This window comes from Silene latifolia, chromosome X (genome assembly GCF_048544455.1).
Source record: "Silene latifolia isolate original U9 population chromosome X, ASM4854445v1, whole genome shotgun sequence".
NCBI classification, from domain to species: domain Eukaryota; kingdom Viridiplantae; phylum Streptophyta; class Magnoliopsida; order Caryophyllales; family Caryophyllaceae; genus Silene; species Silene latifolia.
Window position 1 is genome coordinate 89,399,321 of NC_133537.1, and position 144,179 is coordinate 89,543,499.

Consider the following 144,179-nt stretch of genomic DNA (forward strand, 5'->3'; position numbering starts at 1 on the left):
ACTAGGGTGTCATGAGTTCATAAGAGAATTGTGGAAATTGATCATACCAACATGTTCTCAAATAGATGCAAGCAACATATTGTTGTGATGGAATCGAGTTAGTGTATATCTTATAATTCCTAGGAAGATTTAGGTCCCGGAGCCGAGTCGATCAAGACTTTACAACACCTACAAGTTGCCTTAGTCTCTTTCTATTCAACTCTATGCATGGTCTAACACGGCTTGAGTTGGCTTATATCTTACAAGCCTCATTGAAAAGATAGGAGATGGGTAAAAAATGCAAGGTTTCATAGTCAAGCATTTCATCAAACATAACATGTGCATAGGTTGAAATCACAACAAGAAAGCAATTAATTATGGAAGCATATTAAATTAAGCATAGATCTAATCCCATGATTGATTCCCCTAATTCCCCATTAACCCTAGCTAAGAGACTACTCACTCATGATCAAGTTTAACATGCTAATAAGGATGTCAATCATATTAACAAAGCAAAACATGATGAACAAGTAATGTAAATAACAATAACTAAGTAAAGGTAAAAGGGATTATACCAACTTGAGATGATCCAAATATAAAGCAAGGAATAATAGAAGGAAACTTGATGATTGATGGAGAGTTGTCAATCCACCAATAAACCCCGAATAATGATCTAATTACCCAACTAAAACTAAGAACAATTGAGAGATTAAGGAAATATTAAGATGTGATTAATATTGAAATGTGTGTTATAACTTGGATTAAGACTAAATTAAGAGATTTAGAAGGAGAATAGGACTTGATTCTAAGATTCATACTCAACTAGGTAGTACAATAGGGTATTTATACTAAAATTAAGTACAAGGATTAGGGTTACTAAGGGCTTAAATGATGATTAAGACTCTAAGAGAAGCTTGATGATTCGCAAATCCCGTAGGGACACGCGCCGCCGGAGTAGCAACTCCCCAGGGACACGCGCGTCCTAGTTTGAAGTATGCTCGGGTCTGTAAGGGGATCCGCGCAAGCTGAGCCTTGGAACGCCTGGATCCTGGGCTGGGGCGCTCGTCCTGAACTCGGGATGCCCAGATCCTGGGCTGGGGCGCTCGTCCTGAGCTCGGGACGCCCGGATCCTGGGACAGGGTTCCTCCTCTTATGTTGACTTCGTAACAATCCGTGGCGATGGATTTAGGGCCGTGGGGATCTTCATCATTGCCCAATTCTCTTGATTTATTTGCTTAGGCCTTTAGTATTAGTCTCCTCTTCGATGCTTGGTCATTAGATGCGATACATTTAGCTCCATTTTGCTCCATAAATTCAAGGCTAGTGATCCTCTCCTACCAAGGACACAAAACCTCAAAGAATATGCAAAATAGGGAACTAAAGATAAGAAATGACCCTAATAGTCGCTTGAAAGCATGGGAACGAGGTTAATTCGGGGACTAAATTTGCACAAATATGAGTCACATCAAACATCCCCAAACCGAACCTTTGCTCGTCCCAAGTAAAGAGGTGACTAAAACTATGACCTTTATTTAAACTAGCCTACTAATATAGCCGATGTGAGATAATTAGTGGGTCTCATTCCGCCCCTTCAACTCACAACAAGACATCGATGAGGTAAGATGCCTTCTTGCAAGACAAGGTGGGACTTGCCAAAACGGCGATACATCCAAGCATTAAGCACACAAAGCAAGTAATAGATGCATCTACAAAAAGGAATAGCCACTTTCCTCATCTATGTGCGGCAATTCTCTTAAAGGGAAGCTATCTAAGGGTACACACTCCATCATAGATATGGTTTCTTCAACTTACTAAGCCTATGAGGATACCAACAAATCGTCTCCAAGTTGTGTCAAGCTAGGGTACCTTTGTCCTCAATTGCTAAATGTTTTTGTCAAGAGTAGACTCCCTATGCTGTTAGAAACACTCTATGATCGCGGAATTCCCCTTCTTGCCTAGACAAGAAGAAGGGTCGTCCCCTCTTCACCATGCACAAAAGTGGAATCAATGGATAAAAGGGATCAATATGATTTTGAGTTTCATAATGGGAGTTTGCTTTTGATTTGTTATTCCCCCGCATTTCTTGTGGCATTTGACATTTTTCAGAACAATTTCTTGCCATTTCTTTGATGTTTGGTATTTTGATACTTGGCAAAATTTTCAATTTTTGCATTGTTTGAACATTTTCAAAGTCACCCTAATTTGTAACGAGGGTGATTTTCTTGAAGCATAGTAGTTCTCATTTTTGTACTCCTCATTTCTTTGATGCAATTTTGCAAACTTCCTGATTTTCATTTTGATGCATTCAACTGAAATTGAGAAATTTTGTGCCCATTCCCTTTTTGTGTGAAATATATGATAGAAGTGGAAGATGGTTGCATGGTTTCAAGGGTCACCTTGGAATAAATTGTAGCCAAGGAGTCATCACACCACAAGGTACTCTTGACTAGGCCTTAGTCCATGGGTCAAAGGATACTAGCATGACACATTCTAGGGTGTTTCGAAAATATTCTAATAAGCAAAGTCTCAAGAAGAAAAAGTATCTGCAAGGGCCTTATATACACTTATAAAGCTTCCCAAATAGATGTTTTCACAAAATATTTCTAAAATGCAACTGCATGCAATGATGCAACTAGCATATATACAACCTAATGCAAATGCTTCTATCAACTAGTATGCAATATAAACTAAATGCAAGCTCTTAACAACATATTAGTTTGTACCGCATCAACCAAATAAAGCCACATTGTCATTAACATATAAAAGGAGGAAGGAGATTTGGAATGATCATACCATGTGGTTTTCTATCTCCTTCATGCCTCAAATGTGGCGTAGTCGGTCCAATGTGATAAGAGTGATAAACAAACACAGATATATACAACATATACAATTCTACACTATAAAGGAATGAACATATTTCTGGATTTTTGAGAATTTTATTAATTTTTTTCTTTTTCGATTTTTGAATGCTAAGTTAGAACTTTCCATCTCCACACTAGTATGGGCATTCTCTTCAATGGCCAATACGATAGGAAATTATGCAATGCAATCTATATGAAAATGCATGATTTCTAAACTAGTATGCAAACTATATGACATATATAACAAGTGATGCAATCTAATCTATCCTATATGATGCATGCTTTAGATTAGTTGGAGAACCAATTTAAATTGACTCGCATTCCTTGTGAGTGAACTTCCCCAAACAAAACAAAACACTATTTCTAGTGTAAAAAGAGGGGAACTTCATGCACATGGCAAGAATGCAATGCATGAATTCTAATTTGTCATTTTGGAGTTTGCAAATGGGAACAAAATATTTATCATCACCTTGGTGTTGCTAAGGTGGAAAATAGTCCTTAAATTTTACAAGGACACCGATAGAATCGAAACAATTTATGAAAAATTAAGTTAGAAAAGCATGTGAAATTTTGACATGATAAAGTGAGAGGGATTTGAAGAGCTTCACCTAGGCCATGGTGGTTGCCTCTTGCCCACTCCACCAAGCCAATGAACATCTTCACTAGTTGTCATCCTCTCCTCCAAGGTCGTCATCCCATTGTGTTCTTGATTCATCACTCTCATAGAAATCCATAAATTCGTCACCATCACTATTGACCTGCACCGTGTTGCCACCACTTGACCCCGCTCCTTCCCCATCTCCATTGCCGTGTGCTCCATCATTTGCATGCTCCGAATTTGGATAGAGAATTTCTATTTGAGCCCAAGAGGGAAGCATTCCCTCTTCGTTAATGTGCCCTTGTTGAGCCATATTGTAGAATTGAGGATAGAGAGCATAATAGTTGTCCACTCTCTCTTCATATTGTTGGCGGTGCAAGGCTTGTAGTATACCCGTTGCAAAATCATCTAGAGGAAGGGTGAATGGGTTAGGATAATTGTAAGGTTGGTATGGAAAGGGGTATGGTAGGATGGTAATCTTTTCTTGACCGTTCACTTGGGGCTCACTCGGTTGTTGTTAAGTGGGAGGTGGGGCTTAGTTCGCTTGTCTTGAATTAGTGGGTACAAGGTAGGATGGTACTCGGGAAAGGGGACCCCTTCCAGGTAAAACTCTTGATAGACCTTCCATTGGAAAGGAAAGAGGGGTGCTTCCCTTTGTCAACCACTTGGTTCTTCGTTCATAGCCTTCATAGGCAATCCAATGGTGATGTTGGAAGAGTAGCATTTCATTGATCTTAGTAGAACCCGGAAGAGGTACATACGTGTTGTTGTTGTTGGAATTTGGGTTAAAGAACTTGGCAAGTCTTGTCACTAACCCACCATTGACAATGTGAATCATTCCACTATCATCTCCATTCCAAACTTGTGCCCACCTTTCAAGTCAAAGATCATAGATCCATTTTAGACTCTCTAATAAAATTAATTTATCTCATAAATTGTCATTTAGGTGATCTATGTAACATGCATGCTAATATGAAAGCATAAAAAGAAAGTATAAGAAAAAACAATTTCCTTACATTGAATTTGTGGTAAAAATGGCACAAACTAGTTCACCTTACTAGCTTGTTCTTGAGCTTATACCAAATGGAAGATCCTCCTTGCAAATCTTCAAAAAGAAGATCTCCTTCTTGTTGCACCCAAGAACTAACCCAAAAATAATAACAAGTATTGAACTAGAACTTGTTAATATTGTACCCTTGATATTATTAGTAATATTACTAACTAGTCTTAGTAATAATATATTTTTTACTAACAAGCTTAGTAAAGATGAGTAATATTTTTATAGAGATGTTAGGGAATTGTTCACATGAAAAGTATTGAGTGAAGAAGTGAGGTAGTGTAAATAATGAACAATAGATGGAGTGAAAAGGAAGGGAAGTGGCGGGTGGAAGTGGACTGAGGGAGTGGACAAATTTTGTCTTATGTTTTTTTTATCTTACATCACATGCAAACTCTTACATAAGATAAGTTATGGTAGTATACAAAATAAGGTGAAATGATTATGTGAGTAATCATCCACTACTCTTATTTTACACGGTCCACTTGACCATTTACAGGTCTATGTTGGTTCTTATATTTGTCGCACAAATCCGTGTAATTTTTATTTTAAACATCGTATCATGTTTAAATACTTCCATAATTAATTCGTCCAATTCACTCAGTAAATATACGTGTACCACTACACATATTATTTACGTACTAATATTAATCACATTAATCAATTAGTACAATTTTAGTAAATTAACAGTTAATTAACTAAAACCCGTCTCCCAAACTTATTATTCAATTATCGCATAATTAAATAATAACTGTCACTCCTCGAGTTCGCAACTCGAAATCTCTCTAAAAATAATCGACTAACCTTTTAGTCTATAAATCAAGGGACTAAATAAATTGTATCTCATACAATTAATTAGTTGTCTATAGGGGTTCGTTCCTTTAGATGTGACCGAAAGGGGTCAGTTGATCACCGCCGTCTCACGACAATAACGTCAAACTCTAGTCAGCCAACCGTTATCAATTTACGTTAATCAACTGACGAGAATAAAATAATTAAATATCTGAAGATATTCCATTAATGAGATTTATTATGTTAACGCACTATTGTGGAGGACACTAACTCCAACATCAAGGAGTACCAATGGGGCATTGAAATGATAACCACTCTTTCCTTGTATCTTCAAGTAGGATTCCATGAAGGTGAGGTCAAGCTCGTTTACCGTTGAGGGGCCGCGGTGAGCAAGTAGAGTGCTTGCTATAAACCGATAAGTAAGCCGGATGATAGGATTTTGTATAAAAGAGGCCGAACAATCCTTGATTTTGGACAAATCACGACCCGTCAATGCTCGCCAAAGCGGTGCTATACTATAGTCTAGGGGTTTTGAGGAACGAGTAGGAAATACATCAAGTCCGAATACATCCGCAAATTCTACAAGGGTCATCTTTCTTGTTGTGTTCTTAAGTCGGAATTCAACACAAATCGTCTTGTTTAGGGTGAAGATTTTCAAGAAACTTAGGAATTCGAGAACTAATGGTCGATACGTAAGCTCATGCATGTGGAATAATGTCGAAAGACCAAAAAGTTCGAAAAGTGCCTCGATTTGGTGGTATATCCCTAATTTCCTAATGTGTTATGGCAAAAAAAAAATTTTGGGAGAATATTCTTACCTAAGAAACGGTGGAAGACAATTCTCTGAGCATCATTAACAAATTTGATGTTTGAGAACGCATTTAACCTTGAAAGATCGATGATTTCTTCGTTTTTCCTTCGCAATGTGTTGAGATGAGAGGTTGAAGAGCTCCCTATGACCCTAGTTCTTCTCTTTTCTCTTGGTAAGGATCCCCTTGTCCTCATATTGAGTGTAGATCAAGAGTTTTGCTTGTCTAAGATAGATGATTAATCTTTGTATTGTAGATCCTTTTGAAACCCTAGGTTTTGCGTGTTTTTATTTGAAGATGCAAATGGGTGTTTTGAGTGTTTGGGAGAGAATTCTTTCTTTTATTGAGGAGGAAAGGCTGATGTGTCTTAATGTGTGTGGTTGAAGGAGAAGTATGTTTTCGAAAATAAAAGAGTGGCACGGGAGGGAGACGCGCGACTTGAGTATCGGGACGAGCGTTTCCCTTTCTGTAGAAAACTTATACGAGAAGGTAGGGACTCATGGATTGGAGTCGGCCCGAGCGTCTTGGATCTCGGGACGCCCGTCCCAAGTTGCAGGACGATCGGATTTTAGAACAGCGAGAAAATCTCCATCTGAAGGGATAGCGGGGACGTGAGCCCGCACAGATTCTTTTCCAGGGAAAATCTCTTTGGTAAAGTAGTCAGGGACGCGCGGATTTGAAGGATTCATAAACCTCTTATTAGACATTCCTAATAACTATATAAATTTAGTTTAGACAAAAACTAACTAGATCTTATGCATGCATAACAATATATAACAAGGTAAGAAGAAATCAATCGACTTACAAAGGAGTGCCGCATGGTTATACTAATTGGTCTCCTACCAAATTAGTCTTCGTAAAATCCGAGTGCACCAAGGACGAACTTAGATCCAATGGTAGAATCTACTCCTCAAGGATTTGTACCAAGATAACCCATTTAACACATATACTAATATTGATACTAGAAATTAGTATATGTCCCTTTAAAATTACTAATATAATTATATTACTACTACTAGTAATGAGATCTCAATATTAGTATTTCAATGATGTTTTCATTTTTATATCTCAAAACAATTAGAGTATCTGTTGAGAGATCAAATTCGAAACATAAGAATGAATAATAATGTAAATAAGAAAAACAGTTCTTATTCAAGAGAGGAGAGAGGGGGTCGGGTGCCTTGGGTAAACAAGGCCAATGCATGCTTATGATTTCTTTCAATTGTTCTTCACAAGAAAGGTAGATTAGCATGCCTAACCCTAGCACAATTAAGTTGTCTTAAGCATTTAAGCCAAAAACACAATTGTCCCCCACTCATGGAAAAATCGGATTCCATTTTAAGTTTGTGTTTTTGTCAATTGTAATTTGTGACTTATGTGACATGTTACTAGACATGTGACCATGTAATGCATTTTTAACTTATTAAAAATCATTACATACAAAATAAATCACATACAATAACATAATTAGCAATACATGATTACATATACTTAAAATGGACCATTAAATTATAATTCACAACACCTTGCAATTATAATACATTATTCATTCTAATTATAATTGTTTCACAAACAATAATAAAGTTTCAGTAAAAAAAAACACAATTTCAATTTTAAAGGATTAATTAACTTGTATCAATATACAATTAATTAATTGATCGATTAAGAGTGTTACCCTAGAGGTATGACCTTAAAGGATCAACTGATCACCACCGTCATACGATAGTAATTTCAAACTCTAGCCAGCCAATCACTACCAAATAATGCGGATCAGTTGACAATAAAAATTAATTTCCCTCATGTATTCTTATCATGAGTGGTTTCCTTGATCTGGGGAATAGCTGCCTGACCGAAATTATCTACCGAAGATACCTTCCGAGCTTGGCCACGCATTTCTAGTTCATTACTCCTCGAGTGGCCTTGAGATATAAGGTAACCCTGACTAGGGGTGGAAAATTCCTATTTCACTCTTCCCTTTGAATAGCCACAACTCATCATAACCCAAAATATGCCCATCTGACCCCAATTACGAAGGTCGTAGAACATAAATCAAAATCACTCTAAAACTATGCCATCTTAGGCGAACAGTCTTTAGTTAAAGAATCGACTCATGAGAATACTATAGTAGCTCTCGCCACGACCGGGCTATAAGAATTTCCAGAACTCTATAAGTGGTCATAAGCCCGACATAGTTTCCCATACAGTCTGCCTATGTGATCGACTAGTCATCTCTCATGACTCTATGGCACTTGAACTCGCCATCAATCGCATCACACTCTGGTTACTTCGAGACGTCAACTCATGTAAGTAACTATGGGCGATTACTATGTCAATCTAGTTCACTTTAATGGGGTTCAATATTGTGTCAACAACCCATTTGGATATGACAAAGTAATATTTAAATTTAAAAGACAAATGCGATTATCATATATGAACAAATTAAAAATAACATTTTATTTCATATCAAATAATCTAGTACAAATTTGGCATACGTTTAAGGCCCATGGAAACAACGTGTCCATCGTGTTTAGCATGCGATAAAGGCTTGGTAAGAGGATCTACTAAGTTATCATCTGTCCCAACCTTACAAATCGCAATTTCCTTTCTTTCAATAAAATCTCTAATAATATGAAATTTTCTGAGTACATGTCTATATCTATTACTAGACTTGGGCTCTCTAGCTTGGAAGATTGTCCCATTGTTGTCACAATAGAGAGTAATGGGATTTTTGGCAGTAGGAACTACCTTTAGCCCCTCCATGAATTGCCTAATCCACACAGCTTCCTTGGCAGCTTCTAATGCTGCAACGTACTCAGCCTCCGTAGTAGAATCCGCAATCACAGCTTCCTTGAAGCTTCTCCAGCTTACAGCACCACCATTGAGCATGAAAACATACCCACCTTGGGATTTCATGTCATCTCTATTTATTTGAAAGCTTGAGTCTGTGTAACCCTTAACACATTGCTCGGAGTCTCCTCCAAACACTAAGTGTAACACCCCCATTTATTCAGGAACCTTTAGCTACACATTTCCAAATAAATAGGACTGTTACCATCTCGGTTTCCCGAGGCAGTTAATAATAAAGTACAACAAACCAAAGTACTTTAATTAAAACTTTAGCGATTACATGTTTATTACAATTTAACTAATTAAAACTTTATATAAAATAATTATAACTCGCAGCAGAAATAAATAAAGTGATATAATTATTCTATGTGATCTAGACTTCAACTATGGTCCAAGTCAAGCTCTCATCCCAATGCTCCCAAGTCAGCTAATCTTTAGTACCTGTCAAATCTGCTCCCCATTAAGGTTCACCATAGGTGTTCACGAATACAGTGTCAACCACAAGGTTGAGTAGGAATAGCCAAACAACCACAATAAATGGATACAAGAACAATATTAAATGCAAATGCAATGCATGCTCATGATCAATCCTCCGACGCTCCCGTTCATCCCGCCAATCCCTGGCCGGGGTAATCTCAATAACATCCCAGAGACAAGTCCTGCAGAACCAGCCTGGGGAAACCAATGCAAGTGCTCATGATATGATATGCAAACAATTGAGCAACACAATTTCTTACCATCTCAGACACGAAGGTGAGGAATCCAATAATCAATATAATCATCTCAGTCACGAGCTGAGGTAGTCAATAATAAAATCATCTCAGTCATGAGCTAAGGTAGTCAATAATCAAATCATCTCAGTCACGAGCTGAGGTAATCATTAAACAATTAATCTTGATATAGCCATCTCAATCCAACAATTCAACAATCATAATTCATCCAACACAATTCAATCAAACAATCAAATAACATTATCCAAGTAATCCTTAAAGTAATTGAGTAGCTATCCTACCTCAATAGCAAATCCGATTCAAGCAAGCGAAATAATAATCCAAAACCTTCCTTCAACAAATCCGAATAACAAGCATGCGAACCAAGTAATAATAGTTCCTTCAGCAATCGTCACCTAACAAGATATTATAATATAATTACTTATTCTTTATTCAATTATATTAATTTACTTAATTGTAATTTCATTATATTAATTATTTCCCGCTCCAATTATTATTACGTAAAACCCCGTTTATTGAAGTCAAGACCCGATTACTTATTAATACCCGAGTTAACCCGTCTTAAAACTAAATAAACCAAAAACCAAATCCCATGAATCCCCGTGAAAACTCACAACACAAATCCCGTCGAAACTGTGTTCAACACCCCCACCAAAACCCGTCCTTCACGACTTCCCTAACCAGCATCAGCCCCGACCAATCCTGCCACCTCCCAACCAACACCACGACGAATACCAGCGACCAAAACCACCAGGAAAACCGCCACCAGTAGCCCCCAAACACACGCCCTAACTACCCACCTCGCAACATCCATAATAACCACCTTCACCCAACACCCAACTCAACCCCTCACACACAATACTGTTGGGAAATGTGTCCTCAACAATAGTGCGATCACATGATTTAAATATCATTATTAAATCTCATTTTAAGAATACATGTGGGATGTAATATTTTACAGTCAACTGGTCCACACATATCGGTAATGATTGGCTGACTAGAGTTTGACATTACTGTCGTAGTGCGGCGGTGGTGATCGATTGATCCCCTTAGGTCATACCTATAGGGAAATACTCTTAATTGATTATTTAATTAATCGTATACCGATACGAGTTAATTAAATTGCTTAAAATTGACGGATGATTTTGTGAGTATAATTTACGTATCTTATTGTAAATATGATTAAATGAGACACGGTCTAAGTAATCGAATTTTTTTATTACCTAGATGAAATTATTGTTTACAGAAACAATTGAAACGGAATGAATAAATTATTATAAATACAGAATGTTGTAGTTTATAATTTGAAAACATTTTTGGTACGAGTAATTACGAATTACTAGTCGATTTTTGTAAATGACATATTTTATGAGTATGTTGATTTTTAATATGTTAAAAATACATTACATTGTGACATGTCATGTAACATGTTACATGTGACAAAATTGACAAATGACAAAATATAAAATGGACTTTCCATTTTATAAGTGCCGAAAAATTAGAGGGTTTTAGTGGAAACATTGTGTTGATTATTTTAATAAGAGAAAACACAATGATGACCTACCTATATGTAGCCATGCAAGCCTACATTTCTTGGGTAGAAAAATTAGCCCATGCATTGGGCTCTCCTTCCCTTCCAATCGGTTTCTACATAGAAAAGACAAGGGGCTTTTCTTTTATTCATTCACTACTTCTTTACATAACTTTCTAGTGTATGATTATTATGTTTTCTCTACATTTTTGGTGAGACATTTTTAGAGAAAGAAAAACCACAAAAATCATTTACTCCTCTTGGCCGAAATTATACAAGAGGAAATACATTTTTTTGTATCAATTTTTAAGTAAGATTAGTATTATTTCTAGTACAAATAATATTAGTTATTATTAGTGTTCCTTGGGTATATGTCTTTGGGAGAGATTCTACCTTTGAATCTTGTTCATCCATAAGGAAAGCTCAAGAACTAAGTAAGGTAGGTGACCTTACTAGTGCCCAAATATCCGAAACATGCAATATAAGGAACCGATTTCTTCTCTTAATTATTGATGTTTGCATGCATAAGATTAGTAATTTATTTTATGACTAAATAAATTTGAAACATATATGAATATGTTATATAAAGAGATCTAGATTTCCAACAAGCGGTATCATGAGCACAAGGTTGTTTGCATGCAAATCGGTTATTGTTTTTCCGAGTTATATGATTAACAAACAAAACTTGTAAATTTGTGATATTATGATATATAACGAAAATAATTTATGCATGTTAAAGTTTCTGATCCTAAAATGTATTTAGGATATTTTGGTTAATTTATGGATTTTATTGTTCATTTTATATAATATTGGCATTAAAATGTGATTTTTATGATAAAAATGTCATTTTTGGACGAAAATTAGCTAAACTTCGAATTTTCCAGTGGTTTTTAGATATGTTTTCACATATATTATTTTTAGATGATCTGGAAATTTTCATAATTTTATGAGTTCTTATGCTCGAAAAATGGATTTTTCATGATAAAAATCGGATTTAGATGAAAAATAGGTTAATATGAGAAATATTTCGAATCTGGTCATAGAAATTTAGTATGTTGTCACATGAAATTTTAAAAGATGTGTGTAAAATAATAGGCTATAATGAAGTCTTCATGCATGATTTATGGATTTTTGATGATAAATAGCATAAATAGTGACTTAATTAGTGAAAAATTGCTAAAACATACTTCTTGACTAAGGAAAAATGTCACATGTTGCATTTTATTATCTTTTTCAGATCTAAAATTGAAAAGTTGATGAATATAATTTTTCTCATGTTTTTATGATTTTTATTGATAAATCCGATAAACCGCAACATTGTTTTTCCCGATAACTTTCGAAATTTTTTAACCTATGTTTTTGAACATTATGAGTGTCATGGTATTTTTCCAGAATTTTCATGAGTTTAAATTTCAAATTTCAAGTTTATTTGAAATTTTTGTGATTTATTTGAAGTTTATAGCATTTTTATTGTAATTTTAGGTCCATTAATGAACAATTTTAGAAATATAAGTTAATTATGGTCAAATAGTTAGTGGAGACTAATTTTGAGTCCTAAGTTGGTTAGGGTAATTAACTTGTGCATAAATATGAATTTATGTAATTTTTGTGATTATAAAACGTTGAATCACGCAAATCCGTAAAAACCGTGTAATATACGATATTGGCTCCTTAAAGGCGATTTAGCATAAAATTGAGCATGTTCATACATATTATAATGCTGCATTTTCTTTATGATTATCATAATTTTATTTTATGTAATTTTTGAATTATGTAATTTTTACTTAGTATGGCCTTAGTTTTTAATTGGTATTACCCGAAATGTATAGGAATATCGATTCGGTTGTAATTTTATTGTGATCTCGCATCACCGTCTTGTAATTTAATAGATTTATTTTATTATAGTTACAAATGTATAATAGGAAATTATGTAATTTATTATGTAATTTTATTCATTTCGGAGTTCCCAAAGACGGATTTCTTCAAGATGGCGATACATAAAGACGGTGTTACCTCGAGATGCGTGCCACAACCGAAGTTCAAGGGACCAATGGAGTTGGTTTCCGAATATGTAATAGTTAATTGGATTTTCTTTCTTTTAGGAAGGCCATACTAGGATTTAATTTATGCTTTGCATTTTATTTATATGTCGCATTTATCGCTAAATCGCCATAACTAAAACATGCATTATCATTTTATCGAGTTCATTGACCTTGTCAATTAAAATTATCGTAGTTCACCGCTTTAGTTCACTTAAAACGTGATAGATAATAAATTGACATGACCTCTCGCTAAAAATAAACAATTGAGACATAGCCTTACCAAAAAGTAGAAACCATGAAAACCTATTTCATGAGGGAGTGCACTCGGCCATCCCGGGGTATAAACCTTGTTACGTAGGGGAAGTGGGTGATAAATGTCTATCCACCGAATTCATGTTGATGAGGGTTTCATCGGCTATCCCGTGCCCAAGTTAATGTGGGTTTGGATCATGGACACCTTTATTCGAAATTTGGATTGAGCTCAACGGAAGTATTCGTGACCGTAGTCGCACGTGTTCCGGGCTATAGATAAATATTAGAGTAATTTTATCAACCGAGAGTTCTAAAAGTAGAATCGATTAAAGAGTTAGTCCACCGAGTTATATTGATAAGGGTTCCATCGGCTATCCCGTGCCCAAGTTAATATGAATTTGGATCTCGGAATCATTTATCATAGTTGGGTAGAGGTCACTATGTAAATGCTTTACTTGTTATTTACAAGTATTATTAAAACGATAAATGTTAAGTTTTCCACTATTCCGTTATTATATTGTTCTATTTCTTTACCACAATTCATATACGATATCATTTCGATTTTTCAAAACCTCCATTAAAACATCGTAACTAAAGACAAATATGAATTTGCTTCTAAAACCTCAAATGAACCATTGCTAAGGATCTCTTTTAAAGAGTATAGATAAAGGTTATTCATTATCAAACAGGTTTTTGATTCTTGACTAACACATCTACTTACAATGGATTGTTATTCATATACTTAATTGAATTAAGTACCTTGAAGCGATAAATTGTTTTGGTAACTAGATTTGTTGGAAATCAAAATTGACCAAAATAACGCAACCACTTCAATGAAAGTTTTAAGACTAAAACGAACAAATGAAGAGTAATCTTCATGAATTCAATTTTTCTTCTCAAAGCAAAGACTCATTGAAATGAGTGGGAGCATTGTCTTAAACCGTTAAGATGAGGACGAGGTTCAAGATGTAAAAATTATAATGGAATTGATACAAGGTAATGTTAAAAGTAAAGTTATTGAGAAATAACGATATTAAACCTATCAATCCCGACCGATAAAGTTTCCATTGTCTTAAATGTTGGACACTAGAAAGGAAACTACCCCAAATTATTGAAGAATCAACAAATTAGTTGTGGGACATCTAAAAGGATCTTCTTCTTTAAATGTTTATATGATTAACATAAATTTTGCTAGTACTACTTCGTCAATATTAGAAACCAATAGAGGTTTTCATCATTGTACTTGATACATAGGATGATTAGAATATGACGACTAGCAATAATTATGTCGAGAGATAGAGTAATTGTGTACTCAATCTAGTTTTTGGATTTAATGTTGTACTTAATTGTGACAATTAAGTGCATAAACTCTAAATAAGAATATAAACTTGTTAAGATACAAAAGAGGTTTCACTTTTGTGACCCTATACACCACGATTTGATGTATGGCTAGCCCATTATCAAGGTGATAATATTCTAAACCAAACTAGAATGATATATCATAAAGATGATGCAAGACTCAAATTGGTAACCCAAGATCAAACCTTAGATTTTGGAATGATAAACGCAAAGAGTTATCGAGTACTCTTGAAACCATTAGATTGTTAATGGTATATGCGTATCTTGTATTCAAAGCAAGATGTCTCGTGCCTTTTGGTTGAAAAGGAGATCGAGGTTGTAAATCATCGATCAAAAATAGGTTGATCGTTATCTTTTAGCAACGATTTAAGTTGACACTAATATGTTCACTTAATAAGGTAAATAGAGAAATCTTTGAAGAATTTCAAAGAGTTCAAGGAATCACGATTTAGTCGTGATGGGATTATCAAAGTGAAGACTTTGATATAAGCCAAATGAATTGTGATATAGTATCACAAATTAATCTCTCCTAACACGCATTATGGGATATGTATGATTGGATAAGAATTCAAACGCTATTCGATAAGGTTTTGACTTCGATCAAGTTACTTTGAGTTACTTGATCCTTTTGGGGATCTTATCATTTTGTCTAGATTATTTTTCCACTAAATCGAATCATATGAGATATGAAATGGTAAGGGTTGCCGAAATAGTTTGTAAAGTTTTCATAAGAAACAAATGCTCATTTTTCCCTTTTCAATTATCACGAGTACGACGGGTTTGCGGCTCGTGAAGCTGTCTTTCTAAAATACAAGTTTATTTCTAGAAGACAGAGTGGGAGAAATTATTCAAGAGCCACAAAGAATGCCACAGAGAATGTTATGTCGCAAGAAACTGGTCTTTCTTGGCTACATGAGACGTTTTGTGTAAGACATTGTTTCTTCAAAACCTAGGAGGTTAAATTCGTCACTTGTTAAAAATGATGAATTCAAGCTACTTTTAAGAAAGTAAAGAGCTTATAACTTACAAAAGAAATTGTTTGATTCAAGTTGATTACTTCTAGAAAGTAATGAACATATGACTTACATAAGAGTGTTTAAGTCACAACTCAATACAAGGCTTAGAGCTATGAAAATCCGAAACAAAAGGGCTTGATTAGTGACAAAGGGTTTTGCACTAATAAAGAGAGATTTCAAAGCAATATTGGTTGCAAAGGGTTTTGCACTAATTGAAATGCTTAAGTCTATTTGGATCTTCTTAGGGATTGTGTTTCATTATGAGGATACGCATACAGCATGTGAATCTAAAACCCACTTCTTTAAAAGAAGGAATGTATTCAATACATGTCTTGAGTTTAGTAGATTCTTGCAATCCTAAGATAATGTGAAACTTAAGAGAGAATCTTAAGTAGGACATCAATGAGTTGGAATCAATGTTTTGATCATGTTATAAAACCTTTCTCGATAAGTCAAGAAGTTGTGTTTATACATGGACTTTAGTGGGAGTTACGGAAATTTTATTTAGTCCGATATGTGGATGACATATTGATCATTGAGAATGATTTAAGACTTTTGGAGTAATGTAATACATCTTTAATATCCAGATTTATGAAGATAAATCTACATGATATTAGCATCAATAAGAAGTCTTATGTTGATAAGATTCATGACTAGTTCAATTAAATTGAACATATTTGATTGATTCCATTTGCTTTCATTAGGATCAATTAAATAAGTAATGATGTATAACACTTCATATACTTTGAGTATGATGAATTATTTTCAAAATCGAATTTAAGTAATCTTTACCAAGTAAGCCATAAAAATTACCCTTAAGTGCTTGCAGAAGCATTAAGGCTATGATGCAAAGTGTTTATGATGCAATTTTGTGTAAGGGTGTTACACAAGTGACAATTGACAATTGAGATTGTGCATGGTTTCCGACAAAACCATAATCAAAACACATTAGGATGGTTAAGATACCATTGTGGCAATGTTAAATAAGAAGTAGATTTTCTAGAATCGTTCTAGGCAATAAAGAACAATGAGAGATATTTATAACGGAAATTGAGTACACTTGCAATCATGAGATGTGCAAGAAGGATGAGTCCCGCACACTGTGAAAACAGTGGGAGCTATTCTTAGGCTAAAGGGCCTATGTCTTGATTGGATCTCGACACGTACTCAGAAAGTTTTGTAATGCAAATGTATACATTACAAAGGAAAACGAGTATGTATTAAGGTTGAGTAAGTTACAAGAAATTGATAAAACCTACTAACCAAAGCCTTCTCAAAGGCTAAACATGATGAGTCATGTCATTTCAATTGAATTGAAATGAACAACTACGTACAAGATCAAATTAGATTATAGAACATGAAATAGTAATCAAGCATTGACTATTCATATGTGATAATCGCATTTGTCGTTCGAGTTTTACTTTAAAACTCTTTTATTATACTTTGTTACATCCAAACGGGTTGTAGAGAGACGTCTCGAAGTGACTAGAGTGTGATGCGATTGATGGCAAGTTCAAGTGCCATAGAGTCATGTGAGATGACTAGTCGATCACATAGGCAGACTGTTGATACGGTCGTTTAGTATCAAAAATAAATACCTAAGTACAACTAACTAATAGCTAGCAGTAAGCAGGGTCGATCTCCACAGGGAGGCTAAGTTGCTATCTATCTGTTTAACTCGGTCTGTCGGAATGTCACAAAAATGGGGTTTAAACTGTTTTACTAAAACTATTAGGAGATTAAAAGAGAGAAAATAAGAAGGAAATTAAGTTCTAAACAATAAGGGAGAAGACTAGGGTGTCAGGTCGTCAAAGTAAGCCAGATAAAGATAGCTAAGGTCACAGATAGGTCAATATACCGGTCTAAGGGGCTACGAATATCTCCTTTCGGTCTCAATTCGCCCTAAAACACTATTAGCTTGACTTTCGCCCTCACTAAAGTATCCTAATGTTTACTACAGGTCTCACCCCTTCTAACCTTTCGGTCCAGGTCAAGGTTTACCGGATTAACTAGTTAAATTGCGTCGACTCAATCAACTAATTAAAGTTATATGTAGTGATTGCAACATAAACATGATAAAATGACGGATCTGCGATCTAATTAATCTAAATCATCGTTTCATGACTCCCCTAACCCTAGCAAAAGGATTAGCTACGCATATTGATGAAACAAATAACAAGAATAAGCAAGCAATTAATTAAAAGAGGCATAATAGAGAAGGAGTAACAAGAATTGAATTGCATAAATTAAATACGAGAGTAATAGAGATTAGGAACAAACTAATTATAAATAAGAATAAGGGAAGAGAAATTACAATTGATCCGAAAAATAGAGAAATGAAGAACAAAGCAGTCGTCCGTCCCCCTCGACTCCGAGGGGAATGAATGATATGCTATTAGGTCTAAACTACTCTTATTTATACTAAGTAGTATCATTATTATTAACTAAATATAAGATAAGCATAAGATAAATCTAATTATACTCGACAATATCCTTCTCGCTGTAGCTAATACTCGATCGAGTGATTTATCTACTCGATCGAGTACTTCTGTTTATTTTCCTGCTTTGCGCACTAAACTTCAAACGGCTGCCATTTCTTCGTTACTTGGGCAAACAGGGTGATTCCGGTGGCGTTGGAAAGCTAAGAGGACAAAATTTCATCTCCAATTGGAATCACCTGAATATATATTGTAGAACTCGAGATATGGCTCTCCAAAGTAGGCACTAGCAATTTGAAGTTCTTCCTTTGCTCGCCTAGCTATCTTTCTTCTTTGCGCATCTCAAGATAGCTACATTCCCGCTCCAAATTCACTCTTCCTCCAAATGCATGCTAAAAGGACGGTAAAAGGCTTGATTTTACTACTTTCTGGTTCGTTCCTGCAAATAAGACAAAACAAACCAAAGTAGCATATTCGGGGCATTTCGTAGCATAAACTACGATAAAAGCATGGAAATACGTGCATGAAAAGGCCTAAAAAGACTATATAAAATGCACGTATCAACTGTTAGGAACACTTTGTCGGGCAGTGACCGCTTATAGAGTTCTGGCAAATTTATATAGCCTGGTCGTGGCGAGAGCTACTATAGTATTCTAATGAGTCGATTCTTATGACTAAAGACTATTCGCCTAAGATGGCACAGTTTCAGATTAACTTTGATTTGTGTTACTACGACCTTCGTAAATGGGGTCAAATGGGCATATTTTGGGTTATGATGGCTGTGGCTAGTCGAGGGGAATAAGTGCGATAGGAAATGTCCACCCCCTTGTCAGGGTTAAAACAATATCTCAGGGCCACTCGAGGAGTAATGAACTGGAAATGCGTGGCCACACTCGGAAGGTATCTATGATAGACAAATCCGGTCAAACAGTTATTCTCCAGATCGAGGAAACCACTCTCGATATGATCACTTGCAAGTACGACCTAAAAGACACCTTGCATGAGTGTGAGATAGTAATAAGAAAAGAGAATTGGGGACGCACACTTGTCGAGGACAAGTGGGAGATTGTTGGGAAATGTGTCCTCAACAATAGTGCGATCACATGATTTAAATATCATTATTAAATCTCATTTTAAGAATACATGTGGGATGTAATATTTTACAGTCAACTGGTCCACACATATCGGTAATGATTGGCTGACTAGAGTTTGACATTACTGTCGTGCGATGGTGGTGATCAGTTGATCCCCTTAGGTCATACCTATAGGGAATTACTCTTAATTGATTATTTAATTAATCGTATACCGATACGAGTTAATTAAATTGCTTAAAATTTACGGATGATTTTGTGAGTATAATTTACGTATCTTATTGTAAATATGACTAAATGAGACACGATCTAAGTAATCGAATTGTTTTATTACTTAGATGAAATTATTGTTTACAGAAACAATTGAAACGGAATGAATAAATTATTATAAATACAGAATGTTGTAGTTTATAATTTGGAAACATTTTTGGTACGAGTAATTACGAATTACTAGTCGATTTTTGTAAATGACATATTTTATGAGTATGTTGATTTTTAATATGTTAAAAATACATTACATTGTGACATGTCATGTAACATGTTACATGTGACAAAATTGACAAATGACAAAATATAAAATGGACTTTCCATTTTATAAGTGCCGAAAAATTAGAGGGTTTTAGTGGAAAAATTGTGTTGATTATTTTAATAAGAGAAAAGACAATGATGACCTACCTATATGTAGCCATGCAAGCCTACATTTCTTGGGTAAAAAAATTAGCCCATGCATTGGGCTCTCCTTCCCTTCCAATCGGTTTCTACATAGAAAAGACAAGGGGCTTTTCTTTTATTCATTCACTACTTCTTTGCATAATTTTCTAGTGTAAGATTATTATGTTTTCTCTACATTTTTGGTGAGACATTTTTAGAGAAAGAAAAACCACAAAAATCATTTACTCCTCTTGGCCGAAATTATACAAGAGGAAATACATTTTTTTGTATCAATTTTTAAGTAAGATTATTATTATTTCTAGTACAAATAATATTAGTTATTATGAGTGTTCCTTGGGTATATGTCTTTGGGAGAGATTCTACCTTTGAATCTTGTTCATCCATAAGGAAAGCTCAAGAACTAAGTAAGGTAGGTGACCTTACTAGTGCCCAAATATCCGAAACATGCAATGTAAGGAACCGATTTCTTCTCTTAACTATTGATGTTTGCATGCATAAGATTAGTAATTTATTTTATGACTAAATAAATTTGAAACATATATGAATATGTTATATAAAGAGATCTAGATTTCCGACAGATACCACACACGACATCCCACCCTCTATGGCCACCATCTTCGTCGCCACTGACTCACGGTGGTTCCATAGGTGGTCCCCTCGTCCCCTCAACAGCAGTACACAGGCCACGATAGACAGTTTAAGACAGTCACACCCAAACACCCTCATCTCCCCTGTTTCTCGCGTTTTCCGGCCACCACCACTACAACCACCACCTACAACCACCCTAACACCTCCACCATGGAAGACTACCCACCACGGTCTCAATCCTAGCCTTGGTCAGGTCTGGGTCACAGGCAAGAAGGGACAAAAACCCACATAACCTATGGTACAAACACCTATACGAAAACCCATAAAACACCCCTGCCCCGCCGGTCATTGGTGGTCAAACGAGGTCCAGCTACTCCCTGGTGGGCCACGGTCACAGTCACGGTCAAAGCACGCCCTATGGTGGTCTAAATAACAAGTTATAATGAAGCGAAGTGTATACATGAGACGGTTTTAAAGTATTACTTTGAGGCGATAATAAAACTTAATTCCTCTACTTTTCTCTTCTTTAATTCTTTTCTTCTTTCCTTTAGATTTCTTCTTTCTTCTTTTATGAATTATTTTTCAGATTTAACATGGTATTTATAGTCTAAGATTAGAGAATATGTGAGGCCAATTAGAAAACTATTACAATTACCATATTCTAATTTTTATAGGAATTGCCTTTATTATTATTACATATATCACACTTACCATAACTAGGATTTCCTCATACTATCTTTTACTAATTTTATTATTGCCATAACATTATTATTATTATTGATATAATTATTATTACCTTCACATATTATTATTTCTATATTATTATTATTAATTCCCGATACAAATCCCGATCACACTCATACTGGATTAATAAGTTTTGGTCCAAATAACAATGGCACATGGCCCAACGCTCAATTATTAGCTAAGCCCAATTCCCGACTTGGATACTTAATTTATTATTTAATTAACGTCATACTTGTAATTATTATTAGAAATGCGTTTAATTAATTATTAAAATACAGAAATTATTCTCATAAATTATTATCAAAATATGGGGTATTACAGTCTTCCCCCCTTAAAATCAACTTCGTTCCGAAATTCGCCCACAACTACTACCAGAACACTTATAAACATTCTCATAACTACTACCATCCAACATAATTATCCATTTACGATTATCACCCACATCAATCCTATCACAAGGTATACAAATAATATCTCAAAATATTTGCAGTATTACACTAAGATAGAATCCTTAGTCCTTCGCAAGTACTTAAGGATGTTCTTAACAGCTGTCCAGTGACTCTCACCTAGATTATCTTGATATCTACTTTTCATGCTTAAAGCATATGAGACATCTGGACGAGTGCATATCATGGCATACATGATTGATCCAACAGCGGAAGCATAGGGAATGAACTTCATGCGTTCAAGATCTTCGGGTTTGGTGGGTGATTGAGACTTGGTCAAAATTATCCTACTACCCATGGGAATTAAGCCTCTCTTAGACTGGTCCATATTGAAGCGTCGATGAACCTTGTCAATATAAGATTCTTGACTTAATGCCAATATCCTTTTGGGTCTATCTCTATAGATCCGGATACCTAATATGCGTTGTGCTTCTCCTAAATCCTTCATTGGGAAATGATTTCCCAACCACTCCTTAACGGAGGACAACATTGGAATGTCATTTCCAATAAGCAGTATGTCATCTACATATAATATTAGGAACACAAGATTGCTCCCATTGAACTTCATGTATAAACATGGTTCCTCAACACTTCGAGTAAAATCATTTTCTTTTATAACATGATTAAATCGATGGTTCCAACTTCTTGATGCTTGCTTAAGGCCATAAATGGATCTCTTAAGCTTGCACACTTTGTTAGGATTTTCAGGATCTACAAAACCTTCAGGTTGCATCATATACACCTCCTCTTCAAAATACCCATTTAGAAAGGCGGTCTTAACATCCACTTGCCATATTTCATAGTCATGAAATGCGGCGATCGCTAACAGAATCCGAATGGATCTCAGCATGGCTACGGGGGCAAAAGTTTCATCATATTAAAGACCATGAACTTGGGTAAAACCGTTTGCCACTAGCCTAGCCTTGTAGACATCATCATGTCCTTCTATGCCATTCTTTACTTTAAAGATCTATTTGCATTGAAGAGGTCTTACTCCTCTAGGCAAATCCACCAAGTTCCAAACTTGATTTTCATGCATAGAAATCATTTCGGTTTTCATGGCTTCAAGCCATAAATCTGAATTGGGACTAGAGATTGCAGCTTTGTAGGTGGCGGGCTCGTCACTTTCTAAAAGTAACACATCAAGACTCCCATCCTCTTAGATAAGTCCAACATATCTTTCAGGATGTCGAGAGACTCGGCCCGACCCCCTTGGTTGAGGAACAATAACAGAATTAAATGACGAAGGAACGTCTTCTTGCGTCTCTACTTCGGTTTGTGGCTCTTGAACTTTATCAAATTCAAAATTTCTCCCACTCTGTCTTTTAGAAATAAACTCATTTTCTGGGAAGACAGCCTCACTAGACACAAACACTTTGTTTTCATGAGGTTTGTAGAAGTAATAGCCTTGGGAGGTATTGGGGTAACCTAAAAAGTTACATTTTTCGGATCGTGGGGCTAGCTTGTTGTCTTTCTTTACCTTGACATAAGCATCACATTCCCAAATCTTCATATAGGATATATTAGGAACCTTTCCTTTCCATAACTCATATGGAGTCTTTTCGGTTGCATTTGTCGGACTATTGTTCAATGATTTGATTGCGGTTTGGATTGCAAATCCCCAAAACGAGTCAGGTAACTCGGTTTGACTCATCATAGATCGAACCATATCTAGTAGGGTTCGATTTCTCCTCTCGGCAATATCATTAAGTTGTGGTGTACCGGGTGGAGTGAGTTGTGACACAATGCCACAACCTTTCAAGTGTGAATCAAATTCATTACTAAGATATTCACCACCACGATCGGATCGTAGTGCCTTTATCTTCTTGTTCAATTGGTTTTCTACTTCATTTTGAAATTCTTTGAATTTCTCAAAAGCCTCACTCTTGAATTTCATTAAGTAGATATACCCTTATCTACTTAAATCATCGGTGAAGGTAATGAAGTAGTCATAATTACCCCTAGCGATGATAGTCATTGGTCCACATATAGCGGTATATATAAGGCCCAATAGTTCACTAGCTCGTGTCCCTTTATCACTAAAAGGATTACGAGTCATTTTGCCTAGAAGGCAAGATTCGCATATACCATATGATTGAAAAATAAATGGTTTAATAACATTAGTTGAAACTAATCTTTTTATGCGATTCTCGTTAATATGACCTAATCGACAATGCCAAATGTACAATTCATTTGGATAACTTGATTTGAGTCTCTTGGATTGTATGTTATAGATGTCTTTACTTGGGTTTGAAGTTTCTAGAACATAAATGCCATTAATAGAAGAGCCTCGGCCTATAACCAAGTCATTTCTAGAAATGATACAACAATTGTTTTTAATGGCAAAATTAAAGCCCTATATGTCTAACATAGCAATAGAAATAATGTTCTTAGAAAGAGAAGGTACATAAAAACAATTATGCAAATATAACTCAAATCAATTTGCTAAGACAAGTACATAAGTTGCCTTGGATGTGGCCGCTACTCTAGCTCCATTACCAAGTCGGAGATCAACATCGCCCTTGCTCAGCTTTTCCACGTTTCTTAGCCCCTGTAAATGATTACGAAGGTGAGAACCGCAACCGGTATCTAATACCCACGTTGTGGTGGAAGTAAAATTTACATCAATAACATAAATTTCAGAAGGAATTCTACCGAGTGGAATAACAAGTCCATCCCTAATATTTCTCAAATATAAGGGGCAATTCCTCATCCAATGTCCCATGCCATGACAATAATTGCACTCATCGTCAACTTGGGCTCCTTTAGTAGTCCCACTAGCCATCTTGTTCCCATTGTTGAACTTTCTACCTTTCTCCCCCCTCCTTTTGAACCACTTCCCTTTAGTTGCAAGAGCTTGCTTGCTAGGACTGCCACTAGTTTCGGCATTCCTTTCTTCTAAAGATAAGGATCCCATAGATTTGGTGATATGGTCTTCCTGAGACACATTCACAAAAGATCTAGTCATAGTAGGAGGTATGGAGGAAGTAATGAAATTAAGGTTTTCATCGGAACCGATCCCAAAATGAAGCTCTCTAGTTGTATCGAAGTTGTTGTTGGAGGAAATATCGTCAAATAAGTTATGACAAGACTCAATGGTAATAGGTGTTATCGGATTGATAGGATCCATTGATAAACTACACAATGGAGGTAAAGGAAACATTAACATTTGTCATTTTAATCATACTTGTAAACACTTTAAACAAGTTTTAAGCATTTATATAGTGACCTCTACCCAACTATTATAAATGATCCCTAGATCCAAATTCATATTAACTTGGGCACGGTGAGCCGATTCATCCCTTATCAATATAACTTGGTGGATTAACTCCTTAATCGATTCTACTTCTAGAACTCTCGGTCGATAAAATTACTTTAATATTTATTTAAGCCCGGAACACATGCGGCTACGGTCGCGAATACTTCCGTTGAGCTCAATCCAAAGTTCGATGTAATAACAATTTACTACCCACGTACCCAACGTAACAAGTTTAGCACCCCGGTGAGCCGAGACTACTTCTTTATGAAATTGGGACTCATGGTTCTACTATTTGGTAAGGCCATCTCTCAATTATTATTTAGTAAGAGGTCTTCTCAATTTGTTATCAATCACGTTTTAAGTGAACTAAAGCGGTGAACTACGATAATTATAATTGACACAGTCGATGACTCGATAAAATGATATGCATGTGTAGTTATGGCGATTTGGCTATGCATGCAAACATATAAAATAAATGCAAAGCAAAGCAATAAGATCCTCCTAAAATAGTAAATTAAATAAACTATTTATAAATTCGGAAACCAACTCCTTGGTCCCTTGAACTTCATTTGGCACGCACTTCAAGGCAACACCGTCTTTGTCGAAACGCCTTTCCGAATGGCACCGTGTTCAAGGAACTCTGGGTAAAATAAATTACATAGCTTTTCTACTATATACATTATAAAAAGAAAAATAAAAATAAAATAAAAGTGATACGAGATCACAAATAATTACAACCGAATCGATATCCCCATTCATTTAGGGAAATATCAATTAAAAATTAAGGTCATACTAAGTACAAATTATATAATTCAAAATTAAATTAAATAAAACATGACATTTATACTAAAAATGCAGCATTAATATATGTATGAAACATGCCATGTGATGTGCCAAATCGCCCTATTTAAGCTAATATCGTATATTTGGTCCAGTTTTATGGATAGTTGCGATTATTAACTTGTTAAAATCACACAATATTACATAAATCAAATCTATGTCCAAGTTAATTACCCCAACTGTTTTAGGACTCAAAAATTTAGTCTTCACTAAATATTTGACAATAATTCAACTTGATATTCAATTATTGCTCATTAAACATATTTTAATCATAAAAATAAAGAAATAATTCCCAATAAGTCATAAAAATTCGAAAATTTCAAAATCATGATTTTGTATATTCTGGAAAATTCCCAACATTCCAAAACTTTTATAAAATTTGCCCATAGAATATTTTTAATTTATTTCACAAATAAATCGCATAATACATAACTTTAACCTTTTAATTCTAAATTAAAATTTTTAATTTTTATATAAATTTCCAGAACCTGGAAATGACAAATTTTCAGGCCCCAAAAATCGAATTTACAATTATGACCATTAAAGTTGCTATTTATCAATTTTTTTATATAAAAATCAATAATCACCCAAATCAAATGAAATTTGACATACAACTTTAGATTTGATATTCATATCATATATACAACATTGGGAAAAAATTTCATGCCATAAAATTATGTGATTTTTACATCTAAAAAAACATAAATCATGCAAAATAAAACCATTTTACCTCAAAATTTGCATACTGTGTGTAAATATTGCATGTGACAACATACCAAAATTTCATGGGTAGAAACGAAGTCTAACTATTTTTAACCAAAATACCTCCATTTAATCCATTTTTATCATGTAAAAATCATAAAACATGCAATATAAAACACTTTTATACGAAATTTTACATATAATAAGCAAAATATGCATGTGATGTCGTGTAAAAATTTTAAGGTCATAATCATAGTCTAATTTATTTAGTATTTTAAAGTCATTTTACTAAATAAAATGTAATAAAAATACTAGAAATTAAATTAATGAGCAATAAAAATACCATAAATCATCAAAATGACATAAAATCAATTTAGGACCAGAATTTTAATCATGCAAAATTTTGTGGCCTTTATCTTCATAAATCACAAAATATTAGTTTTATTTAAGTTACATATAACTTGAAAAAACTATAAATCGATTATGCATGCAACAACCATTGTTGTGATACCAATTGAAGGATTCATAAACCTCTTATTAGACATTTCTAATAACTATATAAATTTTTGTTTAGAAAAAAATTAACTAGATCTTATGCATGCATAACAATATATAACAAGGTAAAAAGAAATCAATCGACTTACAAAGGAATGCCGCACGGTTATACTAATTGGTCTCCTACCAAATTAGTCTTCGTAAATTTCGAATGAACCAAGGATGAACTTAGATCCAATGGTAGAATCTACTCCTCAAGGATTTGTACCAAGATAACCCACTTAATACATATACTTATATTGATACTAGAAATTAGTATATGTCCCTTTAAAATGACTAATATAATTATATTACTACTACTAGTAATGAGATCTCAATATTAGTATTTCAATGATGTTTTCATTTTTATATCTCAAAACAATTAGAGTATCTGTTGAGAGATCAAATTCGAAACATAAGAATGAATAATAATGTAAATAAGAAAAACAATTCTTATTCAAGAGAGGAGAGAGGGGGTCGGGTGCCTTGGGTAAACAAGGCCAATACATGCTTATGATTTCTTTCAATTGTTCTTCACAAGAAAGGTAGATTAGCATGTCTAATCCTAACACAATTAAGTTGTCTTAAGCATTTAAGCCAAAAGCACAACTGTCCCCCACTCATGGAAAAATCGGTCTCCTTATGTAAAATGGGATTCCATTTTAAGTTTCTGTTTTTGTCAATTGTAATTTGTGACTTATGTGACATGTTACTAGACATGTGACCATGTAATGCATTTTTAACTTATTAAAAATCATTACATACAAAATAAATCACATACAATAACATAATTAGCAATACATGATTACATATACTTAAAATGGACCATTAAATTATAATTCACAACACCTTTCAATTATAATACATTATTTATTGTACTTATAATTGTTTCACAAACAATAATAAAGTTTCAGTAAAAAAACACATTTTCAATTTTAAATGATTAATTAACTTGTATCAATATACAATTAATTAATTGATCATTTAAGAGTGTTACCCTAGAGGTATGACCTTAAGGGATCAACTGATCACTGACACGTCTGTCGCGTACCTGTCAAAAATAACCAACTGGCTCCAACTAATATAGCTAGGGAAGTCGGGTCGAATCCACAGAGAGGTAGGAAATTGTCTGCTAAAACTAGGTTCGTCAAGGTAACCAAATTCGGGGTTTATAAATTGTGATTTCTAAACTAAGAGGATGAGGAAAAGAGAAATAAACGGAAGGAGTTTAACAGATAAAGAAGAATAGCTAAGACAAACGGTTCACCATAATCATATGGTCGAGTAATCTAGGTCCCAGGGCAATGCAGTACGGTCTAAGGGGTAGCGAACGTCACCTTTCGGTCCTTAATTCACCCTAAAGTGTAAACAGTTTAACTTTCGCCCTCGCTGCAATACTCTATTGTTCGCTACTAGTCTGCCTCTTCCAACCTTTCGGTCCAGGTCAAGGTCCACTAAGAATAAGGGTCTAATTGCGTCGACTCAATTAGGCAATTACAATTATTTGTAGCATTTTAACAACAAAGACGGTACCAGTATTAACCTAGTAAATTGACTACTCTCCCTTCATATTATGGATCCCCTATAGTCTTAGCATAGGGAAATTAGCTACTCATAATCGTCGGATTAACAATTACAATAACCAAATAATTAAAACTAAGCATGATGGAGAAACTATTAAGAAACCGATTGAACAATTATAAAACAAAGAGAAGAAGGATTTAAAAGCCGTAAATAAGATTAAGAAATAAACTAGATTGATAATACCGAATCCGAGTAGCAAAGTGTAGAGAGTAGAATCCAAGGAATAGTCACAAAAAGTGGCGTCGAAAAATGAACGAAGTGAAGAGATCCCTTACGTAATTACTCCTCTCCAGTCTTATACTAAAATTCACTCTCAAACCTAATCTATGGACTGATTACAAAAGCCCATAAATAATTAGGCGGAGATTAACTAAAACACACGACACCACTCGATCGAGCAAGAATAATCTACTCGATCGAGCAATATCATCACCGAACCACTCGATCGAGCAGATGTGACCCACTCGATCGAGCACCACTAGCATAAACTCCTCGATCGACCCCTCAACCAGCTCGATCGATCAATCTTGAGTGTAATAAGCATTCGATCGAGCATTTAACCACTCGATCGAGCTACATAGGCACGTTAGACCTTGAGTTGCTTCCTCTACTCGGCTCATACATCTTCCAAGTGTTAGATTTCCAAGCTCCAGCTCCTTATTTCCATGAATGCATGCAATTGGGACAGTTAAGGCTCGATTTAGCTTCTCTTCAGTCAATTCCTGCAGATTACAATAAACGGACCAAAGTAGAATATTCGGGGGTATTTGTAGCCAGATGCTACATAAAAAGCACAGAAATGCGTGTAAAAATGAGGTGAAAACCTTATATAAAAGACACGCATCAAATATCACCAAACCAAACCTTTGCTTGTCCCCAAGCAAATATGAATGCAACTAAAGTATGAACAATAGAACGGGACCAACGCATCAGCTACAAAGCACCCACTAGAACCAATTTAATGCGACAACATGACAAAATGGCAGTGAAAAGTGCAAACGAGTTAAATTAATGTTTCAAACTTACTGAACCGTCGAACTTGCAAGACTCAAAAGATATCGGACTCTCACGGGTCTCTCATCACTCAAAATCAGGCACAAGGTGAGTATATATGTGAAAGATAGGAAGAAGTAAGACGCTCACCTAACTCGACCTATAAGAACATGCATGCAGTTAACATGAATAAAGTCTCTACAACCGTACATATGCATTCCAACCATACTAATGACCAAGTCACGTGCCAAGGGCTTACATTTGGGTAAGTGAGGTAGTGGGTAAGAGGGGGTTAAAATGAATTTGGATATGTGGGGTTAGTAGCCAGGCTAGCAACATCAGATCCAAATAGTAACTGCATCCCAACTTCGCACTCATGACAGCGAGATAAAACGGTGCAAAATTATGCACTAAACTCACAAAACACCAAAAACCATCAACTCCCCATAAGATATGAATAGGACATGGGAGTGAAAATCATTAACCAGTTTCTTTTCCAAAAATAATCTTTCTGTTTCTTTTTCTTTGTTTTTTTTTTCTTTTTTTTTTTCCTTTTTTTTTCATTTCTCGTTCTCTTTTTTTTTTCTTTCTTTTTGTTTTCTTTTCAACAATTCGACAATTTCCTTCTTTCTTTCTTTCCCTTCAACTCTTCCACCATCTTCTGAAATCAGATGAAATAACCATATCGCAGTATACATTCAAAGAACTACTCATTACTAGCTCAGCTAGGTTAGGAAGTATTATAGAAAGTAGTTGATAGGACAAAAAGGGCAATTTGGCTATGTGAGGCTCATGGGTAGAATGAAATAAAGGGGACTGCCTCTCCTAACACGTGTCACCATCCACAAACCGAATGCATACAGGTATTAAGAAGACTAGACTCATGCTTATGCAAATTGATGTTACATGTCTTAGAGAGAGTACTACTCACATCCTAAATGAAACCGGTCATGAGTGTCACCAGTTTATAAAGCTCTAGCCTCAGAATGTAATGTAGCTTGCCGACATAGTGAATCCAGCCTATTCGTTCAGGTAAGGAAGGAACAAAAACTCATAGATTATGCTCATAATCACGCCAACTAGGTGTCAAGAATATGCAGGGCTCAAATAAGGATTCAATGTAGCGTCAATGTTCAAACGTTTCGACTCAAATTAAACATGAAATTTTGAAATTTTTTTGGATTTTATGAAACAAACAACGATGCATGCGAAAATAAAAAATATGGAAGCAGAAATGCAATGAAACATGCAGACACAGATATGGATGCATACCTCCCCAAACCAAACCGTACAATGTCCTCATTGTACTAAAAATAGGGAAAGAAATGCAAACTAAAAGGAAAAGGAGAGGCGGAGTCGGGAAACTTATAAAACGTCTTAAGGAGGGACCTCCCCAAACCGACCATGAACATGGGAGGTCAAAGAAAGTCAAGCAGTGGCTCCATAGACGTAAAACAGCAGCTGGAGATCATAACTACTCGATCGAGCGCCTGGAACAGCTCGATCGAGTGAACCGGTGTATTGGGCGAGCTCGATCGAGTGAAGAATCACTCGATCGAGTAAGCACGGGTTTGGATCTGGTCGATCGAGGAACATATCACTCGATCGAGTAACAGCTGCATCAGAAAGTGCTCGATCGAACACAAGATCATTCGATCGAGTACTTTACCCTGCAAGGGACGCATAAGAGCAAGGAAAGTACAAAAGAGGTTCAAAAAAACAGCGTCTAAAGCTCAACGTAAAGCTAAAGAAAAACAAATAGTTCAACAAGAGTGCAAATAAAACAGTCCGGGCTGCCCTCCGGAGAGCTGGTTTAAGAGGTCCCGCACGACCTTTCTGGTATCAATTAATTGGCGCGTCAAGCTCGTCGAAGTGCAAGACTTCAACGCGGTTGTCCGCTTCACTCGCCTCGTGGTAATGCTTCACATATTGGCCATTCACCTTGAATCTATGACCCTCGGAATCTTCAAGCTCTACGGATCCAAATTTGGTAACAGCTGTCACCGTATATGGACCACTCCATCTGGACTTCAGCTTACCAGGAAATAGTCTCAACCGGGCATTAAACAACAGCACCTTCTGCCCGACATGAAACTCCCGAGGTAGGATTCTCTTGTCATGCCATCTCTTCGTCTTTTCCTTGTAAATGTGCGAGCTGTCATAGGCATTAAGCCTAAACTCCTCTAATTCATCTTGCTGCAAAAGAAGATTCTGACCACACAATTTAGGATCATAATTAAGCTCACGAATTGCCCACCAGGCCATACATTCCAGCTCAACAGGTAAGTGACACGATTTCCCATAAACTAACCTATAAGGTGATGCACCAATTGGTGTCTTAAAGCGATTCGTAAGCCCATAATGTGTCATCTAGCTTAAGACTCCAGTCTTTCCGTGATTTAGAAACTACCTTAGACAAGATCTCCTTCAGCTCATGATTAGAGACCTCTACTTGACCACTAGTTTGGGGATGATACCCCAAACCACGCCGGTGTTGGACACCAACTCTAGACAGTATGGAAGTGAGTTTCTTTTCCTTAAAATGCATCCCCCCATCACTAATGACGACCCTAGGGACACCAAAACGGGGGAATATGATCTTTTTAAACATCTTTATCACGGTCTTACCATCACAATGAGGTGAAGCAATTGCCTCAACCCACTTTGACACATAGTCTACAGCTACTAAGATGTACCTCGTTACCTTTTCGGACGGGAACGGTCCTTGGAAATCAATGCCCCAGACATCGAAAACCTCAACCTCTAGGATGCCGTTTTGTGGCATCTCATGTCTCTTCGAAATGTTCCCTGATCGTTGGCAAGCATCACAAGCTGAAACAAAAGACTTGGCGTCAGCAAACAAGGAAGGCCGGTAAAAACCAGATGAAGTACCTTAGCCACGGTGCGCGATGGACCGTGGTGACCACCATATGAAGAGGAGTGACAGCCTTCCGGGACTATTTTGGTCTCCCACTGCGGAATACACCGTCGTAGAGACCGTGCACATTCCTCAAACAAGTAAGGGTCATCCGGAATATGCGCAGCGTTATAGAGAAAACGCTTCTTTTCCGATGAGAAAGGTCGGGCGGCGGCCACCGACAACGAAGTTAGCTATATCTGCATACCAAGGTTCTTGGTTAACAATAGAAGACACAACAAACAAATAAAGTATCGTCGGGAAAAGAATCATCAATGGGTAGAGAATCTTCTCCTTCTTATCGCATCAACCGCGACAAGTGATCGCCTACAACGTTCTCGGCTCCTTTCTTATCCTTAATCTGCAAGTCAAACTCTGAAGAAGGAGTATCCATCTCGATAGCCGTGGTTTAGCCTCCTTCTTAGCAAGGAGATGCCTCAAAGCTGCATGGTCGGTAAAAACGGTGACTTCGACCCAACTAAGTAAGTACGAAACTTCTAAGGCATAAACTACGCTAATGCTCCTTCTCGATGGTAGTGTACTTCACTTGAGACTCATCCGAGTTCGGCTCGCATAGTAAATAGCATTCAAGGCTTTGTCTTTCCTCCGGCCAAGCACCGCTCCTAGTGCATAGTCACTCGCATCACATATGACCTCAAACGGCAAGTCCCAATTGGGGGAGGTGTATGATCGGCGTGGAGACTAAGGCCCGCTTTTAACCTGTTAAAAGCGAGAAAGACAAGCGCCGATAAACACAAAAGGGGCATCCTTAAGCAGCAATTGTGTGAGTGGTTTAGCAATTTTGGAGAAATCCTTGATAAACCGGCGGTAAAAACCGGCGTGACCAAGGAAGCTCCTCACCCCCTTAACATTAACAGGAGGTGGTAATTGCTGAATCACTTCCACCTTTGCTTTGTCAACTTTTATTCCCCTATCAGAAACAAAGTGCCCTAAGACGACTCCCTCGTTGACCATAAAGTGGCACTTCTCCCGATCAAAGACAAGATTAACCTCAATACAAATGACTGCAACACTTTTTCAAGGTTAGACAGACAGTCAAAAAAATCACTTCCATAAACACTAAAGTCATCCATAAAAACTTCCATGATAGACTCAATATACTCTGAAAATATCCCCATCATACACCTTTGGAAGGTGGCAGGGGCGTTGCACAAACCAAAAGGCATTTTGCGATACGCAAAAACGCCCTTAGGACAGGAAATGTAGTCTTGGCCTGATCGTCTGGGTGGATAGGGATCTGAAAGAACCCTGAGTACCCGTCTAAATAGCTGAAAAATTTATGAGAAGCTAACCTTTCTACCATTTGATCAATAAAAGGAAGGGGAAAGTGATCTTTCTTGGTGGCGGCATTTAGCTGTCTGCAGTCTATGCACATCCGCCAACCAGTTACTACTCGAGTAGGTATTAATTCATTCTTCTCATTCTTAACTACAGTTGTCCCTCCTTTCTTCGGGACCACCTGTACTGGACTCACCCATTTAGAATTACCGACAGAATAAATAATACCGCATCCAGCAGCCTTCATTACCTCGCCATCACAACATCCCCGCATCTTTCGGTTCACCCGGCGCCGACCTTGTCCGCAAGGTTTGTGATCCTCCTCCAGCTCTATCCTGTGCATACAAATGTCGGGACTAATCCCCGTGATATCATCCAGTGAATAGCCCATTGCCTTCCTGTTTTTCTTAAGTACAGCTAACAAGGAGGTGTTTGCTCATCACTAAGCTTGGCACCGACAATGACTGGATATTGCTCTGTATCGTCTAAGAAAGCATATTTAAGATGAGAAGGGAGAGGCTTACGTTCCGGTACCTTTACCTCAATGGAGCAAAGAGTGCTGATCATTTGTTCCACCTGCTCTCCGTCATGCTCATCCAAATCATCAACAAGCAAATCCAACGCAGCGTCATCGTCTTCTGGGCTATCTGCACACTCATCAAAAAGCATGAGAGCTTCCAGTGGGTCCTTCATAAAAGAACCCGACCAGAAGTCATAAATAGACTCATCAATGATATCGACCGAATAGCAAGTGTCCTCTATCATTGGGTGGGCTAAAATCTTGGGCAAACTAAATGTGATAGCGTCATCCCCTCGCAAGAGTCGACGCCCTTGTCGACATCAATAACGGCCCCAGCTGTACAAAGGAATGGTCTTCCTAAGATAATTTGGGTCCGGGTGTCCTCAGCTATATCCAAAACAATGAAATCTACTGGATGTAAAGCTTACCTATTTTCACAGGCACATCCTCTAAGACAGCTAAGGGTCTCCTAACAGATCTATCAGCCATCTGTAAGGTAATGTTAGTCACTTTGAAGTGACTCATCTTCAGTTTCTTGCAGACAGGAAGGGGCATGACACTAACACTAGCACCTAAATCGTAAAGGGCCTTATCAATAACCGTATTACCTATGACACAATTAATAGAAAAGCTGCCCGGGTCTTTCATTTTTGGAGGGGCCTTATTTAACAGCAAGTTACTAGACTCTTCCATGAATGAAATCGTCTCAAATTCACTCAAATTTCTCTTACGCGTCACGATATCCTTCATAAACTTAGCGTAAGTGGGTACCTGAGTAACAAGTTCGGAAAAAGGGACAGTTACCTGGAGGTTCTTCACGATGTCCACGAACTTATCGTACTGTTGCTCGATCTTTGCGTCCTTCAGACGACTTGGGAAGGGTACTCTGGTAGCGATGAGCGGTCCCGCAACCTTTTCTTTACCCTTATCAATGCGTGACGTCTCCTCAGCAGGGGAAGATGACACGGTGGCGGTATTAGATAGTAAATTAGAATTTCCGCCACTTGAAGTACTCGATCGAGTACTTTTATCAGTCGATCGACCTTGTTCTTCACTCGATCGAGTGATTTCTTCAGCATAGTTGATCGATCGAGTAATAGTGTCACTCGATCGACCGTCTTGGAATTCTGCTCCTCTCGATCGAGCACCGTTGTCACTCGATCGAGTGACTGGATGATTAAAACCGCTCGATCGAGTAGATGAGTTGCTCGATCGAGTGGTTACTGCACACGCAGCAAGTATTTCCTGCAAAAACTCGTCTAGTTCATCATCTGAGTCATCATCAGCTGTCAAAACCTCGTCTTCTTCATGAATAAGGTCATTTTGAAAATTCATCGCATCACCGGGTTTTTGGATCGCAATTTGGAAGAAGTTTGGCTTGGTCTGTCGCGAATGTTAACTGCGCAACTTGTTCTTTCAATTCCGATATAACCGTTTCAGATTGCTGTGACATCTTTGACATACTCATCATAATGGATTTTAACTCGGCAATTTCTTCTCTTGCAGAGGGAGAGACCGGTTGTGTATCTTGGCGTAGAAGGGGTAGAAACGCTCTTTATCTCTTCATATAGCTGAGAAAAAGGAACCCCTTGCTTGTACTTCTTGTAAGCAAGGGCGCGCTCTATACTTGCTACACATTCATAAAGGTCATGTCCTTCCTCGCCACATCTACCACACGGCTCTGTATGCTCTGTAATCGTAGGCATCTTGCAAATAAACTTCCGAGGCAAAAGTTAACCTGCAGCTGATTAAACTTTGCAAAAAAATGAGATCGGTCTCAAGGAATAAATTCCCTGAGACGAGAGACAAACTTAATTAAAGCAACAAATATGCTCCACCTCCCCGGCAACGGCGCCAAAATTTGACACGTCCGTCGCGTGCACTGTCAAAAATAACCAGCGGCTCCAACTAATATAGCTAGGGAAGTCGGGTCGAATCCACAGAGAGGTAGGAAATTGTCTGCTAAAACTAGGTTCGTCAAGGTAACCAAATTGGGGGTTTATAAATTGTGATTTCTAAACTAAGAGGATGAGGAAAAGAGAAATAAACGGAAGGAGTTTAACAGATAAAGAAGAATAGCTAAGACAAACGGTTCACCATAATCATATGGTCGAGTAATCTAGGTCCCAGGGCAATGCAGTACGGTCTAAGGGGTAGCAAACGTCACCTTTCGTTCCTTAATTCACCCTAAAGTGTAAACAGTTTAACTTTCGCCCTCGCTGCAATACTCTATTGTTCGCTACTAGTCTGCCTCTTCCAACCTTTCGGTCCAGGTCAAGGTCCACTAAGAATAAGGGTCTAATTGCGTCGACTCAATTAGGCAATTACAATTATTTGTAGCATTTTAACAACAAAGACGGTACAAAGTATTAACCTAGTAAATCGACTACTCTCCTTCATATTATGGATCCCCTATAGTCTTAGCATAGGGAAATTAGCTACTCATAATCGTCGGATTAACAATTACAATAACCAAATAATTAAAACTAAGCATGATGGAGAAACTATTAAGAAACCGATTGAACAATTATAAAACAAAGAGAAGAAGGATTTAAAAGCAGTAAATAAGATTAAGAAATAAACTAGATTGATAATACCGAATCCGAGTAGCAAAGTGTAGAGAGTAGAATCCAAGGAATAGTCACAAAAAGTGGCGTCGAAAAATGAACGAAGTGAAGAGATCCCTTACGTAATTACTCCTCTCCAGTCTTATACTAAAATTCACTCTCAAACCTAATCTATGGACTGATTACAAAAGCCCATAAATAATTAGGCGGAGATTAACTAAAACACACGACACCACTCGATCGAGCAAGAATAATCTACTCGATCGAGCAATATCATCACCGAACCACTCGATCGAGCAGATGTGACCCACTCGATCGAGCACCACTAGCATAAACTCCTCGATCGACCCCTCAACCAGCTCGATCGATCAATCTTGAGTGTAATAAGCATTCGATCGAGCAGTTAACAACTCGATCGAGCTACATAGGCACATTAGACCTTGAGTTGCTTCCCCTACTCGGCTCATGCGTCTTCTAAGTGTTAGATTTCCAAGCTCCAGCTCCTTATTTCCATGAATGCATGCAATTGGGACAGTTAAGGCTCGATTTAGCTTCTCTTCAGTCAATTCCTGCAGATTACAATAAACGGACCAAAGTAGAATATTCGGGGGTATTTGTAGCCAGATGCTACATAAAAAGCACAGAAATGCGTGTAAAAATGAGGTGAAAACCTTATATAAAAGACACGCATCAATCACCACCGTCGTACGACAGTAATGTCAAACTCTAGCCAGCCAATCATTACCGAATAATGTGGATCAGTTAACAATAAAAATTACTTTCCCTCATGTATTTTTATTATGAGATTTAAACATGTGATTGCATTATTGTCTAGGACACATACTCCAATAGGATTGCTGTCAGTAAGCCTGTCTTGGTTATCGGGACGCCCGTCCCAACAATAGGACGCCCGGATTTTAGAACAACGTAGAATCCTTGATCCAACTTCTTCACAGCTCCCACGAGCCGACCCTAGCCCGTGGGGATCCTCCTTTTTGCTCTTATTTTTCCTTCTTTCAGGAATTGACAAGGGTGTTTCCCCACACTTGAATCCTCATATCCTTCACTCATCAAACAAGATTAGTAGCACTCCCTTACTAACTCATGCCCAAATCATGCTATAAGGAAGTAAAGTGCAAATGCAATGAAGTTAAAAATACAAGTAAGAGGGGTTAGTATATTTACAAGTGGTGGTTTAGGAAGGACTCCACCAAACTCTCGTTCATTTGATGGTTTCGTCATGGTGGGAGACGCTCAATGTAGATGACCTCTACTTCGCCTATGAATGCTCCTTCTTAGTAAGGTTTCAATATTTGACCGTTGACCTTGAATTTATTTCCATCCTCCAACTTTATCTTAAAGTCTCCATACTTTCCCACTTCGGTGATCACATAGGGACCCATCCATCTCGAATTTAGCTTTCCGGGAAAAAGTCGATATCAGGAGTTGAATAGAAGGAATTTGTCTCCTTTGTGCAAGGCCTTTTGCTTAATCCTCTTGTCATGAAGCAATTTGGTTCTTTCCTTGTAGATCTTTGCATTCTCGTAAGAGTGTAGTCGGAATTCCTCCAACTCTTGAATTTGCAAAATCCTCTTCTCTCCACTTAGCTTAAGATCAAGGTTAAGAGCTTTGATTGCCTAAAAGGCTTTGTACTCCAACTCAATTGGCAAATTACATGCCTTTCCATAGACTAGCTTGTAAAGAGAGGCTCCTATGGGAGTCTTATAGGCCGTCCTATAAGCCCAAAGAGTGTCATCAAGTTTCATGCTCCAGTCCTTACGAGTCTTGTTAACAACCTTCTTAAGAATTTGCTTGATCTCTCTATTAGAAACTTCGACTTGGCCACTTGTTTGAGGATGGTATCCCATGCCGGTTCTATGTTGAACACCATACTTTGTCAAAAGGGATGCGAGCTTCTTTTCATGGAAGTGTGTCCCTCCATCACTAATAATTGCTCTAGGGACTCCGAATCTTGGGAAGATCACTTTCTTAAAGAGCTTAGTAACCGTTTTTGCGTCATCGGTTGGGGTAGCAATTGCTTCTACCCATTTCGACGCATAATCAACGGCTACAAGAATATACTTGTTCCCTTGAGATGATACAAATGGTCCTTGGTAGTCAATTCCCCAAACATGGAAAATTTCTACCTCCGATATTCCTCGTTGTGGCATCTCATTTCTCCAAGAAATGTTTTCGGTTCTTTCGCAAGGATCACAATGGAGAATAAATTCTCTAGCATCTTCAAACATGGTAGGCTAAAAGAAGCCCGATTGTAGGACCTTTAGCAATTGTTCTTCGTGCTCTATGATGTACTCCATATGGTGATGAATGGCATCTTTCAAAAACACCTTGAACTTCCCATTGGGGTACACACTTTCGGTAAAGTCCATCACTACATTCCTTCTATAGATTGGGATAATCCCAAAAGTATCTATTCACTTCAAACAAGAATTCCTTTCTTTGATTGTAGTTCAAGTTTGGGGGAAGAACTCCTCTCACAATGTAATTGGCATAATCGGCGAACCATGGTGTTGTGTGTCTCTCGAGTTGTGAATGGACGACCATCAAAATATCATCGGAAAAAGAGTCATTGATGGGTGTTTCTCCCTCATTATCATGGAATCGAATTCTTGACAAGTGATCCGCTACCACATTCTCGGCTCCCTTCTTATCCCTTATCCCCAAATTAAATTCTTGAAGTAATAGGATCTACCTCAACAATCTTGGTTTTGCTTCTTTCTTTATCAAGAGATGTCTAAGAGCACGGTGGTCCGAGACGACAATTACTTTTGATCCAAGCAAATAGGAACGGAATTTGTCCAATGCATAGACAATGGCGAGAAGTTCCGTCTCCGTGGTGTCATAGTTCACATGGGTGGCATCAAGAGTCTTACTTATGTAATATATAGCATGCAAAGCCATTCCTACCCGTTGGCCAAGGACCGCTCCAATGGCGTAGTTACTTGCATCACACATGAAATCAAATGGTAATTTCCAATTTTGTGGTTGGATGATTAGTGCCGAGATTAGTGCTTCCTTGATCCTATCAAAAGATTCAACACATTCATTAGTGAATTGGAATTGGGTATCCTTAAGCAAAAGTTAGGTGAGAAGTTTCGCGATTTTGGAAAAGTCTTTTATAAAACGGCGATAGGACCCCGCATGACTGAGAAAGCTCCGCTCTCCTCTAACATTTACGGGAGGTGGAAGTTTCTTTATCACCTTAACTTTAGCTTTGTCAACTTCGATGCCCTTTTCCGAGATTAAATGTCCCAAGACAATACCTTCATTGACCATGAAATGACACTTTTCCCAATTCAAGACAAGGCTAACATCTTCACACTTTTGCAATACAAGAGAAAGGTTTTGCAAACAAGAATCAAAGTCCTTTCCATTAACGCTAAAATCATCTATAAAAACTTCCATTATGGTTTCTAAATAATCGGAAAAGACACTCATCATGCATCTTTGGAAAGTAGCGGGGGCATTACATAGCCCGAATGGCATTCTCCTATATACAAAAGTACCGTAGAGACTTGTGAAAGTAGTCTTGTGTTGGTCATCCGGGTGTATCGGGATTTGAAAGAATCCCAAGTACCCATCAAGGTAGCAAAATAATTTTTTTGAGGCAAGCCTCTCAAGCATTTGGTCAATGAATGGTAGGGCGAAATGATCCTTTCTTATTGCGGAATTCAATTTACGATAATCGATACACATACGCCAACCGGTGCTCTACCTTGTGGGTATTAGCTCGTTCTTATCATTTGTTACCACCGTGGTACCTCCTTTCTTAGGTACCACTTGAACGGGGCTAACCCACAAAGAATCCGATATAGGATAAATGATTCCTGCATCAAGTAATTTCATAACCTCCGCTTTCACAATTTCTTGCATGTGGGGGTTTAGTCTCCTTTGTCCTTGGATGGTAGGTCTATGGTCTTCCTCTAGATGAATCCTAAGCATGAAAAAGTCGGGACTTATTTCCTTAAGGTCATCTAGACTATAACTTATAGCCATTTCATGTTCTTGTAACACATCAAGCAAACTTTCCAATTGATCCTCATCAAGTTTTTCATTGACAATCACGGGTTTGGTTTTAGACTCATCAAGGTAAGCATACTTCAAATTTGGGGGAAGGGGTTTTAGAGTTGGAGTTTGTACCTCACTTTCTACCTTAGAAGGTTTACTAGGAACATCTTCCACCTCCATTACATATTCCAGCCTCATGGGATATTCGACTTTGGTTGCTTGTTCTTCTTTAGTAGATTGTGATGCTTCCTTGAGAATGTCATTTATCGACATGGATTGCTCATGGGTGAGCTCTTTGTTGGCTAGAGCGGCTTCAAGAAGATCTACTTCCAATGCCCAATGCTTATCTTTTGCCTCACTTGCTTCTAAGGCTTCCAATGCTTGCAGAGGATCTTTGATGAGAGTAGTACTCACATGGTCCTCTACACAACAATCTATAATATCCATCTTGTAAAGTAAACTAAGAGAAAAAGGTGAGAAGTACCTTGAGGAAATACTCTTCCTCAAGGTAAAGAAAGACAAAACTAAAAACAATTAATGAAAATAAATCAATTGAACAACGTCCCTGGCAACGGCGCCATTTTTGGTGCGTAGTCGTTATTTTAACCAAAAAAAATATTTATATCTTTACAAACTACTCTTAGTAGGGTCATAAGTAAAGGTCGGATCCCAAGGGACGGGTATCAATTTAAGATTTAAATTGCAAGTAGTTATGTCTTAGGGTGTCACAATTTTGGGTTGAGATGAGATGTAATCTAAACTAATCAACAAGATGAATGAAAACAAAGTAAAGCAATAAAAGGGGATTGTAAACAATTGATTAAGGGCACTAGGGTGTCATGGGTTCGTAAGGAAATCAAGGAAATAGATCATACAAACATGTTCTCATATAGATGAAAGCAACTTATTGTTGTGATGGAATCGAGTTAGTGTATATCTTATAATTCCTAGGAAGATTTAGGTCCCGGAGCCGAGTCGATCAAGACTTTACAACACCTACAAGTCGACTTAGTATCTTCCTATTTAACTCTATGCATGGTCTAACAAGGCTTGAGTTGGCTTATATCTTACAAGCCTCATTGAAAAGATAGGAGATGGGTAAAAAATGCAAGGTTTCATAGTCTAGCATTTCATCAAATATAACATGTGCATATGTTGAAATCACAACAAGCAAGCAATTATTTATGGAGGCATATTAAATTAAGCATAGATCTAATCCCATGATTGATTCCCCTAATTCCCCATTAACCCTAGCTAAGAGACTACTCACTCATGATCAAGTTTAATATGCTAATAAGGATGTCAACCATATTAACAAAATAAAACATGATGAACAAGTAATGTAAATAACAATAATTAAGCAAAGGTAAATGGGATTATACCAACTTGAGATGATCCAAATATAAAGCAAGAATAATAGAAGGACACTTGTGTGGGATTTATCTGTATGCATCCCTTTAAATATAAGGACTATAACGAATTAATCATGATGAAAGCATGTCATAAAATAAATTGCATAAACAAAAAGGGTAAAGAGATGATGAAATAACCTTCGGTCCTAGCTTATATGGCCTATGAACAATATCGCAATGATATTCTCCTATCAGTTGCACCCAAGATGATATGAGATATGCACTTGTTTTTTTGCTAGAATCGATCCCCAAATCAACAAATTAATTTTAGGTTTCTTGTGTTTTTCCGATGAGAGGAGGCAAGAATTGGGATAAAGAAAATTAGGTTAAAAAATAAAAACCCTTCTCCCTTATAACCGTGTATTAGGGATGATTGGGTGTTTTTTTTTCTTTTTAATTTTCGGCCCAATATCCGAAAATAATATGGATTAAAAATCCTTATTTCCGGTTATTCAAAAATGTATAAAATGTGTAAATTGTCATCTAGTGAGGATCGAACCCATGACCTCTTGGTTTGTGTACCCTCACTATTACCACTATGACACATTCATCTTGTTGATATTAAATATAACTGATTATATTTAATTACGAATTAACAGATTAATTCGTCCAAGCTAACATTACATACATTTAATTACATATAACTTATTATATTCAATTTACGAATTGACAGTTAATTCGTCTCAACTAATATTATTTAATCTTCATTAAATAATGGTCTCATCAACACATTGACTAACTATTTAGTCATATTAGGCATCAATGTGATCATATTTCTATAACCACATCTCTCAAACACATCCTATAGGTGTGACCTTTAGGGACAAGTTTATCACCGCCATCTGTATGATAATAACGTCAAACTTTCTAGCAAGCCAACCGTTATTAGGTAAACGTTAATCAACTGATTAAATATACGAAGTATACCCTTGTGAACCTTTAAGAGATTTATTAATGTTATCACACTAATTTGTGGAGGACACAAGCTCCAACAAACTCCCACTTGTCCTCACAAGTGTATTGATGCGTGTCTTTTATATAAGGTTTTTACCTCATTTTGACACGCATTTCTGTACTCTTTATGTAGCATCTAGCTACAAATACCCCCGAATATTCTACTTTGGTTCGTTTTATGTAATTTGCAGGAATTGACCAAAGAGGAGCTAAACCGAACCTTAATCTGTCCCATTTGCATGCATTTATGGAGAATGAGGAGCCGGAGTTTGGAAATCTAACACTTGAAAGACGCGTGAGCTAGATTCGGGAAGTGTTTCAAGGTCTAACGTGCTTAAACAGCTCGATCGAGTAGATTTTATGCTCGATCGAATGCTTTATATGCCTAAGGATGCTCGATCGACCACTTTCGAGTATACACAAGAGTAGACAAGCAAGAAGTGCTCGATCGAGTGGTTTATTTCCACTCGATCGAGAGGGTTGGTGCTAGTTTGCTCGATCGAGTAGTTTAATTCTACTCGATCGAGTGGTTTGTCCTTCTAAAGACTTTTATATAAGGTTTTTACCTCATTTTCACACGCATTTCTGTACTCTTTATGTAGCATCTAGCTACAAATACCCCCGAATATTCTACTTTGGTTCGTTTTATGTAATTTGCGGGAAATGACCAAAGAGGAGCTAAACCGAGCCTTAATCCGTCCCATTTGCAAGCATTTATGGAGAATGAGGAGCCGGAGTTTGGCAATCTAACACTTGAAAGACGCGTGAGCTGGATTCGGGAAGTGTTTCAAGGTCTAACGTGCTTAAACAGCTCGATCGAGTAGATTTTATGCTCGATCGAATGCTTTATATGCCTAAGGATGCTCGATCGACCACTTTCGAGTATACACAAGAGGAGACAAGCAAGAAGTGCTCGATCGAGTGGTTTATTTCCACTCGATCGAGAGGGTTGGTGCTAGTTTGCTCGATCGAGTAGTTTAATTCTACTCGATCGAGTGGTTTGTCCTTCTAAAGACTTTTTCCGCCTAATTACCTTATGGGCTTTTGTAATTAGTCCATAGATTAGGTTTTAGGATGGAGTTTTCGTATAAGACAGAGGCGAGGGACTACGTTACGCTCTCTCTTCTCTTCGTTCGTTCATTTTTACTCTATACATTGCTACTGTTGATTGGAATTTGTCTTTCTTCCTATACTTTTGCTACTCGGATTCATATTGTATTGGTACTATTATTCTACTCTAATCTTTTGATTCTTAATCATTGTTTAAATTCCTTCTTCCTTTTATCGTTATCATAATTGCTTTTGTTCAATCTTTATTAGTTCTATCATCATGTTTGGTTTTAATTATCTATTTGTCATTATTGTTAATTCGATGGTAATGAGTAGCTAATTCCCCCCCCCCCCCTTGCTAAGACTATAGGGGATCCATAATCATGAGGGAATAGTAATCGATTTATTGGGTTAATGCGAGTATAATCTCTGTTGTTTAAATGCTGCAGTTAATTGTATCTGTCTGATTGAGTCGACGCGATTAGATATTTAAATCTTAGTGACCCTTGACCTGGACCGAAAGGTTGGAAAAGGCGAGACTAGTAGCGAGCAATAGGGTATTGTAGTGAGGGCGAAAGCTAAGCTATTTACGCTCTATGGCGAATTAAGGACCGAAAGGTGACGTTCGTTACCCCTTAGACCGTGTTTGCATTGACCTGAGACCTAGATTACTTGACTGAATGATTATGGTGAACCGTCTGTCTTAGCTGTTTCTCTTTATCTGGTTAATTCCTTCCTCTTATTTTCTCTTCCTTAATCTTATTAGTTTAGAATATCACAATTAAAAACCCCCCATTTGGTTACCTTGACGAACTTAGATTTAGCTGACAATTTCCTACCTCTCTGTGGATTAGACCCGACTTCCCTAGCTATATTAGTTAGAGCCAGTTGGTTATTTTTGACAGGTACGCGACAGACGTGTTAAATTTTGGCACCGTTGCCGGGGAGGTGGCGCAATTTTGTTGCTTAAATTAAGTTTGTCTCTCGTCTCAAGGAATTTATTCCTTGAGGCTGATCACATTTCTGCAAAGTTTTGATTAGTTTTGCAGGTTAGTCGTTGCTTTGAAAGTCTTTTTGCCAGGATGCCTACGATTACTGAGCATATAGAGCCATGTGGTAGATGTGGCGAGGAAGGACATGACCCTATTGGATGCATGGCAAGTGTAGAGCGTGTCCTTGCTTATCGGAAATACAAGCAAGGAGTTCCTTTTTCTCAGCTGTATGAGGAAACAAAGAATGTCTCTACCTCTTCTATGCCAGTGCCGCAGCCGGTTTCTCCTACTGCAAATGAAGAAATTGCTGAATTAAAATCCTTTGTGATGAGCATGTCACAACAGTGTGATGAGAAGTGCAATAGGAAAGACACAGTCATAACGAAATTGATGGAACAAGTCGCGCAGTTAACAATAGCGAAAGATCAAGCCGAGCTTCTACCGACATGCAATTCAGTTAGTGCAACGAATTTACAAGTTGGCTTTACTTATGAAGAGCCAAAAGTACCAGAAGACGGGGTTTTAACAGCTGAAGATACCCCGGAGGATGATTTGGATGAGTTTTTAGCCGAAATGCTTGTTGCGTGTACTGAAGACACTCGATCGAGTGAATTAATTCATCCTATCACTCGATCGAGTGAAAATACTAGTCGATCGAGTAGTGCAGAATTTGATGTTGGTCGATCGAGTGATATTCTTACTCGATCGAGTAAGTTTGCTGAAGAGATCACTCGATCGAGTGATAAAACTGGTCGATCGAGTGAAACAGAAGAAGATAATGGTCGATCGAGTCATAAAAGTACTCGATCGAGTACCAGAAGTGGCGGAGATCCTATTTTACTATTTGATTCCGCTACCGTGTCATCTTCCCCTGCTGTGGAGACGTCACGCATTGATAAAGGTAAAGAAAAAGTTGCGGGTACACTCATTGCTACCACGGTGCCCTTCCCAGGTCGTCTAAAGGACGCAAAGATCGAGCAACAGTACGGTAAGTTTGTGGACGTCGTGAAGAATCTCCAGGTAACTGTCCCTTTTTCCGAACTTGTTACTCAGGTACCTACTTACGCTAAATTTATGAAAGATATTGTGACGCGTAAGAGAAATTTAAGTGAATTTGAGACGATTTCATTCATGGAAGAGTCTAGTAATTTGCTTTTAAATAAGGGTCCACCTAAAATGAAAGACCCGGGCAGCTTTACTATTACCTGTATTATAGGAAACATGGTTATTGATAAGGCTCTTTGCGATTTAGGAGCCAGTGTCAGTGTCATGCCCCTTCCTATCTGCAAGAAACTGAACATGAGTCATTTTAAAGTGACTAACATTACCCTACGAGATGGTCGATAGATGCGTTAGGAAGCCCTTAGGTGTCTTAGAGGACGTGCTTGTGAAAATAGGCAAGCTCTTTATCCCAGTAGATTTCATTGTTTTGGATATAGCTGAGGACACCCGGACCCAACTTAGGAAGACCATTCCTTTGTACAGCTGGGGCTGTTATTGATGTCAGACAAGGGCGTTTGACTCTTGCAGTAGGGGATGACGCTATCACTTTCAATCTGTCTAGCACTTTGGCTCGGCCAATGATAGAGGATACCTGTTATTCGGTTGATATTATTGACGAGTCTATTTATGACTTCTGGTCGGGTTCTTTTATGAAGGACCCACTAGAAGCCCTTATGCTTTTTGATGAGTGTGCAGATAGCCCAGCCGACGATGACGCTGCGTTGGATTTGCTTGTTGATGATTTGGATGAGCATGAGGGAGAGCAAGTGGAATAAATGATTAGCACTCTTTACTCCATTGAGGTAAAGGTACCGGAACGTAAGCCTCTCCCTTCTCATCTTAAATATGTTTTCTTAGACGATATAGAGCAATGTCCAGTCATTGTTAGTGCCAAGCTTAATGATGATCAGCTGACTTCTTTGTTAGCTGTACTTAAGAAAAACAGGAAAGCAATGGGTTATTCACTGGACGATATCAAGGGGATTAGTCTCGATGTTTGTATGCACAGGATATAGCTGGAGGAAGATCACAAACCTTGCAGACGGGGTGGTCGCGCCGGGTGAACAGAAGATGCAGGATGTTGTGATGGCTGAGGTAATGAAGCTGCTAGATGCAGGTATCATTTATTCTGTTGGTAATTCCAAATGGGTAAGTCCAGTACAGGTGGTCCCGAAGAAAGCAGGGACAAGTGTTGTTAAGAATGAGAAGAATGAATTAATACCTACTCGAGTAGTGACTGGTTGGCGGATGTGCATAGATTACAGACAGCTCAATGCCGCCACCAAGAAAGATCACTTTCCCCTTCCTTTTATTGATTAAATGGTAGAAAGGTTAGCTTCTCATAAATTTTTCTTCTATTTAGACGGGTATTCAGGGTTCTTTCAGATCCCTATCCACCCAGACGATCAGGCTAAGACTAAATTTACTTGTCCTCGGGGCGTTTTTGCTTATCGCAAGATGCCTTTTGGTTTGTGTATTGCCCCTGCCACCTTTCAAAGGTGCATGATGGGGATATTTTCAGAGTATATTGAGTCTATCATGGAAGGTTTTATGGACGATTTCAGTGTATATGGAAGTGATTTTTCTAACTGTCTGTCTAACCTTGAGAAAGTGTTGCAGCGCTGTATTGAGGTTAACCTTGTGCTGAACTGGGAGAAGTGCCACTTTATGGTCAACGAGGGAGTTGTCCTAGGGCACTTAGTTTCTGATAGGGGAATAGAAGTTGATAAAGCAAAGGTGGAAGTGATTCAGCAATTACCACCTCCTGTCAATGTTAAGGGGGTGAGGAGTTTCCTTGGTCACGCTGGCTTTTATCGCCGGTTCATCAAGGACTTCTCAAAGATTGCTAAACCACTTACACAGTTGCTCCTTAAGGATGCCCCTTTTGTGTTTACTGATGATTGTCTTTCTGCTTTTAACAGGTTAAAGCAGGCTTTAGTCTCTGCCCCGATCATACAACCTCTCGACTGGGACTTGCCGTTTGAGATTATGTGTGATGCGAGTGACTATGCACTAGGAGCGGTGCTAGGCCAAAGGAAAGACAAAGATTTGAATGCTATCTACTATGCGAGCCGAACTCTGGATGAGGCTCAACTGAAGTACACTACCACTAAGAAAGAGCTGCTAGCTGTAGTTTATGCCTTAGAGAAGTTTCGTACTTATTTAGTCGGGTCAGAAGTCAATGTTTTTACTGACCATGCAGCTTTGAGGCATCTCCTTGCTAAGAAGGAGGCTAAACCACGGCTGCTGAGATGGATACTTCTTCTTCAGGAGTTTGATCTGCAGATTAAGGATAAGAAAGGAGCTGAGAACGTTGTAGCTGATCACTTGTCGCGACTGATGCGACAAGAAGGGGAAGATTCTCTACCTATTGATGATTCTTTTCCTGGCGATACTTTAATTGTTGTTATATCGTCTATTGTTAACCAAGAACCTTGGTATGCAGATATAGATAACTTCGTTGTCAGTGGCAAGCTGCCGCCTGACCTTTCTCATCAGCAGAGGAAGCGTTTTCGACAACGCTAGCGCAAGATTTCCGGGATGATCCTTATTTGTTTAAGGAATGTGCGAGACGGTCTCTACGAGACGGTGTATTCCGCAGATGGGAGACCAAAGTAGTCCTGGAAGGCTGTCACTCCTCTTCATATGGTGGTCACCACGGTCCATCGCGCACCGTGGCTAAGGTACTTGATCTGTTTTTTGGCCTTCTTTGTTTGCCGACGCTAAGTCTTTTGTTTCAGCTTGTGATGCTTGCCAACGATCAGGGAACATTTCAAAGAGACATGAGATGCCACAAAACGGCATCTTAGAGGTTGAGGTATTCGATGTCTGGGGCATTGATTTCCAAGGACCGTTCCCATCCAGTAAAGGTAATAGGTATATCTTAGTGGCTGTAGACTATGTGTCAAAATGGGTTGAGGCAATTGCCTCACCCCATTGTGATGCTAAGACCGTGATAAAGATGTTTAAAAAGATCATATTCCCCCGATTTGGTGTCCCTAGGGTCGTCATTAGTGATGGGGGGATGCATTTTAAAGAAAAGAAACTCACTTCTATTCTGTCTAAAGTTGGTGTCCAACACCGGCGTGGTTTGGGGTATCATCCCCAAACTAGTGGTCAGGTTGAGGTCTCTAATCGTGAGCTGAAAGAGATCTTGTCTAAGGTAGTTTCTAAATCACGGAAAGACTGGAGTCTTAAGTTAGATGAAACATTATGGGCTTACAGAACTGCCTTTAAGACACCAATTGGTGCATCACCTTATAGGCTAGTTCATGGGAAATCGGGTCACTTACCTGTTGAATTGGAATGTAAGGCCTGGTGGGCAATTCGTGAGCTTAACTATGATCCTAAGTTGTGTGGTCAGAATCGTCTTTTGCAGCTAGATGAGTTGGAAGAGTTTAGGCTTAATGCCTATGATAGCTCGCGCATTTACAAAGAAAAGACGAAGAGATGGCATGACAAGAGAATTCTACCTCGGGAGTTTCATGTTGGGCAAAAGGTGCTGCTGTTTAATGCCCGATTGAGATTATTTCCTGGCAAGCTGAAGTCCAGGTGGAGTGGTCCTTATACGGTGACAGCTGTTACCAAATTTGGATCCGTGGAGCTCGAAGATTCCGAAGGTCATAGGTTCAAGGTGAATGGCCAATATGTGAAGCATTACCACGAGGCGAATGAAACGGACAATCGTGTTAAAGTCTTGTATTTCGACACACTTGACGCGCCAGTTATTTGATGCCAGAAGGATGGTCGTGCGGGACCTCTTAAACCAGCGCTCTCCGGGAGGCAGCCCGGACGGTTTTATTGTACTTTTGTTGAACTATTTATTTCTCTTTAGCTTTATGTTGAACTTTAGACGCTGTTTTACGAACTCTTTATGCTTTCTTTGCTTTGAAATGCGTGTTTAGCAGGTTACTTCACTCGATTGAGTAGTTTTCTACTCGATCGAGCGCTTTTTGAGGTAATTGTCAGTCGATCGTGTGGTATTTTTACTCGATCGACCAAAGCTAAAGTCGCATCTACTCGATCGATTGGTTTTCTACTCGATCGAGTCCTTCCATATGCCAGTTTGCGCGATCGAGCTGTTCCAAGTTACTCGATCGAGTAATAATGTCTTCCAGCGGCTGATTTACGTCTATGGAGCTACTGTTTGACTTTCTTTGACCTCCCATGTTCATGGTCGGTTTGGGGAGGTCCCTCCTTATGATGTTTTGTAAGTTTTCCGACTCCACTTCTCCTTTTCTCTTTAGTTTGCATTTCTTTCCCTATTTTTGGTACAATGAGGGCATTGTACGGTTTGGTTTGGGGAGGTATGCATCCATATCTAAGTTTGTCTGCATGTTTTCTTGCATTTTCACTTACACGTTTAATTATTTTTGCATGCATTGTTGTTTTAATTAATTCAAAAAAGTCATAAAATTCAAAGAAATCTAGATCTAGAAAAATTTCAAAAATTCAAAAAAATTCACGTTTAATTTGAGTCGGGACGTTTGAACATTTACGCTACATTGAACCCTTACTTGAGCCTTGCATATTCTTGACATTTAGTTGGCATGATTAGGTGCATAATCTACGAGTTTTTGTTTCTTTCTTATCTGAATTAATAGACTTGATTCATTATATCAGCAAGCTACATTACATTCTGAAGTTAGAGCTTTATAAACTGGTGACATCCATGACCGGTTTCATTTTAAGATGTGAGTAGTACTCTCTTTAAGGCATGTCACATCAATTTGCATAAGCATGAGTCTAGTCTTCTTAATACCTGTATGCATTCGGTCTGTGGATGGTGACACTTGTTAGGAGAGGCAGTTCCCTTTTACTTCATTCTACCCATGAGCTCCACATAGCCAAATTGCCTTTTTGTCCTTTTAACTACTTTCTATAATACTCCCTACCCTAGCCGAGCTAGTGACGAGTAGTTGTTGGAATGCTTTATTGCAGTATGGTCATTTTATCTGATTTCAGAAGATGGTGGAAGAACTGAAGGGGAAGAAAGAAAAAGAATTGTTGAAAAAATGAAAAAAAATGATGAAAAAAAATGAAACGAAAAAGAAAAAAAGAGAGAGCGAAAAAACGAGATTAGAAAAGAAGAAAAAAAGAAAATAAATCTTGTGTGAAGAAAAATGAGAATTGTATAATGACTTTCACTCCCATGTTTCACTTATATCTTATGGGGAGTTGACGATTTTTTGGTGTTTTGTGAGTTTAGTGCATAGTTTTTGCACCGTTTCATCTTGTTATATTGAGTACGAAGTTGGGATGCAGTTTATGTTTGGATCCATTGTTGCTATCCTGGCTATTAACTCCACATATCCAATTTCATCTTAGCCCCTTCTTACCCATTACCTCACTTACCCAAATGTAAGTCCTCGGCATGTGTCTTGGTCATTAGTATGGTTGGAATGCATATGTACGGTTGTAGAGACTTTATTCATGTTAACTGCATGCATGTTCTTATGGATCGAGTTAGATGAGTGTCTTTACTTCTTCCTATCTTTCACATATATACTCACCCCGTGCCTAATTTTGAGTGACGAGCGACCCGTGAGAGTCCGATATCTTTTGAGTCTTGCAAGGTCGACGGTTCAGTAAGTTTGAAACATTGATTTAACTCGTTTGCACTTCTCATTTGCCACCTTGTCAGCTGTTGCATTAAATTGGTTCTAGTGGGTGATTTGTAGCTGATGCGTTGGTCCCGTTCCATTGTTTATTCTTAGTTGCATTCATATTTGCTTGGGGACAAGCAAAGGTTTGGTTTGGTGAGATTTGATGCGTGTCTTTTATATAAGGTTTTTACCTCATTTTCACACGCATTTCTGTACTCTTTATGTAGCATCTAGCTACAAATACCCCCGAATATTCTACTTTGGTTCGTTTTATGTAATTTGCAGGAATTGACCAAAGAGGAGCTAAACCGAGCCTTAATCCGTCCCATTTGCATGCATTTATGGAGAATGAGGAGCCGGAGTTTTGAAATCTAACACTTGAAAGACGCGTGAGCTGGATTCGGGAAGTGTTTCAAGGTTTAACGTGCTTAAACAGCTCGATCGAGTAGATTTTATGCTCGATAGAATGCTTTATATGCCTAAGGATGCTCGATCGACCACTTTCGAGTATACACAAGAGGAGAAAAGCAAGAAGTGCTCGATCGAGTGGTTTATTTCCACTCGATCGAGAGGGTTGGTGCTAGTTTGCTTGATCGAGTAGTTTAATTCTACTCGATCGAGTGGTTTGTCCTTCTAAAGACGTTTTCCGCCTAATTACCTTATGGGCCTTTGTAATTAGTCCATAGATTAGGTTTTAGGATGGATTTTTCGAATAAGACAGAGGCGAGGGTCTACGTTACTCTCTCTCTTCTCTTCGTTCGTTCATTTTTACTCTATACCTTGCTACTGTTGATTGGAATTTTTCTTTCTTCTTATACTTTTGCTACTCGGATTCAGATTGTATTGGTACTATTATTCTACTCTAATCTTTTGATTCTTAATCATTGTTTTAATTCCTTCTTCCTTTTATCGTTATCATAATTGCTTTTGTTCAATCCTTATTAGTTCTATCATCATGTTTGGTTTTAATTATCTATTTGTCATTATTGTTAATTCGATGGTAATGAGTAGCTAATTCCCCCCCCCCCCCCTACTAAGACTATAGGGGATCCATAATAATGAGGGAATAGTAATCGATTTATTGGGTTAATGCGAGTATAATCTCTGTTGTTTAAATGTTGCAGTTAATTGTATCTGTCTGATTGAGTCGACGCGATTAGATATTTATATCTTAGTGACCCTTGACCTAGACCGAAAGCTTGGAAAAGGCGAGACTAGTAGCGAGCAATAGGGTATTGTAGTGAGGGCGAAAGCTAAGCTATTTACGCTCTAGGGCGAATTAAGGACCGAAAGGTGACGTTCGTTACCCCTTAGACCGTGTTTGCATTGACCTGAGACCTAGATTACTTGACTGAATGATTATGGTGAACCGTCTGTCTTAGCTGTTTCTCTTTATATGGTTAATTCCTTCCTCTTATTTTCTCTTCCTTATTCTTATTAGTTTAGAATATCACATTTAAAAACCCCCCATTTGGTTACCTTGACGAACTTAGATTTAGCTGACAATTTCCTACCTCTCTGTGGATTCGACCCGACTTCCCTAGGTATATTAGTTAGAGCCAGTTGGTTATTTTTAACAGGTACGCGACAGACGTGTCATGTATGTGCGATAACCGATTCTCATATCCTAAAATTTCTCCCACTTAATGTAAAACAATTTGCAAATCCGTATTCACAAAGGTCGTATTTTACAAGCGATCATTATCAAGAGTGGTTTCCCCGACTAGAGAGTAACTTAACTGATAAACGAATCATCATTCGAGCATGGCCATGCATTTGATTACTACTCCTCGAGTGGCCCTGAGAAATAACTATACCTGATAAGGGTTGGATATTTTCCTCAACTCGAATCCTGCAGATGTAAGCACAGTATGAAATGATCCAGAAAAAATCTACTTAGCCTCCAGTTACGGCAGACCGTGAGAAAGAAACCAAAGTCACGCAAAAACTGCCTTAATCTCAAGAGACAGTCGATAGTCAAAAAAATCGACTCTAGGAACACAATGGATGTCCTATCCACGACCTGGCACCGAATGTTTTAAACATTTAGGACTCCATTACGTTGTCACAAAAATTTGTCCTACGAGGTATCGTTATAATCTCGCATTTGTGATCGATAAGTCAACAGTTTGACTTATGGCTCGTTGAACCCACCATCAATCGACTGCAGAATATAATAGCCAGAGTTATCAGCTCTTGTAGGCGATTACGGACCAAACAAAATATAATGTAATTCAGTTCACTTTGTGGCGTTCAAAGTGGTCAGTACAATCCACATGAAAAACAAAATATTATAAAAACGATGAAGTTATAAATAGTTTATGAAAAATATAACGTATCGAATTCATAATCAACTACTATAACTCAGGTACACGTTTAATTCTCATGGAAATAACGTGCCCTCCATGCTTATCATATTTCAATGGCTCAGTAGTAGAATCTGCTACAACTTCCTGTTTGGAACTATTCCAGCTGACCGCAGCACCATTAAGAGTAACAACGAATCTAGACTGAGATTTCTAATCATCTCGATCCGTTCTGAAGCTACCATCTGCGTAACCGATTGCGCATAGCTTAGTTTCTCCTCCATAAGTCAATACCCAATCCTTAGTCCTCTGTAGGTACTTAAGGATGTTTTTAACAGCTATCCAGTGCGTTTCACCTGGATTGCCTTGGTACCGACTCGTCGTACTCAATGCATATGCCTCGTCTGGACGTGTGCATATCATAGCATACATGATTGATCATATGGCTGATGCATAAGGAACACGACTCATGCGTTCAACCCCTTCAGGTGTCTTGGGTGACTGTGACTTGCTCAAATGCATCCCAGACGTCATTGGAAGGTTCTCCTTCTTGGAGTTGGTCATGCTGAACCTTTCAAGAATCTTATCTAAATAAGACTCCTGACTCAGTGATAACATCCGTTGTGATCTATCTCGATAGATACGGATTCCCAATATGCGTTGTGCCTCACCCGGATCTTTCATCTGGAAATGGTTCTTCAACCATCCTTTTACCGAAGATAAGAGAGGAATGTCATTCCTAATCAAGAGTATGGCATCGACATACAATATCAAGAAAAAAATCTTGCTCCCACTCGACTTGATATATAAGCATGGTTCCTCGACCGATCGAGTGAAACCATACTCTTTTATCACCTGGTCGAAACGATGATTCCAACTCCGAGAAGCTTGCTTAAGTGCATAAATGGAACGCTTAAGCTTGCATATTTTCTTAGGATGCTCAGGATCTATGAAACCTTCGGGTTGCACCATGTACAACTCTTCCTCCAAATAACCGTTTAAGAAGGCAGTTTTTACATTCATTTGCCAAATTTCATAGTCATGAAAAGCGGCAATCGCTAAGATTGTCCGAATGGAACGTAGTATGACTACAGGTGCAAAAATCTCATCATAATGCAATCCGTGCACTTGAGTGAAACCTTTTGCCACAAGTCGTGCCTTATAGGTATCTGGTTGCCCGTCTACAGAACGCTTTATCTTGTAAAGCCATTTGCACTGTAGAGGTTTTACCTTATTAGGTAAATCAACTAGATCCCATACGTCATTCTCATACATGGAGTCCATCTCGGATTGCATGGCTTCGAGCCATAGCTTTGAGTCGGAACAGGTCATAGCACCTTTATAGGTAGCGGGTTCATTACTCTCTAGGAGTAAAACATCATTCTCCTCGACCATACCAATGTATTTGTCCGGAGGATGAGAGACTCTACCCGACCTCCTAGGTTCCTCAGGAATATTAACCGTATCATCAGTTGGAGGAACAACTTCCTCTATCTGTTCCTCAGTTGTTGGTTCTGGAATCTCCGACAGCTCGAAGGTTCTATTACTTGTCTCGTTCTTGAGAAATTCTTTCTCTAAGAACGTCGCACTAGCCGCAACAAAAACTCGATGTTCGGTAGGCGAATAGAAGTAATGACCAAATGTTCCTTTTGGATAACCTATAAAGTATGTCTTGATCGATCGCGGGCTGAGCTTATCCTCGTGTCTCCACTTGACATAAGCCTCGCATCCCCAAACCCGAATAAAGGTCAAGTTAGGGACCGTTCCCCTCCACATTTCATATGGAGTCTTGTCGTGACTTTAGTCGGACTTGGTTAAGTATAAGAGCAGCTGACAAAAGAGCATAACCTCATAATGAATCAGGCACTACCGTGTGACTCATCATGGATCGAACCATATCCAGTAAGGTTCGATTTCTCCGTTCGGACACACCATTTAATTGAGGTGTTCCAGGTGGAGTTAACTGTAGTACGATTCCACAGTCTTTAAGGTGTTGATCAAACTCATTTGAAAGATATTCGCCACCCCGATCTGAACGGAGTGCTTTAACCTTTCTACCCAGTTGGTTCTGAACCCTGTTCTGGTATTCCTTGAATTTCTCAAAGGACTCACTTTTATACTTCATTAAGTAGACATATCCGTATCTACTCAAATCGTCCGTGAAAGTGATAAAATATCTATAGCCATCTCTAGCAGTGATTGACATAGGTCCATAAACATCAGTATGTATGAGTCCTAATAGGTCACTAGCGCGCATTCCAACACCTTTGAAGGAAATTCGAGTCATATTGCCAATGAGACATGATTCACACGTGCCATATGTAGAAAATTCGAATGCGGGAATAGTCCCATTATCGACGAGTTTCTTTACGCGTTTCTCATTTATGTGTCTCATTCGACAATGCCATAGATAGGTTTGATCTTTGTCACCAACCTTTAATTTCTTATTATTCATGTGTAATTCTTCCGTGGTTTGATCTAAGATGTAAATTCCATTCATGGAAACTGCTTTGCCATAAATCATTTCATAAAAAGAAAATACAACTATTATCCTTTATTGAAAATGCAAAACCGTCTTTAGCAAGTACGGAAACTGAAATAATGTTCTTAGATAAACTGGGTACATAGTAACAGTTATAAAAATAACTCAAAACCACTAGGGAGTTGGATTACGTATGTTCCCTTCGAGACTGCAGCAACTCGTGCTCCATTCCCGACTCGCAGGTCCACATCAACCTTTTCGAGAGGCATGATGTTCTTTAGGTCCTGCAAATAATTACACAGATGAGAACCACAACCAGTATCAAGTACCCAAGTTCCAAAACATGCATGGTTTATCTCAATCATATGAATATAAGATGACATACCAACAGGAACGACGCGGCCTGCTTTTATGTCCTCACGGTACACGGGACAGTTCCTCCTCCAATGCCCAGTCTTGTGACAATGGTGGCACTCAATGTCACCGCCCTTGCTCTTTGTCTTGCCCTGTGAGCCACTAGTCTCACCAGGCCCACTCTTACCGTTTCCTGGCTTCTTGAACTTTGGCTTACCTACAGCTAGGTCGCCATGTGCCTTGCCCTTACCTTTACTTTTATTGGAAATTATGAGAACATCCTGCTTCATGCTCCCACTCAATTTCATATCCTTCTCGGTCTGTACAAGAAGGGAGTGTAGCTCATGAGGACACTTTTTCAAGTCATTCATGTAGTAGTTCGCCCTGAAAAGGGCAAAACCATCATGAAGAGAATGAAGCATTCAGTCAATGACAATGCTCTCACTGATTTTGCAATTAAGTGCCTCCAATTTCTCGACATTCTCAATCATGTTAAGAATGTGTGGGCTAACCGATTGGCCCTTTTGGAGTTTCGCATCAAAGAAGCGACAGGTATGCTCATAAGTACCTAAGCGACAGGCATCAAAGAAGCGAGTGACTCAATGACTCCTGCATTGGGGCCTGGGTTTACCGGTATTGGCTCAGTTAAGTACCTAAGCTTACTGTCAGCAATGGCAGCATTCCGTAGTGCTGCCTCCCAGTCCGCAAAGTTGGACCCGTCATTTTTCATACGTGTGAACTGATTCATGTTGTCCATAAAAACATTCAGCCAGGACGCGCGATCAAGTGTGGCACTTGGCATTGGGATTTCTTTATTTCCAGCCATTTGTTGTAACAGTAAAATTAACGTGTTCTACACTGCGAAAAGAAAATTGAATAATAAGCCTATGCATCGATTTGATTTTTAAGTCTAATGCAATACTGTTATAACGCGAAGACTCATGCATTTATATAATTGACCTTCCTCAAGAATTATATAAATGATCCCAAGACTCAATTTCTGTAAATTGATAAGCCCACCTCTTGGCTAATTCTACCTTTAGAATTCTTGGTCGATAAATTTCTGTAAATTCTATCTTTAGTCCATTATAATCACGAGAAACTCTTCGGACTATAATGTTGAGATAAACTAAGTCAACACAAACTACTTACCCAACGTAGAAGGGGTCATATTATGCCTACCGACGAAGAAGGGATTCATAGTTGTTTGCCCTTATAAAGACTAATCTCAATTTTCGTTTTAGAGAAAGATCCCATCAACTTTATTTTAATTCATTTTAAGTGAACTAATATCTAGCATGCGTGAATGAATAAACTAAGGTGATGGCTTAATAAGTATGTGACATCTGTATGTCCATGAAAACTAACATACAATCTATATGAGTCAATTTTCATGCATTTTAGTAGTAGGTGGTTTTGTTTAGGCGGAATATGATGCATTAACTAGCATGTGAATGAAAAACAATAAGAATAGTAAAACGTAAAAACAATAATAAAGTCCTAGTGTGGCCTATCCTATCAAAATGAACATAAATACAAGTTTGGAATCCATCCTTGGACCCGAGAAGCTTGTCTTGATGTTCCATCTTGATCCATGTAGCGGGAGTGAGCTCCAACGTCCATCTTTAGTCTTCTTTGAAATTACAATAAATAAAATTACATAATAAACCTATTTATTACATTCTAATTTCAAAAACCCAAAACTAAAGAAATAAAAAAAGGAGATTCGAGATCTCATAATTACATAAAAATTATGTTTCCTTCATTACGAAAACATAATTTGACTAAGGCCACACTAAGTATTACAAATTACAACCGATTGCAATAATACGTAAATTAAACCATTCAAACGATTCATTCAACTAAATAAAATGCATCAACTAAAAAAAATTAAACATGCAAGACATAATTCTTTAATTATGTAGATTAATTTTATCCAAACCACCCATTTAAATTATCAAATTAAGTGACAATTCCTCAATTAATCACATTAATTTCAATCTTAATTCATATTAAACTTGTAATATGAATTTAATCCGTCAAAATTTTAAACTGCTTTAAAATGATTAGGTATCCATGAATTATGAACCGCTTCACAATAATTAATTGGCCACAACAAACCCAAAAAATAATTAATTGGCCACAACAAAATTTTTTTTTTTTTAAAATCTGTCCAGCACGTGAACAGTAACAGAAACCAATTTTTTTTTTTTTTTTTTTTTTTTACTTTTCTCACGGCTGGATAGACAAAACAACAAAAAACAGCCCGTTTTTATTTCTTTCTTCTTGCGGTTTTTCTGTAAAAACCATAACAAAACAAAATTTTTTTTTTTTTTTTTATTCTGGCCACTGCGAACAGTAACCACGTGAACAGCAACAGGAAAAAAAAATTTTCTTTTCTCGGATGCTTTTCAAATCGGCATAAACAAAAACAGCCGTAAAAAACTTTAATCGGTTTTTCAGGAGAAACCGAAAGAAAAAACAGAAAATATATTTTTTTTAAAAAAGTACTGTTCATCCGTGAACAGTACGGAAACGAAAAAAAAATTCCACGGTTCAAAAAAAGATCCAACCGATTACCTTTTTTTTTTTCGCAAACCCTAATTATTGTTTACAAACAATTTTAGGAGAATCATCAAAATTAAAATTCGTGGCCTTGTCTCTGATACCACTTGTGGGATTTATCTGTATGCATCCCTTTAATTATAAGGACTATAACGAATTAATCATGATGAAAGCATGTCATAAAATAAATTGCATAAACAAAAAGGGTAAAGAGATGATGAAATAACCTTCGGTCCTAGCTTATATGGCCTATGAACAATATCACAATGATATTCTCCTATCAGTTGCACCCAAGATGATATGAGATATGCACTTGTTTTTTTGCTAGAATCGATCCCCAAATCAACAGATTAATTTTAGGTTTCTTGTGTTTTTCCGATGAGAGGAGGCAAGAATTGGGAAAAAGAAAATTAGGTTAAAAAATAAAAACCCATCTCCCTTATAACCGTGTATTAGGGATGATTGGGTGTTTTTTTTTTCTTTTTAATTTTCGGCCCAATATCCGAAAATAATATGGATTAAAAATCCTTATTTCCGGTAATTCAAAAATGTATAAAATGTGTAAATTGCCATCTAGTGAGGATCGAACCCATGACCTCTTGGTTTGTGTACCCTCACTATTACCACTATGACACATTCATCTTGTTGATATTAAATATAACTGATTATATTTAATTACGAATTATGATTAATTCGCCCAAGCTAACATTACATACATTTAATTAAATATAACTTATTATATTCAATTTATTTAATTGTGATTAATTGTCTCAACTAATATTATTTAATCTTCATTAAATAATGGTCTCATCAACACATTGACTAACTATTTAGTCATATTAGGCATCAATGTGATCATATTTCTATAACCACATCTCTCAAACACATCCTATAGGTGTGACCTTTAGGGACCAGTTGATCACCGCTATCTGTATGATAATAACGTCAAACTTTCTAGCAAGCCAACCGTTATTAGGTAAATGTTAATCAACTGATTAAATATACGAAGTATACCCTTGTGAACCTTTAAGAGATTTATTAATGTTATCACACTAATTTGTGGAGGACACAAGCTCCAACAACTTGATGATTGATGGAGAGTTGTCAATTCTCCAATAAACCCCAAATAATCTTCTAATTAAACAACTAAAACTAAGAACAATTGAGAGTTTAAGGAAAGATTAAGATGTGATTAATATTGAAATGTGTATTACAACTTGGATTAAGACTAAATTAAGAGATTCAGAAGGAGATGAGGACTTGATTCAAAGATTCATAGTCATCTAGGTAGTACAATAGGGTATTTATACTAAAACTAAGTACAAGGATTAGGGTTACTAAGGGCTTAAATGACGATTAAGACCCTAAGAGAAGCTTGATGATTTGCAAATCCCGTAGGGACACGCGCGGCCTGAGTAGCAACTCCCCAGGGACACGCGCGTCTTGGCTTAAAGTATGCTCGGGTCTGTAAGGGGATCCGCACGAGCTGAGCTTTGGGATGCCCGGATCCTGGACTGGGACGCTCGTCCTGAGCTCGGGACGCCCGGATCTTGGGACAGGGTTCCTCCTCTTATGTTGACTTCCTAACAATCCGTGAGGATGGATTTAGGGCCGTGGGGATCTTCATCATTGCCCAATTCTCTTGATTTATTTGCTTAAGCCTTTAATATTGGTCTCCTCTTCGATGCTTGGTCATTAGATGCGATACATTTAGCTCCATTTTGCTCCATAAATGCAAGGCTAGCGATCCTCTCCTACCAAGGACACAAAACCTCAAAGAATATGCAAAATAGGGAACTAAAGATAAGAAATGACCCTGATAGTCGCTAGAAAGCATGGGAACGAGGTTAATTCGGGGACTAAGTGTGCACAAATATGAGTCACATCAATTGGTCAGTAAGCCGAGTGAATCAACTCTGGTGGAGAAATTTGTCAACAACTTCCGCCCAATTTATGCCAACCTACTGAGATATCAAAACATCAAAACGTTCCAGAACCTACAAATCCTCGGAACCCGCATTGAAGATGACCTCCGCATGGGCGTCCTAGCCAAAACACTGGTAGAGGCTATCAGGGATCTACATTAACTGGATCTCGCCCCTATGGTTAGACAAACAAGATCGATAAGGTCAACCTCCTCGAACCAACCACAATGAAAACTGAACGTCCTCTAAGGGTATTCACAAACTTGGGAACAAGCTATGCCAGTGCCCTAAAAAGACTTACGGACTAAGGGAAACTACAGCCGATTTGGCCCACCCCTGACCTATTTGTGGCCAAGAAAACCAATTTCTGGAGTCCCAATGCCTATTGCCAATACCACCAGGGTAAAGGTCATGACAGGTACTAGTAGAAAAAGTGACATTGACATCGGTTATTTAGGCCTATTTAAATCGGTTTTGTGCGATGCTTCTGGGGGCGTTGTTTATTTAATTTATAAGCAAAACATCGATTTTAAAACCGATGTTAATGGTTTAAAATTACATCGGTTCTGGACCAAAATCGATGTTAATAGCATATAAATTACATCGATTCTTGGCCAAAACCGATGTAAATAAATCTTTTTTTACATCGTTTATGTTTAAACCCGATGTATTTTTATTAATATTAACATCGGGTTTACTTAGTAACCGATGTAACTTATAATTACATTAACATCAGTTGTACTCAATAACCGATGTACCTAATTTTAAGACGCATTTCATTAACATCGGTTTATTAAAACTTCTAAAACTGATGCTAATACTTCCTATAACTCATGAGGGCAATACGGATTCAATAATTTACACCCGCAACTAAATGCTACATATAATACGCTAATAAGCAACATGAGCTTTACTTCCAACAATTCAAACAAACAAACCCATTTATTATATACCAACAAATATCATACGTATTACAATAATTCCATCCATTCATAATAATAGTTAAAACACTACTAAATGTGTGCCACGATACAAAATGTTAAATGTTTTCAGTTAGAATTCCTACGAATCAATCCATACATTAGACGTTCTTTACACAATAAAGCGACCAAAGCTCTCGAACCTAATTCATTTGTTCAATTGTCATTTCCGCACCTAAAACACACTACATAAAAGACGGAGGCTTAGGACAATATAGGCAGTTTTAAAAAAAATACAAACAATATAAGTTTGTGAAATGTGGGAATATTAACTTTTAAAACAATGAATGAATAACCCCTTATCGCTTAACACATATATAAACTCAGGTAATGTAAAATTTTAGGGTTGGGAGTTTGGGAAATCAAAAATACAGTTTGAGAGAATAAAGCAAGTACCTTTTCCATGTCGTCCTCCGATAATGCGTAGCGTACGGTAATATCATACATCCACTTTATAACATAATAACCACACTCATAATTACCTGGCTGTTGAGGGCACTATATTTATAGAAAAATAAGAGTTAAGTAAAGAATCTGAGCTCATATAATCTAAGCCAAATATATTAAAATTATAAGTTAATAAATTATAATTATAATAATTAAATAAAATGACTTAGTACGGTGTTATAGTCACAAGTTCACAAGTTTCCGTATAAAGCAATACACTCCAGACAAGTCAAAAGGCACAAAAAAAGGCAAGATTCTGATCGAGGCAAAACAACTAATCGTAAAAACCTACATCGGTAAGTATCGCTAAATAGTATCACCAGACCTCTGCTTCAAGAGAGTCTATCCATGAGTAGTTAATTCTTTTAACATATCACGCGTAAAACAAAAATAGGAGATGGGGTGGTAGTAGTTGGCGTAATTGAATTTCTAAGGAAAACTTCATACCTCGATCATTTTTATCTGGAGTTCATTTTTTTTTAACATATCACGCGTTCCCGCCCTAAAAGAATACATTTTCCAAGCCCTGAAATTAATTGAATACGTGAAATGTAATCATATTATCGACATTCATACATCATAAATCTATAATTTATGGTGGTTAATCGATTGAATTTACCATGATAAGCAACTTTTTATTTGCCATGTCTTCCTTGTCGTTTTATCCGAGTAAAAAATATATGCAATATTATCTCGAAGACAAAATACAACCAACATCCAATGCGAGCTATAACAAATAACAAAACTTTTAAATCCTTTAATAAGGTAAAAAAAATATGTAAAGGAAAAAATATTGATGAAATGCAAGAAAAATTTTTGTAATACTCACGCCTCAAAAAAAGCATCCATCACATATCTCTTATCTTGTTGCTTCTTTAAAGCCTTAGTTAAGTATCTCTCCATCTGAACCGAAGAATGCATATATGTGCAAAGTCTATCAGAACACAAAAAACCAACTAGTTTTTCCGTCAGTCCACGTTGTCTCCCATAATCATATAAGAAGTTGCATTATTATAATGAGAATAAAATTTAAGTATATAAATATATACACATTTTTAAAGAAAGATTTAATTGAAATATTATGAGAAAAGTGATACCTTCCCCAGAGTTGAAGTATGGATATATTTAACCATTCATATCTAAACATCTCCCTAATATCATCAAACACGATTATCAGCTTAATCGGACTTTCGTCTAAATAGACTAACTCACTAATCTCTATAGTAAACAACGAATATTTTCCCGAAATAGCAGAACAGATCATGTCTTCCAATCTCTGACAGTGGGAATCCAAACGACTTAACTCGTCCTTATTTAGAGGCCCCTTTTTGTTCTTTGTTGACTTCACCTAAAAATTATAAGTTTTAAAAACCAAATAAGGAAAATTATAAGATTTAAGAACCAACTAGTAAGAGATTCATTACCGCCTGAGCAACCTGAACCTCCTTGCTACCACCACCAGACGGCTTTATCTTTGCTGGATTAACCGTGTCTTTAGTAGTCTTAGCCTGTTGAACCTTGTCTCTACCCTTAAGATCATCGTAGCAATTACAATTAATACAACACTTAAAAAACTACACTTAATTGGCTTCTTGATAGTTGAAAAAATAATAACTAATAAATTAATTGCACATTTTATTACCTCGTCAGTTCCTAATAAAACCAATGATTTAGGCCACTGTGCAAAGCTTCCAATAATCTTACCAACCCTTTCATGTCTATCCCACGGAATTGGAAGTAGTGCCTTCCCATCTTTGATATTATCAAGGGACACGTGATATTTTCACGAGTCAATGGTGTGTTGTGAACCATCTTCGTCTCAGCAACATACACAGCCAGCCGACAAGGGACGGGACCCTATAAGAATAGTAAAAAGGAAATGTAAAATTTTATCTAAACAACTAGTAATATAAGATGGTCATTCATATTATACATATATACCTCTATCACAAGGAAGCGATCATTAAGCTTTATAGAATGACAACTACTCTCAAGAAGGTGAGAGGAGGAGACATCTGATCTGACCATTATTTGAGCATATTTAGTCCCCGAATTAGCCTTTTTCCCATGCTTTTTAGTGCATATTTAGGTCATTTATTATCTTTAGTCCTTTGTTTTGCATATTCTTTGAGGTTTTGTTCCCTTGGTAGGAAAGGAGTGCAAACATTCCATTTTCATGGCAAAATGGAGCTAAATTGATTGAATTCAATGACCAAGCATCAAAGAGAAGACAAGACTAGAAGGCCTTTGTACATATTATAGTAGATGGGCAATGATGAGGAAAGATCCTTGCATCTCCGACAAGATCCCCGAGGATTGTTGGAAGAAGGAGGAAGAAAAGAAGAAACCTGACCCAGAATCCGAGCGGCTTGACCCTCGGGACGCTCGTCCAAGACGACCAGAATCCGAGCGTCCGGCCAAGGAATCCGCTCGTCCAGCAGCCAGGCAATCCGCTCGTCCCGTTGCCTTGGACGCTCGGATCGTGTTACAGCAACTTTCGTTTTCTTCTTGTTCCATGAAGGATGCGCATATTTCGGAAAGACCGGGAAAAAGGAGACCGGCATCTCTTTTGAGAGGAGCGATTCCTCAAGGACTTAGTCGTCATTTAAGCCCTTAGTAACCTTAATTTGTGTACCTAATCCCCACTATAAATACCCCATTACTCTAATTAGATAATCATGTTCTTCTTATCAATCTCTAGTGAAGTTTATATAATTCTAATTTCTTCTTAATCTTGTAATCAACTTTTAATCAAGTCTTAATACAAATCTCATTTCCTTAATCTCTCTTTTGTTCATCTTTTATTTTGGGTAATTGAAGATTATTTGGGTTATTATTGGGACATTGACCACCTTCCAATCATTCATCAAGTACTTCTATTATTCTTTGCTTTATTATTGGAATCATTAGTAGGTATAATTCTCTTAATCCCTTTTTAATTATTGTTAATCATCTTCATTTGTTCATCATGTTTTGCTTTGTTGGTATGATTGACAACCTTGCTAGAATGTGTACCATGATGATGAGTAAGTAGTCTCTTTAATTAGGGTTAATGGGTAATTAGGGGAAACCAACTTGGGGAATGATTTATGCTTAATTAAATATGTTTTCATAGTCTATTTGCTTGCTTGTTATGATCTCAACTTATGCACATGTTATGTTTGATGAAATGCGAGCCTATGAATCCTTGCATTTTTTACCCATCACTTACCTTTTCAATGAGACTTGTAAGATATAAACCAACTCGAGTCTCATTAGACCATGCATATAGTTGAGTAGGGAGGATTAAGTCGACTTGTAGGTGTTGTACAATCTAATCGATTCGGCTCCGGGACCCAAACCTTCCTAGGATTGTAAGATATAAACCAACTCGATCCATCACAACAATAATTGCTTGCTTATAATTTGAGAATATGTTTGTATGATCAATTCCCATGAATCCTCTATGACCCCATGACACCCTAGTGCTTTTAATCAATTGTTTACATCCCTTTTTAATCATCTTTCTTGATTACCTTTATTGCTATTTAGTTTAGTGATCTTCTACTTCAAACCCAAAATTGTGACACCCCTAGACACCGCTACTTGCAATCGAAAATCTTACTTCAATACCCGTCCCTTGGGATCCGACCTTTACTTACCTCTTTACTAATAGTAGAGTTGTTTGTGGAGATATAAATATTGTTTTGGTCTAGGTGCTCCTAATGACAAGTAACCGAAAATTAAGCTCCAAGAGAGTCCGACCAAAAATGGCGCCGTTGCCGGGGACGGTGTTAACTTGATTTAGATTTTCTTAGATTGTTATTAGTTGTGTCTTTCTTTGCCTTGGGGAAGTAAAACTCTTCAAGGTCTGTTCTAATTATTTTCGAGTAGTTCGATATTTAGCAAGATGGATATTATAGATTGTTTTGTTGAGGACCACTTGAGTGTACCTTTCTTCAAAGACCCCATGCAAGCATTGGAAGCCTTGGAAGCAAGTGAGGCCAAAAATATGCATTGGGAATTAGAGGTAGATCTTTTTTAGGCCGCTCTAGCTAACAAAGAACTTACTCACGAGCAATCCGAATTAGTACATAACATCCTTGTGGAAGCATATCAACCTATAGAACATGAGCAATCAATTCTAGAAGACATCTTACAAGCCGAAGAGCAAGAAGAATTTGTCATGGAATTTGAGTATGACGAGATTGATGAGCTTGAGGAACAAGTTGAACATGCCATGAGAATGGAGTGTCTAATGGAAATGGAGCAAGTTCTCAATGAACCTTCAAAGGAGGAAAGTGAGGTACAAATTCCAACCTTAAAACCCCTTCCCCCAAATTTGAAATATGCTTATCTTGATGACTCAAAGACCAAACCCGTGATTGTTAATGACAAACTTGATGAAAACCAATTGGGAAAATTGCTTGATGTGTTGAAGCAACATGAAAAGGCTATAGGTTATAGTCTAGATGACCTGAAGGGGATAAGTCCCAACTTTTATATGCATAGAATTCATCTAGAGGAGGACCATAGACCTACCATTCAATCTCAAAGGAGATTAAACCCCCACATGCAAGAAGTTGTCAAAGAAGAGGTTATGAAATTACTTGATGCGGGAATAATATATCCCATATCAGACTCTTTGTGGGTTAGCCCCGTTCAAGTGGTACCTAAGAAAAGAGGTACCACGGTGGTGACAAATGAAAAGAACGAGCTAATACCCACAAGGAAGATCACCGGTTGTCGTATGTGCATTGACTATCGAAAATTGAATTCCGCAATAAGAAAGGATCATTTCCCCCTACCATTCATTGACCAAATGCTTGAGAGGTTAGCCTCCAACAAGTTCTTTTGCTACCTTGACGGGTATTCGGGATTCTTTCAAATCCTTATACACCCGGGCGACCAACACAAGACCACCTTCACATGCCCTTATGGTACTTTTGCATATAGGAGGATGCCTTTTGGCTTTTGTAATGCCCCCGCTACTTTTCAAAGATGCATGATGAGTGTCTTCTCCGATTACCTAGAGACCATAATGGAAGTTTTTATGGATGATTTTAGCGTCTATAGAAAAGACTTTGACTCATGTTTTCATAATCTTTCTCTTGTATTGCAAAAATGTGAAGATGTTAGTCTTGTTTTAAATTGGGAAAAATGTCACTTCATGGTCAATGAAGGAATTGTTTTGGGTCATTTAATCTTGTAAAAGGGCATCGAAGTCGATAAAGCTAAGGTTGAGGTGATAGAGAAACACCCACCTCCCGTGAATGTTAGAGGGGTGAGAAGTTTTCTCGGTCACGTGGGTTTCTATCGCCGTTTCATAAAAGATTTCTCAAAAATAGCGAAACCCCTCACTCAACTCTTACTTAAAGATGCCCAATTCCATTTTACTGATGAGTCTGTTGAAGCCTTTAATAGAATCAAGGAAGCACTAATCTCGGCACCAAACATTCAACCTCCAAATTGGGAATTACCATTCGAGATTATGTGTGATGCTAGTAACTACACTGTTGGAGCGGTTCTTGGCCAACGGGTAGGGAGAGCTCTACATGCTATCTAGTATATAAGCAAGACTCTTGATCCCTCCCAAGTGAACTATGATACCACTGAGAAAGAGCTTCTTGCCATTGTCTATGCTTTGGACAAATTTCGTTCTTACTTGGATCCAAGGTGATTGTCTTTTCGGATCACCTTGCTCTTCGACATCTCTTAATAAAGAAGGAGGCAAAACCAAGGTTGTTGAGATGGATTTTGCTTCTTCAAGAATTCGACTTGGAAATAAGAGACAAGAAAGGAGCCGAAAATGTAGTGGCGGATCACTTGTCAAGGATCCGGTTTCACGATGAACAAGAAGAAACGCCGATGAATGACTCATTCCTCGACGATATCATAATGGCCATTCAAACACAACTTGAGAGGCACATCACCCCATGGTTTGCTGATTATGCCATCTATATTGTTGGGAGAGTGCTCCCTCCAAATTTGAACTACAACCAAAGGGAGAGGTTCTTATTCGAAGTAAAAAGGTACTTTTGGGATGACCCAAATCTTTACAAAGAGTGTAGTGATGGGCTCTATCGCAGGTGCATCCCTCAATGGGAAGTTCAAGGAATCTTGGAAGGATGCCACTCATAACCGTATGGTGGACACCATGGAGCAAGGAGAACCATTGCAAAAATTCTTCAATCGAGCTTCTATTGGCCTACGATGTTCCAAGATACAAGGGAGTTCATCATTCATTGTGATGCTTGTCAAAGGACGGGGAATATCTCTTGGAGGAATGAAATGCCACAAAGGGGCATACTAGAGGTGGAGATCTTCGACGTTTGGGGGATCGACTACCAAGGGTCGTTTGTGACATCCAATAGGAACAAATATATCCTTGTGGCCGTAGACTACATCTCAAAGTGGGTGGAGGCAATTGCCACCCCAAACGATGATGCAAATACGGTCACCAAGCTCTTCAAGAAAATAATCTTTCCAAGGTTCGGAGTCCCTAGAGAAATCATAAGTGATGGAGGAACGCATTTTCATGAAAAGAAGCTCGCATCCCTTTTGACCAAATATGGTGTTCAACATAGAACCGGTTTGGGTTATCATCCTCAAACAAGCGGCCAAGTTGAAGTTTCAAATAGAGAGATCAAGCAAATTCTCGAGAAAGTTGTCAACAAGACCCGAAAGGATTGGAGCACGAAGCTTGATGACGCTCTTTGGGCTTATAGGACGGCCTATAAGACTCCCATAGGAGCCTCTGTTAGAAATTATTAATCTCAGTATTTCGACATATTCATATATGTGATAATCTATTTAGTCATAAAATAAATTGTGATCTTGTGCATGCAAACATAATTAGAAAAGGGAAGAAATCGTCATTCTTACTATGGGTATTTCGGATTTAGGGCACAAGTGAGTTATCCTTCTCACTTGTTCTTGAGCTTTCCTTACAAATGGAAGAACAAGGATTAAAAGATAGAATCCCTCCCAAAGATGTATACCCAAGATAACCTCTTAAAAACTAATATTATTTGAACTAGAACAATATTAATTTTATTAAAATTGACCCAAAATATTGTTTTTGGTCTCTTATTTTTTCGGTCAAGAGAAGAGGGAAGAAGGAGTAATATTCTCTCTTAAATTTCTATAAGTTTTAGATGTTAAAAAGAATGAATGAATACACCATGTAATTGTAGTTTATATTAGGGAAAAATAGAGAAAAACCCTTGGCCTTTTGCTCTAGGAAAACCGGGTAGGGGGTGGGAAAAGGGGCCAATGCATGACCAAGATGCTCTTCACAAAAGCAACTAGGTGTGTATGGCTATCAATTAGGTTAATGATTATGCTTCTTCTATATATTATAAAACATAATACAAACCCCAACCCACCCATTATTTCGGTACATATTGTGTAAAATGGAAAGTCCATTTTACACATTATTTTGTCAATTTGTCACATGTAACATGTTCCATGACATTATGTGTATAAAATGTATTTTTAACAATTAAAAATCAACATATTAATAAAATATGTCACTTATAAAGTTAACCTAGTAATTCATAATTACTTGTACCGTAATGGGTTCCCGAGTCATAAATTACAAATTCTGTATTTATAATAATATATTCATTCCGTTTCAATTGTTACCGTAAACAACAATTTCATCCAAGTAATAAAACAATTCGATTACTTAGACCGTATCTAATTTAATCAAATTACAATGAGATACGTAAATATTACTTTCAAAAACGTCCGTCAATTTTAAGTAATTTAATTAACCCGTATCGTTATACGATCAATTAAATAATTAATTAAGAGTGTTACCCTTTAGCTATGACCTACGGGGGATCAACTGATCACCACCGTCGCACGACAGTAATGTCAAACTCTAGTCAGCCAATCATTACCGATATGTGTGGACTAGTTGACTGTAAAATATTACATCCCACATGTATTCTGAAAATGAGACTTAAACATGTGATCATCATGATCGACAGTTGTGATCGCATTATTGTCGGAGAACACATATTCCAACAATCTCCCACTTGTCCTCGACAAGTGTGCGTCACCAATTCTCTTGTCCTATTACTATCTCCCTCTCAATGCAAGGTGTCTTTCAGGTCGTACTTGCAAGTGATCATATCTAGAGTGGTTTCCTCGATCTGGAGAATAACTGATTGACCAGAATTATCTACCATAGATACCTTCCGAGCGTGGCCACGCATTTCCAGTTCATTACTCCTTGAGTGGCCCTGAGATATTGTTATAACCCTGACAAGGGGTGGACAATTCCTATTGCACTTATTCCCTTCAACTGGCCACAGCCACCATAACCCAAAATATATATGCCCATTTGACCCCATTTACGAAGGTCGTAGTAACATAAATCAAAGTTAATCTGAAACTGTGCCACCTTAGGCTTTAGTCAAAAGAATCTACTCATTAGAATACTATAGTAGCTCTCTCCACGACCAAGCTATATAAATTTGCCAGAACTCTATAAGCGGTCATAAGGCCCGACAAAGTGTTCCTAACAGTCTGCCTATGTGATCGACTAGTCATCTCACATGACTCCATGGCACTTGAACTTGCCATCAATCGCATCACACTCTAGTCACTTCGAGACGTCACCTCATGTAAGTGACTATGGGCGAATACAATGCTAATACGTGTTCACTTTAACGGGGTTCAATTGTCTCTACAACCCGTTTCGATGTAACAAAGTATAAGGTGAGTTAATAACAACTCAAACGACGAATGTCGACATCACATTCGGGTAGTCAATACCATATTACAACCTTGTGATGTATATCGTAAGTGTGTAAATACTAGTCGATTGCAATAGAAGTTTAACATACCATGTGTCCAAGTGTTCATACTTCTTGTATTGCACTATCCTTTATATTTATGTTATCTCTCATAGCATGAACTTTACGAAGTACACATCTAGGTTCCCAACCTAGGTTTATATTCTTTATCTTGAAAGAACTTTCTTGTTGTTTATCACATAACCAACGAATTGTGGTGGATGATATAACTTGCACCGGTCAAGTGTTCTACCAACTCGCAATGCACTAGGTATACGTTCTGTAGGGTCTTGCAACAATTGTCAAGATGATTAGCTTAGCACTTCTCATAAGTCCAAGCATATTAGAAAATATTAGTTTTGAGTAACTTTTTACTATAACTAAGTATCTTTCCAACCTTTTTTTTCTCCTTTTAGCTTAAATAGCTTAGGATTTTCATAAATCCTTACGCGTTTTCGAACTTCAATATGTGCAACTTCTTGTCACATAACAGAGTGTTCAGTCAAACGCTAGAATAGCTCATTAGTTCTCCTCAATAATTCATGACGATTCTTCTATGGCTTGCCAATGACTCATCATGCTCTTAAGCATATGATTCATTATTGGACATGTGCATGATTATTCTAATGGCGGAAACATTAGTAATTTTAATCACGTGATCAACCATTTTTAGGTTCAATGAATAAACAAGACTGCTTATGGTAATTCCATATTCATCGATATGAATAACCTACGTTTCTCGTTGATTTGATGTGTATATCTCAATACTTATCCAACATCCAATGATTGGATTCATCATATTCCATTTTCATCCAGAATTGAAAACTCAAACACTTCTTTGTGAAAGATAGTGCTAGCTCGTCATTCTCAATGAGTAATGAGTTATAAATTTTACAGGATGATTGCTCCCACTAAATTCCATGTCTTCACATGATAATTTCAAACTCCCACTCAATTCCACATGTTTCGCAATTGACTACTCAATCGAAACATTTCAAGAATTGAAATACATTTTGCTTTGCCAAGTTATTAAGATAAAACCAAATATGTTCCCAACATATCTTTTCAAAATACCTATTTAGAAAATGTTTCAATCTTAAACTTATGGAAAGATATTTTTAATCTCTAACTCATTCATTTTATAATGATGCGTAGCAATGTCATTATTTAAATGTGAATTTCTTTTAATACACGTCCTTCTCAAAATACCCTTTTCTGGAAGGAGGTTTAACCATTTAATTTTCATAATGAGGTTAAGTAATGACACTAGCATGGTTAACAATTAACTTAGCTCTTGTAGATATCGGCATATCTTTCTTTGCAACTTTTAGTCATAAATCTCATTTATTTTCAAGGATGCAACTTTGTTTCATATAGGCTCTTAAGTAAATATCAATATTGAAACTCTTGGTCAAAAGTTGTTCATAAACTAGTCAAATCTCTTGTTAAGACTTTTCTTTAGTCATTTTCTTTCAAAACTTTCTTTTGGTTTCCTCGTGTAGTTATCTTAAGAACATATTCTTTTGATTACTTCACTTGGTCTCTTTTGTCATGTAGATCTCATCTATTCGAGACCATAGATCTCATATATTCGTGTATACTTTCTATTTAGGTATACAAATCATCCTTTCTTTCGTAGATCTCATTTACTCAAGTATACAAATTATCTTTGTATTCTTTGTGTCTTCATTTTTCTCCCACTCTATCTTTAGAATAAATACACTAGATATTCAAAGATAGCTTATGAGACACAAATAATGATTTTGAAATATAAGGAGGACTATCTCATAGATTGACTAATAGTTTTAAAATTGATGAGTGTACTTGGTAATTGGCATTCCTTTAGGAGAGTTCATCAACTCAACATCACTTTATAATTGATCATACACAAGCCTTAAGCTTGGGGACATATAATGAATCCCATCATTATAGTTGTCAATTGGATCACTTTTAGTAGATGATCATATGTTTCTATGTGCAAGCATATAAAGACGAATTTTTAGAACAAAGAAATACGATAAAAGGGATGACTTGGGTTGCAAACCAAGCCACCATTATCCAAAATACAAACATTGTTTAGAAAGGATCCAAAATCCATTTCCATGTCGAACACGGAAATCAAAATAGTTCTAAAAATCTGAAACATAAATTAAAATAAGACAATAATAGAAAGCCAAGCTTCATTGGAAGCTACTCCTAGCTCCTTGATGATTTCTCAAGCTTGCTTTTCTTTTCCTTTGTCTTTGCTTGGAGGAGGCCCTATTTACAATAAAAAGGGGATACATTATCACAACTTTGTATCAAAATACCATAGTTGAATTAGAAACATAAAAGAAAGGATAGTCATTTACCTACTGGAGTGATCTTTCCAGCTTTGATGTCACCAAGATACTTGGAACAATTCCTCTTCCAATGTCCAACACCATTCTAATAATGGCATTTGTCAAGAGGACCCTTCTTGGTCTTGGAAGTGTTAGCTAAGTCTTAGCCTTGGTGGACATGGGAGCTTGCCTCTTACCCTTTTTCCCATTCTTCTTGAACTTCCCCTTGCTCTTGGTGCTTATGTTAAGCACATCCTTAGGTGGGTTAACATTTAACCCCATGTCTCTTTCGGCTTGCACAAGTAACTTGTGCAACTCTTCAAGAGACACGTCCTTGTCTTGCATGTTAAAATTCACCCGGAATTGAACATACGCTTTGACTTTGGATAAGGAGTGTAGCATCCTATCTACAATGAGCTCTTTGGGGATTTCAACTTTTTGAATCTTCAAAGTCTTGACTAGCTCCAACAATTTGAGCACGTGAGGGCTAACCTTTTGGCCCTCCTTAAAATCGAGATCAAAGAATGCCGAGGCCGCCTCATATTGGACGATCCTCGGACTTTATGAAAACATTGTCACAAGTTTGGAATAGATTTCATTAGCGGTGCCCATTTTAAAGGCTCTCCTTTGGAGATCCTGTTGGAGTAAGTGTCCCCGACAATAATGCGATCACAACTGTCGATCATATTGATCATATATTTAAATCTCATATCAAGAATACGAAAGGGATGATACATTACATATATAGTCAACTGGTCCACACATATCGGTAATGATTGGCTGGCTAGAGTTTGACATTACTGTCGTGCGACGGTGGTGATCAGTTGATCCCTTGAGGTCACACCTAAAGGACGATTCCCTTTATTGAAAAAGGTTAATTAATTGTATGACGATACAGATTAATTAATTCCTTAAAATTGAACAAATTATTATCATAAGAGAGAAAATGACATCTTATTATAATGTGATTAAATAAGATTTTATTTAGTAATTTAAGAAGTTATATTACTAAAATTAATCTGTGTTTGCGAAACACGCGAGATGAGAATGATAAGTTAGTTATAATTACAAGATGTTGTAAATTATATTAACTAGTAATTAAATGACCATTTTATGAGAAAGTAATTTTGAATTACTAGTCAATTTGTTAAATGTGATTTATTTAATTTGTAAATGATATTTAATTTGGTAAATATGCATTTTAAATTAAAACATGACATAAGACATGTCACATGTCACATGACATACAATTGTACAATTGACAAAAATAAAATGGACTCCATATTACTACATATAAACCGAAATTTGGTGGGCATTGTTAGAAGTTTTGTCTTTTTCCATTTGTCTTATTTATTTGTCTAATATGCTTGATAGTGACATAACTATGGACAAAGGCTTACACATTTGTCTTGTGAAGGCAAAAAGGAAAAAGAAAAATGGTCCATATACAATAGAGGCCACCAGTTTTTGGTAGAGACGTTAGAGAGTTTTTCTCAATTTTATTCATTCTTCTTATTTTTTATAAAAAAACAATACCTTCTCTCTCTTGTTCTTCATAAAATTCATTTTTATGAATCTAATTTGTATAAATCAAATACTAATAATACTAGTAGTAATATATGAGTATTAGTAACCGATTTTAAGGTAAACCACATTACAAATATCTAGTCCATGTTAGTTTGTGGGATTTTGTGATAGTCTTGGGTGCTACTTATTGGAGGGCTTCTATTTTGAAGTCATGAATGTTCATCCATTATTGGAAAGCTCAATAACTAACAAGAAGGAGATCTTGTTGGTGCCCATAAATGACCGAAATTATAGATGGTGAGAAATTGATTTTCTTATCTCTTCTTATTTAGTTTGCATGCATAAGATCTAAATTAATTTTATGACTAAATTAATTTTTAACATATAAGAATATGTTGTATATTGAGATAAAGATTTCTAACAAGCGGTATCATGAGCCTTAGGTTGTTTGCATGCAAATCGGTTATAGTTTATCCGAGTTATACGATTAGCATATAAAACTTATAAATTTGTGTTTATCATGATATATCACGAAATAAATTTTGCATGTTAAAGTTTCTGATCCTAAAGTGTATTTAGGATATTTTGGTTAATTTATGGATTTTAATTGTTCATTTTATTTAATAATGGCATTAAAATATGATTTTATGATAAAAATGTCATTTTCGGACTAAAATTAGCTAAACTTCGGATTTTCCAGTGGTTTTTGGATATGTTTTCACATATATTATTTTTAGATGACCTGTAATGTTTCATAATTTTTGGAGTTCTTATGCTCGAAATATGGATTTTTCATGATAAAAATCGAATTTAAATGAAAAATAGGTTAATATGAGAAATATTTCGAATCTGGTCATAGAAATTTAGTATGTTGTCACATGCAATTTTACAAGATGTGTGTAAAATAATAGGCTATAATGAAGTCTTTATGCATGATTTATGAATTTGTGATGAAAAATAGCATAAATAGTGACTTTAATTAGTGAATAATTGCTAAAACATACTTCATGCCTAAGGAAAAATGTCACATGTTGCATTTTATTACCTTTTTCAGATATAAAATTGAAAAGTTGATAAATATAATTTTTCTCATGTTTTGATGATTATATTTGATAAATCCGATAAACCGCAACATTGTTTTTCTCGATAAATTTCGAAATTTTTAACCTAAGTTTTTGGACATTATGAGTGTCATGGTATTTTTCCAGAATGTTCATGAGTTTAAATTTCAAATTTCAAATTTATTTGAAATTTTTATGATTTAATTTGAAGTTTATGACATAATATTGTATTTTTGAGTCCATTTATGAACAATATTAAGAAATATAAGTTAATTATTGTCAATATGTTAGTGAAGACTAATTTTGAGTCCTAAGTTGGTTAGGGTAATTAACTTGTACATAAATATGAATTTATGTAATTATTGTGATTATAAAAGGTTAAATCACGCAAATCCGTAAAAACCGATTAATATACGATATTGGCTCCTTAAAGGCGATTTAGTAGAAAATTGGGCATGTTCATACATATTATAATGCTGCATTTTATTTATGATTGTCATATTTTAATTTTATGTAATTTTTGAATTATGTAATTTTACTTAGTATGGCCTTAGTTTTAATTGGTATTACCCGAAATGTATGGGAATATCGATTCGGTTGTAATTTATTGTGATCTCGTATCACCGTTTTGTAATTTAATAGATTTATTTATTTTTAATTACAAATGTATAATAGGAAATTATGTAATTTGTTATGTAATTTATTTATTCCGGAGTTCCTTGAAGACGGTGCCACTCGAGAAGGCGATCCATCAAAGAATGTTGCCTTGAAATGCGTGCCAAGACTGAAGTTCAAGGGACCAAAGGAGTTGTTTTCCGAATTTGTAATAGTTTATTAGATTTAGTATTCTAGGAAGGCCATACTAGGATTTTTATGCTTTGCATTTTATTTATATGTTGCATGCATCGCTAAATCGCCATAACTAAAAATGCATTATCATTATATCGAGTTTATCGACCGTGTCAATTACAATTATCGTAGTTCACCGCTTTAGTTCACTTAAAACATGATAGATAATAAATTGACATGACCTCTCGCTAAATAAACAATTGAGACTTAGCCTTACCAAAAAGTAGAAACCATGAAAACCTATTTCATGAGGGAGTGCACTCGGCCACACCGGGGTACAAACCTTGTTACTTTGGGGAAGTGGGTGATAAATGTCTATCCACCGAATTTATGTTAATGAAGGGTATTTCGGCACACCGTGTCCTAAGTTGATATGACTTTGGATCATGGACACATTTATTCGAAATTTGGGTTGAACTCAACGAAAGTATTCACGACGATTTCCGGATGTGTTTCGGGCTAAATATAAATATTAATGTAATTTTATCGACCAAGAGTTCTAAAAGTAGAATCGATTAAAGAGTTAATCCACGGAGTTATGTTAATAAAGGGTATTTCGGCACACCGTGCCCCAAGTTAATATGAATTTGGATCTTGGAATCATTTATCATAGTTGGGTAGAGGTCACTATGTAAATGCTTTACTTGTTATTTACATGTATTATTATAACGATGAATGTTTTGTTTTCATTATTCCGTTATCATATTGTTCTATTTCATTACCACAATTCATATACGATATCATTTCAATTTTTGATTCAAATCTCCATTAAAACATCGTAACTAAAGACAAATATGAATTTTCTTCTAAAACCTCGAATTATCCATTGCAAGGATCTCTTGTAAAGAGTATAGATAAAAGTGATTCGTGATCAAAAGGGTTTTTGATTTTTGACTAACATATCTACTTACAATGAATTGTTTCTCATATGCTTAATTGAGTTAAGTACTTTGAAACGTTAAATTATTTTGGTAACTCGATTTGTTGGAAATCAAAATTGACCAGAATACCGCAACCACTTCAATGAAAGTTTTAAGACTAAACGAATAAATTGAAGAGTAGTCTTCATGAATTTCAATTTTGCTTCTCTTAGCAAAGACTCATTGAAATGAGTGGGAGCATTCTCTTAAACCGTTAAGAAAGGGATGAGGTTCAAAGAAGTAAAATTAGAATGGAATTGATACAAGGTAATGTTAAAAGTAAAGTTAATGAGAATAATTATACTAAACCTATCAATCCCGACCGATATAGTTTCCATTGTCTTAATTGTTGGACGCTAGAAAGGAAACTACCCCAAATTATTGAAGAAGAAATAAGTTAGTTGTGGGACATCTAATGAGACCTTCTTCTTTAAATGTTTATTTGATTGACATAATTTTTGCTAGTACTACTTCGTCAATATTAGAAACCGGTGGTGCTTTTCATCGTTGTATTTGATACATAGGATGATTAGAATATGACGACTAGCAACAATGAAGACGAGAGATAGAGTCATTATGTACTAAATCTAATTTTTGGGTTTGGAGTTGTACTTAATTGTGACTATTAAGTACATAAACTCTAAATAAGAATATAAACTTGTTAAGATACAAAAGAGGTTTCACTTTTGTGACCCTATACACCATGATTTGATGTATGGCTAGCCCATTATCAAGGTGATTATATTCTAAACCAAACTAGAATGATATATCATGAAAATGATGCAAGACTCATTTTGGTAACCCAAGACTGAACCTTAGATTCTGGAATGATGAACGCAAAGAGTTATCGAGTACTCTTGAAACCATTAGATCTTATGGTATATGCGTATCTTGTATTCAAAACAAGATATCTCGTGCCTTTTGGTTGAAAAGGAGATTGGGGTTGTAAATCATTGATCCAAAATAGGTTGATCATTTTTTTTTACCAACGATTTAAGTTGACGCTAATATGTTCACTTAATAAGGTAAATAGAGAAATCTTTGAAGAAGTTCAAAGAGTTCAAAGAATCACGATTTAGTCGTGATGGGATTATCAAAGTGAAGACTTTGATATAAGCCAAAGGAAATGTGATATAGTATCACAAATTAATCTCTCTTAGCACGCATTATGGGATAATGTGTGGTTGGATAAGAAATCAAACGCTATTTGATATGGTTTGGACTTCAATCAAGTTACTTTGAGTTACTTGATCCTTTTGGGGATTTTATCATTTTGTCTAAATTATTTTTCCACTAAATCTAAAACGATACATATGAGATATGAAATGGTAGAGTACCATGCTTGTAAGTTTTCACAAGAAACAAATGCTCATTTTTCCCTTTCAATTATCACGAGTACAACGGGTTTGCGGCTCGTGAAACTGTCTTTTTAAAATACAAGTTTATTTCTAGAAGACAGAGTGGTAGAAATTATTCAAGAGCCACAAAGAATGCCACAAAGAATGTTATGTCCTAAGAAACTGGTCTTTTTTGACTACATGAGACGTTTTGTGTAAGACATTGTTTCTTCAACGCCTAGGAGGTTAACGTCATCAACATTGTTTCTTCAACACCTAGGAGGTTAAAGTCATCACTTGTTGAAGACGATGAATTAATGTTACTTTTAGAAAGTAAAGAGCTTGCAACTTACAAAGAAATTGTTTGATTCAAGTTGATTACTTCTGGAAAGTAATGAACATTTGACTTACATGAAAGTGTTTAAGTCACAACTCAATACAAGGCTTAGAGCCATGAAAATCCAAAATTAATTCCAAGTGAATTATTAGATATCAAAGCTTGATTGGTTGCAAAGGGTTTTGCACTAGTTGAAATGCTTAAGTCTATTTGGATCTTCTTAGGGATTGTGTTTCATTATGATGATCTACATATAGCAAGTGAATCTAAAACCCACTTCTTCAATTAGAAGGAATGTTTTCAATACATGCCTTGAGTTTTGTAGATTCTTGCAATCCTGAGATAATGTGCAACTTAAGAGAGGGTCTTGAGTAGGACATCAATGAGTTGGAATCAATGATTTGATCATGGTATACAACGTTTCTCGATAAGTCGAGAAGTTGTGTTTATACATGGAGTTTAGTGGGAGTTACGGAAATTTTAATTAGTCTTATATGTGGACGACATATTGATCATTGCGAATGATTTAAGACTTTGGAGAAATATAGTACATCCTTAATATACGGATTTATGGAGATAAATCTACATGACTTTAGCGTCAAAGAAGAAGTCTTATGTTGATAAAATTCATGATTAGTTCAATCGAGTTGAACATATTTGATTGATTCCATTTGCTTCATTTCTTTGGATCAATTAAATGAGTAAGGATGTACAACACTTCATATACTTTGAGTATGATGAATTGTTTCAAAATCAAATTTAAGTAATATTTACCAAGTAGCCATATAGATTATTCTTAAGTGCTTAAGGAAGCATTAAGGGTGTAAAGCAAAGTGTTTTTGATGCAATTTTGTGTAAGAGTGTTACACAAATAACAATTGACAATTGAGATTGCGCATGGCTTCCGACAAAGCCATAATCGAAACACATTAGGATGGTTAAAATACCATTGTGGCTATGTTATTTAAGAAATAGATTTTCTAGAATCGTTCTAGGCAATAAAGAACAATGAGAAATATTTACAACGGAAATTGAGTACACTTGCAATCATGAGATGTGCAAGAAGGATGAGTCCCGCACACTGTGAAAACAGTGGGAGCTATTCTAAGGCTAGAGGGCCTATGTCTTGATTGGATCTCGACACGTACTCAGAAAGTTTTTTAATGCAAATGTATACATTACAAAGGAAAACGAGTATGTAGTAAGGTTGAGTAAGGTACAAGAAGTTGATAAAACCTACTAACCAAAGCCTTCTCATAGGCTTAACATGATGAGTCATGTCATTTTAATTAAAGTGAGATGAACAACTACACTCAATATCAAACTGGATTATAGAATATGAAGTAGTAATCAGGCATTGACTATTCATATGTGATAATCGCATTTGTCGTTCGAGTTTTACTTTAAAACTCTTTTATTATACTTTGTTACATCCAAACGGGTTGTATGACGATATTGAACCCCGTTAAAGTGAACCCGGATTAACATAGTATTCGCCCATAGTCACTTATATGAGGTGACGTCTCGAAGTGACTAGAGTGTGATGCGATTGATGGCAAGTTCAGTGCCATACAGTCATGTGAGATGAGTAGTCGATCACATAGGCAGACCGTTAGGAACACTTTGTCGGGCAGTGACCGCTTATAGAGTTCTGGCAAATTTATATAGCCTGGTCGTGGCGAGAGCTACTATAGTATTCTAATGAGTCGATTCTTTTGACAAAAGACTGTTCACCTAAGATGGCACAGTTTCAGATTAACTTTGATTTGTGTTACTACGACCTTCGTAAATGGGGACAAATGGGCATATTTTGGGTTATGATGGCTGTGGCTAGTCGAAGGGAATGAGTGCGATAGGAATTGTCCACCCCCTTGTCAGGATTAAAACAATATCTCAGGGCCACTCGAGGAGTAATGAACTGGAAATGCGTGGCCACGCTCGGAAGGTTTCTATGGTAGAAAATTCCGGTCAATCAGTTATTCTCCAGATCGAGGAAACCACTCTCGATATGATCACTTGCAAGTACGACCCGAAAGACACCTTGCATTGAGTGGGAGATAGTAATAGGACAAGAGAATTGGTGACGCACACTTGTCGAGGACAAGTGGGAGATTGTTGGAGTAAGTGTCCCCGACAATAATGCGATCACAATTGTCGATCATATTGATCACATTTTTAAATCTCATATCAAGAATACGAAAGGGATGATACATTACATATATAGTCAACTGGTCCACACATATCGGTAATAATTGGCTGGCTAGAGTTTGACATTACTGTCGTGCGACGGTGGTGATCAGTTGATCCCTTGAGGTCACACCAAAAGGACGATTCCCTTAATTGACAAAGGTTAATTAATTGTATGACGATACAGATTAATTAATTCCTTAAAATTGAACAAATTATTATCATAAGAGAGAAAATGACATCTTATTATAATGTGATTCAATAAGATTTTATTTAGTAATTTAAGAAGTTATATTACTAAAATTAATCGGTGTTTGCGAAACACGCGAGATGAGAATGATAAGTTAGTTATAATTACAAGATGTTGTAAATTATACTAACTAGTAATTAAATGACCATTTTATGAGAAAGTAATTTTGAATTACTAGTCAATTTGTTAAATGTGATTTATTTAATTTGTAAATGATATTTAATTTGTTAAATATGCATTTTAAATTAAAACATGACATAAGACATGTCACATGTCACATGACATACAATTGTACAATTGACAAAAATAAAATGGACTCCATATTACTACATATAAACCGAAATTTGGTGGGCATTGTTAGAAGTTTTGTCTTTTTCCATTTGTCTTATTCATTTGTCTAATATGCTTGATAGTGACATGACTATGGACAAAGGCTTACACATTTGTCTTGTGAATACAAAAAGGAAAAAGAAAAATGGTCCATATACAATAAAGGCCACCGGTTTTTGGTAGAGACATTAGAGAGTTTTTCTCAATTTTATTCATTCTTCTTATGTTTTATAAAAAAAACATTACCTTCTCTCTCTTGTTCTTCATAAAATTCATTTTTATGAATCTAATATGTATAAATCAAATACTAATAATACTAGTAGTAGTATATGAGTATTAGTAACCGATTTTAAGGTAAACCACATTACAAATATCTAGTACATGTTAGTTTGTGGGATTTTGGGATAGTCTTGGGTGCTACTTATTGGAGGGCTTCTATTTTGAAGTCATGAATGTTCATCCATTATTGGAAAGCTCAAGAACTAACAAGAAGGAGATCTTGTTGGTGCCCATAAATGACCGAAATTATTGATGGTGAGAAATAGATTTTCTTATCTCTTCTTATTTAGTTTGCATGCATAAGATCTAAATTAATTTTATGACTAAATTATTTTGTAACATATTAGAATATGTTGTATATTGAGATATAGATTTCTAACAGATCCGCCTCCATCGCAAAAATCAACACATTTTTCATTGCGGCGGACTATTTGTGGTAAGTCTCATATGCTTCCCTAGTGGCGGCACTTGACCTAGCATTAGGTTCGGGTGGAGAGGCCTCGGTGAGGTAACGAAGCTTTTCGTCACCTTGGGCGGCTAATTTGAGTTGGGCATCCCAATCGGAGAAATTTGACCCATTCTTTTCAAGTTTACAACGATCCATGAAGGATCGGAGCCATGAAGCATTAGTGAGAGGTGCGGCGTTGGTGTTTGGTGCGGCCATTTGTAATGAGAAATAAAAGTGGTCTACAAAACGAAATAGAAGGAATAAAACATTTGTCGTTTTTAATATCATACTTGTAAATATTAATTCAAACAAGTTTTATAACATTTAGTGACCTCTACCCAACTTGATAAATGATTCCAAGACCCAAATTCATATTAACTTGGGCACGGTGTGGCCGATAAATCCTTTATCAATATAACTCGGTGGATTAACTTTTTAATCGATTCTAATTTTAGAACTCTTGGTCGATAAAATTACATTAACATTTATCTTTAGCCCGGAACACATGCAACTACGGTCATGGATACTTCCGTTGAGCTCAATCCAAATTTCGAATAAATGTGTCCATGATCCAAACCCACATAAACTTGGGCGCGGTGTAGCCGATAAATCCCTCATCAACATGAATTCGGTGGATAGACATTTATCACCCACTTCCCCTACGTAACAAGGTTTGTACCCCGGTGTGGCCGAGTGCACTCCCTCACGAAATAGGTTTTCATGGTTTCTAGTTTTTGGTAAGGCTAAGTCTCAATTGTATATTTTAGCGAGAGGTCATGTCAATTTATTATCTATCACGTTTTAAGTGAACTAAAGCGGTGAACTACGATAATTGTAATTGACATGGTCGATAAACTTGATTAAAATGATAATGCATGTTTTAGTTATGGCGATTTAGCGATACATGCAACATATAAATAAAATGCAAAGCATAAAAATAAAATCCTAGTATGGCCTTCCTAAAATAGTAAATCTAATAAACTATTACAAATTCGGAAACCAACTCCTTTGGTCCCTTGAACTTCGGTCTTGGCACGCATTTCAAGGCAACACTTTCTTTAATGGATCGCCTTCTCGAGTGGCACCGTCTTCAAGGAACTCCGGAATAAATAAATTACATAATAAATTACATAATTTCTTATTATACATTTGTAATTAAAATAAAAATAAAAATAAATCTATTAAATTACAAAACGGTGATACGAGATCACAATAAATTACAACCGAATCGATATTCCCATACATTTCGGGTAATATCAATTAAAACTAAGGCCATACTAAGTAAAATTACATAATTTAAAAATTACATAAAATTAAAATATGACAATCATAAATAAAATGCAGCATTATAATATGTATGAACATGCCCAATTTTATGCTAAATCGCCTTTAAGGAGCAATTATCGTATATTAATCGGTTTTTACGGATTTGCGTGATTTTACCTTTTTTAAAAATCACAATAATTACATAAATTCATATTTATGTACAAGTTAATTACCCTAACAAACTTAGGACTCAAAATTATTCTCCACTAACATATTGACAATAATTAACTTATATTACTTAATATTGTTCATAATTGGGCTTAAAATACAAAATTATGTCATAAACTTCAAATTAAATCATAAAAATTTCAAATAAATTCAAAATTTGAAATTATAAACTCATGAACATTCTGGAAAAATACCATGACACTCATAATGTTCAAAACATAGGTTAAAAATTTCGAAAATTTATCAAGAAAAACAATGTTGCGGTTTATCCGATTTATCAATTATTACCATAAGAATGTGAGAAAAATATTTTTATTAACTTTTAACTTTTAGATCTGAAATATATGATAAAATGCAACATGTGACGTTTTTCCTTAGTCATGAAGTATGTTTTAGCAATTTTTACTAATTAAAGTCACTATTTATGTGATTTTTCATCAAAAATTCATAAATCATGCATAAAGACTTCATTATAGCCAAATATTTTACACACATCTTGTAAAATTGCATGTGACAACATACTAAATTTCTATGACCATATTCGAAATATATCTCATATTAACCTATTTTTCCATTTAAATACGATTTTAATTTGAAAGATCTATATTTCGAGCATAACAACTCATTTTATTATGAAAATTTACAGGCCATCAGTAGATAATATATGTGAAAACATATCCAAAAACCACTAGAAAAATCGAAGTTTAGCTATTTTTAGTCCAAAAATGACATTTTAATCATAAAAATCACATTTTAATGCCATTATTAATAAAAATGAACAATAAAATCCATAAATAAACCAAAATATCCTAAAAAAAATTAGGACCAGAAACTTTAACATGCATAATAAATTTCGTGATATTTCATAATAAACACAAATTTATAAGTTTTGTTTGTTAATCGTATAACTCGGAAAAACAATAACCGATTTGCATGCAAACAACCTAAGGCTCTGATACCGCTTGTTAGAAATTATTAATCTTATTATTTCGACATATTCATATATGTGATAATCTATTTAGTCATAAAATAAATTGTGATCTTATGCATGCAAACATAATTAGAAAAGGGAAGAAATCGTCATTCTTACTATGGGTATTTCGGATTTAGGGCACAAGTGAGTTCTCTTTCTCACTTATTCTTGAGCTTTCCTTACAAATGGAAGAACAAGGATTCAAAGATAGAATCCCTCCCAAAGATGTATACCCAAGATAACCTCTTAAAAACTAATATTATTTGAACTAGAACAATATTAATTTTATTAAAATTGACCCAAAATATTGTTTTTGGTCTCTTGTTTTTTCGGTCAAGAGAAGAGGGAAGAAGGAGTAATATTCTCTCTAAAATTTCTATAAGTTTTAGATGTTAAAAAGAATGAATGAATACACCATACAATTGTAGTGTATATTAGGGAAAAATAGAGAAAAGCCCTTGGCCTTTTGCTCTAGGAAAAGGGGCCAATGCATGACCAAGATGCTCTTCACAAAAGCAACTAGGTGTGCATGGCTATCAATTAGGTTAATGATTATGCTTCTTCTATATATTATAAAACATAATACAAACCCCAACCCACCCATTATTTCGGTACATATTGTGTAAAATGGAAAGTCCATTTTACACATTATTTTGTCAATTTGTCACATGTAACATGTTCCATGACATTATGTGTATAAAATGTATTTTTAACAATTAAAAATCAACATATTAATAAAATATGTCACTTATAAAGTTAACCTAGTAATTCATAATTACTTGTACCGTAATGGGTTCCCGAGTCATAAATTACAACATTCTGTATTTATAATAATATATTCATTCCGTTTCAATTGTTTCCGTAAACAACAATTTCATCCAAGTAATAAAACAATTCGATTACTTAGACCGTATCTAATTTAATCAAATTACAATGAGATACGTAAATATTACTTCCAAAAACGTCCGTCAATTGGATCAACTGATCACCACCGTCGCACGACAATAATGTCAAACTCTAGTCAGCCAATCATTACCGATATGTGTCGACCAGTTGACTGTAAAATATTACATCCCACAAGTATTCTGAAAATGAGACTTAAACATGTGATCATCATGATCGACAGTTGTGATCGCATTATTGTCGGAGGACACATATTCCAACAGCCTCTCCTTACAAGCTTGTTTATGGAAAGGCATGCCACTTGCCAATCAAATTAGAGTACAAAGCTTTTTGGGCAATCAGAGCTCTTAACCTTGATCTCAAATTAAGTGGTCAAAGGAGGATGATACAAATTCAAGAGTTGTAAGAATTCCGACTACAATCTTATGAGAATGCCAAGATCTACAAGGAAAGGACAAAGTTGCTTCATGACAGGAGGATCAAGCAAAAAGCCCTGCACAAGGGAGATAAAGTCCTTCTATTCAATTCCCGATATCGACTCTTTCCCGGGAAGTTGAACTCTAGATGGATGGGAACCTATGTGATCACCGAGGTTGGAAAGTATGGAGACTTTGAAATCAAAGCGGAAGATGGAAACAAATTCAAGGTCAATGGCCAAAGATTGAAGCCATATTATGAGGGAGCATTTATTGGAGAGGTCGAGGTCACCTACCTCGGGCCTCCTCATCCTTGAAGAAATCGTCAAAGGGAGAGTTTGGTGGAGTCCTCCCTAAACCACCACTTGTAAATATACTAACCCTTCTAACTCGTATTTTAACTTTATTGCATTCTTTTATCATAAACATAAATTCTTTTCATGAGAGTAAGTGAGGGAGGGTCACTAATTATTTTTGATGAAGGAAGGAATTATTTTTCAAGTGTGGGGAAGTTTTCTATCGAAGTAAAGGAAAAACGAGGGAATCCGCTCGTCCAGAGAGGCAGACGGCCGTCCAAGTAAGGAATCCGAGCGGCCGACAAAGAATTCGCACGTCCAAAGGAACTGACAAGCAGATATTATATCCTGATCCAGAATCTGAACGTCTCGGAGGGCAATCCGCTAGTCTTTCTTTCAGCCGCCTGTCTCTTTGGAAATCCGCTCGTCCTTCGTGCTATAAATTTTTGGGATTCATTCTGTAACGAAATCCGAGCGTCTTGTCGAAAATCCGCTCGTCCTGGCTACTTCAAATTTTGGAGAGATCCGCTGTAAGGGAATCCAAGCGTCTTCCTAACAATCCGCTCGTCCCCTTACGAAGGAATCCGAGCGTCCAGTGGTCGAATCCGCTCGTCTCCCTGCATCCTTTATTTCCGGTTTTTGGGATTTGATCTCTCCCCACCACACAATTTTTGACACCTCATTCTTCCACTCCACTTTTAATATAAAACCCACATCTCATATGACCTAACTCACTTCTCAAACACTCTTTCACTCCACAAAAACAAAAACCCCCAAATTCTAGGGTTCCAAAAGGTTCAAAAGCAAGATTCAATCCAAAAAGAGCATCTTCCTACTTCAACAAATCCTAAATTCCAACTTCACAATCAAAGAATGGGACCAAGAGGATCTCTATTTAGGGATAGAAGAAGACCAAGAGTGAGAGGAAGCTCTTCTACCTCTCACATCAACACTCTAAGGAGGGAGCATGAAAAAATTGTGGATCTTACCAAGCTTGATGACTTCTCTAATGTTGAATTTGTAATGATGTGCAAAGGCTCGTTTTTCACCTACTTCTTGGTAAGAACATTCTCCCTACAAAGTTTTTATGCCATAGAACTTAAAGGAAGCTTGGGATTTACCATCAAATGGAAGCCCTTTTTGAATTGTTTGGTCTCCCTACCCTATTCCACATGTACGAGCAAACCTACCGATCCCTTGTTCTTGAATTTTTAAGCTTCTTGAAAATCACAACCTTGAACAAAACGATTTGTATAGAATTTAGGTTGGAAAGTGTTTCGAGAATGATGACTCTAGTGGAATTTGTTAATGTACTTGGCCTCGATGTCTTGCCTACCCGGACATCAAAGCCGAAGAAATATAGTGTTGCACCCCTTTGGAGGGCCATGACCGGCCGCGATTTTATGTACATCAAGGAGTGTCTAGCTTTCCACATTCAAAACCCTATCTTGAGACTCACTTACCGGTTCCTTTACGGCACCATCTATGCACGCCGGGACCCGGCAATTGGAACGAACTCGATCTTGTGTTCACGGAGTCGTATCTCAATATCCAAGGAAGGGGTGGATACCATTTTAATGCGCCTCTCGTACTACTTGAGAGGTGGGCTAAGTTTAGAAACGAAGATGACGATGGGATGAAACATATCGTTAATGGAGGGCTCATTACAAGGATTACAAAGCATTTCAATCCACAATTCAATGAGAACAATGAGTACACTCCTCTTTCCGGGAATACAAGGATAAATGAAGAACTCCTTCTTGTGCAACATCATTGGATAACCCTTGAGGGGGTCGACAAGAGAATCAAGTTGATAACAAAGGGGAGTGACCCAATCTACTTGCCAATGACCGGTCTACCAAGAATTTCACCACGGAGGGGTCCTCTATCACCGATCCCGTCCTACCTCATCCCCGCAAGACCAACCCAAGCAAGTCAAGCACCACCACCACCAAATCCCCAACAACAACAAGAGTCACAACAATAACATGAGAAAATCAAGATACCTCCCTACCCCTTTGAGTACCAACCTTACAACCACCTTAACCCCTCTATTCTCCCCCGAGATGACTTTGTGACGGGGATCCTCTAAGCCATGCATTTACGCCAATATGAAGCCACCGTGGATAGCTACTATGCTCTTTACCCTCAATTCCACAACATAGTTCAACAAGGGAAGGTGAGTGAGGAGGGAATTTTCCCCTCTTAGGCACAAATGGACATACTCTTCCCAAATTCGGAAAAAGCAAATGAAGGGGCAAATGGGCATGAAGGAGAAGGGAGCGATAGATCTTATGGTGGGGATACGGTGGAGCTCAATAGCGAAGAAGATGAGTTCATGGACCTTAATACAAGTGATGCATCCAAGGAAGTTTGGGATAGTGACCTAGAGGGGGATGATGGCGATCTCTAGAAGATCTCTTCATAGCTAGATGGAGCGGGCATGAGGCACCCATCAAAATCTTAAGTGAAGTTTCATTATCCTCTCTCTTTATTTTCAATTTTCATAAAAAGATTTGATGTTTTGATAACTTGTACAATATTTGTCTTTGGTATCTTGAGAGTCCTAGCAACATGGAGGACAAACACCTTGGCTCCACTAAGGTGTTCTTTTTATTGTTCCCATGTGAAAAATCCAAAATGACAATTTGTAGTTTCATGCATTGCATTTCGTGTGCATGAACTACCCCAAAATTCAAGACATTAGAAATAATGTCTATTTTGGTTTGGGGAAGTACATGCATACGCATCGGGAGGTAATCTAAATTACGCTCTCCGCCATAACAAAAACCCATGCATCATGTAGTGTAGCTTAGTATAGCTTGCATTTAGTTTAGAAATCATGCATCATGCTTGCATAATTTCCTATCATATTGGCCATTGAGGACAATGCCCATACTAGTATGGGGATGGGAAATTCTAACTTGACTTTCATTCAAAAATCCAAAAAAATCAAAAAAAAAATTTCAAAAAAATCAAAAAAATTGAAAAATTGAAAAATCCAAAAACATGTTCATTTCCTTTGTAGTGTAGTCTTGTATATATTGTTTGTATATATTATGTTTGTCTATTCTTGTTCACATTGATCGACTACGCCACATCCGAGACATGAGGATATTGAAGACCGCATGGTATGATCTTTCCAATCTCCTTTTCCTCTTTCTGTTAATGACTATGTGGCTCTATTTTGATTGATGAGGTATAAACAATGTGAATTTTGGACTTGCATTTATATTATTTGGCATATTAGTTGGTAGAATCATATGCATAAGGTTGTATATATGTTAGTTGCATCATGGCATGTTGTTTGCATGGTAGAAAAATTTTGTGAAACCGTCTACTTGGGAAGCTTGACAAGTGTATATAGGCCCTAGTAGATGCTTTTTCTTCTTAAGACTTTGCTTGTTAGAATACTTATAAAACACCCTAGGATGTGTCATGCTAGTATTCTTTGACCCATGGATTAAGGCCTAGTCAAGAGTACCTTGTGGTGTGATAATTCCTTGGCTACCGTTTATTCTAAGGTGACCCTTGACACCATGCAACCATCATTCATCCATGTTCTACCATACATTTTGTCATCAAAGGGAATGGCTACAAAAAGAAATTGTTCAAAAATTTGAGTTCAAGAAATGAAAAGAAAAGAAAAGAAAAAGTTAGCAATGCATGAAAAGAAAAGAGGAGTAACAAAAATAAAAACTCCTATGCTTCAAATATAAGACACCCTCGTTACTAATTGGGGTGACTTTGAAAATGTTCAAAATAAAAATGCAAAAAGTTGAAAAGTTATCAAGTGTTGAAATGCCAAAAATCAAAAGAAATGGCAAAAAGAAAGTGTTCCCAAATGTTATATGCCACAAGAAATTGGGGGGAAAAACAACAACAAAGCAAACTCCCAAATGAAACTCAAATATCTATCGATCCCTTTATCCATCGTACCCATTTTTGTGCATGGTAGAGAGGGGACGACCCTTTTTTTTGTCTAGGCAAGAAGGGGATTTCCGCGATCCTCCAGTGTTTCTAACACCATAAGGAGTCTATTCTTGACAAAACAATTTAACGATTGAGGACAAAGGTACCCTAGCTTGACACAATTTGGAGGTGATTTATTGGTACCTTTCTAGGCTTAGTAGTTTGAAGAAATCGCATCTATGAAGGAGTGTGTACCCTTGAATTGCTTCCCCTTTAGATAATTTCTGCCACTTAGATGAGGAAAGTGGCTATTCTTTTGTAGATGCATCCATTACTTCATTTTGTGTGCTTTAATGTTTGGATGTGTCGCCATTTTGGCAAGACCCACCTTGCCTTGCAAGAAGGCATCCTACCTCATGGTTGTCTTGTTGTGAGATGAAGGGGCGGAGTGAGACCCGATAATTGTCTCATATCGGCTATGCTATTAGGTTAGTTTAAATAACAGTCCTAGTTTTTGTCACCTCTTTACTCGGGATGAGCAAAGGTTCGGTTTGGGGATATTTGATGTGACCATTATTTGAGCATATTTAGTCCCCGAATTAGCCTTGTTCCCATGCTTTATAGTGCATATTTAGGTCATTTATTATCGTTAGTCCTTTGTTTTGCATATTCTTTGAGGTTTTGTTCCCTTGGTAGGAAAGGAGTGCAAACCTTGCATTTTCATGGCAAAATGGAGCTAAGTTGATTGAATTCAATGACCAAGCATCAAAGAGAAGACAAGACTAGAAGGCCTTTGTACATATTATAGTAGATGGGCAATGATGAGGAAAGATCCTTGCATCTCCGACAAGATCCCCGAGGATTGTTGGAAGAAGGAGGAAGAAAAGAAGAAAACTGACCCAGAATCCGAGCGGCTTGACCCTCGGGACGCTCGTCCAAGACGGCCAGAATCCGAGCGTCCGGCCAAGGAATCCACTCGTCCAGCAGCCAGGCAATCCGCTCGTCCCGTTGCCTTGGACGCTCGGATTGTGTTACAACAACTTTCGTTTTCTTCTTGTTCCATGAAGGATGCGGATATTTCGGAAAGACCGGCAAAAAGGAAACCGGCGTCTCTTTTGAGAGGAGCGATTCCTCAAGCACTTAATCGTCATATAAGCCCTTAGTAAACCCTAATTTGTGTACCTAATCCACACTATAAATACCCCATTAGTCTAATTAGATAATCATGTTCTTCTTATCAATCTCTAGTGTAGTTTATATAATTCTAATCTCTTCCTAATCTTGTAATCAACTTTTAATCAAGTCTTAATACAAATCTCATTTCCTTAATCTCTCTTTTGTTCATCTTTTATTTTGGGTAATTGAAGATTATTTGGGTCATTATTGGGAGATTGACAACCTTCCAATCATTCATCAAGTACTTCTATTATTCTTTGCTTTATTATTGGAATCATTAGTAGGTATAATTCTCTTAATCCCTTTTTAATTATTGTTAATCATCTTCATTTGTTCATCATGTTTTGCTTTGTTGGTATGATTGACAACCTTGCTAGCATGTGTACTATGATGATGAGTGAGTAGTCTCTTTAACCAGGGTTAATGGGTAATTAGGGGAAACCAACATGGGGAATGATTCATGCTTAATTTAATATGTTTTCATCTTCTATTTGCTTGCTTGTTATGATCTCAACTGATGCACATGTTATGTTTGATGAAATGCGAGCCTATGAATCCTTGCATTTTTTACCCATCACTTACTTTTTCAATGAGACTTGTAAGACATAAACCAACTCGAGTCTCATTAGACCATGCATATAGTTGGGTAGGGAGGATTAAGTCGACTTGTAGGTGTTGTACAATCTAATCGATTCGGCTACGGGACCCAAACCTTCCTACGATTGTAAGATATAAACCAACTCGATCCATCACAACAATAATTGCTTGCTTATAATTTGAGAATATGTTTGTATGATCAATTGCCATGAATCCCCTATGACCCCATGACACCCTAGTGCTTTTAATCAATTGTTTACATCCCTTTTTAATCATCTTGCTTGTTTACTTTTATTGCTATTTAGTTTAGTGATCTTCTACTTCAAACCCCAAATTGTGACACCCCTAGACACCGTTACTTGCAATCGAAAATCTTACTTCAATACCCATCCCTTGGGATCCGACCTTTACTTACCTCTTTACTAATAGTAGAGTTGTTTGTGGAGATATAAATATTGTTTTGGTCTAGGTTCTCCTACGACAAGTAACCTAAAATTAAGCTCCAAGAGAGTCCGACCAACATCCATTGTCTTTGTAATTTCGTTGTCATCTAATGACTTTGATTCGAGATGAGACTTTAAAATTGAAGCACGCCATTCAAGATATGATCGAGAAAGGGGAACTACCTTTACCTCCACCCACCAAACCAAATAACAAAACCAACCTCTTGGGAATCCATGCCATCTCTGACGATGAGCCAACCTTGGATTGCTCACAACTCATCCTACCACTTGAAGACAAGGTAAATACCTTGGATAAGGATACACCGGATGGGATGTTCGTATTCAGCGCGGCAACTATGCCCACCATGTTCCAACAAGTCGAAGAATCTATAGCCAGTCTCTCAGAAAGGATTACCCGACTTGAGGACACCTACCACCGGTTGATTTTCAACCCACAAACACCAACACCACACCCGAGGGAGGGTCCTCCAAGCATCCAAAACAACCCTCACCAGAAAGGATTGCTCCCGCGACCATTATCGCATGCACCCCAAAATAATCAACCCCTAAATATTCAACCCCACAAAAACTACCCCCAGAAGAACTTCCCCAACAAAAACTATCCACCGAGGAATGCTCCACCAAGGTACCCTCGCGATCCCAAAATCAACGGTATCTGGAGAGACGACACAGAGGATGTCTACATGGTTACGGGAAAGGGCAAACAAGCAAAAGAGATCGGTCAACATACCCGGTCCAGACGCCCCTACCAAAACCCGAACAATACAATAGTCGTTCCAACGACGAATGACCAAGTTGTTCCGGATGTGGACACTCACTCCAAGGTTCCCGAAAACTCGATCCTTAAACAACTGCAAAAAGAAAAGGCCGAAATTTCAATTTGGCAACTGGTTGCTATATCCATCGAACATCGGCAGGCTTTGCTACAAGCCTTGGGAAAGTTAACAGTTTCCTCTAACTCCTCTCCTGAAGAAGTGGTAGCACACATGGCAAGGAATGTCCCTGACTTAAGCAACCCAGTCATCTTCTTTGAAGAAGATATCCCACCATTCGCAGCCAACCATAACCTGGCCCTGTACATCACGTTATAATGCCTCAAGAAGAATGTGCCTATGGTTCTAGTGGATGACGGATCCGCGGTCAATGTCATTCCCCTCAAGACGGCTCAAAAACTGGGCATCGAAGAAGCTGATTTGGTCACTACAAACCAAGGAGTACGCGCCTATGACGACACTCGTCGTAAGATTGCAGGGCTTATCACCTTCACCATTGCAACTGGACCTCTAGAAACACAAGCCAGTTTTCAGGTGGTTGACATCGACGCCTCTTTCAACATGCTTCTAGGATGCCCCTGGATTCACATCATCAAGGCCGTCACCTCAACCCTTCATCAGAAAATCAGGGTCCCTTTCAACGGGAAAACAGTAACAATTCCCGCATCCCCGATCAAGGCTATCATGAAAAAGGGAATAGCCTCTCAGGTCATTGAAGAGGACGATAATGAAATATGGGGATTCCAAGCTATGAATGCCTTAACCGGTGAATCAGCATCCTTTGATTGTGACCCGTTCTCCAACCTCATAGTCAATCGCATTCTGATGCGCCAGGGTTATTTCCCGGGCCTACCTCTCGATATGCTAAAGAGCACCTTGCCTCCTATGAAACAGGGCAAGGTCGTAACATCCCCTTCGGGATAGGCTATGAGCCAACCAATGAAGACATCCAGGAGATGAACCTCCTATTACGGAAATGCAAAAAGCACGAAGTCATCCTCCGTCCCTACCATTTGACTCTCAATGGATACTTCGTCCCCGAGGTAGAATTCGAGCTCTACAACGGCTTTCCTGAGCCCATCTATGACTCTGTAGCTAAGGTCAAGCACCCGGGCGTAGAAGTCTTTCAAGACTGCTACTTCATCCCCGACAGCACCAAAGCTGCGTCGACCAAATCTGAGTCGACCCCATGCCTGGACGGACAAGCCGTCAGTCTCCTCTTCGGAGAAGACAATATCAAACAGCTCGGCTATGAGGACATCATCAACATCGCTCTAAAGGATAACTAGTTCGATCCCACTGCCTTGATCTCTGATACAGACCCAGAGAAAGCTACACAAGGCTGGAGGAAAACTGTCAAGTGGACCGATCGCCAAGGCCGCATTCTCAAGATCACAACTGGAGAAGGCCCTATGTTCAAAGAGGAAAGTGAAGAAGAGTTTGAGTCAGAGTCAGAGTCGGAGTATGTCTTAGCTCCTAACGCTCCTGATGTCCCGGTGAAGGTCCCCTTTCCACTTTTTTCTCACAAACTTTAGGCTGCTTTAGAGGCCGAGTCAACTAAGGTTATCCCCACTCCCATGGAAGGTAGCAACCTGGAGCTTATTCCAGGGGCCACCTCCTCTGCTGTATCGTCTGTGACTGCCCAAGAGATGTATGTCCTATCCGAACTTTTCGCTCAAGTCGACTTAATGAACGCTAAGTTTGCTTATGACTCATCTCAATTTAACTGCAATGCAATTCTGAGCGAACATGAGGAATTTGACTTGAGTGACTACCCACCTCACCTAGCCCAACAACTTGACAAACGAGAAGATAGGACCCCCATCACTGAGGAGACCGAATCTATTAACGTATGGACCGATAACACACCTCAAGAACTTAGGATAGGGACCACCCTTGACCCTTCGAAAAGACAGCAATTCATCGAAATTCTACACGAATACAAGGACGTATTCGCTTGGTCCTACATAGACATAAGGAGATTCGAGGATTTCTCGGTCAAGTCCAATACATCAGCCACATCATAGCCAAGCTAACTATGATTTGTGAACCAATTTTCAAGAAGCTTGGTGCATCCGATCACACCGATGGGAATGACGACTGTCAAAAGGCCTTCGACAAGATAAAGGAAATCCTATCCAAACCTCCTGTCCTCATGCCACCTCAACAAGGAATTCCCTTATCCCTATACCTGACTGTAACCAACTTAGCCATGGGAGCAATGCTTGCACAAACGGTCAACGACGAAGAACGAGCCATCCACTACATCAGCAAAAAGTTCATCGAATACGAGACAAGGTACACCCAACTGGTAAAGACATGCCTTGCCCTGGTCTGGTCAACTAAGAAGCTACGACACTACATGCTCAGCTACACGGTTCACATCAACTCCAAGATGGACCCGGTCAAATACATCTTCGAAAAACTCATACTAAACGGAAGACCGTCTAGATGGACACTCATGCTACCTGAATTTGACCTCAAATTCATACCCCTCAAGGATATCAAGGGAAGGGCAGCCGCCGATTTCGTAGCAGAAAACCCCGTCAACGAGGATCCAACGACCGACGCATGGTCACTTCCTGACCAAGACATCCTTTGTGCCGACACCGACGCGTGAAACCTATACTTCGATGGTGCATCAAACCTGAGAGGCTTCGGGTTAGGAATCCTCCTAATATCACCTGAAGGAGAACATGTTCCGATTTCAGTCAAGCTAGACTTTCCCGTCACCAACAATGCCGCCGAATACGAAGCATGCCTCATCGGCCTACAAGCAGCCATAACACTTGGCATCAAGAAGTTGAGGGTCCACGGCAATTCCTCTCTTATCGGCCTACAAGCAGCCATAACACTTCTACTTGCCACGAGAGGAAAATCAATTTGCTGATGCCCTAGCAAAACTCGTCGCGCTCGTCAACATACCTGACGACATGACATCGGTGCCCTTCTTTCTCGAGAGAAGGAGCGAGCCAGCTCACATATGTGCCATCAACAACGATGTGGGGATACATCTCGAACCTTGGTACCAAGCCATCCTCAACTACAAAACCAAAAAAGAATTCCTTCCCAACTCTTATATAAGAGGACAAAGAGCCATCTATTTACTTGCATCAAAATTCGTGATAAACCAAGAACAACTATACAAAAGAACACCCTATGGGATTCTCCTCCTTTCCATTGATCACCACAAAGCCATAAAAGTCATGGAATAGGTCCACGACGGAGAATGCGGCCCTCACATAAGCGCAATGATGCTGACCCGGAAAATCATGCGGTTACGTTACCACTAGACCACCATGGAAGCTGATTGCAGAAACTACATCAAACATTGCCACAAATGCCAAATATTCGCCAACATACAACACATACCGCCATCCCTTTTATACGCCATGTCATCACCCTAGCCTTTCTTGACCTGGGGCATCGACATCATCAAGAAAGTCAACCCAATAAGCACCAAAGGACATTGCTTCGTCTTCGTCGATGTTGAATACTTTACCAAATGGGTGAAAGCACAGTCCTATGCAGTCTTGACCGCAAAACAAGTGGCCAAGTTCATCCAGGACAACATCATCTGCAGATATGGGGTACCCCAAGAAATCATCAGCGACCAAGGCTCCCACTTCCGGGCGGAAACACAAGCCTTGCTGGACAAATACAAAATCAAGCGGCATGGATCATCCCCTATCGTCCCCAAACCAACGGAGCGGTAGAGACATCAAACGAAACTCTTGTCACCATCATCAAGAAGATGCAAGACAATTACCGCGATTGGCCGAGCAAACTCCCATTCGCACTCTGGGGATACCGAACCTCTATTCGAACACCAACAAGAGCCACACCCTTCTACCTAGTATACGTTATGGAGGCGGTTCAACCAGTAGAGTTGGAGGTCCCATCTCTATGCATCCTATTTGAAAGTCAAGTTCCTGAGGCGGAGTGGACCCGTCGAAGGTTCAAACAACTCACGCTTCTAAACGAATGGTGACTCAACGCTTTACACAATGGCCAGCTATACCAACGACGTATACAACGGGCATTCAACAAAAATGTCAAACGCAGGAACATCAAAGAAGGCGACTTGGTCCTCAAGTCGGTTCGAGCACCATTACCCGTCGATCCGAGGGGAAATTAAAACCCAATTGGGCCGGGCCATACCTCGTCAAGAAAATAATTTCGGGGGGCGCAGTGAGATTGACTGACCTAGACGGGGAGGATTTCACAAATTCGACCAACCTAGACCAACTCAAGAAATACTACCCTTGAACCCTAGTAACCACGAACCTTTCCCTAGTTTTACAACTAGTGACCACTATCCCTTTCAAGTCAAATTCCACAAACGCGTTCAGTGCCATACAATCATGTGAGATGACTAGTCGATCACATAGGCAGACCGTTAGGAACACTTTGTCGGGCAGTGACCGCTTATAGAGTTCTGGCAAATTTATATAGCCTGGTCGTGGCGAGAGCTACTATAGTATTCTAATGAGTCGATTATTTTGACAAAAGACTGTTCACCTAAGATGGCACAGTTTCAGATTAACTTTGATTTGTGTTACTACGACCTTCGTAAATGGGGTCAAATGGGCATATTTTGGGTTATGATGGCTGTGGCTAGTCGAAGGGAATGAGTGCGATAGGAATTTTCCACCCCCTTGTCAGGGTTAAAACAATATCTCAGGGCCACTCGAGGAGTAATGAACTGGAAATGCGTGGCCACGCTCGGAAGGTTTCTATGGTAGAAAATTCCGGTCAATCAGTTATTCTCCAGATCGAGGAAACCACTCTCGATATGATCACTTGCAAGTACGACCCGAAAGACACCTTGCATTGAGTGGGAGATAGTAATAGGACAAGAGAATTGGAGACGCACACTTGTCGAGGACAGGTGGGAGATTGTTGGAGTAAGTGTCCCCGACAATAATGCGATCACAATTGTCGATCATATTGATCACATTTTTAAATCTCATATCAAGAATACGAAAGGGATGATACATTACATATATAGTCAACTGGTCCACACATATCGGTAATGATTGGCTGGCTAGAGTTTGACATTACTGTCGTGCGACGGTGGTGATCAGTTGATCCCTTGAGGTCACACCTAAAGGACGATTCCCTTAATTGAAAAAGGTTAATTAATTGTATGACGATACAGATTAATTAATTCCTTAAAATTGAACATATTATTATCATAAGAGAGAAAATGACATCTTATTATAATGTGATTCAATAAGATTTTATTTAGTAATTTAAGAAGTTATATTACTAAAATTAATCGGTGTTTGCGAAACACGCGAGATGAAAATGATAAGTTAGTTATAATTACAAGATGTTGTAAATTATACTAACTAGTAATTAAATGACCATTTTATGAGAAAGTAATTTTGAATTACTAGTCAATTTGTTAAATGTGATTTATTTAATTTGTAAATGATATTTAATTTGTTAAATATGCATTTTAAATTAAAACATGACATAAGACATGTCACATGTCACATGACATACAATTGTACAATTGACAAAAATAAAATGGACTCCATATTACTACATATAAACCGAAATTTGGTGGGAATTGTTAGAAGTTTTGTCTTTTTCCATTTGTCTTATTCATTTGTCTAATATGCTTGATAGTGACATGACTATGGACAAAGGCTTACACATTTGTCTTGTGAAGACAAAAAGGAAAAAAGAAAAATGGTCCATATACAATAAAGGCCACCGGTTTTTGGTAGAGACATTAGAGAGTTTTTCTCAATTTTATTCATTCTTCTTATGTTTTATAAAAAAACAATACCTTCTCTCTCTTGTTCTTCATAAAATTCATTTTTATGAATCTAATTTGTATAAATCAAACACTAATAATACTAGTAGTAGTATATGAGTATTAGTAACCGATTTTAAGGTAAACCACATTACAAATATCTAGTACATGTTAGTTTGTGGGATTTTGGGATAGTCTTAGGTGCTACTTATTGGAGGGCTTCTATTTTGAAGTCATGAATGTTCATCCATTATTGGAAAGCTCAAGAACTAACAAGAAGGAGATCTTGTTGGTGCCCATAAATGACCGAAATTATTGATGGTGAGAAATAGATTTTCTTATCTCTTCTTATTTAGTTTTGCATGCATAAGATCTAAATTAATTTTATGACTAAATTAATTTGTAACATATAAGAATATGTTGTATATTGAGATATAGATTTCTAACAGATCCGCCTCCATCGCAAAAATCAACTCATTTTTCATTGCGGCGGACTATTTGTGGTAAGTCTCATATGCTTCCCTAGTGGCGGCACTTGACCTAGCATTAGGTTCGGGTGGAGAGGCCTCGGTGAGGTAACGAAGCTTGTCGGTCACCTTGGGCGGCAAATTTGAGTTGGGCATCCCAATCGGAGAAATTTGACCCATTCTTTTCAAGTTTACAACGATCCATGAAGGATCGGAGCCATGAAGCATTAGTGAGAGGTGCGATGTTGGTGTTTGGTTCGGCCATTTGTTATGAGAAATAAAAGTGGTCTACAAAACGAAATAGAAGGAATAAAACATTTGTCGTTTTTAATATCATACTTGTAAATATTAATTCAAACAAGTTTTATAACATTTATCTAGTGACCTCTACCCAACTTGATAAATGATTCCAAGACCCAAATTCATATTAACTTGGGCACGGTGTGGCCGATAAATCCTTTATGGTGGATTAACTTTTTAATCGATTCTAATTTTAGAACTCTTGGTCGATAAAATTACATTAACATTTATCTTTAGCCCGGAACACATGCAACTACGGTCATGAATACTTCCGTTGAGCTCAATCCAAATTTCGAATAAATGTGTCCATGATCCAAACCCACATAAACTTGGGCGCGGTGTAGCCGATAAATCCCTCATCAACATGAATTCGGTGGATAGACATTTATCACCCACTTCCCCTACGTAACAAGGTTTGTACCCCGGTGTGGCCGAGTGCACTCCCTCACAAAATAGGTTTTCATGGTTTCTACTTTTTGGTAAGGCTAAGTCTCAATTGTATATTTTAGCGAGAGGTCATGTCAATTTATTATCTATCACGTTTTAAGTGAACTAAAGCGGTGAACTACGATAATTGTAATTGACATGGTCGATAAACTTGATTAAAATGATAATGCATGTTTTAGTTATGGCGATTTAGCGATACATGCAACATATAAATAAAATGCAAAGCATAAAAATAAAATCCTAGTATGGCCTTCCTAAAATAGTAAATCTAATAAACTATTACAAATTCGGAAACCAACTCCTTTGGTCCCTTGAACTTCGGTCTTGGCACGCATTTCAAGGCAACACTTTCTTTAATGGATCGCCTTCTCGAGTGGCACCGTCTTCAAGGAACTCCGGAATAAATAAATTATATAATAAATTACATAATTTCTTATTATACATTTTTAATTAAAATAAAAATAAAAATAAATCTATTAAATTACAAAACGGTGATACGAGATCACAATAAATTACAACCGAATCGATATTCCCATACATTTCGGGTAATATCAATTAAAACTAAGGCCATACTAAGTAAAATTACATAATTTAAAAATTACATAAAATTAAAATATGACAATCATAAATAAAATGCAGCATTATAATATGTATGAACATGCCCAATTTTATGCTAAATCGCCTTTAAGGAGCCAATATCGTATATTAATCGGTTTTTACGGATTTGCGTGATTTTACCTTTTTTAAAAATCACAATAATTACATAAATTCATATTTATGTACAAGTTAATTACCCTAACAAACTTAGGACTCAAAATTAGTCTCCACTAACATATTGACAATAATTAACTTATATTACTTAATATTGTTCATAATTGGGCTTAAAATACAAAATTATGTCATAAACTTCAAATTAAATCATAAAAATTTCAAATAAATTCAAAATTTGAAATTATAAACTCATGAACATTCTGGGAAAATACCATGACACTCATAATGTTCAAAACATAGGTTAAAAATTTCGAAAATTTATCAAGAAAAACAATGTTGCGGTTTATCCGATTTATCAATTATTACCATAAGAATGTGAGAAAAATATTTTTATTAACTTTTCACTTTTAGATCTGAAATATATGATAAAATTCAACATGTGACATTTTTCCTTAGTCATGAAGTATGATTTAGCAATTTTTACTAATTAAAGTCACTATTTATGTGATTTTTCATCAAAAATTCATAAATCATGCATAAAGACTTCATTATAGCCAAATATTTTACACACATCTTGTAAAATTGCATGTGACAACATACTAAATTTCTATGACCAGATTCGAAATATATCTCATATTAACCTATTTTTCCATTTAAATACGATTTTAATTTGAAAGATCTATATTTCGAGCATAACTCATTTTATTATGAAAATTTACAGGCCATCAGTTGATAATATATGTGAAAACATATCCAAAAACCACTAGAAAAATCGAAGTTTAGCTATTTTTAGTCCAAAAATGACATTTTAATCATAAAAATCACATTTTAATGCCATTATTAATAAAAATGAACAATAAAATCCATAAATAAACCAAAATATCCTAAAAAAAATTAGGACCAGAAACTTGAACATGCATAATAAATTTCGTGATATTTCATAATAAACACAAATTTATAAGTTTTGTTTGTTAATCGTATAACTCGGAAAAACAATAACCGATTTGCATGCAAACAACCTAAGGCTGTGATACCGCTTGTTAGAAATTATTAATCTCATTATTTCGACATATTCATATATGTGATAATCTATTTAGTCATAAAATAAATTGTGATCTTATGCATGCAAACATAATTAGAAAAGGGAAGAAATCGTCATTCTTACTATGGGTATTTCGGATTTAGGGCACAAGTGAGTTCTCCTTCTCACTTGTTCTTGAGCTTTCTTTACAAATGGAAGAACAAGGATTCAAAGATAGAATCCCTCCAAAAGATGTATACCCAAGATAACCTCTTAAAAACTAATATTATTTGAATTAGAACAATATTAATTTTATTAAAATTGACCCAAAATATTGTTTTTGGTCTCTTGTTTTTTCGGTCAACAGAAGAGGGAAGAAGGAGTAATAATCTCTCTAAAATTTCTATAAGTTTTAGATGTTAAAAAGAATGAATGAATACACCATACAATTGTAGTGTATATTAGGGAAAAATAGAGAAAAACCCTTGGCCTTTTGCTCTAGGAAAACCGGGTAGGGGGTGGGAAAAGGGGCCAATGCATGACCAAGATGCTCTTCACAAAAGCAACTAGGTGTGCATGGCTATCAATTAGGTTAATGATTATGCTTCTTCTATATATTATAAAACATAATACAAACCCCAACCCACCCATTATTTCGGTACATATTGTGTAAAATGGAATGTCCATTTTACACATTATTTTGTCAATTTGTCACATGTAACATGTTCCATGACATTATGTGTATAAAATGTATTTTTAACAATTAAAAATCAACATATTAATAAAATATGTCACTTATAAAGTTAACCTAGTAATTCATAATTACTTGTACCGTAATGGGTTCCCGAGTCATAAATTACAACATTCTGTATTTATAATAATATATTCATTCCGTTTCAATTGTTTCCGTAAACAACAATTTCATCCAAGTAATAAAACAATTCGATTACTTAGACCGTATCTAATTTAATCAAATTACAATGAGATACGTAAATATTACTTCCAAAAACGTCCGTCAATTTTAAGTAATTTAATTAACCCGTATCGTTATACGATCAATTAAATAATCAATTAAGAGTGTTACCCTTTAGGTATGACCTAAGGGGATCAACTGATCACCACCGTCGCACGACAATAATGTCAAACTCTAGTCAGCCAATCATTACCGATATGTGTGGACCAGTTGACTGTAAAATATTAAATCCCACAAGTATTCTAAAAATGAGACTTAAACATGTGATCATCATGATCGACAGTTGTGATCGCATTATTGTCGGAGGACACATATTCCAACAGCCTCTCCTTACAAGCTTGTTTATGGAAAGACATGCCACTTGCCAATCAAATTAGAGTACAATGCTTTTTGGGCAATCAGAGCTCTTAACCTTGATCTCAAATTAAGTGGTCAAAGGAGGATGATACAAATTCAAGAGTTGTAAGAATTCCGACTACAATCTTATGAGAATGCCAAGATCTACAAGGAAAGGACAAAGTTGCTTCATGACAGGAGGCTCAAGCAAAAAGCCCTGCACAAGGGAGATAAAGTCCTTCTATTCAATTCCCGATATCGACTCTTTCCCGAGAAGTTAAACTCTAGATGGATGGGACCCTATGTGATCACCGAGGTTAGAATGTATGGAGACTTTGAAATCAAAGCGGAAGATGGAAACAAATTCAAGGTCAATGGCCAAAGATTGAAGCCATATTATGAGGGAGCATTTATTGGAGAGGTCGAGGTCACCTACCTCGGGCCTCCTCATCCTTGAAGAAATCGTCAAAGGGAGAGTTTGGTGGAGTCCTCCCTAAACCACCACTTGTAAATATACTAACCCTTCTAACTCGTATTTTAACTTTATTGCATTCTTTTATCATAAACATAAATTCTTTTCATGAGAGTAAGTGAGGGAGGGTCACTAATTATTTTTGATGAAGGAAGGAATTATTTTTCAAGTGTGGGGAAGTTTTCTATTGAAGTAAAGGAAAAACGAGGGAATCCGCTCGTCCAGAGAGGCAGACGACCGTCCGAGTAAGGAATCCGAGCGGCCGACAAAGAATTCGCTCGTCCAAAGGAACTGACAAGTAGATATTATATCCTGATCCAGAATCCGAGCGTCTCGGAGGGCAATCCGCTAGTCTTTCTTTCAGCCGCCTGTCTCTTTGGAAATCCGCTCGTCCTTCGTGCTATAAATTTTTGGGATTCATTCTGTAACGAAATCCGAGCGTCTTGTCGAAAATCCGCTCGTCCTGGCTACTTCAAATTTTGGAGAGATCCGCTGTAAGGGAATCCGAGCGTCTTCCTAACAATCCGCTCGTCCCCTTACGAAGGAATCCGAGCTTCCAGTGGTCGAATCCGCTCGTCTCCCTGCATCCTTTATTTCCGGTTTTTGGGATTTGATCTCTCCCCACCACACAATTTTTGACACCTCATTCTTCCACTCCACTTTTAATATAAAACCCACATCTCATATGACCTAACTCACTTCTCAAACACTCTTTCACTCCACAAAAAGAAAAACTCCCAAATTCTAGGGTACCAAAAGGTTCAAAAGCAAGATTCAATCCAAAAAGAGCATCTTCCTACTTCAACAAATCATAAATTCCAACTTCACAATCAAAGAATGGGACCAAGAGGATCTCTATTTAGGGATAGAAGAAGATCAAGAGTGAGAGGAAGCTCTTCTACTTCTCACATCAACACTCTAAGGAGGGAGCATGAAAAAATTGTGGATCTTACCAAGCTTGATGACTTCTCTAATGTTGAATTTGTAATGATGTGCAAAGGCTCGTTTTTCACCGACTTCTTGGTAAGAACATTCTCCCTACAAAGTTTTTATGCCATAGAACTTAAAGGAAGCTTGGGATTTACCATCAAATGGAAGCCCTTTTTGAATTGTTTGGTCTCTCTACCCTATTCCACATGTACGAGCAAACCTACAGATCCCTTGTTCTTGAATTTTTAAGCTTCTTGAAAATCACAACCTTGAACAAAACGATTTGTATAGAATTTAGGTTGGAAAGTGTTTCGAGAATGATGACTCTAGTGGAATTTGCTAATGTACTTGGCCTCGATGTCTCGCCTACCCGGACATCAAAGCCGAAGAAATATAGTGTTGCACCCCTTTGGAGGGCCATGGCCGGCCGCGATTTTATGTACATCAAGGAGTGTCTAGCTTTCCACATTCAAAACCCTATCTTGAGACTCACTTAACGGTTCCTTTACGGCACCATCTATGCACGCCGGGACCCGGCAATTGGAACGAACTCGATCTTGTGTTCACGGAGTCGTATCTCAATATCCAAGGAAGGGGTGGATACCATTTTAATGCGCCTCTCGTACTACTTGAGAGGTGGGCTAAGTTTAGAAACGGAGATGATGATGGGATGAAACATATCGTTAATGGAGGGCTCATTACAAGGATTACATAGCATTTCAATCCACAATTCAATGAGAACAATGAGTACACTCCTCTTTCCGGAAATACAAGGATAAATGAAGAACTCCTTCTTGTGCAACATCATTGGATAACCCTTGAGGGGGTCCACAAGAGAATCAAGTGGATAACAAAGGGGAGTGACCCAATCTACTTGCCAATGACCGGTCTACCAAGAATTTCACCACGGAGGGGTCCTCTATCACCGATCCCGTCCTACCTCATCCCCGCAAGACCAACCCAAGCAAGTCAAGCACCACCACCACCAAATCCCCAACAACAACAAGAGCCACAACAATAAGATGAGAAAATCAAGATACCTCCCTACCCCTCTATTCTCCCCCGAGATGACTTTGTGACGGGGATCCTCCAAGCCATGCATTTACGCCAATATGAAGCCGCCGTGGATAGCTACTATGATCTTTACCCTCAATTCCACAACATGGTTCAACAAAGGAAGGTGAGTGAGGAGGGAATGTTCCCCTCTTAGGCACAAATGGACATACTCTTCCCAAATTCGGAAAAAGCAAATGAAGGGGCAAATGGGCAAGAAGGAGAAGGGAGCGATAGATCTTATGGTGGGGATACGGTGGAGCTCAATAGCGAAGAAGATAAGTTCATGGACCTTAATACAAGTGATGCATCCAAGGAAGTTTGGGATAGTGACCTAGAGGGGGATGATGGCGATCTCTAGAAGATCTCTTCATAGCTAGATGGAGCGGGCATGAGGCACCCATCAAAAGCTTAAGTGAAGTTTCATTATCCTCTCTCTTTATTTTCAATTTTCATAAAAAGATTTGATGTTTTGATAACTTGTACAATATTTGTCTTTGGTATCTTGAGAGTCCTAGCAATATGGAGGACTAACACCTTGGCTCCACTAAGGTGTTCTTTTTATTGTTCCCATGTGAAAAATCCAAAATGACAATTTGTAGTTTCATGCATTGCATTTCGTGTGCATGAACTACCCCGAAATTCAAGACATTAGAAGTAATGTCTATTTTGGTTTGGGGAAGTACATGCATACGCATCGGGAGGTAATCTAAATTACGCTCTCCGCCATAACAAAAACCCATGAATCATGTAGTGTAGCTTAGTATAGCTTGCATTTAGTTTAGAAATCATGCATCATGCTTGCATAATTTTCTATCATATTGGCCATTGAGGACAATGCCCATACTAGTATGGGGATGGGAAATTCTAACTTGACTTTCATTCAAAAATCCAAAAAAATCAAAAAAAAAAATCAAAAAAATTGAAAAATCCAAAAACATGTTCATTTCCTTTGTAGTGTAGTCTTGTATATATTGTTTGTATATATTATGTTTGTCTATCCTTGTTCACTTTGATCGACTACGCCACATCCGAGACATGAGGATATTGAAGACCGCATGGTATGATCTTTCCAATCTCCTTTTCCTCTTTATGTTAATGACTATGTGGCTCTATTTTGATTGATGCGGTATAAACAATGTGAATTTTGGACTTGCATTTATATTATTTGGCATATTAGTTGGTAGAATCATATGCATAAGGTTGTATATATGTTAGTTGCATCATGGCATGTTGTTTGCATGGTAGAAAAATTTTGTGAAACCGTCTACTTGGGAAGCTTGACAAGTGTATATAGGCCCTAGTAGATGCTTTTTCTTCTTAAGACTTTGCTTGTTAGAATACTTGTAAAACACCCTAGGATGTGTCATGCTAGTATCCTTTGACCCATGGATTAAGGCCTAGTCAAGAGTACCTTGTGGTGTGATAACTCCTTGGCTACCGTTTATTCCAAGGTGACCCTTGACACCATGCAACCATCATTCATCCATGTTCTACCATACATTTTGCCATCAAAGGGAATGGCTACAAAAAGAAATTGTTCAAAAATTTGAGTTCAAGAAATGAAAAGAAAAGAAAAGAAAAAGTTAGCAATGCATCAAAAGAAAAGAGGAGTAACAAAAATAAAAACTCCTATGCTTCAAATATAAGGCACCCTCGTTACTAATTGGGGTGACTTTGAAAATGTTCAAAAGAAAAATGCAAAAAGTTGAAAAGTTATCAAGTGTTGAAATGCCAAAAATCAAAAGAAATGGCAAAAAGAAAGTGTTCTCAAATGTTATATGCCACAAGAAATTGGGGGGAAAAACAACAACCAAGCAAACTCCCAAATGAAACTCAAATATCTATCGATCCCTTTATCCATCGTTCCCAATTTTGTGCATGGTAGAGAGGGGACGACCCTTTTTTTTTGTCTAGGCAAGAAGGGGATTTCCGCGATCCTCCAGTGTTTCTAACACCATAAGGAGTCTATTCTTGACAAAAGAATTTAACGATTGAGGACAAAGGTACCCTAGCTTGACACAATTTGGAGGTGATTTATTGGTACCCTTCTAGGCTTAGTAGTTTGAAGAAATCGCATCTATGAAGGAGTGTGTACCCTTGAATTGCTTCCCCTTTAGATAATTTATGCCACTTAGATGAGGAAAGTGGCTATTCTTTTGTAGATGCATCCATTACTTCATTTTGTGTGCTTTAATGTTTGGATGTGTCGCCATTTTGGCAAGACCCACCTTGCCTTGCAAGAAGGAATCCTACCTCATGGTTGTCTTGTTGTGAGTTGAAGGGGCGGAGTGAGACCCGATAATTGTCTCATATCGGCTATGCTATTAGGTTAGTTTAAATAACGGTCCTAGTTTTTGTCACCTCTTTACTCGGGACGAGCAAAGGTTCGGTTTGGGGATATTTGATGTGACCATTATTTGAGCATATTTAGTCCCCGAATTAGCCTTGTTCCCATGCTTTTTAGTGCATATTTAGGTCATTTATTATCGTTAGTCCTTTGTTTTGCATATTCTTTGAGGTTTTGTTCCCTTGGTAGGAAAGGAGTGCAAACCTTGCATTTTCATGGCAAAATGGAGCTAAATTGATTGAATTCAATGACCAAGCATCAAAGAGAAGACAAGACTAGAAGGCCTTTGTACATATTATTGTAGATGGGCAATGATGAGGAAAGATCCTTGCATCTCCGACAAGATCCCCGAGGATTGTTGGAAGAAGGAGGAAGAAAAGAAGAAAAGAAGAAAACTGACCCAGAATCCGAGCGGCTTGACCCTCGGGACGCTCGTCCAAGACGGCCAGAATCCGAGCGTCCGGCCATGGAATCCACTCGTCCAGCAGCCAGGCAATCCGCTCGTCCCGTTGCCTTGGACGCTCGGATTGTGTTACAGCAACTTTCGTTTTCTTCTTGTTCCATGAAGGATGCGCATATTTCGGAAAGACCGGCAAAAAGGAGACCGGCGTCTCTTTTGAGAGGAGCGATTCCTCAAGCACTTAATCGTCATATAAGCCCTTAGTAAACCCTAATTTGTGTACCTAATCCCGACTATAAATACCTCATTAGTCTAATTAGATAATCATGTTCTTCTTATCAATCTCTAGTGTAGTTTATATAATCCTAATCTCTTCCTAATCTTGTAATCAACTTTTAATCAAGTCTTAATACAAATCTCATTTCCTTAATCTCTCTTTTGTTCATCTTTTATTTTGGGTAATTGAAGATTATTTGGGTCATTATTGGGAGATTGACAACCTTCCAATCATTCATCAAGTACTTCTATTATTCTTTGCTTTATTATTGGAATCATTAGTAGGTATAATTCTCTTAATCCCTTTTTAATTATTGTTAATCATCTTCATTTGTTCATCATGTTTTGCTTTGTTGGTATGATTGACAACCTTGCTAGCATGTGTACTATGATGATGAGTGAGTAGTCTCTTTAACCAGGGTTAATGGGTAATTAGGGGAAACCAACATGGGGAATGATTCATGCTTAATTTAATATGTTTTCATCTTCTATTTGCTTGCTTGTTATGATCTCAACTGATGCACATGTTATGTTTGATGAAATGCGAGCCTATGAATCCTTGCATTTTTTACCCATCACTTACTTTTTCAATGAGACTTGTAAGACATAAACCAACTCGAGTCTCATTAGACCATGCATATAGTTGGGTAGGGAGGATTAAGTCGACTTGTAGGTGTTGTACAATCTAATCGATTCGGCTACGGGACCCAAACCTTCCTACGATTGTAAGATATAAACCAACTCGATCCATCACAACAATAATTGCTTGCTTATAATTTGAGAATATGTTTGTATGATCAATTGCCATGAATCCCCTATGACCCCATGACACCCTATTGCTTTTAATCAATTGTTTACATCCCTTTTTAATCATCTTGCTTGTTTACTTTTATTGCTATTTAGTTTAGTGATCTTCTACTTCAAACCCCAAATTGTGACACCCCTAGACACCATTACTTGCAATCGAAAATCTTACTTCAATGCCCATCCTTTGGGATCCGACCTTTACTTACCTCTTTACTAATAGTAGAGTTGTTTGTGGAGATATAAATATTGTTTTGGTCTAGGTGCTCCTAACGACAAGTAACCTAAAATTAAGCTCCAAGAGAGTCCGACCAACATCCATTGTCTTTGTAATTTCGTTGTCATCTAATGACTTTGATTCGAGATGAGACTTTAAAATTGAAGCACGCCATTCAAGATATGATCGAGAAAGGGGAACTACCTTTACGTCCACCCACCAAACCAAATAACAAAACCAACCTCTTGGGAATCCATGCCATCTCTGACGATGAGCCAACCTTGGATTGCTCACAAGTCATCCAACCACTTGAAGACAAGGTGAATACCTTGGATAAGGATACACCGGATGGGATATTCGTATTCAGCGCGGCAACTATGCCTACCATGTTCCAACAAGTCGAAGAATCTATAGCCAGTCTCTCAGAAAGGATTACCCGACTTGAGGACACCTACCACCGGTTGATTTTCAACCCACAAACACCAACACCACACCCGAGGGAGGGTCCTCCAAGCATCCAAAACAACCCTCACCAGAAAGGATTGCTCCCGCGACCATTATCGCATGCACCCCAAAATAATCAACCCCAAAATATTCAACCCCACAAAAACTACCCCCACAAGAACTTCCCCTACAAAAAATATCCACCGAGGAATGCCCCACCAAGGTACCCTCGCGATCCCAAAATCAACGGTATCTGGAGAGACGACACAGAGGATGTCTACATGGTTCCGGGAAAGGGCAAACAAGCAAAAGAGATCAGTCAACATACCTGGTCCAGACGCCCCTACCAAAACCAGAACAATACAATAGTCGTTCCAACGACGAACGACCAAGTTGTTCCGGAAGTGGACACTCACCCCAAGGTTCCCGAAAACTCGATCCTTAAACAACTGCAAAAAGAAAAGGCCGAAATTTCAATTTGGCAACTGGTTGCTATATCCATCGAACATCGGCAGGCTTTGCTACAAGCCTTGGGAAAGTTAACAGTTTCCTCTAACTCCTCTCCTGAAGAAGTGGTAGCACACATGGCAAGGAATGTCCCTGACTTAAGCAACCCAGTCATCTTCTTTGAAGAAGATATCCCTCCATTCGCAGCCAACCATAACTTGGCCCTGTACATCACGGTACAATGCCTCAAGAAGAATGTGCCTATGGTTCTAGTGGATGACGGATCCGCGGTCAATGTCATTCCCCTCAAGACGGCTTAAAAACTGGGCATCGAAGAAGCTGATTTGGTCCCTACTAACCAAGGAGTACGCGCCTATGACGACACTCGTCGTAAGATTGCAGGGCTTATCACCTTCACCATTGCAACTGGACCTCTAGAAAGACAAGCCAGTTTTCAGGTGGTTGACATCGACGCCTCTTTCAACATGCTTCTAGGATGCCCCTGGATTCACGTCATCAAGGCCGTCACCTCAACCCTGCATCAGAAAATCAGGGTCCCTTTCAACGGGAAAACAGTAACAATTCCCGCATCCCCGATCAAGGCTATCATGAAAAAGGGAATAGCCTCTCAGGTCATTGAAGAGGACGATAACGAAATATGGGGATTCCAAGCTATGAATGCCTTAACCGGTGAATCAGCATCCTTTGATTGTGACCCGTTCTCCAACCTCACAGTCAATCGCATTCTGATGCGCCAGGGTTATTGCCCGGGCCTACCTCTCGATATGCTAAAGAGCACCTTGCCTCCTATGAAACAGGGCAAGGTCGTAACATCCCCTTCGGGATAGGCTATGAGCCAACCAATGAAGACATCCAGGAGATGAACCTCCTATTACGGAAATGCAAAAAGCACGGAGTCATCCTCCGTCCCTACCATTTGACTCTCAATGGATACTTCATCCCCGAGGTAGAATTCGAGCTCTACAACGGCTTTCCTGAGCCCATCTATGACTCTGTAGCTAAGTTCAAGCACATGGGCGTAGAAGTCTTTCAAGACTGCTACTTCATCCCCGACAGCACCAAAGCTGCGTCGACCAAATCTGAGTCGACCCCATGCCTGGACGGACAAGCCGTCAGTCTCCTCTTCGGATAAGACAATATCAAACAGCTCGGCTATGAGGACATCATCAACATCGCTCTAAAGGATAACTAGTTCTATCCCACTGCCTTGATCTCTGATACAGACCCAGAGAAAGCTACACAAGGCTGGAGGAAAACTGTCAAGTGGACCGATCGCCAAGGCCGCATTCTCAAGATCACAACTGGAGAAGGCCTTATGTTAAAAGAGGAAAGTGAAGAAGAGTTTGAGTCAGAGTCAGAGTCGGAGTATGTCTTAGCTCCTAACGCTCCTGATGTCCCGGTGAAGGTCCCATTTCCACTGTTTTCTCACAAACTTTAGGCTGCTTTAGAGGCCGAGTCAACTAAGGTTATCCCCAGTCCCATGGAAGGTAGCAACCTAGAGCTTATTCCAGGGGCCACCTCCTCTGCTGTATCGCCTGTGACTGCCCAAGAGATGTATGTCCAATCCGAGCTTTTCGCTCAAGTCGACTTAATGAACGCTAAGTTTGCTTATGACTCATCTCAATTTAACTGCAATGCAATTCTGAGCGAACATGAGGAATTTGACTTGAGTGACTACCCACCTCACCTAGCCCAACAACTTGACACCTCAAGAACTTAGGATAGGGACCACCCTTGACCCTTCGGAAAGACAGCAATTCATCGAAATTCTACACGAATTCAAGGACGTATTCGCTTGGTCCTACAGAGACATAAGGAGATTCGAGGATTTCTCGGTCAAGTCCAATACATCAGCCACATCATAGCGAAGCTAACTATGATTTGTGAACCAATTTTCAAGAAGCTTGGTGCATCCGATCAAACCGATTGGAATGACGACTGTCAAAAGGCCTTCGAAAAGATAAAGGAAATCCTATCCAAACCTCCTGTCCTCATGCCACCTCAACAAGGAATTCCCTTATCCCTATACCTGACTGTAACCAACACAGCCATGGGAGCAATGCTTGCACATACGGTCAACGACGAAGAACGAGCCATCCACTACATCAGCAAAAAGTTCATCGAATACGAGACAAGGTACACCCAACTGGTAAAGACATGCCTTGCCCTGGTCTGGTCAACTAAGAAGCTACGACACTACATGCTCAGCTACACGGTTCACATCTACTCCAAGATGGACCCGGTCAAATACATCTTCGAAAAACTCATACTAAACGGAAGACTGTCTAGATGGACACTCATGCTACCTGAATTTGACCTCAAATTCATACCCCTCAAGGTTATCAAGGGAAGGGCAGCCGCCGATTTCGTAGCAGAAAACCCCGTCAACGAGGATCCAACGACCGACGCATGGTCACTTCCTGACCAAGACATCCTTTGTGCCGACACCGACGCGTGAGACCTATACTTCGATGGTGCATCAAACCTGAGAGGCTTCGGGTTAGGAATCATCCTAATATCACCTGAAGGAGAACATGTTCCGATTTCAGTCAAGCTAGACTTTCCCGTCACCAACAATGCCGCCGAATACGAAGCATGCCTCATCGGCCTACAAGCAGCCATAACACTTGGCATCAAGAAGTTGAGGGTCCACGGCAATTCCTCTCTTATCATCAATCAGGTGTCCGGACCATGGAAAATCCGAAGCAATAGCCTAGCACCCTACCGAGCAAAGATCAATGAAGAGGCCGAATTCTTCGACCAAGTCGACTACTTCCACTTGCCACGAGAGGAAAATCAATTTGCTGATGCCCTAGCAAAACTCGTCGCGCTCGTCAACATACCTGACGACATGACATCGATGCCCTTCTTTGTCGAGAGAAGGAGCGAGCCAGCTCACATATGCGCCATCAACAACGATGTGGGGATACATCTCAAACCTTGATACCAAGCCATCCTCAACTACAAAACCAAAAAAGAATTCCTTCCCAACTCTTATATAAGAGGACAAAGAGCCATCTATTTACTTGCATCACAATTTGTGATAAACCAAGAACAACTATACAAAAGAACACCCCATGGGATTCTCCTCCTTTCCATTGATCACCACAAAGCATTAAAAGTCATGGAACAGGTCCACGACGGAGAATGCGGCCCTCACATAAGCGCAATGATGCTGACCCGGAAAATCATGCGGTTACGTTACCACTAGACCACCATGGAAGCCGATTGCAGAAACGACATCAAACATTGCCACAAATGCCAAATATTCGCCAACATAAAACACATACCGCCATCCCTTTTATACGCCATGTCATCACCCTGGCCTTTCTCGACCTGGGGCATCGACATCATCAGGAAAGTCAACCCAATAAGCACCAAAGGACATTGCTTCGTCTTCGTCGATGTCGACTACTTCACCAAATGGGTGGAAGCACAGTCCTATGCAGTCTTGACCGCCAAACAAGTGGCCAAGTTCATCCAGGACAACATCATCTGCAGATATGGGGCACCCCAAGAAATCATCAGCGACCAAGGCTCCCACTTCCGGGCGGAAACACAAGCCTTGTTGGACAAATACAAAATCAAGTGGCATGGATCATCCCCTATCGTCCCCAAACCACCGGAGCGGTAGAGACAGCAAACAAAACTCTTGTCACCATCATCAAGAAGATGCAAGACAATTACCGCGATTGGCCGAGCAAACTCCCATTCGCACTCTGGGGATACCGAACCTCTATTCGAACACCAACAAGAGCCACACCCTTCTACCTAGCATACGTTATGGAGGTGGTTCAACCAGTAGAGTTGGAGGTCCCATCTCTATGCATCCTATTGGAAAGTCAAGTTCCTGAGGCGGAGTGGACCCGTCGAAGGTTCAAACAACTCACGCTTCTAAACGAATGGTGACTCAACGCTTTACACAACGGCCAGGTATACCAACGACGTATACAACGGGCATTCAACAAAAATGTCAAACGCAGGAACATCAAAGAAGGCGACTTGGTCCTCAAGTCGGTTCGAGCACCATTACCCGTCGATCTGAGGGGAAATTAAAACCCAATTGGGCCGGGCCATACCTCGTCAAGAAAATAATTTCGGGGGGCGCAGTGAGATTGACTGACCTAGACGGGGAGGATTTCACAAATTCGACCAACCTAGACCAACTCAAGAAATACTATCCTTGAACCCTAGTAACCACGACCTTTCCCTAGTTTCACAACTAGTGACCACTATCCCTTTCAAGTCAAATTCCACAAACGCGTTCTGATTTGAAATTGCATGTTCAACGAGTCAAAGTCATGGCACCTTGTCGTGTTTCGAACAGCCTCTGATCTGTCAAAGGCAACATCCATTTGCACTCAAACAAAACAACTAAACTACGAACATGGTTTGATTTCACCTTTTCAGGCGGATACATAGGCACTCCTTTCTTACACAAGAAGGATACAACCACAACAACCAAACAAATTAACAAAACATTCGAACTACGATCATGGTTTGATTTCACCTTTTCAGGTGGATACGTAGGCAGTCCTTTCTTACATAAGAAGGATACAACCATCCCCCCCACACAGAAAATCACCCATATCAACTTCAAATAAAAAGAAAAGGAAAAACATTCCCTTTCCCACAAAATAAAAAATAAAAAAGCCTTTCTCCCTTCCCACGAAATCCCCTCTCACAAGTGCAACGTTTAGGATAATTCAAATCGAATTGCCTTTACGAAATGGATGGAAGAAACAAGCGTTCACAATTTCCTTTGACATAAACAATCCTCTTATTTAATTAATAATGGGAAGGATTTCGAATTTGACAACAAATAAAGCTAAGTAAGTCTACAACTTTTCAAGGCTAGAATGTCGACTAAGACATATCACATAACAAAACTAGCACAAAATACACAATACATAGCTAGTACTACATAATAAAATCTCACAAACACTATTACAACATAATAGCAAAACGGGTAATGGAGGTCTTCATTCTTCCATTCTACCCTTGCCTTTTCCCTCGGGGTACAACTTCCCCTTGTTCTTGTTGCTGGCCCACCTAGCTTGGAATTCCTCTTCCGAACGGATCATCAACGGATCTATAACGGCGACGGCCTCCGGTTTCTTGCAAGACCCCATACTAGGCCCAAGTTAAGCCCACACACGGACCACTATCTTTTTGGGACCCGAGCTTCTCCTCTTCGGTGGCCTCATTACATCTGGGCTAACATCATCGGCAAAATCGTCAAAGAAAGCACGGTTGGCCTTGCCAACCTCTCTGTACTTCAAGTCGACAACCTCGTCCTTACGAGACTTGGACCTTTCCACCAAGGTTTGAGCTCTTGACCACTTGTCATAAACGGGAGTCACCCATGTCGTGGCAACAGGGTTTGGTATCTCCCAAATCGGCCGAGTGTCCCACCACCTTTCGAAGACCTCCACAAGCTCCAAGTTTTGAAAAACACTCTATTGGACGAGAGTATCTTGAGCGGGCACCTTTTGTTGATGCCTCATTTGCCTCACAAGCCTTTCGGGATAAATGAAGGAAGCAACCTTCAAGCTGTTGGGTTCAAATACCCCTATTAGACTCATCTAATTTATTTTATAAATTACTCATTAATTTATCTCTTGGATCTAGTTGCATGCAAGATGATTTTATACAAAAGAAGAAGATTAAGAAGAAAAACAATTCTCCTTACATTGTTGTATGGTTCGAAATAGGGAACCACAAGAGACTCCTTCTCTTGTAGTTCTTGAGCTATTTGTAAAAGGATGATCTTCCAAAACCGAGTATTCAAACTAGAATACCTCCTTTAGTGAGCACCCAAGACTAGCACAATGATTACTACAAATATTAACTAGATAGTTGTAGTAATATACCCTTAATAATCTTATTACTACTTTAGTAATTATCTTATAATATCATTATATTATTTTGGAGAGATTTATTTTAGAGAGAAGTAGTGAGAAAAAATAGGAAGACCTTAGAATGAAAAATGAACCACAAAATGTTTTATATTGAGCTCCCAAAACCGGCACCCATAGGTAAGTGGGTGGGCTTTCTTTTTCATTTTTTATTCCATGCTTTTTAGGTAGTCTAAACTAACTAGGTGTGATTAATAAGGTTAATCATCATTGTGTCTATAGCATCTTCCAAACACAAGAAGACAAAAACCAATGGACTCCATATGCCCTCTTAAAACCGGTTATAGAGGCTTGTAGGAACCATTTCGGTTTTCGACATTTGTCCTGTAAATGCTTATTAACCTCATGTTTAATTGTTGCGCATAATTAAATTTTTAGTTTGTCGTATAATAATTATGTGACAAATTAACGGACGATGTATATATGCTCAACTTGCTGAGTATATCATATCGTCATCACATCAATTGATGGGTACTATGATGCCCATTTTAATTAACTTACAACTTGTTGTAAATTTAATTAACTATCGACCTTTATCTCAAACCATTTATAAATCTTATTTATAATTATGAGTTCCAAGCTTATAACAAATATTTAACTCACATAACTCAATTTGTATAAGGGATTAATTAACTGGTATCAAATACAAATAATTACTTTTCCATTTGTGCGTCATCCTATACGTGTGACCGAAGGGATCAACTGATCATCACCATCAAACGACAGTAATGTCAAACTCTAGTTAGCCAATCATTACTGATTAATGTTGATCATTTGACAATATAATTGAATCATCCCCTTCGTATTATTATTATGAGATTTAATCATGTGATCGCACTATTGTTGATGATACTTACTCCAATAATATCCCACTTGTCCGAGACAAGTGTGCGTCACCAATTCCCTTGTCCTATTACATCATCTCCCACTCAATGCAAGGTGTCTTGCAGGCCGTACTTGCATTTGATCATATCTTGAGTGGTTTTCTCGATCTGGAGAGTAACTGTTTGACCGAAATTATCTACTGTAGATACCTTCCGAGCGTGGTCACGCATTTTCAGTTCATGACTCCTCGAGTGCCCCTGAGATTTTAGATAACCCTGACAAGGGGATGAAAAATTCCTATCGCACTATTACCTTTGAATAGCCACAACTCATCATGACCCAAAAGATGCTCATTTGACCTCAGTTACGACAGTCGTAGAGCATAAATCAAAGCTAATCGGAAACTGTACCAACTTGGGCGAATAGTCTTTAGTCAAAGAATCGACTCAAAAGAATACTATAGTAGCTCTCGCCACGACCAGGCTTTATAAAAATTACCAGAACTCTATAAGCAGTCACTGCCCGACAGAGTGTCCCATACAGTCTGCCTATGTGATCGACAAGTCATCTCTTATGACTCTATGACACTTGAACTTGCCATCAATCGAATCACACTCTAGTCACTTAGAGACGTCACCTCATATAAGCAACTAGGGGCCAATACTATGTTAATCCAATTCACTTTAATAGGGTTCAACGTTGTCCTTAGAACCTATTCGGATATAACAAAGTAACAAAAGAGTTTTTTTTTTTTTTTTTTTTTAAATAAAACTCAAACGATGAATGCATTATCACATATGTAAAATTGATACCATATCAATTACTACATAATCTATAATCCATACTTAATGTTGTATATAACTATACATCTCAACTCAATTAAAATGGCATGACTTATCATGCTTAACCTATGAAAAAGGCCTTAGTTAGCAAGTTTTAGCAACAATTTGCACTTTCCCTAACCTTACTATATACTATTTCCCAATTTTGTGTATAATCTTGCATTATAAGAACTTCTTTGAGTACGTGTCTAGATCCAATCTGGACATAGGCTCTCTTACCTTTGAATAACTCCCATTGTCCTCACCGTGTGTAGGGATAGGACCTTCGTTTATTGGAGCGAACTATCATAGTTCCTCCAATTCATAAAACCGAATCCTAATATTATCCCTCCGTTCTTGCATATCTCATAATTGCAAGTGTACTCAATTTCCGTTGTGTATATCTTATTGTTCAACTGCCTAGGACGTTTCTAGCAGATATCCTCCTTAAATAATATAGCCAAGCTAGTCTCTAACCATCCTTATGTGTTTAGAATATGGTTTTTGTGTAACTCCTTGCACATAAATCCGTCTCATTTCTAAATGCTTTGTTTCATATCTTTAGTACTTCCTGAGTACTAACAAATGAACTATGTGGCTATATAGAGATTTCTCTTAAGGATTTTATTTGTAACTTCTCGTCATACTCCAAGTAAACGATGTTTAAGAATGGTGATACATATTAGCGTAATGAATTAATCCCGCAGCGGAAGCATGTGGATTCAGTTTCTACATGTTCAATACTTTGAACTTGTCAAGATTCTTATTAACATAAGAATATTCATTTTGACGCTAATATCCTTTTAGAACTGGTTCGTCGATTTTTTTACTTGTCGTCAAAAGTTACCTTGACCAAAACAATATTTATAACTTCACAAACTACTCTACTCTTAGTAAAGAGGTAAGTAAAGGTCGGATCCCAAGGGACGGATATTGATGTAGGATTTTCGATTGCAAATGGTTGTGTCTAATGGTGTCACAATTTGGGCTGAGGTAGGAGATCAACTAAACTAATCAACAATATAAAAGCAAAGCAATGAAAACAAGCAAGATGATTAAAATGAGATGCAAACAATTGATTAAAAGCACTAGGGTGCCATGGGTTCATAGGGGATTCATGGGATTTAATCATACAAACATATTTTCTACTAGATGCAAGCACTTATTGTTGTGATGGGATCGAGTTGGTTTATGTCTTACAATCCCTAAGAAGGTTTGGGTCCCGGAGCCAAATCGATTAGATTGTACAACACCTACAAGTCGACTTAATCCTTCCTATGCAACTATATGCAGGGTCTAATGAGACTCGAGTTGGTTTATGTCTTACAAGTCTCATTGAAAAGGTAAGTGATGGGTAAAAAATGCAAGGATTCATAGGCTCGTGTTTCATCAAACATAACATGTTCATAAGTTGAAATCACAACAAGCAAGCAAATTAATTATGAAAACATATTAGATTAAGCATGAATCAATCCCCATGTTGGTTTTCCCTAATTCCCCATTAACCCTAGTTAAGGAAACTACTCACTCATTATCAAGTTTAACATGCTAACAAGGTTGTCAATCATACTAGCAAGGCAAAACATGATGAACAAATGAAGATGATTAACAATATGTAAAAGGGATTAAGAGAGAATTATACCTATAAAGATGATTCCAAATAATAAAGCAAAGAATAATAGAAGTACTTGATGATTGATGGAAGGTTGTCAATCCTCCAAATAAACCCAAATAATCTTCTAATTACCCAAAATAAATGATGAACAATAGAGAAATTAAGGAAAGAGATTTGTATTAATGCTAAATTAAGAGTTGATTATAAGATTAAGAGAGTATTAAGACTAGATTAGGATAAGAATAAGATGAGGTGCTAATCTAGGTAGTACAATGAGGTATTTATACTAGAGATTAGGTACAAAAATTAGGGTTACTAAGGGCTTAAATGACTATTAAGACCCTTAAGAAAGGTTGAGGAAGTGCTCCTCTCCAAGGAGATGCTCATCTCCGTTTTGGTAGTCTCCAGGAAATACGCTCGTCCCGAGTGTCTAGGCAGTAGGCACGGTGGAGTCTGCAAGGGAATCCGAGCAGATCAGGGGAGAGACGCTCGGATTGGTTGGCTTCAAGACGAGCGTCTTGGCATCGAGACGCTCGAAATTGTGGGCAGGGAGATGCTCGGATTGGCAGGGAGCCGCTCGGATCCTGGGTCAGGCACTTCTCTTTTCTTCTTTCCTCAACAATCCTTAGGGATCTCGTTAAGGATGCAAGGATCCTTTCATCATTTCCCAATCTATTTTATTATCTACATAGGCCTTCTAGTATCGTCTTCCCTTTGATGCTTGGTCATTGAATTCGATCAATTTAGCTCCATTTTGCCATGAAAATGCAAGGTTTGCATTCCTCTCCTACCAAGGCAACAAAACCTCAAAGAATATGAAAAATGGGAAACTAAAGATAGTAAATGACCTAATTATGCACTAAAAAGCATAGGAACGAGGCTAATTCAGAGACTAAATATGCTCAAATATGAGTCACATCAAATATCCCCAAACCGAACCTTTGCTCGTCTCGAGTAAAGAGGTGACAAAAACTAGGATCCTTATTCAAACTAACCTACTAATATAGCCGATGTGAGACAATTAGCGGGTCTCACTCCACCCCTTCAACTCACAACAAGATGATGTGAACATTATTTGCGCACATTTAGTCCCCTAATTAAGCCTATTTTGCATACTATTATATCATTCCACGACCATTTTATCCGTCAAATGCTTTCTATTTTGCTTTCCTAGTGCATTTCGTATGTTTTGTAGGAAAGAAGATAATAAGGCGGAAATTCCCGTCTTTCGTGCATATTTGGAAGCTATTTGACGATGTTTGATGGACTAGTATGAAGAGGAAGCGAGAACTAAAGACCAATTCTACGAGAATAAAAATAAAGTGAAGGAAAGGATTCTGTCACAGAAACCGAGCGGCCTCACTGGCAAGACGCCCGTTCAGAGTGACAATCCGAGCGTCCAAGCAACAAAGACGCTCGGGTTCCTCCACTACAATCCGGGCGGATTTACAGAAAGACGCCCGTGCACCCCCTTAAGAATCCGAGCGTCTTCCCTTCCTGGACGGACGGACCGTGACGTCTTCAGCCGAGATGCTCACCCCTCCAAAAAGACTAGCATTTCCCTGCTTAAAACTCAAAAATGTAATTACTAATTTAGCCTTAGTTAACCTAATGAAGCTCTACTATATATACCCCATTTGTAAATAATCAAGGGGGGTTGGAGATTAGGTTAAGCCTCTAAATTAGAAATTCCTCTTAGATTCAATTAGGAGTAGATTAGACTAGATTACTCTTTAATCTTTCCACAAATCTCACATTAATCTCTCCTTAATTATTGTTCAAGTTTGTTACTTTCGGGTAATTGAAAATTATTGGGTTATTATTGGAGGATTGATAACCCTTCATCAATCAATCAAGTTTCTTCTATTATTCTTTGCTTTATTATTTGGATCATCTCAAGTTTGGTATATTTCCTTTACCCTTTAATCTTTATTGTTCATTTCTTCATTCTATTATCATGTTTATACTTGTTGTGATGATTGACACCATTAATGACATGTTTCCCATGATAATGAGTGAGTTGTCTTTTAGCTAGGATTAGTGGGTAATTTTGGGAAAACCAACATGGGGATTGATTCATGCTTAATTTAATATGCTTCCATAATTAGTTTCCTTGCTTGTTGTGATGTCAACTTTATGCACATGTTATGTTTGATGAAATGCTAAGGCTATGAATCCTTGCATTTACAACCATCTCTTATCTACTCAACTTGACTTGTAAGATATAAACCAACTCGAGTCTTGTTAGACCATGCATAGAAGTTGAATAGGAGGAAATTAAGTCGACTTGTAGGTGTTGTACAATCTAATCGATTCGGCTCCGGGACCCAACTCTTCCTATGAACCGTAAGACATAAACCAACTCGGTTCCTCCACAACATAAATTGCTTGCAACTTTGTGAACATGTTTGTATGATCAGCTCCCATAAATCCCCTATGACCCCATGACATCCTAGTACTTTTAATCATTTGTTTACATCCTTCCTTTTATTGCTTGCTTTACTTTATTGCTTGCATTAGTCTAGACACAACTACAAACCCAAACAAATTGTGACACTAGCATAAATCGAGATAGATAGACTTAGAACCCAAAGCACACCGTCCCATGGATCGACCTCGACTTACCGCTAACTAGTTGTATGTTGAGTATTATAAATGTGTTTGATTGGATGTGACCCGACGACATCACTGCCCCATCAAAATGGCGCCGTTGCCGGGGATGGTGCTATGTGATTAAGTTCTTACTTGTTTGTCTATTTTAATTTTGCTTTCATGTTGAGGAACTTGTTCCTCAAGGATTGTTCTTACCATTTTTGTGTAGTTTCCGTGCTTGTAGTTGTTTCCTTGTCTTAGCTATGATGGCTCAAGACTTGATACATGGAGTATGTGGCGGATCTTTTGAGTATGACTATGGGTATGGGGAGTTTGAGAAGCAAGTCAACACAAACCTACCTTACTATTTGTACAATGAAAATCCTAACTACTACCCCCGTTTTTCCCCACCAAAATCACCACATCCGATATCCACAACAACCACCCACCCAATACCCACTTCATGATGAGTTCCAATTACCACAATACAACCACTTTCACACCTACCCACAACAAGAAGACGAATCCATTCAAAATTTGATTCTCCAAATGATGGGAGATCAACAAAACTTCTTCAAACAAATGCTAGAAGAGAGTTAAAAGAGGGACAATGTTCTTCAAGGCATTGTTGCCCAAGGTGAGGAATTGGAGATTCAAATCACCCAATTGAAAGAATCCCAAGCAACCACCCCACACCGTTCTTTGGACATTGATCATGAATGTGAGTTTGAAGTAGTAACTTTTGACATGAAAAGTGAAGAATGGGAAGAGCCAATTTCCTTGAGCTCTTGTGAGTATGAAAGTGTTGTGTTTGATGAGGAAGATTGGAGGTTGAGCAAGCCGAATACTCTTGACCTTTGTGAGTATGAGGGTGTATCCTTTAAAGTGAGTATTGAGATGTTGGAGGAAGAAATAATGAAGAATAATGAAGCCCCCATTTATGATTCGTATGAAGATAGCAACAATGATGATGAGCCTAAAGGATGGACTTGTAAGATCACCTTGCTTGAGGAGCCTATCCTTGAGACATTTGAGATACCCTATCATGAAGAAGAACGTCCTTCCCCTATTCCTCATGAAGACTACTTGACACCTATCATGGAGCCAATGATCATTGAAGAGGATATGGTGGACCTTCTTTAAAAGGCCAAAGCATCGTACAAAAGCTACTTGGTGAAAAAGCTCAAAGAGAAACTTGCTCGTGAAGCTACTAGTGGAAGTTTGGCACCCACAATGACAACTTCTAAGGAACTCGATCATCAATACCATGAAAATTCTCCTTCCACCTTGGAAGGATTGAAAAATAAAAATGCTATCATCATCACCAAAATTGAAGAAGAAGTTGGTGAGTGGAAGTCTACGGATGAAAATGAACCATACTTCATGCCTAGTGTTGACAAGAATCATGGGCTTGTTTATTGGAAACATTGGGGAAGCTCTAGTGCCGAGGACAAAGCGAAAGAAAGAACATATTACAAGCTTCCTTGGCCAAATTTCATGTTCAAATGGAGCAACCCATACTTGTGTCTATTTGGAGCTTGTTCACAAGCTTTTGATCTCCTATTAAGAGCCTTGAGCTCTATGGACAAAAATTTCTACAATCGAACTAGTTTGGTGGAGTCCTATCTTAAACCACCATTTGTAAGATATTCCTTACTTTGTATAATATTGTACATTTTTGCGTTTGTATTTGATTTCTTGCATGAGAGTAGTGAGAGAGAGTCTCCTTACATTTTTAATGAGAAAATTTCAGAAAAAGATAAGGAGGAATAACAAATCGGTGAAAAAGGTATGATTGTGCAAGGAAAAGAAAGAAAAAGAAGAAAAGAAGCCAAAGACGGCCGTCCCGAGGCCTGGACGCCCGTCCAGGGCCCTCATCCCATCACTGTTCAGCACTGTCTTAGAATCCGAGCGGATTCGGCACAAGACGCCCGTCTTCAAAGAAGACGCTCGTATTCTCCACGGGACACCCGTCCTAAATGACACCTGAAATGAAGTTTTGAAACTGCCAGGAAATCCGAGCGGATTCTTGAAAAGACGCCCGTCCAGAGTAAGACGCTCGTCCCAGAACAGAAGACGCTCGTCTTCTGCATGCTCCAGATTTTGCTGAGGTTCTGTCTTAAAATCCGCGCGGATTTAGAGGAAGACGCTCGTCTTCTGCATGCTAAAGACGGCCGTCCCGCAACAAAGACGCTCGGATTGGGGTCTTTTTCTCGAACAATCCGGCCGGGCCCCACCCTTATCCGCTCGGATTCCCCTTTCTTCTATAAAATCACCCCCTTTCTCCCTCATTTATTCATCTTATCTAACCCTAAAACACTTATCTTCATCCTCAAAAACACTCCCCTCACATCAAAGCCAACAAAAACCCCATTTCTCTCAACTTCAAGATGATGAACCTCAAGGGCAAGGCTAAGAAGTTTGTTGAATCCACCGGAAGGAAACGCAAGGGATCATCCTCTTTAACTCCGCGAGAGGTAGTGCCACCAAGGAACTTCCATCCCATCATGAGAGGAGGAATTGAACAACTTGAGTACTTCCAAGAGGTGCTTTTCGAATCCGATACCCACCGCAAGAACTTTGTCAAATTGCTAGGTAAGAACTATGAACCCACTCAATTCATAGATACTAAGGTGTTGGAAGTCTTTGGGATAAGGTACCACACCGAGATGTTCTTTGATGGCTTAGGGATTGGAAAACTTTTCCATGCCCATGAGGAGACGTACCTTAGTCTCACCCTTGATTTTTTGAGTAGCCTTCGTATTGTCACGAATACTCGAACAACTGTGGGCGTAGAGTTTAGGTTGTGCAACCTAGACCATAGACTTAGGTACCATCAATGGGAGGTACGAACAAGATAGGTGTACTCTCATTAATTTAACTTTTCTTGAGTCCTATTTGAATGTTCGGGGGACGAGGCGCTATAACTTCAACACACCCCTTGAGATACTTACAAGGTTTCATGATTTTGCTCAAGGGACCACCCAACTCAAGACCTTCGTAATGGGAGGTCTAGTTACTATTTTGGCCATCTACCTTTGCCCCGGGTTCAACGCCCGTGGGATTTATACTCCTCTTGAGGGGATTACTTTAATTGATGAACACGCCGTCTTCACCCACCACCGATGGTGTAACTACACTCAAGAAGGGCGTGTAGAATGGCTCACAAAAGGGTGCGCCTCCATCATCCTTGAGGGTTGGAATATACCGGGCACCGACCCAAGATTGAGCCCATATTCACCTCCACCAAGCTACCTCCTTGATATCCAAATCCTTGACAATCCCCCTCAAAGGGAAAAGCCGCCCCGCCAACAACAAGTACCTCGTGGGGTACCGGCACGGCCTACTCGCCCACCTTCCTATGTGCCTATCCCACCATACCCTACTCCTTACACCCAATTCCGACCGGAAATCCCCAATACCCCGGGTATTAATGATTTGATGAAACTCATGAATAGAGTGGATCTCGGGGTACATGAAGGGAGGGTCGACAACTACTTGGCCCTTTATCCCCAATACTATAACATGAATCAACAAGGGTATATTGACCCCAATGGTCCTAAGCCCTCTTGGGCCCAACCGCAACATTTTTTCCCTAATCAAGGGGGCCAAGCTTGGGATCTCGGTGGAGGAGGGTACTCGGGCCAAGGAGGAGGGCATGACCAAGGAGAGTTTGACCAAGGAGGGTACTGGGGCCAACCAGAAGGGTATGACCAAGCCGGGAGTTCTCACCAGTATGGTTACCCCCAAGATGAGGAGGATGACGAGTGAAAGAGGCCTACTTCATCACCTCCTTTTGTATGATATCTCTCTCTCCCTCTCTCTTTTGTATATACATTGCATTTAGTGTAGTTTTCGCATGAATTTGTACCATATTTCATTTGCATTAGTTAGTTCATATAGTATAGTTTGCATTGTATTATATCTCACATGATTCATGTAGATAGTTGCACATAGACTAGAATTCATGCATAGTCACTAATGACCAATCCTATTCTTTTCTACACTAGAAATAGTGTTTAAATCGGTTTGGGGAGGTTTGATCATAGGTGACCATAGTTTAATGGAAATCATGCATGATTTAGTGTAATGTAGATTGTATTCATTTGTTATATATGTCATATAGAATTGCATTTAGTTAGAGCATGCATTCATTCATATCATATCATTGCATTTGTACTTTATTTCAAAAAATCAAAAATCCAAAAACATGTTCTCTTTTTATTCCTACTCCTACATGTCCATTGAGGACAATGTCCAAAATAAAGTGGGGGATGGGAATTTATATTCCAAAAATGCATAAAAATTGAAAAATTTCGAAAAATCACAAAAATATGTCTTTTAATTTCATAAAACAAAAACCTATAAAAATTTGAAAATTTCAAAAACCAAAAACATGTTCTTTAATTTAGTAGTGTAGTATTGTATATACTTGTGTTTTTGTTCTCTTCTCACATAGATACAACACTACATTTGAGGCATTAGCAAGGGAAAATGAAGACCGTTTGGTATGATCGTTCTAATCTCTATTTCCCTTCCATTTATTTTCATTATTCGTATGAGGAGGATGGGCTTACATGTCAAGGAGAATGTGGTGCATTTTGTTGTTGCGGTTTGTGTATCTATGTGTTGTTAAGAGTTGCATTTAGTTTATATGACATACTAGTTGGTAGAATCATTTGCATTAGGATGTATATATGTTAGTTGCATCATGGATTGTAGTTTGCATGATAGAAACATTTTGTGAAACCGTCTACTTGGGAAGCTTGACAAGTGTATATAGGTCCTAGTAGATGCTTTTTCTTCTTAAGACTTTGTTTGTTAGAATACTTGTAAAACACCCTAGGATGTGTCATGCTAGTATCCTTTGACCCACGGATTAAGGCCTAGTCAAGAGTACCTTGTGGTGTGATAACTCCTTGGCTACCGTTTATTCCAAGGTGACCCTTGAAACCATGCATGCATCCATCATCCATGTTCTACCACATTTTTGTCATCAAAGGGAATGGGCATAAAAACAAAAATTGTTCAAATTTGAGTTCAAGTATCGAAAAGAAAAGAAAAAGTTTGCAATTGCATCAAATGAAAAGAGGAGTAAAAATAGACTCCTAAAGCTTCAAATATAAGGCACCCTCATTACATATGGGGTGACTTTGAAAATGTTCAAAAGAAATGCAAAGAAAAGTTGAAAGTTGTCAAGTATTGAAATGCCAAAAATCAAAAAGAAATGGCAAAAAGAAAGTGTTCTCAAATGTAAAATGCCACAAGAAATTGGGGGGAAAAACAAAAATAAAAGCAAACTCCCAAATGAAACTCAAATTTCTATCAATCCCTTTATCCATCGTATCCATTTTTGTGCATGGTAGAGAGGGGACGACCCTTCTTCTTGTCTAGGCAAGAGGGGGAATTCCGCGATCCTCCAGTGTTTCTAACACCATAGGGAGTCTATTCTTGCCAAAAGCATTTAACGATTGAGGACAAAGGTACCCTAGCTTGACACAATTTGGAGGTGTTCTTTCTTGTGCCCCAAATACGATTTCCGCATTGTAAGAAGCTTTCTTATTAATCTTTGATTTAATTTTGTTATGCATGCATAAGATCAATATATAGTTTAATGAGTAAATTAGATCTATAATTACAATACTACAAATCCGAGGCAACCACAACGACCCTTTAACAACGCTTATTCACGAAAATCACCAAAAGACGTTGTAGAATGGATTGCGCGAAATTTTACTAAACTTAGTTACAACGGTTATGTGTTGTTAACCGTTGTTATTGGTTTTAAAAACGGGTCAAACTTTCACAACCGCTGTTAATTTTAAAACTAATAACAACAGTTTACTCTGTAATACTTTATAACCGTCGGTAATAATTTGGCGCAAAATTAGTGAAACGTAATTACAACGGTTATATTAGTACCCGTTGTTATTAGGTTTTAACAACGGTTGTAGACGCAATAACCGTTGTTATTGAAGTTATGAAGATCTAAAGAACAAACACCACGTACAGATCGCTTTATTTTGCTATACGCTACAAAACACAAACACAAGCTAATACTGCTATAGAAATATCATCCTCCATTCCTCCCTGATCGTCTGTCTCTGTCTTCATCTCCGTCACTGTTGTCACCGTCTTCTTTCCCTCATCGTGTTTATCAATCAGGTATATATGTTTCTTATTAACTATTTCTTATTATGATTTTCAAGCTATATATATATATATATATATATATATATATATATATATATATATATATATATATATATATATATATATATATATATATATATATATATATATAGGATTGTTCAATTTCCTAGCCTATGAATGTCGATTATTTTTGAATTTGTGAATTTGTTGGGTTATTATCTAATTTGTTGATAATTTAACTTAATTGATTTCCTGAATTTCATTTATTTGTTTGTCTATTATTGGATTTTCTGAATAGTTGCCTATATATTACGAATGTAGAAAAATGACCCGAACTTGGATGATTGCTGCAAATATGAGTGACCCCAACTATAAGGATGGTTTAGCTGAATTTTATGAAGTCGTTGCGAACAATTTGGAAGGTTCTTCTTGTATTCCATGTCCTTGTGAAATATGTGGTAATATTAGGTATATGACTTTTCCGGATGTTAAAATACGCCTAGAAAAGTGGAGATTTAGTCGATCCTATACACGTTGGATTTTTTATGGGGAACCATTAAAGGACGAGAATAGCTTTGAAGAAGATGATGTTGAGGTATACGAAAGGCTAACTGATGATCCTGAGTTTGCCGAGTTTTTTGAGTTGGAAGAGTTGGAAGCAGACAAGTTGAATGTTGGGTCTATAGATAATGAAGAGAATGATGATGAGTCGAATGCTTTTCAAGATGTAGGTGATGACACTATTAATTGGGTTGACCTTAACAACATGTATGAGAAGTTGTGTGAGTCTGAAGCACCTCTGTATCCTGGTTGTAAGTTCAAAAAAATGTCGGCTGTGGTGAAGTTGTATAATATCAAGGGGCAAATGGGGTGAGTGACACGTGTTTCACTAGTTTTTAGCCTTGATAAAAGAGTTGCTTCCAGATGGTTATGTTCTACCTGTTAAGACATATGAGGCTAAAAAACTAATAAGAGGAGTGGGTATGAAATATGAGAAAATACATGCATGTCCAAATGATTGCATATTGTATCGGAAATTATATCAAAACTTAACCAATTGCCCTAAATGTTTGGAGTGGTGTTATAAGGATAAGGAAGGGATCCCGGCTAAGGTGTTGTGGTATTTTCCAGTGATACCAAGATTCATAAGGATTTATGCGAATAACGATGATTAAAAAATGTTAACTTGACGTGAAACTGGAAGAATAAATTATGGAAAGCTAAGACACCCGGCAGATGGTATGCAATGGAAATCATTCGACGCAAAGTATCCCCAGTTCGGCAATGAACCTAGAAACTTACGTCTAGCACTATCCACTGATGGAATGAACCCACACGGAAACATGAGTAGCCAACATAGTACTTGGACAGTAGTGTTGGCTATTTATAACTTACCTCCATATGTGTGCATGAAAAGAAAGTATTTGATGTTGTCGGTGTTAATTTCCGGCCCTAAACAACCTGGAAATGATATAGATGTCTATTTGGAACCTCTTCTAGATGATTTGCGAATGTTGTGGGATAGTGGGATAGAAGTATTTGTTGCATATAAGAACGAAACTTTCAATTTGAGAGCGATGTTATTATGTACAATATCTGACTATCTGGCTTATGGTGACCTTTCTGGGCACAGTTCATGGGAAAGAGGCTTGTCCATTGTATGGGGAGGATATCGAGTCTGAATACTTGAAGTCTTCTCGTAAGTATGTGTATATGGTAAATAGGAGGTTCTTGTATCATAACCATTGTTATCGCAAGAAGCAGAAAGCATTCAATGGAAGTCAAGAACTTAGTCAACCTCCTGGAATTTTGAGTGGGCATGAAGTTTATCAGAAAGTAAAGCATATTGATATAGATTATGGGAAGAAGAGCGGCTCTAAATTGTCTACTCGTGGGTATAAGAAAAGATCCATATTTTTTTGATAAACTTCCATATTGGCCTGACCTGGAGGTCAGGCATTGCCTCGATTTCATGCACATTGAGAAAAATGTCTGTGATAATATTATCAATACCCTTCTGAATGTTCCCGGTAAAACAAAGGATAACGCCGCAGCTACAGAAGATATGAAAATGATGGGTATTAGGCTAGAGTTGGCACCAGAGAAGAGAGGTAATCGTACATTTTTACCGCCAGCAGCTTATACCCTTTCACGGAATGAGAAAAAACAGTTATGTGCATGCTTGATTGGAATTAAAGTGCCACATGGTTATTCGTCGAACATCAAAAGCCTAGTGTCGATGCAAGACCTAAAACTCACCGGGTTAAAGTCACATGATTGTCACACTTTGATGCAACAATTACTACCTGTGGCTATTCGTTCCATTTTATCTGAAAAGGTAAGATATGCTATAACTAGATTTTGTCTCTTCTTCCAGTCCATATGCGAGAAAGTCATCGATTCCGATGACGCAGATTCATTGCAGGACCTTGTTGTAACCTCTCTTTATCAGTTGGAAATGTATTTTCAACCCTCTTTCTTCACTATCATGATTCATCTGACCATTCAATTGGTTAGGGAGATTTTGTACCTTGGGCCCGTGTACTTGAGATACCAGTATCCTTTCGAAAGATTGATGAAAGTCAACAAGGACTATACATCTAATCGGTATCGTCCGGAAGGTTGTATTGCTTAACGCGCTATTTTAGACGAAGCTCTTTCATATTGTTACGCTCATCTCTCCCCTGAGGAGTTGATTGGCGTTCCTAAGAATCGTCATAGTGACTGGATGACCGGAAAAAGGTATTAGGGGCCGGGTTGAAAAAATTGTGACACGTGAAATGTTGCATTTAGCACATACGTATGTGCTAAACAACGAAGATGAGGTGCAACCTTATATTCAAGAACACAAAAATGAGCTCAAATACGATTACCCAAATAAGACCGAGAAGTGGATTGCAAACGAGCGTACGAAGACGTTTGGAGAGTGGTTTAGGAATATTGTCTTAGAGTATAAGAATCAAACTGGTGATGACATCTCTCCTAGGTTACTACGTCTTGGTTTAGGTCCAAATGCCAGGGTCACCTTTTACATCAGTTTTGTCATTAATGGATATATTTTTTACACCCGCGAGCAAGTTGAGTTGAGCACAATGCAAAATAGTGGTGTGAGGTCTGAATTTGAGGCAATGCACTTTGCTACTTCAAAAGATAAAAAGCCTATTTGGGGAAAATGCCTTTATTATGGTGTTATTCAAGAAATATTGGTATTAGATTACATTGATTTCACAATGCCTTTGTTTCGATGTAACTGGGTTGATAACAACATCCATTGTGTCCGAAAGGATAATATGGGATTTACGTTGGTCAAACTGGGTAAGGTTGGCAATAATAAGGATGATCCTTTCATAATGGCATCCTAAGCTAAACAAGTGTTCTATGTCACCGATCCTATGGATAAGAAGTGGTCTGTTGTACTGTCTATAAGGAGTAGAAGGAGTAGTGCATCCGATAATGTTGATGATGATCAGGATGTCGTTTTTGAGGGAATGGATCACTCTGTCACTGTACCTTATTTTGACGATGTTGACACTGATCATGAGGACACTGAAAGCATATATATATGCGTGATGACCATGGTGAAGGGATTTGGGTTAACGAAGAAACTATGACATCCAAGAAACGTCCCCGATCCTGAGATTGTCTATAATGTAAGTTATTAGCTTTTATTTTTATTTTTTAAATATATATATCTTCCTTTTAGTTTTTTTTTTTTTTTTTATTTTAAATCACTATCTCCACTGAACAGATTTGCATTTAGGAACTGCATATTTAATACAAACGTAAAGCACTGATACTATCGACGCTACTTATACAACAGTATTGGAAATCTTACAAGACCACAGGGTTACACATTACCTTTATTTAACTTGCCTTTTCATACAGGCCCACGACACTGCTTATGATAGGCAGATACAGACACAAACAGTTTGACACTGAACAAACAACACACGACGTTGCTTAGAAGTTTCAGCCACAGACACACACACACACATTTTGTAGGGGTTTTAGGGGTACATTGCTTGGAAAACAACCACAACCTGGTTGTAGGCATCGACGCTTTCTGAACTGGCCGACTGCTGCCCATCAAAGATGGTCACATACAGCACTTGGACATAGTCCACGATATTCTTCAGAAGCTCGGCATCCTCGTCTGTGGCTACCCAGAGGTATGGTTCGAGTGTTGATCTATTCGGAGCATTCCAGTCGTTCCTGCCATGGCCTCTGAGTTGAAACATCATGTCAAGCTTAAATGATGATTCTGCATGTGCAGGTGATGTTCCAAACCGAATGAGTAGACTCCCTTTGAATCCCCATGGCCCCCATTGTGGCTTAATTCTGCTGACCGAGTATCCCAGCTCAATAAGCTTATTCCTCGAAGGATTAAAGCTTTTGGCAGCAAATTTTCCATTGTCTATATCTATGTGGCCTGGGACATTCATCACGACACAGTGATATGGACGACCAACATTTTGAGTCATTTTCAGACCAGTAATTTAATGGTTTATTTGTGAGTTGTGGGGAGCTAATGGATACTAAGCTAATGGGATGCCTCTTTTCTGAATTTATAGCAAGTTTGAGATGTGTTGCTAGAGTGTATGTATGTTGTCATTAGCTTTTGGTAGCTTTAAAAAGCCAATAAAAGCAATGGTCATTGTTAAAGATTCTTAAATTTGGCATGGTAAATCCTGTAGAAATGCAGTATGCATGCTGTTGTTGTTGTCTTATTTTCTTGATCTTATTATTAGATGTGGATCTTTGTTGTTGAAATTTCTTGATTAATGTTGCAAAGTATATAGTGCTTTCTTTATTACGATTGTTATCTTTCTTTGTATTGTTACATGTTTGGACTGTAATGCAATTACAGTAATTTTAAAAAAAAAAGTTAAACAATAACAACGGTTATATTGACATTACCTGTTGTTATTACTTTCAACAACTGTTGTAGTACTTTTACCCGTTGTCATTGCTTTTTTTAGACATACATTTCATTTTGGCGCAAATTGGGTTAAAATATATTACAACGGGTATATTTTAACTGTTGTCATAACTTTATTACAACGGTTGACATTTATTGACCCGTTGTTATTAACATATCACAACGATTTTGTTTTAAGGACCCGTTGTTAATAGTTTGTCTTAATAAAAAACTAATTTACAAACACATACAGGTATACAGCATACCACACAAACACACATAACAGTTCAACCGTTGGTATCCTAAGTTTATTCTCTCTCCCCCGCTTTCTACATACTCGTTGTCGGCCGTCGTCCAGTTTCCGACGCCCAGATTCCGTCGCCTTCCCTTATCATCCTGCTCGTTCTCTTTATCATCATCATCATCAGGTATGTTCACTTTTGTGTTTCGTCATTTGGGTTTTAAGGTCATCTTTTTTGTTTTTCATCTGTTTGTTTTTCGTCTTCTTTGTTATCTTTACCATCCTGCATCATCTACTTCATTCATCTTATTAGGGTTTTAGGATTTTGGAAGCTCAAACTGTTGTTTTAAATTTTCATTCCTCTTTAGGGTTTTAGATACTCTGCATGTCTTTGTTCATTTCCTATTTCATTCATATTTAGGGTTTTAGGATTATCATGGTTGAAAAATGGAAAAGAAGTCAAAAGCATAATAAGCCTGGGGATAATAAACCTGGTGAGAGGGGTGCTACGAAGTGCCCTGCAGCCCTTGCAGCTAAAGCGGCTAAACAACCGCTTAGTATAACATGGAACGCGAAGGGTTTGCCTACTGGTCCAAATATGAAGGATTTATCCACTTGGATTGGATGTGTAACAAGACAGTTTGTGCCTATCCATTCAGATGAAATGAGGAATTTGAATCCTGTATTGGAGCAGTTTTTCTTGGATTGTATAATGGTATGATACCTTATGTAGCGAAACAACATTTTATTTTGGAGGTAAATTGAATGCTATGTAAATTGAATGATGATATGATGATGCAAGAAGCCTTTGATATTGCCGAATGCTATGATAAGTATTTAATAAAGAAGGCAGGATCTGTCTTAATGCAGTGGAAGTGTGACGTTGGTAAGTATTGGTTGTATGTGGACAAGGAGACGGGGGAGATGCGTAAGAGCCCACCGTCAAACAAGTGTCCCACCATCACTCATGAACAATGGGATCTTTTCAAAGCGATTCGAGCTAGTGAGAAGTTTGAGGTTAAGTATCCTCGCCTTTTAATGATTTACCTACCATTTTTTAATTAATGATTTCTCTATAATTTTTTTATTATCTCATCTACTTGCGCTTTTATATAATTTGAAGGCCATTAGCAAAAGAAATTGTGATAACATTTCATGCAAGAAGGAGGTATGGTATGGTACTCGAGGCGGTTACAGATTGATAGAAGACCAACTCGTAAGTAGCATCCCCCTGTTTATTTGATTTTTTTAATCACACTTGGACTTGATACACATTTATATATATAACTGTTACCATGTTAATGTGTAGGTTGCAAAGGGAGTGACCGACTTGAATCGGCACATAACTTATAAAGAAGGGCACACGCCTAAAGGATCCCGGCCGTGTGACAAATATGATCAGGAAGTGTTGGTCAACATATTAAGCGTTATTTTATTAAGACGAGTTCATTACTAGCTTTATTATTTTAGTCACAAATATAATTTAAAGTATATTTAATATATTATAGGAGAAGGTATTGAAGGAGGTACAAGAAGGGAAATTCACTCCCACTGGCCGTGATGATGTTCTTGCTAGAGCGATCGGCCGACCCGAACATCCAGGTCGATTGAGGGGCGTCCTGTTACATGTTGGAGTCACGAAATATTATGGGATACCTGCCCCGAAAAAGAAGAAAAGGAAGGCTAAGGCTGAGAAGGCTGACATGGTACCATTTATTCTATTATTTTCATTTAAGTTTACATGTTATTGTTTCAAACAAATTGCTTAAAAGTTGCATTTTTGGCACGCAGGTTCAGTTATTGGAATCCGTGATACTAAAGATGAATTCTGGAGCCAAGCCTTCCAAAGAAGAATTGAAGATGATGGAGGATGTCATTAAAGGGGGTAAGGTACAACAGATTGGTTAAGAGGCCGAGAACACTACTACCTTGGCAATACATGAGGAGGAAGTATCGGTCAACGAGATTAAGAAAGATTAGGTACCTACTGCTTCTGAAGTTTTAACAACTAAAGCTGATAAGGTAAATATATGACTTCCTTATTTTTCTTTTTTTTTTTTTTGGGTAAGTTTAGGGGGTGTGTTCCCTGCCAGCTCTAATGCTATAACTTCTAACATCGTGGCATTGGTTAATTTTATTAGGTAAATGAGTCTGAAAAGGGGATGCAACTTGAGTTATCTGCCACAGCTGACAATAATCAGGGGATGCAACTTGAGAAGACGGCTGATGAAAAACAGCAGCATACATCCCCTTCAAATCAGTTCCCAGTTTTGGGCAAGGTATGCATGGAGTCTTTATTAGTGAAGTTTATATGAATTCTATTAAATTTTGAGATATAATATATAATGTATGTGTATTGTTCAGGCCATAAACAGGAAGGTAGTTATTCTTACTGACCCTAAATCCTCGAAACCTGTGCGTGTTGGCCGGGGTCACGTAGACTTGCCCGCCAAATCAGCGAAAACTTTATTGGTTCATGGCGAACCACTTTTGCCGAATCATAGAAAAGTGGAGATAACTCAAGTCTTTGAAGGCTATGAAAAATTTCAACTGCCCGTCCCAGTTCGTGACAACATTACCATTCTGGCAGATGCGGTTGGAAGTTTCATCCAATGGCCTATTTCTCACATCTTCTTGGCTTGTTCGTCTCCGCCTCAACCGAAAGCAGTTGGGGTTAGAAAAATACCTTTATATGTTAAATTTATATATGTTAAATGTTTTTATATGTTATTTTTTTTTTGTAGGGATCAAAAAACACGGATAAGCCGGATAAGCCTACGTCCCAAGTTATGCCAACTACCTTGTCGAAACAACAACTTGATGAGGTATTTAATTAACTTTTCCATTTTTTTAAAAACCTCTCTTTATTTATGTTTTTTCTGTATTTCTAAAAAGCATGGAAATTTTGTGTAGGGGACAAAAAAGACGGATAAGCCTAAGTCCCCAGACATGCCTACTACTGCCTCATCATTGGAAGAGCAGGTTGATGAGGTATTTAGTTAAGCACTCTTTTATTTTTATTACTCCAACTAGGATATGTTACCTTTGGATTTTTTATTATTTTATTTATCTACATGTATAGGCTGGTAGTAGCACAAAAAGACAAAAGCATTATTTCCCCGAACTAAAAGATGTTAGGAGTATAACCTCCACTAATTTTTCTGGGAGCGAATACATGCAAAAAGTAAGAACGCTGACGATGAGTGAACTGTATATAGAGGCTAGCCGTCACATAGCAAAGGAGCAATTGATAATTATTTCGCTCGATGAGGATATTTTAGGGATTGAGCGCGAAGCAATTCTGTTATGGGAGCTGCTAGCCATTTGGGTTGGCCTTCTCGAGATTGATGTCCAACACCTATTTGTTTGGATGAAGTAAGTTTCTTAATAAATCATTTTATATTCTAATATTCTTACTAGATAGTGTTTTAAATACCATAATTAATACCGTAATAATGTAGGTTCTTAAAATCGAGAGTGATCCCCGAGAACAAGATTCCATGTGATCTATGCGGATTCCTGTGTCCCTATCTTTTATTATGCATATCACGTTGATTTCGTACGAAGATCGGGTAGATTATATTGCTCGGGAATTGGCGGCAAACAAAAAGCTCATTTTTGCCCTTTATAATGAAATCGGGTAATAAACAAATTAATATTACGATTCCACCTACAATTGCATTTTCATAACTAATATATGTACTTGTTAATAATGATGATGTCTCTTGATGTAGGAGTCATTGGGTGCTAGCAGCCATCATGCTGACCAAGAAGAAAGTTTTTTGGTTGGACTCATTGCATACAGAACCAAGCAAGACCTTTAAGGGCTTGATTATTAAGTAAGTTTATAATACTGATTTATTTATAATAACATTAAGTTTCAATTTTTATTTATAGCAAAAAGCTCATTTTTGCCCCAAAAATATGAGTTTCTGCTTCCTTTTTTTTTTAAAAAAAAAAAGGCCTTTGAGAAGAAAAGAGCTAACGAGGATCAACCCACGAAAGATTCTGATGATGACCCTACTTTTATTAAGATAACATGAATACGTGCTCAAATACAACACCTTAAGTGCAAAAAATCTGTCTTTAATAATAATTGGTGCGCAAATACAATACCTAAAGTGCAAGATTCTGATGTGGGCCTTCTCGTCTCTTCGTTTTTTATGTAATAATAGGTCCCTTGCCAGTCGGATAGCATACAATGTGGATACTACGTTTGTCGGTTCATGTTGGAGGTTATTACGCAAAGATATATCCTTATTCCAGAAAAGGTTAGTAATTTAATAATGTGTTTATTGCTTTTTTTAAATTAGAGCTGATGTTGTCTTGCTTGCTGCTATACCATGATGTTGCTATGCTGAATGATGTATGTTGTTACTGATGTGAACATTATTTGCGCACATTTAGTCCCCTAATTGAACCTATTTTGCATACTTTTATAACATTTCATGACCATTTTATCCGTCAAATCCTTCCTATTTGCTTTCCTAGTGCATTTTATATGTTTTGTAGGAAAGGAGATAATAAGGCGGAAATTCCCGTCTTTCGTGCATATTTGGAAGCTTGTTGACGATATTTGATGGACTAAGTATGAAGAGGGGGCAGGAATGATGACCAAGGAAGAAGAAATAAAGAGTATATAGAGGCATCTTAGGCTTAAAAGCAAAAAGAAAGGGAATAGCAGCTCAACCCGCGCGGGTCAAGCCTATCTGGAGCAGGATACTGATGAACCCGCTCAAGTCAATTTCAACCCGCTCGGGTTGAAGCTCTGGACGCTCGTTTTCAACTCGGGACAAGCGTATTCCTAGACAGAAAGTCTTCCCTTGCTACGTGAACCATAATCCGCGCATATTTCTTGAGAGACTAGCAAAAAGAGACCGGAGTCTCTCTTTTGAGACCGGCGATTCCCTACCAACAATTAGCATTGTTAATTTACTATTTTACCCTTACTTAACCTAATGATGCTCTACTATATATACCCCATTTGTAATAATCAAACCATCAAGTTTCCTTAGATTAAATCCTTCCTTAGATTAGATTAGGAGTAGATTAGAATAGATTACTCTTTAATCTTTCCACAAATTACACATTAATCTTTCCTTAATTATTGTTCCAGTTTATTATTCAAGTTTATTATTGGGTAATATAAGATTATTGGGTTATTATTGGAGAATTGACAACTCTTCATCAATCAATCAAGTTTTCTTCTTTTATTCTTGGCTTTATATTTGGATCCTTCCTAAGTTGGTATAATTCCTTTACTCTTTACTCTTTATTGTTCATTTCTTCATTCTATTATCATGTTTATACTTGTTGTGATGATTGACACCATTAACGACATGTTTCCCATGATAATGAGTGAGTAGTTCTTTTGCTAGGATTAATGGGTAATTAGGGGAAACCAACATGGGGAATGATTCATGCTTAATCTAATATGCTTCCATAATTAATTTGCTTGCTTGTTGTGATTTCAACTTATGCACATGTTATGTTTGATGAAATGCTAAGCCTATGAATCCTTGCATTTACAACCATCACTTATCTTTTCAATGAGACTTGTAAGACATAAACCAACTCGAGTCTCATTAGACCATGCATATAGTTGGATAGGGAGGATTAAGTCGACTTGTAGGTGTTGTACAATATAATCGATTCGGCTCCGGGACCCAAACCTTCCTAGGATTGTAAGATATAAACCAACTCGATCCATCACAACAATAATTGCTTGCATCTAGTAGGAAACATGTTTGTATGATCAACTCCCATGAATCCCTTATGAACCCATGACATCCTAGTGCTTTTAGTCATTTGTTTACATTTCCTAGTTCATTGTTTGCTTTACTTTGTTACTTTCACTAGTTTAGAATACAACTACAAACCCCATCAATTGTGACACTAGTACAAATTGAGATAGATAGACTTAGAACCCAAAGCACACCGTCCCATGGATCTACCTCGACTTACCACTAACTAGTAGTTTGTTGAGTATTATAAATGTGTTTGATTGGATGTGACCCGATGACATCATGCCACATCAAAATGGCGCCGTTGCCGGGGACGGTGTTGTTTATTTGAATTGTTCTTTTGTCTAGTTTTAGTTGTGCTTCTTTTTCTTGAGTTTTATTGTACTTGTTCTATTTCACATGCTCACCATGTCTGCATTCACTTTTTGGCAATATGAAAATGAATCATTTGATAAATATGTTGCGAGATTTGAAGATTATATGACTCATGCTTGGCATCATGGTTTTACTCTTCAAATTATGAAGCATGTTGTGTTGTTTATAATGGCATGAACCTTGAAACCCATAACTTGGCATTTCACTTGAGTGGTGGTAGGATATGTGAGATGAGTTGTGAGGAATTTTGGGAATTTGTTGAGTTCATGACCATTCATTGTCTCAAGCAAACTATACATGACATCTTTGAAAGTGCCAAGGAAGGTATGGAAGCGATAAAAGCCACATTTCAAAACTTCATTAAGGAAAACTACTATGAAAATGAGATTTGTGAGGATGAGAAACCTTCCTATAACCTTGAGTCAACCTACTATGCCCACAAAATTGCCCCACCTTGGGAAGATGGAGTGCTAGATGAGGAGAGTGATGATGAGGAGGAATACATTCTTGATTGTGAAACTAATGCTTGGATGCCGTCATCCTACTCCTCTTGTGTTTCAGTGAAATCAACCTCCATGGAAATTGATGTTAATGGGCAAAGTGAGAATGATATGGATGTGAGCTTGAGAGAAAACTCACCCTTTGAGGATAACATATTTGAGGGAGACAATTGTGTTGAGCTTGGTGAGCCTTGCTATGACAACCCCTTTGATAATGGACCTTGTTGGGATGAGGAATATGAGGATATTTGGGAACCCCAAATAGACACCCTTGAAATCACCTTGAATGATAATGAGAGTACTTGCATTGAATGTGGTGATTATGACTATTTGGAGGATGAGTTGAGTGAATTGCCAACCAACTACCCATTTCATGTTCCTTCCATCCATCATTTCTCTTATGACTTTTGTCATGATGCTCTTGATATGCTTGTTCGGTCTCTTACTTGGGCATTATTTCATTGCATAATCTTGTGTTGTTATCCATGCCTATTTATTTCTCACTCCAAAGAATTTGACCGACTTCTACGTGCTTTGAGTGCTAGAGATAATCTTCCATGAAATTGTTTATTGATAATATTTGGTTTGATGGAGTTCCTTAATAACCATTAATTTGTATATATGCATTTAGTATAGTTTTGCATTCATTTAATTGCATGAGATATGAAAGGGAGGGATCTCATATCTTAATTGAGTTTTTGAAGGAAATTAATGAAAATGAGAAGATGAAAAATGTAAAGAAATGAAGAAAATGGAAAATTTGGGCTTACGAGTAAGTGTGTTATCAAGAGAAAGGTGTTGGGTCAAAATTTCAAAAAAGATGCGCATCCCGAGACAAATCCGAGCGGATTGAAGGACAAGAAAAAGAAAGAAAAGTTCCTGCCCAAGAATAAGAGCGGATTTTAAGAAAGACGCTCGTCTATGCTGCCAACCCGAGCGGGTTCTTAGACAACCCGAGCGGGTCAGATCTGTCCCGAGCGGGTCCACTCTCTGAATGCTGAATTTTCCCAGAATCACGGGCAGAATAATACTACCCCACCCGTGTTCAGTCTTTAACACGTGAATGCCTTGTTTTTCAGCTATAAAATTCACTCTACACTCAAAGCTCACTTACCATCTTCATCTTCTACCTTCAAACTCAACCTCAACTCACAAAACTCACCCAAATAACCATAAAATCCAACCAAATCACCATCTAATTACTCTAAAAATCATTTTAATCCATTTCTACACAATAAAAACCAACTTTCCAACCTTCTATTTGCTCAAAATCACCCATTTTCATCATTTCAAAAATTAGAGCTCCAAAAATCCGTGAGCAACAATTGATTTTCGGGTTTGATTTTTGCCTTCTAGCTTTACTACATTGCTTTTAGTGTTCTAGTAAGGCATTTTCAAGGTTGTTTGGCTCTTATTTGTGAAGATTTGTGGCATTCTTGAGTAGTGATACTTGGTGAATTTTAAGACTACAACAATGAATTTTTGGGGCAAGAGTAAGGCTACTACTTCTAAGGGATCAAAAAGAAGGAAAGGAAGCAATTCTAATATTCCACCGGAGTTCCAAATGTAAGAAGAGGAGCTAGTACCGGAGATTGAGCAACTTGATGATTTCCCGGAGGTAGTATTCATCAAAAATGAGCATAGGAGGCGATTTTTGAAACTACTTGGTAAGGAGTTCGAACCCACTCGTTTCATTTGTCGTCAAACTTTGGATAAACTTGGTATTGAAGGACGAACCGAGTCCTTATTTAGAGAAATGGGCCTTGAGACTTTGTTTAATATGCATGAGGAAACATATCTTAGCCTCACCTTGGAATTCTTGTCGAGTCTCAAAGTATTTGAAGGAGAGACATATGGGGTGTCTTTGGAATTTAGGTTGTGTAATGAGACCCATCAAATGCATTTGGGTACCTTTGGTGAAATCTTTGGGCTTGCAATACCCGAGACCGACCTTGAAAAGCCCGTGGGGTTCACGGAGTCACATTTGTGGATAGCAATCAGCGGGTTGGAATTAGAGGGTTTTAAGAGGTGTCATGCCTTTTGCATTCATCACCCGGTTATTAGGATGTGTCATCAATTTATAGCGGGGACTATTCATTATAGAAGTGACACGGGATGTGTGAGTCAACTTGACATGACTTTTCTTGAGTCATATTTGAATGTCCAAGGTTTGCCAAAGTACAACTTTAATCCCGCTCTTGAATTACTTGTCCGATTTCGAAATCTATCGAGG